The 144,179-nt window shown below is 38.8% G+C and overlaps 1 protein-coding gene across 8 annotated transcripts; it reads left to right on the forward strand.

The window, feature by feature from the left end:
- Positions 1 to 56,628: 56,628 nt before the first annotated feature.
- On the forward strand, positions 56,629 to 115,350 carry LOC107809215 (uncharacterized). Of its 8 annotated transcripts, none has more exons than XM_075225238.1 (14): positions 56,629 to 57,885; positions 57,965 to 58,697; positions 59,324 to 59,819; positions 60,304 to 60,455; positions 60,564 to 63,899; positions 64,036 to 64,248; positions 95,087 to 95,290; positions 95,426 to 95,629; positions 99,664 to 99,813; positions 100,855 to 101,157; positions 110,568 to 111,000; positions 111,109 to 111,199; positions 113,316 to 113,500; positions 115,176 to 115,350. In XM_075225238.1, exons 1-14 carry the CDS (start codon positions 56,747 to 56,749, stop codon positions 115,226 to 115,228), a joined length of 7,692 nt encoding a protein of 2,563 aa, XP_075081339.1. In that variant the 5' UTR covers positions 56,629 to 56,746; the 3' UTR covers positions 115,229 to 115,350. The 8 variants fall into 8 exon arrangements, 5 of the variants coding, with proteins under 5 accessions (XP_075081339.1, XP_075081340.1, XP_075081337.1 ...); XM_075225236.1 differs by having other exon boundaries at positions 56,635 to 57,885; positions 100,807 to 101,157; positions 115,176 to 115,349; XM_075225240.1 differs by having other exon boundaries at positions 57,699 to 57,885; positions 57,976 to 58,697; positions 100,807 to 101,157; positions 115,176 to 115,348.
- Positions 115,351 to 144,179: the final 28,829 nt, after the last annotated feature.

Here is a 144,179-nt window from a genome sequence, read left to right on the forward strand (position 1 = left end):
CTTATACCACCACGTGAGCCTTACATTTGAAAATAGTTTTTGAAAACTGTTTTTTCCGAAATAGCTACAAGCACTTTAGCCTACCTTATAACGCAATTGGCTTCACGTAGTTCCCCTACAAGCAACACGCACATCAACCCAAGCCTTATACCGCCGCATGTGTGTCAATATCATAGCACAATAACAATTCACACCACAAGTGCCCATATATCACAACTTGCCAGAAACAACAATATCAATGTTTCCACAATAATAGCCCATGGCTTCAACACAACGTATACGAGAATATCAACAACAACAATGGATGAAAAATGCTTAATAAGATAAATGTTTCAACAATAACCAACACTGCCTCAACGTATTAATAACTTCCACAACTTCAACACCAAATAATCCAACAATGAGAGAAATAATGTATAACCTCAATATTAGATAAGACTAACTTCACAGTAAAGAGATAATATTCAACAACGAGTCTCAAATAACGGAAATCAACAAGTAAAGGGATAACATGAACAATTACTTCAACAATGTAATTAACAGTGAAGAGATAGCATGTAACATTAAAGAAAACAACATGTTCAACTAAAGCGTGAGAGCAATTTAGCAAGTAAGATGTAGAACAAATAGTAAACAAGTCAAATAAGGAATTTAAAGATAGTCTAACGCAATTAAGGATAATTGACTATGAGAATTTAGAACATAATATGGCATTTCAATTAAACATGGAATTCTAAGTAGCCTAGACCGGTCAATCACTACGTACAACCCGTGTACCCACTCGTCACCATGCGTACACGGATTTCACTTAGCACAATTGAACCAACAATACTGATCCTAAGGGGTAGTTCCCCCACACAAAGTTAGGCAAGACACTTACCTCAAATAGGCAATTTAATACTCGGAAATAGCTTTTCCCTTACAATCCGCTTCCACACAGCTCAAATCTAACCAAAATCGACTCAATATCATCAAAAAATGCTAGGGAATTCAATTGCAATATAAGAAGTTAAGATCTTTACACTTTTCTCAAAAAGTCAACCCGGGGCCCGTCCAGTCAAAACCCGGGTCCAATGGTAGATTCTGTCTACCTATGACCCCACTAATTCATATATGTCATTAGTTTCAAAATCCGAGTCCAAATCGACTAAACAAAACTCAATTTCTCATTTTTCAAAAAATTCACAAAGTTTCAAAAATTTCTACTTTGACTCACATGATTTTGATGTTAAAATCTAAGATGTGATGATGGAATATGATTAGAAATAGATTAGAATTAGTTACCCAAGGTTTGTTGGTGAAAATCCTCTCTCCAAATCATCTTCTACTGTGTCTAGGGTTTTAAAATGAGAGAATGAACTCAAAAATCCAATCCCTAGCTTATTGTCCAGTCGCAAATGTGACCTGACCGCAAATGTGAAGAATCTCTCGCAAAAGAGAAGATCCTCCCATCTCTGCTATCATCGCAATTGCGATGAAAAGTTCAAAATTATGAACCATGGACCTCCGCAAATGTGACCGGGTCGATCGCAAATGCGAACCAACTCTTTCCCAGGTAATTATTGCAAATGTGAACAGTGAGTTCGCAAATGCGAACCTAGCAGACATAGCCTACCTTTGAAAATGTGAACCAAAATCACGCAAATGCGAGATTAGAGTCATGTGCAAAAAAACCAGCAAACTGAATTCTAATAACACTCCGCTAAGCATCCGAAACTCACCCGAGCCCTCGGGATTCCAAACCAAAAATTCACACGAGTCTAAAAATATCATACGAACTCGCTCACATGATCAAAACATAAAACTAACATCTAAAACGACGAATTAAGCTCTAAAACGCAAGAATTTCAAAGAAATTTTCAAGAACTTCTAAAATTACAACTAAGCGTCTGAATCCTATCAAATCAACTCCAAACGACACCAAATTTTGCAGACAAGTTCAAAATGCCATAAAGGACCTATTCCAAGCCCAAAAATCACATTTCGGAATCATTTTCACAAAAGCCAAAGTTTGATCAACATTTTCAAATTTAAACTTCTAAGTCAAGAATCAAGGGTCCAAATCAACCCGAATGCTTTCCGGAACAAACCTAATCAACCCCGCAATTTATAAAAGCGTAAACACACAAGTGGGAAGCAATAAAAGGGGTAAAGGGGCACAATTACACAATATGACCGATTGGATCGTTACATTCTCTCCCTCTTAAAATAAACATTCATCCTCGAACGTGCATAAGGACATACCTAAAGTGGTGAATAGATAAGGATAATGACTCCGTGTGTCATGATCGGTCTCCCAGGTCGCCTCCTTGACCGGATGACCCCTTAATTGAACCTTCACTGAAGCAATATCCTTTGATCTAAACTTCCAAACTTGTCGGTCCAAGATAGCTACATGCTCCTCAACGTAAGTCAAATCCTCGTCCAACTGGATTGTGCTGAAGTCTAGAATATGAGATAGATCACCATAATACCTCTGGAGCATAGATACATAGAACACCAAATGAATCGCAGATAAACTGGGTGGCAAGGAAAGCTTGTAGGCCATCTCTCTAATCCTTTCAAGGATCTCCAAAGGTCCAATATACCTAGGGTTCAACTTGCCCTTTCTCCCGAACCTCATCACAACCTTCATGGATGAAACCCAAAGCAAGAATCGATCTCTAACCATGAATGAAACATCACAAACCTTCTGATCCGTATAGCTTTTCTGTCTAGATTAGGCTGTACGAAGCTGATCCTAATAACTTAGCTGCTCCTGGCTCAAACCACCCAACTAGAGAATGACACTGTCTCCTATATAGAGTCTCATACGGAGCCATCTGGATACTCCACTGGTAGCTGTTGTAGGAAAACTCAACAAGTGGCTAGAATTGATCCCAATCACCCCTGAAATCCATAACACAGGCGCAAAGCATATCCTCTAATATCTGAATAGTGCGCTCGGACTGTCCGTCCGTCTGAGGGTGAAATGTTGTACTCAACTCAACTTTCGTGCCACGTTCATGATGTACAGCCTTCCAGAAATGCGATGTGAACTGCGTACTCTAGTTAGAGATGATAGATACTAATACACCATAAAGTCTGGCAATCTCGCGGATATAAACCTGAGCCAGTTGCTCTGAAGAATAGGTAGTCACTACTGAAATGAAATGAGCCAACTTGGTCAATGTGTCCACAATCACCCATACTGCATCAAACTTCCTCTGAGTCCATGGGAGACCAATAACGAAGTCCATGGTGACACACTCCCATTTCCACTCAGGAATCTCAAGCCGCTGAAGCAAACCACTGATGCTCATACTTCACATGCTGATAATTCAGGCACCAAGCTACATACTCCAATATGTCCTTCTTCATCCTCATCCACCAATAATGTTGCCACGGGTCCTGCTACATCTTAGCCTCACCCGGGTGAATGGAGTACCATGAACTGTGGGCCTCCTAAAGAATCAACTCACGCAAACCATCCACACTGGGCACATATAACCGGACTTGAATCCGTAGCACACCGCCATCACCAATTGTAACCTCCTTGGCATCGCTATGCTGAACTGTGTCCTTGAGGACAAGCAAATGGGGGTCGTCATAATGACGCTCTCTAATACAATCATATAGAGAAGACTAAGAAACTAGGTAGGCAATAACTTGACTAGACTTCAAAATATTCAATCTAACCAACTGGTTTGGCTAAGGCTTGAACCTCCAGCGCCAATGGCCTCTATGCTACCGGTAAATATGCTAAACTACCCAAACTCACCGCCTTTTGACTCAAGGAATCGGCCACCACATTGGCCTTCCCAGTATGATATAGAATGGTGATATCATAGTCCTTAAGTAGCTCTAACCACCTCCATTGCTGCAAGTTAAGATCTTTCTATTTGAACAGATTATGTACACTCCGGTGGTCAGTAAAGACCTCACAAGGAACACTATACAAATGATGCCGCCAAATATTTAATGCATGAACAATGGCTGCCAACTCTAAATCGTGGACTGGATAATTCTTCTCATGAGTCTTTAGCTATCGAGATGCAGAGGCAATCACCCTACCGTCTTGCATCAACATCGTGTCAAGGCCAACACATGACGTATCACAGTACACAGTATAAGACCCTATGCCCTAGGCAACACCAACATTGGGGTTGTAGTTAAAGCAGTCTTGAGCTTTTGAAATCTCGCCTCACACTCATCTGTCCATCTAAAAGAAGCACCCTTCTAGGTCAATCTGGTCAAAGGTGCAGCAATAGATGAGAAGCCCTCTATGCAACGACGATAATACCCAGCCAACCGAAGGAAAATTCGGATCTTAGTAGCTTAAGACAGTTTGGGCCAACTCTACATCGCCTCAATCTTCTTCGAATCTACCTTAATCCCCTCACTCGACACCACATGACCCAAAAACGCCACCGAATCAAGCTAGAATTCAAACTTTAAGAACTTTGTATATAACTTATTCTCTCTCAAGGTCTGGAGCACGATCCTAAAATGTTGCTCATGATATTCTCGACTACGGGAGGATACCAAGATGTCGTCAATAAACACAATGATGAATGAATCAAGATAAGGATGGAACACACTGTTCATCAAGTGCATAAATGCTGCTAGGGTGTTGGTCAGCCCAAATGACATCATGAGGAACTCGTAGTGACCATATCAAATCTTAAAGGGAGTCTTCGGAATATCCCAATCCTAAATCTTCAGCTGATGATAACCTGACTGCATATCAATCTTGGAGAACACTCTAGCACTTTGTAGCTGATCAAATACGTCATCAATGAGTGGCATGGCAACATATAGTTCTTCACAAACAAGACTGGAGCAGCCCACGGCGACACACTAGGCCAAATGAATCCCTTATCAAGCAACTCTTGCAACTGCTCCTTTAACTCTTTCAAATCCATTTGGGCCATACGATATGGTGGAATAGAAATAGGCTGTGTGACCGGCAACAAGTCAATACCAAAATTTATATCCCTTCATGCGGCATGCCAGGAAGATATGCTAGAAATATATCTGGAAAATCTCTCACTGCCGGATCTGACTCAATGGTAAGAGTATTAGCACTGACGTCCCGCACAAAGGCTAGATTAGCATTACACCACTTCTCAACCATCCGCTGAGCCTTTAGAAATGAGATAACCTTACTAGGAACATATTCTAATGCACCCCTCCACTCTAACCGTGGTAAACCTGCCATAGCCAGCATCACAATCTTGGTGTTACAATCAAGAATGGCATGATAGGGCAACAAACAGTCCATGCCCAAGATAGCATCAAAGTCTACCATACCGAGCAATAATAGATCAACTATGATCTCAAAACCACCAATAACAACTAAACACAACCGATACACATGGTCCACAACAATATAATCTCCCGCAAGCATGGACACATAAATAGGAGAACTCAAGGAATCACAAGACACATCCAAATATGAAGCAAAGTAAGATGACATATATGAATAAGTGAATTCTGGATCAAATAAGACTGATGCATCTCTATGGCAAATCGGAACCATACCTGTAATGATTGAGTCTGAAGCAACTGCCTCTGTCCTACTCGGAAGAGCACAGAATCTAGCCTACCCCCTCTAGGACGACCTCTACCCGTTCGTCCCTCACCCCTAGCTGGTTGTGAGCAGCAACTGGGGCAGTAACCATGGCCGGAGAAGTCTGCAGACCTAACTAAATCCATTGAGCCTGAGAGTCTGGGAAGGTGCACCCCTACTGAGTCTGGGGCAGTCTCTAACCATGTGGAAGGTATAACCACACTTAAAAAAAAGCTCTTGGTGGGCGTGGGTGTTAATACTTGATGGGGCCTGGTCGACTGGACTGAGCCCTAAAGGCACCTCGTGTAGGAGGTGCACTAGAAAGTGGCTGAGCAAAGTGTGCAACTTGAGATCTCGGAACCCTACCATGATAGGCTGAAGCTATAGCGTGACCAATACTAAATCCTCACATTCCACGATACCTCTTGGCCTCCCTATCATCTCTATCACGGTCTCGCATACCTTCCAATCTCCATGCAATCTCATCCACCTGCCGATACGGAGTGTCTAACTCCAACTCCCTTACCATGTTGAATTTAATACTCTGGTTGAGCCCCTCGATGAATCGACAAACTCGCTCCCTAACTGTGGCAATCAAGGTTGGTGCATGCCTGGACAAATCACTGAATTGGACAACATACTCCGACACTAACATAGTACCCTGGCTCAGCCACTCAAACTTCACATGCCAAGAATACCGAAAGGTATAAGGAACAAACTCTCTCAAGAAGAACTTTGAAAACTGATCCCATGTATGTGAAGCTGCCTCGGCTGGGCTACCTACCTCGTATGCCCGCCACCACTGATATGATGCTCCCTTGAGCTGGAACATAGTAAAAGCAACCCCACTCATCTCCACAATGCCCATAGTGCAAAGACTATGGTGACACGGCTCAAGAAAAACCATGTGTATCCTATGAAGCCAAACCACTAAAAGTAGGAGGGTGGTACTTCTTGAACCTCTCAAGCCTAAGCTCATCCTCCTAAGATGTTGATGCCTTAACCACGGGCTGAATTGGAGCAACAAGTTGTACCGGTATAACCTCTGGGACCTGATTAACCTGGACCCGCTACTCTGGGTATGGACCGTGGGAGTCTATGCTCCTCCCCCAGCCTGAGATGTGGCTAGTGCAAGTGGGATAAACCCCACCGGAGCTAAGGTACTGAACATGCTCAGGAACTATGCGTGTGTCTCTTGAAGCACTGGGGCGGCAATAGACCCCTCAAATGTCTGTCCCCCGACTGGAGCTACTGGTGGCTCCTCTATCGCAGCCCGGGTAGGTGCTCTGGCTGCACAACATGCTCGTCCTCGGTCTCTACCCCGGTCCCAGTCCCGGACTCTTGCGGCTCTAGTTAGGGGCGCATGTGTCTGATTGTCAGATCCTTCCGTGCATGACCTCACCATCTATGAAAGAATAGAAAGTCAAAGATTTAGTTTTCGAAATCAACCAATATGCACGATAAGGAATCAATAAGTGAAATTTTCCTAATAGTTTCATAGCCTTTTGAAAATAAGTAGAGACGTCTCCGTACTGATCCACAAGACTCTACTAAACTTGCTTATGACTCGTAACACCTATGAACCTATAGCTCTGATACCAACTTGTCACGACCTCAATTTCCCTCCGTAGGATGTTGTAATGGCACCTAGTTTCTACGACTAGGTAAGCCTAACGATAACAATAAATGAACATGTATAAATTAACAAATTACTGAAAGCAACTGAATAATAGATAAAAATCCTCCAAAAAATAGTATCTCACAATACACGCCCCAAAATCGGTGGAACTAAGTCATAAGCTCTACAAATTACAACTAGAGTACTACTACATCACTGTTCGAATGAAAATGCAATAGGGAGTAAAACAAGGAAGGTGACTCTGAGGCCTACGGACGTAGGGCAGGTGTACCTTGATCACTCGAGCAGCAGCTACAACAAACCTCTAATGACCGGCACAAGCAGATATACCTGGATCTATACAAAAGATGTGCAGAAGCATAGTATGAGTACATCACAACGGTACCTAATAGGTATCGAGTCTAACCTTAGTAGAGTAGTGACAAGGCAGGTCAAGACACCTACTAGGATATAAAATAGATAGTGCAAAATTTAGTACGGATGTGAAATAGAAAGTGAGGAAACAACTAATATGGAAAAAGTTAACGCAATTAAGGATAATTTGACTATGAGAATTTAGAATATAATGTGCCATTTCAATTAAATCATAGAATTAGTCTAAGTAGCCTAAAACGGTCAATTACTATGTACAACCTGTATACCCCGTCGTCACCTTGCGTACACCGATTTCACTTAGCACAATTGAACCAACAATACTAATCCTAAAGGGTAGTTCCCCCACACGAAGTTAGGCAAGACACTTACCTCAATTAGGCCAATTCGATACTCGAAAATAGCTTTTCCCTTACAATCCACCTCCACACGACTCAAATCTATCCAAAATCGACTCAATAACATAAAAAATGCTGGGAAATTCAATTGCAATATAAAAAGTTAAAATCTTTACACTTTTCTCAAAAAGACAACAGAAGTCAACTCGGGGCCTGCCCGGTCAAAATCCGGGTCCAATGGTAGATTCCGTTTACCCATGACTCCACGAGTTAATATATGTGATTAGTTTCAAAATCCGAGTCCAAATCGGCTCACAAAACTCAATTTCTCATTTTTCAAAAAACTTGACAAAGTTTCACAAATTTCAACTTTGATTCACATGATTTTGATGTTAAATCTAAGATATTATGATGGAATATGATTAGAAATAGATTAGAATTAGCTACCCAAGGTTTGTTGGTGAAAATCCCCTCTCCAAATCATCTTCTACCGAGTCTAGGGTTCTAAAATGAGAGAATAAACTCAAAAATCTCATCCCTCAACTATTTGTCCAGTTGCAAATGTTGCAAATGTGACATGGGGAGATTGCGAACCCCACAAATGGGAAGAATATCTCGCAAAAGTGAAGATCCTCCTATCTCTACTATCATCGCAATTGCGATGAAAAGTTCGCAATTGAGAACCATGGACCTACGCAAATGTGAACCTTCTCTTTCCCAAGTAATTATCGCAAATGTGAACATTGGGTTCGATAATGCAAACCCGGAATACTTGGCCTACATTCGCAAATGCAAACCAAAATCTTGCAAATGCAATATCAGAGGCATATGCAGAAAAACCAGCAAACTCAGTTCTAACAACACTCTACTAAGCGTCTGAGACACACCCGAGCCCTCGGGGATCCAAATCAAACATCCACACAAGTCTAAAAATATCATACAAACTCGCTCGCACGATCAAAACATAAAAATAACATCTAAACCTGTGAATTATGCTCTAAAACGCAAGAATTTCAAAGAAATTTCCAAGAACTTCTAAAATTACAACTAAGCTTCCAAATCCTATCAAATCAACTCCACACGACACCAAATTTTGCAGACAAGTTCTAAATGCCATAACGGACATATTCCAAGTCCCAAAATCATATTTTGATCTTGATAGCTAAAAGTCAACCTACGGTCAAACTTTTCAACTTAGAATTGCCAAATTTCGGCAAATCAACACCAATCAACCTATAGACATTCAAAATCAATTCTGGACATACGCCCAAGTCCGAAATTACGATACAAAGCTATCTTAGTCATAAAAACACAGTTCCATTATCATTTTAACAAAAGTTAAAGTTTGATCAATATTTTTAAATCTAAACTTCTAAGTCAAGAATCAAGGATCCAAACCAATCCGAATGCTTCTCGGAACGAAATTAATCAACCCCGCGAGTCATAAAAGCATAAATATTAAGTGCAAAGCAAAAAAAGTGGTAACGGGGTGCAATTACATAAAACGACCGATCAGGTCGTACATTGAGTCATGGGCTATTTGTTATGGAAACATTGGTATTGTTGATTTTGTGGAAAATTGTAGCATAACGGCATTTGTGGTGCGAGTTGTAATTGTATTGTGCTATTGATACGCTGTGGTGGTATAAGGCTAGGGGTTGAAATGCATGTGAAGATAAGGCGGACTTGATACACGTGTTGCTAGTAGGGGAATTACTTGAAGCCACGCGGTGTGATAAGGTGGGCTAAGGATAGCTATTTAGGGAAAAATGATTTTCAAAACTAAATGTAAGATTCCCGCGGTGATATATGAAAAGATTGTGATTGGAATTGTGAATTGTGAATACGAGGCGGTACCTCGGTTGTGATTCTTGTTGTGCATTTCATATTGAAAAGATTTATTGGTTAGTTCTTGTTGCTTTTATTCTTTCTCGTCTTATCGGTTTGTCCGTATTTGATTATTTGAGGTTTTCATTATGTGTTTCCTTTTTGTTGTCTTTTTGCTTAAAATCTTGTCATGAGCTTATGTTACTAACTACTTTCTTACTACTAATTTCTCCATTTTCCATTACTTTAAGTTATCATATTATTGTTCTATTTAGCTTGTCCTAGTAGGTATCTTGATCTGGCCTCGTTACTACTCTATCGAAGTTAGGCTTGATCCTTATTGGGTATCGTTGTGGTATACTCATACTATGCTTCTGTATATTTTTGTGCAGATCCAGGTACCTCGACTCTGGCTAGGCGTCAGTGAGTGGACCATACAGTTAGGAGACTTCAAGGTATACTTGCCCGGTGCTCGCAGGCCTCGGAAGCACCTTCTGTCCTTCTTTTGCTATGGTTTACTCTTTATCTAGACACTATTGTACTAGAGATTTTATAGTATATTCATGTAAAACTTATGATTCAATTCCACTGGTTTTGGGAGTTTTGTTATAGATGTTCTGTTTTGGATTTATTATGAGTTTTTTGAATTATCTTGTTATCTTAGTTGTAAATTCCAATAAGTATTCATGAATGTTAGACGTACCTAGTCTTAGAAATTATGTGCCATCACGATATCCTAAGGAGGAAAACTAGGGTCGTGACAAAGAAGTAGGAGGAAAAGAAGAATGATGAGAAGGGAGAAAAAGAAGAAGAATGAGGAGGAGGAGGAGGAGGAGGAGGAGAATAAGAAGAAAGAAGAAGAAGAAGAAGAAGAAGAAGAAGAAGAAGAAGAAGAAGAAGAAGAAGAAGAAGAAGAAGAAGAAGAAGAACAACAACAACAACAATAAGAACAAGAAGGAGCAGGAGAAGAAGAAGTGAGAAATCTACCAAATACCTATAAATAATGTATCAATCTTGTATAAAAGTGTATAATAACGTACAAAAAGTATCTATAAACCTCTATGCACTATTATATACAGTTATATAAATGAATCCTATCATTGGAACTTCACGGATTTTTTTTCTTCCTTGAGCCTTCTCTAAAATTTAGCTCAAATCTAGTTGATAAAATTACTCAAGTCACTTCAAATTTATGTTTTGAGCTCCTCTTGATTTTTCCAATCGATTGGAACAACACTCAATTGAAATAATTAACAAACGGAAAAACCCCATTTTTTGGAATTGAAACTTCATACGACCTTTAATAGTGCTATTCTTCAAGTTTTCAATTAACCACAGTAAAGAAAAGCTCGACTTCAGCTAAAAAAGAATTCAATTCAGATATTCAAACTTCAGATAATTTTTTGTAGAAATCTCGGTTTTGAATCTTCGAAGAAACCAAACGATGGAGAGGTTCAAGTTTTTTCTAAACCTCTCAACTCACAAGCAGTGGATAGATTATGCATTGAATCTGAAATGGGAGCAGAGGCATTCATCGATATTGGATTATAAGCTGGTTTTAAATTTCTAAATATTAGGAATTTTTAGATAGATTATTCTTTATTTGAACTATGTAAAAACTCCTAATATTTAAAAATTTAAAACCAGTAAGACTTTACTTAAATAAATATTTTCCTTATTTACTTCATAATTAATTTGTTTTCGTTAGGTTTGTTACGTCTATAGCTATTTTTGATTTGTTTAACATTAGTTTAGATTTGGTTTATATAAAGGTTGAAGATTTTCATTTAAATTCTACCATTAAATCTAAAGAATTTACGTATAAAATATAAATGCACAACCTAATATCAAATTATAGAAAAACTTACAGAAAGACAATCGACAATTGCAGTTTAAATATAAATTATTTAGTAATGTTTATATAGTATTAAAAATTTAATAATTATTGATATATGTACACGCGTAAAGCATGTAACCTAATTCTTTTTCGTATTTACACTTTTCTATATCAATCTATATTTCTATCTATAATATTATTATATTAAAAGCACAAAGTCCTTTAGCGAAATGTCGTTCACTTTTTTACCCTCTAAAAATAGATTTCAATAACTCTGCAGTCAACTTTTTGTTAGTGTAATATTTATTTATAAATTTAAATGAATGTTGTATTATTTTTCTCGACATCAATTGCTTAATACACATAATCCATTCTTATTCTAAATTTTATACATTTTTTATTAATAGACGAAAAAAATACGTGTGACGCACGTACACTAAAGCTAGTATACTATATTAAAAATATGAATCTCCTTAATTAAATGTTGTTCGCCTTTTTTACTCTTTAAAAAAAAGATTTTACATTAAGCAAAATAGTCATTTACCATTTTCCTAATATTTAAAACTTTTAAATCAACTAAAATTCTACTTTATAATATTTTCTTTTTGAACAACATAAGTCCTAATAATTAGGATTTTAAAATTAAATAAAACTTTACCTTTGTATAAATCTTTTTCTTATGCCTTCGAAAAAAGCTAATTATATAGCATAACTATAGCGTATTTCCGAAATACTTTTCCTAACAATAAAATAAATAGAAATCCCGGTGTTGTAAACTAAGTGTGCGTTTGGACATAAGAATTATGAAATTTCAAAAAAAGTGAAAAATATTTTCAAGTGAAAATGATATTTGAAAATTAGAGTTGTGTTTGGACATGAATATAATATTGGGTTGTTTTTAAGTTTTGTGAGTGATCTCAGTAAAAATTTTGAAAAACAGCTTTTTGGAGTTTTTCAAAATGCATTTTCAAGTGAAAATTGAAAAATTTATAAACAAATGCTGATTTCGAAAGTGAATTTTTTTTTAAAAAGGAAAAAGTTTCTTATGTCCAAATGGCCTTTAATAGTCCGTTTGGACATAAGAATTTTTTTTACTTTTTCGATTTTTTTTTTACTTTTTTTTAAAATCAATGTTTGGACATAAAATTTTTCATTTTCACTTGAAGATGAATTTTGAAATTTTTTGAAAAACTCCAAAAAGTTATTTTTCAAAATTTTTACTCAGATCACTCGCAAAACTTAAAAACAACCCAAAATTATATTCATGTTTAAATACAACTCTAATTTTCAAATATCATTTTTACTTGAAACTGTTTTTCACTTTTTTTTTAGCATTTTACAATTCTTATGTCCAAAGGCCCACTAAAAATGAATTTAGATAGTCTAATGTCATTTATTTGAAAAAGGAACCAAAAAGTAGGGATACATGGGTAAAAGGTTTATGAGAAATTTCAATATAGAATCAAAAGTTAAAGAAAGGAAATTAGGCAAACAATCTCTCCCTCTCTCACACAACACACACAAAACTTTTCCTCCAAGGTTTTATATTATTAAATTTAATATTTACTATTTATATGAGAATATGAAATTAGTTAATTTATAGAATAAGAACATAAAAAATGTAGAGGAACAACGAATTCGCTTTTTTTACCCCTTAAAATAAATTTTACAATGGATAAAATTACTCCTATAATTTAAGTTAGTTTCATAATATATAGTACTTTAAAATCAACAAAAATTTTGATTACTAAATCTTTCCTTATTGAACTACGTCGAAAATACTAATATTTAGGATTTTAAAATCGATTAAAATTTTACGTTATAAACATCAAACAGTTCTCTTATAACATTTTTGCTTATTCTACACATGCATACAAATTATGCACGCATATAAAATTGATAAAACAATTCAAAGTTCAATTCAATATACATATTATTTTTTTCAAATTAAATATTCAAACTAGTGTATGTACGTGAGTTTATATGATTATTTTCTTGAAAAAATATACTTCTATAATTAAATTGTAGTCCATGCTTTGACAATTTTTAATTTTAATCCATTTTGACCATTTAAAAGTTATAAGTTGTATGAAAATTTTAAAGGCCCGAATTTGTAATAATGCGGGAGAAAAATGTATAAAGTGTATTACAAATGAGTTGTTTTAAATTTTATTTTATAAATATTCCAAAAATGACCACACCATATATTTTTGATACATTAAGTTATTTGTTATAAAATATTAACTCATCATTAGTTATTTTTAAAATTTATATTGTCACTTATTAACTTCTTTTTCTATAGGCCAACCTCGTTATTCTCATGTATTTATAAAAGACCAAAAGATTTAGTTTTTCAATATATATTATCTAACAAATTATCATAATAAAAGTATTTTTTTGAATTATTTTTTGGATATTAGAACACAAAAATGATAATATTTTTCACAAGATATCTATCTATACTACATTAAAAGCACAAAGGTCCTTAGTGAAATATTGTTCACCTTTTTTACCCCTTTACAATAGAGTTCACATTGGACAAAATAGTCATTCAATTAAACAACAACAAACAACCCATTGTGGTCCCACAAGTGGAGTCTGGAGAGGGTAGGATGTACGCAGCCTTACCCCTACCCTGGAAGGACAGAAAGATTATTTCCGATAGACCCTCAACTACAGAAGGTGAGAGAAGCCCTGATAGCAAATAATAGCAAAACAATAATTAGAAAACTAAATTGAGGATATCAACAAGTAATATGAAAGGGGTACTGATAACAAGTAGCAACAAGATAACATATTCAAAAAACTAATTCCAAGGCAGCAGACGAAAATAGTCATTCAATTAATTCTCCTAATATTTAGGAGTACCATTTAATTAATTTTCTAGGAATAGTCATATAATTATTTTTCTTATAACTGTTTTTTTGAAATCATTTCTTATTTTAACTAAGTAAGAAATTTTAATATTTAAATTATAAGGACTTTAAAGTTCGTTATAAAGAGAAGAAAAAACCAAGTAGTCCCAACTCATCAACTAAGCCATAAAACTATATATATATATATATATATATATATATATATATATATATATATATATATATATATACTAACTATAACGGTTGAGAGGTTTTACGAAAAAAAAAAAGGAAACTCCAACAATTTTGGTATTCTTTGTCCTTTGTATTTTAGTCAAAATTTAAAACAATAAATATTTATTTAAAAGCTTGGTTATTAAATTATATATTTTTTATTTTTAAAATTTAGTATCTATCATTAATTTTCGGAATAGTAATTATTTGTTTGTAATAGGAAATTGATAATTATTTATTGGAAAGAAAACTGAGAAAAGCTAGAAATATCAATGCAACAACAAACTCAGTTTGATCCCAATATGTGGGGTCTGGGGAGGATAGTCTGTATGCAAACCTTACCCCTACTTAATGCAGGTAGAGAGGTTGTTTCCAATAGACCCTCGACTCAGGAAGGGTAAGAAGAAGAAGAGGGAAGCAAGGAAGGAAGAAAGATGGAAGAGAAAAAAAGGGACAACTAAAGGATAAATAGTATCAAATAATAGCAACAGGGAATACAATACCTGAGGCGAACAAAACCACATAACGTAATAAAAATCTAAGGATATGAAGGGGCATGCATGCTACTAAGCCTATCGGTGAACACTATAAACTGCCTACTAACTTTCTACTTTAATCCTCAACCTCCACACCCTCCTATCAAGTGTCATGTCCTTAGTGAGTTGAAATAGCGCCATGTCTTGCCTAATCACTTCTCCCCAGTACTTCTTAGGCCTACCTCGACCCTTTCTCAAACTCTCCATGGCCAACCTCTCACACCTCCTGACATGGGCATCAATGCTTCTTCTCCTAACATGTCCGAACCATCTCAGTCGCGACTCCCGCATCTTGTCCTCCACGGAGGCTACTCCCACTCTGTTCCGGATAGCTTCATTTTTAATCTTATCTCTCTTGGTATACCCACACATCCATCTCAACATCGTCATCTCTGCTACTCTCATTTTCTGCACCCCAACATGCCCGGAACAGATTCGGGATACCAAAGGCGGCTGTGTGAGCAAAGGGAAAGTTAGTTTTTTGGGAAGAAGGTAAGAAGACAATAAAGCATGCTCAAAAGCACGTATGCTTCATGTTCCACTCCTCCGGGAACGTCATCCATTCAACCGGAATAATATCCGAGGTCTTCACTCAGACAAATCGGGTCATCCACCCCCGATCCTTATGCTCATCGATATTCGAGAAAAAAGGTTTCGAAGATCGAGGGTGAAGCTTGATCAAGCCTTGAAAAAGATAGGGGTTGTACAGCCTGATCAAACGATCAAGGGTAAAAGTCGTATCCTTGACTTTGTTGGAAAAGTAGCGAAGCATGTAAACTATCCTCCAAAAAGAGGGGTAAATTTGGCCAAGTGTCACCCGATATTTATAGCAGAAGTCGAGAATGATCGGGTCTATAGCCGGAGAAGAAGGGTTCGAGGAGTCGACAGGGCCCAAGGTGAACATGTATGTGTATACATAAAGAAAATCGGCCTTATGGTCCATTATGCTCTCATTAGGGCTAGGGATCTCAACCAGCACTTTCTTCCCCCATTGGCAGTCAGCCCGCACTCTGTCTATATCCTTCACAACGCTAATGAACCGGGACACGTATTCCCATCGACCCGGCATAGATGAAGATCTCTCAATGGAAAAATCCTTCATACTATCAAACTCGGTGGGTGTACATTGTTCGACAGTAGGAGCCACTTTGGGCTTACCATTAGATTTATTCTTGGATATTCGAGACAAAGAGGCAGCTTCGTCTTTCTGAGGCACTGTCTTAGAGGTTCAGGCCATGGCAACTAAAAAATTTCTTTTCCTCGAGAAGGAGGGCAGGAAACAAAGAGCAAAGGAAAAAGGAGCGTAAGGGGAGATGTATTTGGCTCTGAAATCTTGAAGGAATCACTGAAGTGCGAGTTACTAAACACTTGGGGTACTTATAGAAGCCGTATGGGCAGCAGAACAACCAATAACGGTTCGTAGGTTCTTCGATAGTCGTGCTGACAGCAACCCATGCGTGCCGTTGAATTACGACATTTAATGCCCTGACTGGCTGACGTCACAACGAGCGCAAAAGTTCAAAACCGTTTCCTATCATCTTATTCTAGGAAACATGGGGACTATCTGTATACGGTAAAATCTGAGGGATCGATTTTATGATCATTTCGGGGCTCCAAAGTTGCGCCTCTAAAATCCCGGGGAAAGGCTCGAAGTGCGATCTCGTAGAGTCTCTAAAATGCTTGGCTCAGAGACAATACGGGTCGACGGTGGTCATAGAAAAATGGGGAGTTCTTGATGGGAGTTGGCAGGTTGACATGCGCCCATACCGAGGCATTAAATAGTTGTATCAATCTCATATCTTTGTAATAAATGCACTTGTACCATACTAGGATTCCCCTCATATATAAAGGGGATCCTTGTCATTTTGTAGACATCTGTTGCTCAATATTGAATACACAAGAATATTCTCTCTACTCTCTAACATATTCTCTTGATATCATTACTTGCATTTATTACTTATATTCATCACGTTCCATTTATTGTTCTTCATTTATTGCTTGTTATTGGCCATAAAGAACTGCATCGATTCTATCATAATTGTTAATCCACCCTCGCTAGCTCCCAACCGAGCATCAGACTCGACCCCGAAGCCCCGAATAAGCAAGCTCGAGGGCCCGATTATTAACCATTCGGTTTGATTATCACCTTGCTCTCAAGCTCTTATCTCGTTTCTAAGTCTTTCACATAGCATCAATTTCCTAACAACTAGCATAAAAATATATCACGTATTTTTAGAACCACAAATCAAATTTAATTGTAATTACCATTTTCAAGGTAAACAGTTTGCCGCCCACCGAGGGGCTAAAAATAATAGTGATTATTTTCTTGCTGGTTCACTCCATAACGCAAGTTATCTTTCACATTTTTTCTTGTCCAAGATCTTCGCTTTTAGGTCAAAATGTCTAACTCAGTAAATGGATGTGAAAACAACGGTCTTGAGAACCACAGAGAGAATGATGTAGTCGTTCCAGGTATTGGCACACCACCACTAAACCCTGAAGGCGAGCCAGAGCCGATCCCCGTGGATACAGTCTCACGTGATGCCCAGCACGTTAATATAAGCTCCCGCACTAACAGGAGCGTACACCAAGGAAACCAACAAGAAGCTCAGAAAACCCCAGCTAGGGAAGAACAAGAGGTTAGCCTTCATGTTATTTTTGAAATGTTACAGGCACAACAGTTGGCGATTGCTCAGCTGCAAAGTCACTAGAAAACTCCCAGCACGGTAGCACCCGGAACAGCTTCCCCGGTCGAGTAGGTACCAGAAAGATCAAGCAACAACGGGTCGGCAGCCGACCCCGCCATCGTAAAGATGCTCGAGGACCTCACGAAGAGGATCGAGTTGGGTGAGAAAAAAATAGAAGCCAATGATAAGAAGGTAAAGACCTACAACTCCATGGTCGATCAAATTCCGGGCGCACCCTGATTCTGAAAGGTGTAGATTCGAAGAAGTTTGTACAAAAGCCATTCCTACAGGAAGCGGCCCCAAAACCCATTCCAATGAAGTTCAGAATGCTCGAGCTTCCGAAGTACAACGGACCCTCGGACCCCAACGAGCACATCACTGCCTACATTTGTGCAGTGTAGGGCAACGACCTAAGAGACGACGAGATCGAGTCCGTCCTACTGAAAAAGTTCGGAGAGACGCTTTCAAAAGGGGCAATGATGTGGTATCACAACCTAGCCCCAAACTCGATGGATTCATTTGCCATGCTGGCGGATTCTTTTATAAAGGCATATGTCGGTGCCATCAAGGTAGCTACAAGGAAATCCGACATCTTCAAAATCAAGCAAAGGGATAACGAGATGCTGTGAGAGTTCGTATCTTGCTTTCAAATGGAATGAATGGAACTACCACCGGTCTCTAACGACTGGGTGGTGCAGGACTTCACTCAAGGTTTGAACAAGCGAAGCTCGGTAGCTTCGAACCAGCTGAAGCTGAACTTAGTCGAATATCCCATCGTGACTTGGTCGGACGTCCACAACCGATACTAGTCAAAGATCAGGGTCGAAGACAACCAACTAGGAGCCCCCTCGAGCTCGATATATCCTAGCAGGCTCCCGACGAAGGAGTCGAAGCCGAATAAAGAGAGATAGAAACCATACACTGAAGATAGAAGAAATGCCCCGAGGCGCAACATACCCAGCAATGACCAAAGGATGGATCGAGGCCAGAATCCTCGGGGACTTGTCAACAGAGCTGGATTCGATAGGCACACAGGGCCAACGGAGGAACCTCGCTTGTCGGAATACAACTTCAACATTGATGTTTCAGACATCGTATTCGCCATTAGTAAAATCAGAGACACTAGGTGGCCAAGGCCTGTACAGTCAGATCCTTCACAAAGGAACCATAACTTGGTGTGTGAATTCCACAACACACACGGTCACAGGACCGACGACTGTTGGCAACTCCGGGAAGAAGTAGCCCGACTACTCAGCAAAGGTCACCTCCGAGAATTCCTCAACGACCGGGCCAAAAATCAGTTATGGGAGAGAGAGGCGACCAACAAGTACGAAACAAATGAGCCACAACATGTCATCCATATGATCTTGGGAAGCATCGATGCTCCACAAGAACCCATGATCAGAAAAATAAAAATATCCATCACCAGAGAAAAGCGAACTCGAGGTTACATACCTGAGGATGCTCTCACATTCAGTGATGAGGACATCGAGACCTTGTCTCAGCCTCATAACGACCCACTGGTAATCTCTTTCCTTGTAAATATATTTCAAATTAAACATGTACTTGGGGATCAAGGTAGCTCGGCCAATCCTGACAAAGGATGGGATAAAACCATCTACGGGGAGAAGCATACATCAAAAGAAATGTTCGATGTGCATGATGTGGCACCGACACCAATACCTCCACCACCGAAAGAGCCAAAGGATAAGCAAACAATAAAATAACGATAACAAGTTGCATTCTCGGCTACGCCCGACTAAACAAAATGAAGGACCATACCGAGTCCTCATAACAAGCAGTTGAATCACATCGAGGCCCAAAGCATCGTCAGCACTACGGTATGGTCGTCTCCCCTTTTTTAGTTACATTTTATACTAACATGAATGCAGCTATCTGATTGAACCGCCGATCGAAGCAACTGAAGCACTTTTCAACTCGAAGGCCTTAGGTTCCAAAAGCGTACGTTGCACTCTTTTCCTTCGACCGGGTTTTTATCCCAAGAAAGGTTTTACCGGCAAGGTTCTTAACGAGGAAACATATATATTCTACCTAAGAAAAATTCAACAAGTATTCAAGGATTCCTATGCAATCAACCTCAAATACTGGGGGGGCATCCCCCCGGAAGGTCACTTACTCGGAGAAGCCAAGATGCGCTAAATGGAGTCTCGATAGGAAAATGATGTATCAGGCCAAACGGTCGAACGAACCGTGCCCTTATAAAAGAACCGAGCCCCTAACAACAAAAGCATGTATACTTGTACCAAGTAATCAAAGAATACTTTCCAAAGCATTTCGCGTTTCAAGAAAGCCCGATATTTTCACAAAATGACCTCAGAGCCAAAAAATGTCCCGAGCACTTGGGGACTGGCGTCAACAAATCGAAATAATACGACCCCTGGTCGGAGTTTCAAACTCATAAGCCCTCAATGAGGCAGCATCAAGATCACAAAACAGCTCCAAAGCCAAAATGTCCCAAACACTCGGGGACTGGCGTCGAAAACTCAAGGCCACATGACCTCCGGGTCGGAAACTCTGGAATCGTAAGCCCCCAATGAGGCAATACCAAGTTTACAAGTAATGGCTCCCGAGCCAAGAAACTCTTGATGACTCGGGGACTGACGCCAATCACCACCCCCATCGACTTATCAAAACCCGAGGCCATAAGACCACATATGGGCAACCTCGGTCTCGTAAGGCCTATATAAGGCAACATCAAAATCTGTAAGACCTCAAGCAAGGCATGAACCATACTTGTACCACGCAATCAAAAATCTGTAAGACCTCAAAGGCATGTAAAATTTGTAAGACCTTACAAAAGGCATAATCCCGATCATAAAGTTAAGGCTATATATCGAACTTGTAAGACCCCTAAAAAGGTATACCCTCGATATAGATGCCGAAACTACTTCACTCGGGGACTAAAAGATTCCGGCAAAACACAATGACTACGGTCACAAGGCGGTACCAGCCAAACTAACGCGACTCGAGGGCGCCCGACCGTCGCTATAAAATCACAGGCCTTCAATTACTTCGAAAAGAACCGGTTAAACAGGCTACCCTTGACTTAGGCAAAAGAGCTTCGACCATGTCAGCTCCAAATTATAGGCTTTGAGATACTCAACCACTGAGCCAAACCTCCTAAGGTGCTCGATCATCGCCACATAATGGCTCACAATCGAGGTTTTTATTAAACCGTCGAAGATCCAGGAAAACACAACTTCAAAAGACCTTAACGAGGGAAAAATAAAGTCTACTAGAGGTTGTACCGACCCAATGCGTAAGAGCCACTATCGCCAGCCCATACTAGAGGTTGTACCGACCCAATGCGTAACAACCACTGTCGCCAGCCCATACTAGAGGTCGTACCGACCCAATGCATAAGAGACACTGTCGCCAGCCCATACTAGAGGTCGTACCGACCCAATGCGTAAGAGCCACTATCGCTAACCCATATAAAAGGTTGTACCGACCAAACGCTTAAGAACCTAAGGCCAGCTTTAAATTCGAAAACTTGAGGGTCAAATGAGCTCAAGTCGAACCCCGACTCGGATACTGAACCCAAAACAATTAACTAAAAATGCCTAAGAGCTCAAAATGCCGGCTTATACTAAAAAGTCGTACTGACTGATAGTAGCCTATATTATACGATGTATATGTTATTTATGCTCTAAGTTAACTATGCTTTATTGATGTTTTAAGTGCTAAAATAACAAAATTCTCTAATTGAGATTTTTATGCTTTACAGAACTACTCCGAGTTAGGAGGAGAATATAGAGTGTTTTGGGGTCAAATATGTAGATACAAGGCCAATTGAGAAGAGCCCGAATGAAAACGAGCAAGAAAAGGTGAAGAAAAACTGGACAACAGCCCACCGCGACCGCAGTGGGACCACAACTGGAACGCGGTGAACAAAGGCAGAAGATAGAATGTTTGCAAACAACCGCGGTCGTGCCGCGACCGCGGTAGATCTGGAGGAAGCTAAGAAGTTTTAGGACCAAAGTGTAAATCGTAGAAAACTTATCCTAACCCTATATAAACTCAACAAACTTGCCCAAGTCAAGGTTAAGCTTGTTTTTAGACTGAATTGGAGGCAAGAACAAGTGTGAGAAAATCAAGACACCATTAGAGTTTTTCAATCTTCTTCTTGTTATCATTATTTGCGAATTATGAATGATTTTATGGTTTTATCTTGCTTTAATATGAGTATCTAAACATTTAATCTAGGGTTGATGGAACCAATTGTTAGATGAAGTTTTGACTCAATTTTGTTATAATCGAGCCGGGTTTATTATATGATTGTTCAACTATATTTTGTATGGTGATTAATTGAATGGGCCCTTGATTAATCATGCCTAATTACCTTGTGTTGCTTGAGAAAGAATACTAGGTTAGATTGCCGTTGAACAACACCACTTTTGGGTAATTGAAGAGATTCATTACTTGAACTTAAAAGTGGGGTTAAAGATAACGAAACTTTGGTGGGATAATTCAGAGCTGCATAAATTATCAGCTAGAGTAGTTCGAGAGAATGCTCTAGTAAATTATCATAGTTGATCAAGAGATAATTGCGGTAACCCATAGCTCATAATCCTCATAGAGTATTACGGCGAGATTATAGCAAAAGAGTTAAGAAGTAAACTAGCAATTGGGGAAATCAATACCCTAGATCTTTTTACCATTGAATTATCTTTGATTTGGATATTGTAGTTTTAATATCATTTTGATTTAGTTAAACAAAACCCAATACTTGTTTACAAAAATCTTGCATCTGGAAATTGTGTGAGCTTGTAATAGCATCACCAAGAGTTGTAGTAGATAGGTTAGTTCCCTGAGGATTCGACTCCAAACTTGAAAACCGGATTATATTTGCAACGACCGCTTTATCTTTTATAAGGCATAGTTGGACGTGATCACCGACCAAACACGTAAGAGCCTATGGGCCAGCCCAACGAGCCACATGGCTGTACTATAAACCTAAGGGTTCTATCCGAAAACCAGTTCACCTGGCTAATAACTCACAAACATCAAAGCAAAGGAAAGTGTATGAAAAATGAAACTGTAAGGCTTCCTTTTATACATATATGAGAAAAAAATACAAGACCCCATTTACAGTGTCCCTTAAGAGCATTATGCACAAATTTAGAAAAGAAAGGCCTGATATGCATCCCCCTCGGGGACTATGGCCCGACGATCTCCTTCTCACTATCTTCGACATCGGACAGAAGGAACTTGGCATCATATTCATCCACCTTAGCCTGCTCTATCTCTTTCGAGAGATCGAAGCCCCTGGCATAGATCTCCTCGAGGGTTTCCCTCCGAGATTTACACCTAACATACTCGTTGAACCTACCCTCCCAGTTGAGGGCCCCTCTCAGCTCAACTCGAACATCGGTAGCATCTTGCAAATAGACGGCCACTTTTCTATCAGCCTTGGTTCTGATCCCTTCGGCTTCAGCCCGAGCATCTACATCCTCGGCCTTCACCTTAGAAGCTCGGACTCGAGCCCCGCAATCATGCTCGTTCGGACCAAACTGTTGGCACGAGCATTCCGAAATTGCACTTCAAGGGCGGAAGCCTTGGCCAAAACATCCTTCTTGGCCGCAACTTGGGCATCTGCCTGAGCTTTTAGCTCATTACACTCTCGTTTAACCCGGTCAACTTTACCCTAGAGTCGTTCCAGCTCCTCTATTTTATTCTTCAATTGGAATATCAGAATATTAATCTCTGAAGTAGAAGGGGGAGCATACATCGACACGAAATAAAGGTTACTAGTCTTTCGAGATAGCTTTCGTAGTTCCGACTTCGGTCCGCCTCGTACCACAGGTGGTTGAACTCATCTCCCCTCTTCTTACAAAGAAGCTTGAGGGGTTTCTCCCCATCCAAAGCTTTCTGCAACCTGGCTTCATGACTAAGCAGCTCGGACTTGAGCTTGTCAAAAGCCTGCAGAAGGCGAGCTCAATAAGAAGAGGGAGAGGGTTTGTGCCGACTACAAAAACTAACCATGGAATTAAGCTGCTGAACTTTGTCGAAAGTCGATCACAAATTTACTGGCTTGGCCTCATCGGTCTCAGTAAAATTGCCCCCGATGGGAGCGCGACCACCCCATGCCCCACTCGATTCGCTCGGACCTTGGCCTCGAAGTACCTTCAATGGGAATATGAGATGACGATGAGAAGGAAACTATTTTTCCAAAAATAGAGGATTCGAAGGCTGCAAGATCAACCGATATATCTCTTTTGACTCTCCGAGAAGGACTCGCGTCACTATAAACATCCTCGCCCTTCGGAGCTTCCTTATGTTTGTTATCAAACCTCGGTATCGAGGTCGGTAATCTTTCCTCCTCCTCAAGAGGACACGTTCTCATCTCGGAAAAACCTCTAACACCTGCGGCGATAAAGTTAGTACACTAAAAAGAAAGTATCTTTCTGAGGAAATAAGCCACTAAGCACCTGCCATGATTCTTTGCCTTCCATCTCTCCTTGGACAGGTCTCGCCATTTGCACTTATCATAAGTCAAACAAGTTGCCAGCTTACGAGACCATTCAGCCAGGTCAGGAACCTCGGCCGGCATCTAAGGAATTGTCGAATAAAATAAAATGAAAAACATCTTTACGGAGCCCGCCTCCACTATGGACAAAGCGATAAAAACACAAGTGTACCACTTACGTGTGAAATTCCATTTCTCAAGAAATGGCAGAAACTCTCCGGGGATAATATCGACTGTCCGTGCCAGAACAAATTGACTTATCCACCCTCGGTCCTCTTTCTCCTCATCGTTAACGGCAAGGGATAAGGTGGATCGACATCGTATAGTAATCAAGCCTCGGTGATACAAAGGCCGATATAGCCTAATGAGATGACTAAGGGTGAATTCGAGCCCGACCCTATCCACAAAATACCTTATCATCAGCACTATCTTCGAAAGGGATGGGTGAGCCAGCGCCAAGGTGACCTGATACCTTCTACAAAATTCAAGCACAACCCTGTCAAGAGGGCCCAACGTAAAGTGGTACGTATACACATTCAAAAACCCCTTGACATGGGCCGTAATGCTTTCCTCCGGGGAAAGTACCTGCAGCACCACCTCTCTCCCTCATCCGCAGTCTTTTTTGACTGCCTCGAAATGCTCCTCCCCTATTGAGGAAATAAATCTCAATGCATGTTCTCGATGGCCTAATCAGTTCCAAGCCTACACTACTATAAAGTGGTGAGAGCGGTCGATGCAGCTTTTACCCGAGAAGGTCGGGATCGAATCCACAGGGAGCTAAAATGTTTGGGATTTGGATTTCTATCTAAACTAGCAGTGCGTAGTGCTCTTAAGTATACTTCCAATCATATTTATTTGTTTATTACTTCTAATTTTATGCTAATGATATGCGAAATTATACTAAGTATGAATGCTTGCAAGTTTTTCTAAATGGTTAAAGAGGCACTAGGGAAGTGACTTTCTCCTAGGTGATACTTGACAGGTTCTAAAGCCTAAGGCAAAGTTGTTATGTTGGGGATTGCAATGTAGCCAATGCACGAAACTACTCACTCTATACCTCTCGGTAGCTTGAGTGACTTTGTCCTAATTGACTTTCTCAAGACCAATTGGGTGTCAAAATTGTGCAAGCAATATAGGCTCAAGTCGAGTATTACTATCTCTAGGTTTAACCCTTTAATTGGGGCTATCAATCTCTTGAATACACCCCAATTCCTTATTGGACTGATTTTCCTAGACTCAAGCTCTCTTTCTTAAGAAGAGCCCAAGTCAAAAAGGCACAAATTAGTGTTTGCAAACACTAATTCAACATGGAAAACACAAATCAGTCTAAATATCAACCACCCATAAACATTTAAGCCCTAAAACAAAAGACCCATCAAATACCCACACTAGGTTGAGCCACAACCCTAGCTAAAGGGTCTAGCTACTCATAATAATGGAAGAAATCAAATATTTAGATGAAGAGTAACCCACATAATATGATTACAAGCTAAGATTTGAAGATTCAATGATAAGCTAGCCACAAATTACTCAAAATACACTAAAACCGTCGTTCACGTGCTCTACTCAGATAAAGATACCCTAAAATGTGAAAAAGAAGTATTTATACAAGGCCGAATTTTCTGGATAAAAATACCCCTAACGGAGGTACCACGGATCGCGAAAAATGCACCGCGGCCGCGGTGAGGCTTTTTAGCTTCATTTCTAAGTCTCTGAATCCGGCCACCGCGGATTGCATAAAATGCACTACGGACCGCGATGGCTTCCAACTTCCAAACTCCCAGCTCTTTGAATCCCCTCTCCACGGACTGCATAAAATGGATTGCGGCCACGATGAGGCTACTGCGGCCACGAAGAATCTACCGCGGACCGCAGTGCTTGAGCTTCCAAAATTGCATCTCTCTAATCTTTTCCACCGCAGACCGCAACAAATGCATTGCGGTCGCGGTGGGGCTATTGTTGCTGCGGTGGATTTATTGTTGTAGAAGTGCTTTGACTTGTTCTTGGTACTTGAGCAAATTTCACTCTTTTTTGAGCTGGTTTTGACTTCCTCGTCACTTTTTGACCAAACACTACAAACAAGCACAACATGTAAGCTTTCGGGATTACTTGTATACATTTTTAGTCCAAAACTCAAGCAAAAAGGAATATAAAATAGACTAGAATCCCTAGTTATCATGTCCCAGAACATTGGGAGGTTTCTCCAGCGTAAAGTCTCTCCTCGAGACAAAGCCCCTCGAGGTTAGCTCACCGTACATCGGCGGTGTACCACCATCCGGGTGCGAAGCAGAGGCAGAACTCTTTTCTCCTTGATGGATGGATTTCAATGTAGAATCCATGACTACAGTAAGATAGAAAGAGGAAGATGAAAATTTGGGCGAAGGCTTTGAGTTGAAATGACAAGAGAACTAGCACAAAGAATAAAGGTTCTAAGAGAGGGATAACTATTCAGAGTAGCAGAATCCTCAGTTAAGAGATGAGCAAATGCATATATAGGGGCGAGCGGTGAGTGTCCACCTATCCTGAAGACTAATTAATTCCGACCATGTCAGCACCACCTTTTTGGGAGATGTGCCGGTATGACCACCCCGATCGCTTCACGACCGTATCGCATAAATAATGCTATCACACAATGCCCGGTAGATGTTGAGACCCCGAGGATTTCTACTATTAGAAGCATCAACCCCAAAGAAGCTATAACCCTAATCTCGAAATGGCGCCCGATTTGGAGGGTCTCAATTGTCCCAAATATGGACTCCGAAGAGCCTACATCAAAATTCAACAGGCTAACTCTACATAAGCAACGAAAATAAACTTGAGGAATTGAAGCAGAAGAATTCTCTTTCATCGCCAAAAATATATTTACAAGGGGCGCCTTTACAAGAATATTCCCCCAAAAAGTTCATACATAAAAAGAAAAAAGAGAAGGAAAGGCGACATAGGTCTACTCTTCATCGTTGTTTCTCTCTGAACCATTTTCGGGATCCTCGTCCAAAGTGACCAAGAGTGCCTATTCTTCCTCCAAATCTCGGGCCTCCTCGATTTCAGCTGAGAGATCAACACCTTTAACACTGGTTTCCTCTAGGGCTTGCCTCCTTGCCTTGGCATGTGCATAAGTGACAGTCCGAGCCAACTTTTGCTCAACCATCTCCGATATCTCTCGGGCTAGTTTATTCGCAGTGGCAACATCTTTCAGGTACGTAGCGACATTCTCTTCAACCTTGGACTTGGCCACGGATAGTGCAGTATCCTCTTCTCGGGCATTTCGGAGAAGATACTTGGCCGATGTCAACTCCGAGTCCATGACCTCATTTCGCCTCCTCAACTCGAGGATCTCTTGCTCATAGCAGCAACTTCATCCCAAAGTTGCCCCGCAAGAGCATCCTTCTGCCCGATCTGCAAAGGAAAAGATAAGTCGGTAAGCATCAAATTGTGAGGGTGACAAGTGAGTTTATGAACACAAAATTACCTGCTCGGCAAGGCCAGCCTTTTCTCGGAGCACTCTCTCCAAATTCGCCTGAAGCTCGCTTAATTCATCCCCTTTTCGGGCATAGGAAGCCTCTAACTCCTTCATCCCTAAGGTGAGACCTTCGATCTCCTTCCTATGCTCGTCTCATAGCTTAGAGATAGTGTGGTCATACATTTTCTTGGCCTACAACAAAGCAAAGGAGTCAGAAAAATAGGGAGAAATACTTAAAGCTCTAAAAATATGCACGTAAAGGTTATCACCTGCTGATAAAGCCTCTCCGCATCCTCGATAGCATCGGGAGCGTCGAGATCAATGCCTTCACCAACACTATCGAGGAAGTTGTCAAGCTCATATCCCCCTTCAAGAGGGCCCCCCACGTTGGTAACCTTTGGGTCCTGCGCATCCCTGAATTCCCTGGGCGGGAATTGAGGACCCAAATTAAGGCCACCAAGGGTGTCGATATCACCAAGGGGCAAATTCTGTCCTCGAAAAGCTCTGGGCCCGGATCCTTTGGAACCGCCAGCAGCGGTCTCCTCAACAGGAATTGCACCATGACCGACCAGGGCTCAGGGACCGTGTCTGCACCCTCCTTGAGGGTCTTCGTAGCACGGGATCGACCTGAATCAACCGTTCCCAATTCAGCAGCCTTTGGCCTAGACGTTTGCAGGACATCCTCGCCCGACCTTGTCCTTTTTACCAAACAATACTCATCATTATCGTCGTCTTCATCCCCGGTACTGGGAGTTGCTTCAGAAGTTAAAGCCGAGGTCCTGGCAGCGGATTGAGGTCTGCGCAGCTTAGGTTTCTTTGCCACAAAGGACTCAACGGCCGCCTCTTTCTTCCTCTTCTTGCCCTTATCAGGCTTCGGAGCCTCTTCCTCGCCATCGGAAGGCGGTATCATTAGCACTCATTCGCCAAGGCCTGCGCAAGCATAGTAATCAAAATTTATCAGTACGGGGGAAATGAGAAGAAATATCATAACATGATAGAGGCGGCAAGAAGGAGCTCACCATGATTCTTTTCCACCCACCGCGTTTTAGCCAACTCAGGCCAAGAACGCTCGGGATAGGAGAACGAGGCATTTAATCCCCTAATCCACCCCAAAAGGCCCGGAACAGATTCGGGATACCAAAGGGCAGCTGTGTGAGGGGGAAAGTTAGTTTTTTAGGAAGAAGGTAAGAAGACAATAAAGCATGCTCAAAAGCACTTACGTTTCATGTTCCACTCCTTCGGGAACGGCATCTATTCAGCCGGAATAATGTCCGAGGTCTTCACTCGGACAAATCGGCTCATCCTCCACCGATCTTTATGCTCATCGATACTCGAGAAAAAGGGTTTCGAAGATCAAGGGTAAAGCTTGATCAAGCCTCAAAAAAGATGGGGGTTGTACCGCCTGATCAAATGATCAAGGGTAAAAGTCGTATCCTTGACTTTGCTGGAAAAGTAGCGAAGCATGTAAACAATTCTCCAGAAAGAGGGGTAAATTTGGCCAAATGTCACCCGGTATTTACAGTAGAAGTCAAGAATGTTCGGGTCTATAGCCGGATAAGAAGGGTTCGAGGAGTCGATAGGGCCCAAGGTGAACAAGTATATGTATATATAAAGAAAATCGACCTTATGGTCCGTTATGCTCTCGTTAGGGCTAGGGATCTCAACCAGCATATTCTTCCCCCATTGGCAGTCAGCCTGCACTCTGTCTATATCCTTCACAATGCTAATGAACCGGGACACGTGTTTGCATCGACTCGGCGTAGATGAAGGTCTCTCGATGGAAAAATCCTTCATACTATCAAAGTCGGTGGTGTACATTGTTCGACGGTAGGAGCCACTTTGGGCTTACCCTTGGATTTATTCTTGGATATTCGAGACGAAGAGGCAGCTTCGTCTATCTGAGGCACCATCTTAGAGGTTCTGGCCATGGCAACTAAAAATTTTCTTTTCCTCGAGAAGGAGGGCAAGAAACAAAGAGCAAAGGAAAAAAGTGTGTAGGGGAAGATAGATTTGGCTCTGAAAGCTTGAAGAATCACTAAAGTGCGAGTCACTAAGCAATTGGGGTATTTATAGAAGCTGTATGGGCAGTAGAGCACCCAATAGCGGTTCGTAGGTTCTTCTATTGTCTTGCTGACAGTGACCCTTGCATGCCGTTGAATTACAACATTTAATGCCCTGACTGGCTGACGTCACGACGAGTGCAAAAGTTCAAAACCGTTTCCTATCATCTTATTCTAAGAAATGCGGGGACTATCTGTATATGGTAAAATCTGAGGGACCGATTTTATGATCATTTCGGGACTCCAAAGATGCACCTCTTAAAGCCCGAGGAAGGGCTCGAAGTACGATCTCGTAGAGTCTCTAAAATGCTTGGCTTAGAGATAATACGGGTTGACGGTGGTCATAGAAAAATATTGAGTTCCCTAGAAACTTGATGGGAGTTGGCAGGTTGGCATGCGCCCATACCGAGGCATTAAATAGCTGTATCAATCTCATATCTTTATAATAAATGCACTTGTACCATACTAGGATTCCCCTCATATATAAAGGGGATCCTTGTCATTTTGTAGACATCTGTTGCTCAATATTGAATACACAAGAACATTCTCTCTACTCTCTAACATATTCTCTTGATCTCACTACTTGCATTTATTACTTATATTCATCACGTTCCATTTATTGTTCTTCATTTATTGCTTATTATTGTCCATAAAGAGTCACTATTGATTCTATCATAACTATTAATCCACCCTCGATAGCTCCCATCCGAGCATCAGACTCGACCCCGATGTGATGACCCAAAAGGTCATCACTTATTTTAGAAATAAATTCTGCGTTTCAAGGCCTTAAAAAAACCTCTTTCAGCATTACTTCGATTTGCATGCGTAGTCCGGGCGCGTAGCCGGAAAGCCAATATGTGAAAATATGTGAAAATGATGAATTTTGACTTTAAAATAAATTTAAGTTGACTTCGGTCAACACTTTGGGTAAACGGACCCGGACCCATGATTTGACGGTCCCGGAGGGTCCGTAGGAAAATATGGGACTTGAGCGTATGCCCGGAATCGAATTCTGAGGTCCCAAGCCCAAGAAATGATTTTTTTTAAAGAAAACTGTTTTCTGGAATATTTATGAGTTTTTGAAAATGAAATGTGTTTAAAATTTGATGGTATCGGGCCCGTATTCTGGTTTCAGAGTCCGGTACAAGTCTTATATGTAGATTAAGTCGAGTTTGTGAAATTTGGTAAGAAACGGACTTGAAATGACGTGAATCGGACCGTATTTGAGAAAATTGGAAAAATTGAAGTTCTTAAGTGATTTCATGATTTTGATGTTAAATTCATAGTTGTTGATGTTATTTTGGCAATTTGATCGCACGAGTAAGTCCATAGGGTGTTTTTGAGGTAGTGTACATGTTTAGTTTGGAGCCTCGAGGGCTTGGGTGAGTTTCAGATAGGCGTCGGAGTGTTTTTTGACTTAGAAAATATGGTTTTCTGTTGTTTGCTGGTGTCCAGTTCTTTTGTACTATGCGATCGCATAGTAAGCTTCGCGATCGCATAGTGTAATTTAGGTGTAAGCACGTGATTTTTGCCAAATATGAGAATTACTCCCAAAAAATCCAAAAATAAAATGACTTTTCTTTGGTGTGCAATTTTGTGATATTTTGAATAATTATTTGTATTTGTCTGTGCGTGTTTATTTGCTAAATTAATAAAAAATACAAAAATATGTCGCATTTTGCATGTAGAATTTAATTCTACAATTGTTAGTAATTAAATTTGTTTTACAAAAATTAAAAATTACAAAAATAGGCACCGTTTGCATTTTTAGCATTTAATATCCAAATATACAATTTTATGCTTAATTATTACTTAATTGTGCGTTAATTGTTATTGGGAGTTAATTTGCGCTTTTATAACTTAATTTAGTTCTTAATAATAAGTTAAGTATTTTTATAATTTAGTTTTAGAGAAATAAAAGAAGAAAAGAGAGCAAAAATAAAGAAAGTCGGAATTGGGCCTCTTCTTCGATTTCAAGCCACAGGCCCAAAAAATGACCCAATCTTCCCAAACGACCCAGCCCATTTCGAACTGTGTCGACCCAGTCCAGTACCAACAACCCAACTCCCCCTCTTCATTTTCATTTTTTCATTTTTTACAAAACAAAAAACAAAACAAAAACAAAAACAAAGAAGAAGAAAACCCTAACACTAACTCACCCGCCCCCATCCCCTCTCTTCTTCTTCATCTTCCCCAAAGCTCCAAACCTTCCAACCATGGTTGCCCCTCTCTCATTCCCTTCATCCCCACGCCACGCACACACAACCATGTCGACAACACACACACACACAACCACGGCGACGTAACACATACACATCCGCAGCTTCACCAACATGAACGACCATCCATGTTCGATTCCTCCATTGTCACTTCTGCTGAATCGTCTGCTTCTTCTACTGCTGCTGCACGTCGAGCAGTTGGTTCGAAGCCACTCCGTCGCCACTGCCTCGTCGTCAACCAAGCAGACCACGTTGCTGCTTCTCCGTCGCAGCTGCTGCCCGCGTTCGCCACTGACGCAACCATTTTTGCTCCTTCACCTGTTGCTCGCAAACACTGCTGCCTCTTCGCCATGACCAGCACTGCTGATAACGTTTTTGTTACTGTGCTGCTGCCATGATAACGCCGCTGCTACTGCTTTAACTTTCTTTTGCTGCTGCTCGCGTTTCATGGCCAGCTACGAGCTGCTTCTACTTCTTCTTCGTCTTCGTCGTCATTTGTTCGAGCTTTGGTCGAGGCTCGGACAGATTTGTTTACAATCAAAGTTCGTCGTTGATTTATCTCCGGTTAGTTATTTTTTTTGAGTTTTATTTTTGTCCATATTTTTGTTTGATATTTTCCGGATCCAAAATCGTTAAAGAATTCAATTCTTGTTTTGTTCGTTGTTCATCGTTGAAATCATTTTTCAAGTTTGTACATGTTCATGTGCTTTGTTAAATTTATTTTCAGATTTCAAAATAGAAGTTTAATTAGTTGTTTTCATATTCATTTCATGTTTGTATTATTGTTTAAGTGAATATTTGTTAGTTTGATGTTTGTTAGATTCAAATTGAAATTCAATTAACCATTTCTTCAATTTGTTTCATGTGTTTATGTATTGTTAGAAATTGTTAATATTGTTAAGTTCAAGCTTAAGTTCATAATTGTTTATTCGTCGATCTTGTTATTTGTCTAAAAAGAATTTAGTTGTGTTAAAGGAAATATATTGATTTAATCGTTTTAATCTGTCATGTTTGTTGTGTTAAAATAGATTCATTCATGTTCATACTTTGTTTGGATGATCTTGAATCCGAATTTTGTATAGTTTGATTTCTTGTTTATCATTTATGATTATTTCTTGAATTTGTCTCATAATCTTGTTTAAGTTTAATATAGGAATTGTTTGTTGTAATGTTGTTAGAGTAGTTGATTTTAAGTTCAATATTATTGAATTTAGAAATCTAAATATACTTGTTTGTTGTTGTTGAATCCGAAAATAGGATTGTTTGTTGCTAAAATATTGTTCACTCACATTTTAGTTGTTCTTTGTTGTTCAATTTGTGTTCATGTGATTTGTTGTTGAAATGTTGAAGAAATCATGTTCATGTGATTTGTTGTTGAAATGTTGAAGAAATCATGTTCATGTGATTTGTTGTTGAAATGTTGAAGAAATCATGTTCATGAAATTTGTTGTTTGAACATTGTTAGAAATTAATCATATTGTCTATATTTTGGTTAAGTTTGATTAATTGATGTGTTATAACTGATGGGTAGTTTGGTAATTTATAGTACTTTTGGGGGTAAAATAGTAATTTGCAATAGGGTCGGAGGGGTAGTTTAGGAATTGTACATTTTGTAATTGTTTATATGAAGCATGGGAGACAAAATGTAATGGGGTGGGTTGTGATATAGTTATTTAATATAAAGGGGGACAAGACAAAATTTACTGGAGGGAATCTTGTATTATTTTATGTTAGGCATGGGGTACAAAATATAATGGGGTGGTGTGATATGTTTATTTAATGTAATGGGGATGAGTGGGAAGATAATGGGTTGGGTAGAGAAAAAGTATTGATTCTAATTAATTGAAAGATTTATGGGATGAGTTATAAGAAGTCTTGAAGACAAACAAGAGAAAAACACACAGATAGAGAGAAAAAAACGGACAAAGAATAGAAGAGAGAAAAAAAGGGCTGAACATTTAAGAGAGAAAAATTCCGAAAAATATTTAAGCTTTCAAAATAAAAATAAAAACTAAAAAATCTTCTGCTTTCTTTCTTTGTTTGAAATTAGTATCAATGGTTGTTGTTTCATGCAAAGCTTAAAGCTTTTGTTTTTGAGATTACTACTCCACCGGTCTGTTACTGGGTTGTTACTGCTGCTGGGCAGTTGTTGTTGTTGTACTGTTATTACTGCTGCTGATTCTCATCTTCATTTTCTTTTGCTTCCAATATCAGGTACATATCTGTAAATTCATGTCATGAAAAGCTTCAACATGACAAATTAATGAAGTTCGGGAATTATAATTCTGTTTTCCATTCGTGCAAGTTCATTAGTTTAAAATTTGGTTTTGTTTCAGTTGATTAATATAGTAGTACGTTTGACGTAATGAATATAAGATAATTGTTACATCTTAAAGTTCGTATAAGTGTTGTAATAATATCACCTATTTCGGAATTTTCATTAAGTGAAGTCATGATTGAATTATCAAGGTAGGGAACATAGCATAAAATGGGCCATTAATTACATCCCGTAATATTGTTAGCTAAATGTAAAGTAGAATGAAAGTATCAAGAAATTACATTATTAGTATATTTTGTAAAAAATCTGATTTTGGTTTAGATTGATATAAGTTGTATGTTCATATATGGCATGATGATGAGTATATATATAATCATATGTAGAAGGTGAGTTGATATAGCTCGTTACGATGTTAGAATGTTATGAACGGTTCAGACGTACAACTATGTTGCATGTAATGCAATTTTATTAAACCGATTTGTATAATAATTTTTTTTATCAACTTGATGCATATCTACCATCGTAAACAAATTAACCAAACGATTACAACTTTGGATTAAAAACAAGTAATGTAGAAGGTGATTAGGTTTATAGATTATAACATTTTAAAAAATATAAAAAATAGTATTCGCCTCAAATAGAATAATGAAAATTCTTGGAAAATATCATTTCCTTTCTTACATCAATTCTTTCCCAATGTTTATACGTAATTCGCACGGTGTTTATTTGGGTAGGCAAATAATGTATTCATTACAAATGGTAGTATTAATCACGCGTTGTTTATTTTTTACTCTTTAAACTCAAATGGTTTTTTGAGGAATATAATTCCCACGCAAAAATATAATTTGCGGTCAACACTTAATGAATTGTGAATTCTTTTCAAGGAATTTAGAGGCATCTCAAATAGTGATTTCTCATGACTTTCACATAAAAATGTATGGATGTAATAAACAATTTGTGGAAAATTTATACTACCATCAAGAATATCTTGTGTGATTAGGGATACGTTCGCGTGACCTGATTATATTTCTAAAGGCAATTCGGATTATGCGTTCGCGCAACTTCGAGCAAACATTTAATAAAAAAGGGGGTTCTTCGGAGAATATCAAATTAATTTCATATAACCCGAGATGTGCAGTTCACTATTTAATCATACAAGAGCGACAGACGTTCTTAATTTTATTTTAAGCACAATTTCGAACTTAAGTCTATTTTATAATTAAAAAAAATTCGAAAAAAAAATAATTATTATATTATCAATATCATTGTGTATACGTACGCGTGACACGATTTTTTACGTTAAAAAATATATAATATATAAAACGGATACACGTATGCGTGATTCGATTCGAAGAAGGATCTTTAATTATAAACAATCTAAACAGAAGCGATAACAAAATCATGCAATAAAAAATGTAAAATTGAGATAATTAAGCCAAGAATAAAAACAGTTAAGCGACCGTGCTAGAACCACGGAATTCGGAAATGCCTAACACCTTCTTCCGGATTAACAGAATTCCTTACTCAGGATTTCTGGTTCGCAGAATAATAAACAGAGTCATATTTTCCTCGATTCAGGGATTAAAATTGTGACTTGGGACGCCTTAAAATTCCCAAGTGGCGACTCTGAAACAAACAAACAAATCCTGTTTCGACTGTCCTTTAATTGGAAAAAACTCCCTACGCACCCCCGCGGGGGTGGAAAAAGGAGGTGTGACATTAGGGGGGCCCTGCTGGGGAGTGAATATTAACCCAGAACCACTGGTTCAGGGTTCAAGAATTCGAGCTTAAAATAACTGTTATAGTTGGCTTTATTTATTATCTGATATATGCCTAATGTGCTAAATGATGCTTTTACCGCTTTAATATTATTTGAATTGTGTATATAAAACTGCTACGAAACCCTTCTTCTTTCTGAGTCTTCTAAATTTATGGTGTACACGTGCGCGTGGCCCACCTTTCTGTTAGAAGTCATACCAAATAAGACGAAGTTGGGACAAGTAACTAGGCCGGGCAGACTTTCGTGCTCCCGGTACGTTGCCCCCATTTCGGCTCAAGCTGTCCACTTGGGTAAGCCAGGGCTAGAACAATATGCCTCAGGTTTTTCACTTAGAATAACTCAGCTTCATGCCGGATCCCTAGTAGGAACGTTTGTTTGCATCACGTGCATTTGACTTTGGAGGCTCAACACAGGGGTTGGGTCTGTCTAGGACAGGTGTACCAAAAATGAAAATGACCATCCTGATGCATCTTACTTGCTGCTACTTGCGCATTTATTTGATCCGGGTTTGTGTGTTGACTAACTTTTGAATATCAGGAATGATATTTTGAATTTGAAAAAAAAATATCGGTTAGGGAATTGATTGTTTATTTTTGAAAAAAAAAACCAATGCCCAAATACTGTCAAAACTCTGCCGAAATTTTGAGAAAATGAAAAAAAAATGTTTATTAGTTTGTTTTAATAAAAGCAAAGAAAAATATTAAAAAAAATAAAAAAGTCGTTGTTCTGTCGTGTGTTTTTTTTTCAAAAAAAAATAGAAAAAATATATAGTTTGTCTTGCCATGAAAATGAAAATAAAAAAGAGTCTTATTTTTTAAAAATGTTTTTTTTTGTTATTTATTTGTTTATGAAAATGCAAAAAAAAAATTAAAAAAATAAAAAGAGTCTTTCATTATTTGTCACAAATATATATATATATATATATATATATATATATATATATATATATATATATATATATAAGTCCAAAAAGTTTTTCTTTATTTCCAAAATATATATGTATATCTTTATTAGTTGCAAAAAATATTTGTCTTGCCAAAAGTCTAGAAAAGTTTTTTTTAGACCCCCAATTTTCAAAACAAAAAATCCAAAAATATTTTCCATTATTGACTTCTTTAGAAAGTTTTTTTTAAAATTATTTTAAAAAAATAATAAAATAAAAAATCCGAAAATATTTTGATTCTTCTTTCAAAATTAAAAAGAAAATTCAAAATTCAAAAAAAAATATTTTTAGAAGCATTTCTTTGATTAAAGGTAAAATTCCGAAAAATATTTTCTTTTTTCTATAGAATAAGAAAAAAAAACAAATGAAAATTCTGAAAAAATATCTTAGAAGTCTTTCTTTTAAAAAGAAAATAAAAAAAAACTTCCTTTCTTCTTTTAAAGTAGTTCTTTCACAAATTCAAAAAAAAAACAAAAAAGAAGTTAGTTCATTTACTTATTCTTGATCTGCCCGAACTACGCGGGTTTGATTCTTACCGGATGTGAGATACGTAGGCAACCCTCATCGGGTCCAACCCCCTTTTTGCTAAAATAGCCAAAAATATAAATAAATAAATAAAACGTGTCAAAATTTTAATTTTGTCATAAATAAGTCGGGCAGTGTCCAGCTTCCCCTTTTGCTAAAATAGCCAAAAATCAATAAATAAATAAAAAACGTGTCAAAATTTTAATTTTGTCATAAATAAGTCGGGTGGTGTCCACCCCCCCCCCCCTTTGCTAAAAAATAGCAACAAAAAAAAATATATCAAATTTTAATTTTGTCATAAAGAAGTCGGGTGATGCTGTTTTATCAAGACATAGCCGAATGTTCCCGAAAGGGACGCCGGAAGGCTGACTTTGCATAAACATCCACCTTTGGGTCATTTTTTTTTAAGATTTGGTCCAGTTGACCCACACAGCCTTAAAAATCTTCGTCCCCGAGGCGTTGAAAGGCCGTGTTTGCAATGTTGAGTTTTCTATTTTTGAAAAATGATAAAAAGAGTCATAAATAAGTTAGGGTGGTGCTGTTTTATCAAGACATAGCCGAATGTTCCCGAAAGGGACGCCGGAAGGCTGACTTCGCATAAACAGCCACTTTTTAGGTCATGTATAGGATTTTGGTCCAGTCGACCCACACGGCCTTAAAAATCTTCGTCCCCGAAGCGCTGAAGGGCCATGTTTGCAACACCCGGTTTTTATTGTAATTTTTTTAAAAAAAAAAACAAAAAACAAAGAGTCAACGGTCAGGTGAATACCGTTTAGATTTTTGGTCAAAATAAGTCGAGCCAACTTCGGCCGCGTCTTAAACCGTTCTTGCCGAAATAGCCTCAGAGTATCTTTCAGTTGTCGAAAGGCTATTTTCGTAAAAGAACGGACAAGTGTGTAAAGTGTCATAAAATAATCCTCTCCGGCCTCAAAATTTGGAAGGGGTCACATTTGCAAAAATAACCGTTTGGTTGCATTTGTCAAACGGAGAAAGGAAGCTGGCCGTTTGTTTTGGAGTTTGTAAAACTTTTGATTATAATATGTGGGTCGTTTGATTTTCAAGTTTGTAGGTCATTTTTAAACCTTTGAAACCCAATATGAAAATTGAAAAAAAAATGATTAGTATTGCTTATCTTTTATTGGTCCGAACTACGCAAGGTCTGATTCATGCGGGGTCATGATACGTAGGCAATCTCCATAAGATTCGACCACCACTGAAAAAGAAAAAAAAAGGGAAGAAAGAAAAATAAAGGAAAGCGCAAGTGCATCGCATCTCTGATAGAACGGTTTACCTGCTTAGGTGCATTGCATCTCTAATATATGATTATCTGTCAAATGCCCTGACACTAACGTGATGGCTTCCCTTTGCTGTGTTCATATATAGAAAAGTGGTTGGTTGTGGTAACTCCTCCCTGCAAAGCAAATGACACAGAACCTCAGAACAGGGTGGGTCGGTACTGATGACCGACAACAATTGGTCGAACAGAACAACGGGTTGGTAGAAGAAGTGAAAATGCTGAGACAACATGTGGCAGACATGTATCAGGCATGGATAACTGGGAAAGCACCACCCCCACCACCGCCAAGCTTTTCAAACTCTGGCATTACCCATCCCCCATACTCTCCATCCCAACCCACTTATGACAGCTTTCCTAGCTACCCGAGTAGCTCCATCACTCGTCCACGCTACTCCCCTCCCCAATGCTACTTCTCTCCACGAGATTCCCAAAGACGGGCTTCACTTTCCAAATACCCAGCTCCACAGAAGGCCTATCCACCCTCACAAGCCTACCGGAAGCCCCCTGGATCAGGTTTCCGGCCCAATCAAGCATTTAGGAACGAAAGGTTGCTGAAACGAGGAAAGGCTCTCACCCCTATCGGAGTATCTTATGCAAGTCTGTTTGAAAGGCTAAAGCATGCTGGCTTGATTGAGCCGCTCCCCGCATATACTCCAGATCCACATGCAAGAAACTTTGATCCGGCAGCGCGATGCGCGTACCACTCCAATGTCATAGGGCACAACATTGAGAGTTGTCGTAATTTGAAAAAGGAAGTAGAGAAAATGATCCAAGAAGGGCGGATTGTGATCGATAACAGTGACATGGAGCACTCGAACCCTATCGAGAACTTGTTGACGGAGGTTGATGATGTGGAAGTTGATAATGGTCTTGGCAATACTAATGCAAAACTTAGTGGCTAAAATGCCAATTTTGATAAAATGGGAGGACGCTCCGTTCCTTGGTTAGCAAGAGAGAAGCTGGTGGTGTCTTATTTTGTTGTCATTTCTGTTGTCCGGATTATTCTTAGGGTTGTAATCCGAATATTGTCTTGTGTCAAACCTTCTTATCTTTCCAGTTTGTCATATCAATTTGTTTAAGTTTTGTCAAGGCTGTGTTAGGATTTTATTCTGGTTGTTTTGTTTGTTTTATTATTCAAACCATTTCTCCGGTAGTCTAATACAAAAGCCGGTCTTTTATTGTTTCCAGTCATCTTTTTGTTTAGTACTTTTATCATTTTTATTCAACGCCGATTCTAGTGACATGACATGTGCACACAGTTTGGGCCTAGTCTTTAAAGTTAATCATAAAACCCCGGAAAGGAAATCAGAGCATTTAAAGGAAATAAGAACGGTTTGAGATTATTTGAAGCCCGAGTCATGTGGAACTGGGGCAAGTAAAACATAAAGAAAACCATTAAATGCAAGATTCGCCAAATTGGCATGAGGGTCGTTCATGAGAGTGAGAGTGTCGCCCAGTAGTGCTTTAGAAATGACAAATGAAAAAGCAAGTGTTTAACATAATTGTCAAGTCCAACACCATCGGAAGAGACTATAAATCTATGATCAATTGTGTTGTTTGCACTTGGCATATTTTGAAGACTGGAATGACGAAAGCATTTTGTTCTGCTACCTAAACACTTTATCATTCGTTAGCCCTTTTAAGCCTTATTTATTTTCTTTCATACCCCTCGTTCGGAATCAATAGCAACGACTAGGAAATACGAGCTGGAAGGTAAAGAAAAAAAAATAAAAATAAAAACGAAAAAAGGAAAAGAAAAGAAAAATGATAACAAAAAACAAAAGAAAGTCAGAAGAAAACAGAGGAATTGGGAACTACGTTTGACCTGATTCCTCAAAGAGGATACGTAGGCGCTTCACGGCTCGGTCATAGGGTGCATAGTGCGCATAATGTGCGTAATATGCATAGTGTAACAAAAAATTTAAAAAATATATATAATAAATAAATAATCCCCAAGCAAGAAACTGGGGCAAGTGTTGCGCTTGTTATAAACAAATATGATTTCGAAGGTTGTAATTTTGAACCCCAAATTGATTTGTTTTTGAGCCTTTAATACCCTTTCTTTCTAAGCCTATCCAAAAAACCCACATTACGGTCCAAAGAAAGACCTTCTGATCAGTCTGCAAAAGATGTCAAGTCAGACAAATGAGAGTCTTACCGGCGAACATAACATTCTGTTCCACAGCAGAAAGGACTCTAATCTCCAGCAGAGAGAGTCATACCGGCAACACTCCAAATCCCCAGCTGGAAAGTGATACAAATGAGAGAGTCTTATCGGTGAAAATCTTTACGGACACCATAAGGCGACGCAAGCTGAGACAAAAACCAAAATGAGAGAGGCTTGATAGTGAAAACCCTTCGGGCACTACAAGTCGAATAAGATTGACAATCAGATGGGGAATCGTCAAGGGAAGATCTTGAAAGACGATTGACGACAGAGGATAGGCCACATATGCATGTCATGACCATTAGAGTCGGTGTTTGCGTTTGATAGGTTTTTATTTATAGTTTCTTTTGTTAAAAAGTCATCATTTTCCTTTGTCTTTTATTTTGTTCCTTTTCATCTTTCTCCTTTCATAGAAAATTCTCCAGTAGAGTCTGTTTGGTCAGAACCAGTGGGAAATGACTTCAAAATAGGCCATCAGCTTTCCAAGATAAGATCTGACTAGAACATACAAATGGTATAGTTAGCAAGGAACAATCGCAAGGCCAGTGTCAAGAAAGATATCTCCAGCAAAAGGAGATTGAGAAAAGGATTGACGAGTGTCAAGAGAGATATCCTTGCCGAAATCAAAGGTTATCAAAACCTCAAGGCCAAGGCCCGTGGACAAATAAGGAGAGCAATAAGCATGATTTGGGAAACTCATGCAAGATTAAAGGGTCGGGGAAATGCCAGTTTCCGAGCTATGTCACAAAAGAGGAGGGATATCCCCAGCAGAAAGGGATTATCCCCAGCAAATAAAATCATCCCCAACAAGTTTTGGAACGCAGAGCAAGGAAGGAGAAAGGGAAAGCCATCCCCGGTAGGAGTATCACAACCAACCACCGCATTTTAAACTAACAAATTTTGTTTAATTTGAAACAGGTAAAGGAAATGGCATTGATGACAGAAATGCATGCCATAAGGGAGACTGTCAAACTGGGGCAGAAAATTTTCCTTTCATTTAGAAAATTTTCTGGGAAGTTAGGTACCCATTCGAGGAAGAATAAAGATAACACCAGTCTCAAGGGAAGTGATCTTTGAACCAGTGTTGCCCCAATATAATAAGTTTCAATGGAGGAAGTTGTTCCCCAACAGACATAACAAAGGGATGACACTTGTGCTCAGAAAAACAAAAGCCATTATCATCCCCAGCAGCTTCCAGAAGAATGAAGCATCGATTTGAAGGGATAAAATTCCCCAGCAGCATTATCCTCAACAATCTTATCCCAAGAAGATAACACTTTTATCCCCAGCAGTGTTGAGAGAGAAAAAAAATTGAATTTGAAGGAGGGGAAGAAAGGAGACTCCCACAGTGGTATTATCCCCAGCAAGCAAGAACAAAGCAGAGCGAAGGAAAAAGAAAAGAAAAGAAGAAATCAGGCGTCCACCTGGAGAATGAGGATGAAAAATTGAAGAAAAAGTCAGGCGTCCACCTGGAGAATGAGGATGAAGAATTAAAGAAAGGAATGGCGATGTATTGGTTGAAGTCAGGAGCCCGCTTGAAGAGAGGAATGACGATTATTTTCAAAGTTGTTGTTGAAGTCAGGAGCCCGCCTGAAGAGAGGAAAGGCGTTTTTAAAAATTGTTGAAATCTTGCCAACCTAAAGAAAGAATGGCGATTTATTGGTTGAAATCAGGAGCCCCCCTGAAGAATAGAATGGCGATGTATTGGTTGAAGTCAGGAGCCCGCCTGAAGAGAGGAATGGCGATTATTTTCAAAGTTGTTGTTGAAGTCAGGAGCCCGCCTGAAGAGAGGAAAGGCGTTTTTAAAAGTTGTTGAAATCTTGCCAACCTAAAGAAAGGAATGGTGATGTATTGGTTGAAGTCAGGAGCCCGCCTGAAGAGAGGAATGGCGATTATTTTCAAAGTTGTTGTTGAAGTCAGGAGCCCGTCTGAAGAGAGGAAAGGCGTTTTAAAAAGTTGTTGAAATCTTGCCAACCTAAAGAAAGGAATGGCGATGTATGGTTTGAAGTCAGGAGCCCGTCTGAAGAAAGGAATGGCGATTATTTTCAAAGTTGTTGTTGAAGTCAGGAGCCCGCCTGAAGAGAGGAAAGGCATTTTTAAAAGTCGTTGAAATCTCGCCAACCTAAAGAAAGGAATGGCGATGTATTGGTTGAAGTCAGGAGCCCGCCTGAAGAGAGGAATGGCGATTATTTTCAAAGTTGTTGTTGAAGTCAGGAGCCCTCCTGAAGAGAGGAATGACGATTATTTTCAAAGTTGTTGTTGAAGTCAGGAGCCCGCCTGAAGAGAGGAAAGGCGTTTTTAAAAATTGTTGAAATCTTGCCAACCTAAAGAAAGGAATGGCAATTGTTGTTGAAGTCAGGAGCCCGCCTGAAGAGAGGAATGGCGATTATTTTCAAAGTTGTTGTTGAAGTCAGGAGCCCGCCTGAAGAGAGGAAAGGCGTTTTTAAAAGTTGTTGAAATCTTGCCAACCTAAAGAAAGGAATGGCGATGTATTGGTTGAAGTCAGGAGCCCGCCTGAAGAGAGGAATGACGATTATTTTCAAAGTTGTTGTTGAAGTCAGGAGCCCGCCTGAAGAGAGGAAAGGCGTTTTTAAAAGTTGTTGAAATCTTGCCAACCTAAAGAAAGGAATGGCGATGTATTGGTTGAAGTCAGGAGCCCGCCTGAAGAGAGGAATGGCGATTATTTTCAAAGTTGTTGTTGAAGTCAGGAGCCCGCCTGAAGAGAGGAATGGCGATTATTTTCAAAGTTGTTGTTGAAGTCAGGAGCCCGCCTGAAGAGAGGAAAGGCGTTTTAAAAAGTTGTTGAAATCTTGCCAACCTAAAGAAAGGAATGGCGATGTATGGTTTGAAGTCAGGAGCCCGCCTGAAGAGAGGAATGGCGATTATTTTCAAAGTTGTTATTGAAGTCAGGAGCCCGCCTGAAGAGAGGAAAGGCGTTTTTAAAAGTCGTTGAAATCTCGCCAACCTAAATAAAGGAATGGCGATGTATTGGTTGAAGTCAGGAGCCCGCCTGAAGAGAGGAATGGCGATTATTTTCAAAGTTGTTGTTGTAGTTAGGAGCCCGCCTGAAGAGAGGAATGGCGATTATTTTCAAAGTTGTTGTTGAAGTCAGCAGCCCGCCTGAAGAGAGGAAAGACGTTTTTAAAAGTTGTTGAAATCTTGCCAACCTAAAGAAAGAAATGGCGATGTATTGGTTGAAGTCAGGAGCCCGCCTGAAGAGAGGAATGGCGATTATTTTCAAAGTTGTTGTTGAAGTCAGGAGCCCGCCTGAAGAGAGGAAAGGCGTTTTTAAAAGTCGTTGAAATCTCGCCAACCTAAAGAAAGGAATGGCGATGTATTTGTTGAAGTCAGGAGCCCGCCTGAAGAGAGGAATGGCGATTTATTTTCAAAGTTGCTGTTGAAGTCAGGAGCCCGCCTGAAGAGATGAAAGGCGTTTCTAAAAGTTGTTGAAATCTTGCCAACCTAAAAAAAGGAATGGCGATGTATTGGTTGAAGTTGTTGAAATCTTGCCAACCTAAAGAAAGGAATGGCGATGTATTGGTTGAAGTCAGGAGCCCGCCTGAAGAGAGGAATGGCGATTATTTTCAAAGTTGTTGTTGAAGTCAGGAGCCCGCCTGAAGAGAGGAAAGGCGTTTTTAAAAGTTGTTGAAATCTTGCCAACCTAAAGAAAGGAATGGTGATGTATTGGTTGAAGTCAGGAGCCCGCCTGAAGAGAGGAATGGCGATTATTTTCAAAGTTGTTGTTGAAGTCAGGATCATGCCTGAAGAGAGGAAAGACGTTTTTAAAAGTTGTTGATGTTGGGAGCCCGCCCAGATAACAGAGGCATACATTTCTGTCTTTACATTTCAGTTGTTGATGTTGGGAGCCCGCCCATATAACAGAGGCATACATTTCAGTCTTTACATTTCAGTTGTTGATGTTGGGAGCCCGCCCAGATAACAGAGGCATACATTTCAGTCTTTACATTTCAGTTGTTGAAGTTGGGAGCCCGCCCATAGAACAGAGGCATACATTCAGTCTTTACATTTCAAGCATTGAAGTTGGGAGCCCGCCCAGATAACAGAGGCATACATTTCAGTCTTTATATTTCAAGCGTTGAAGTTGGGAGCCCACCCAGATAACAGATGCATACATTTCAAGTCTTTAATTTTCAAATATTGAAGTTGGGAGCCCGCCCATAGAACAGAGGCATACATTTCAAGATCGAGTCAGAGGACAATAAAACAGAGGGTTACAATAGGAATCCCCAGCAGGAAACAATAAAATTCCCCGGCACCGGGAAACAGAAGGTTGCAACAAGATGTCACAATACAAACTCAAGTACATGTGTCAAATGAAGAAAAGCACCGGAAGAAATGCAAGCAGACAAGGAAGCAAGGTAACAAAAACAAATTGTACTCTAGCCTAGCTTCTTGTTTTCTTTTAGGCACAGTGTAACAAGGAGATCGGTAAGCAGTGGTAATAGCATGCAACAACAGTAACATTGCAGTTCCACGGTAGTCCCAGCTACCAAAACTTCCCGAACTACATTGACCTGATTCCTGTTTAGCCCAGGATATTTAGGAAACCTTTGAAGCAAAGGTTCGGTTAAATCTTTTTCAAAAATGCTTCACACGGAGTACTCGGATGGGCAAAAATCGCTCGCTTTATCTTTGCACGAAAACCCTTCGTGTCTTCGGGCAAAGAGGGGCAGCTGTAAGCACGTGATTTTTGCCCAATATGAGAATTACTCCCAAAAAATCCAAAAATAAAATGATTTTTCTTTGGTGTGCAATTTTGTGATATTTTGAATAATTATTTGTATTTGTCTGTGCGTGTTTATTTGCTAAATTAATAAAAAAATACAAAAATATGTCGCATTTTGCATGTAGGATTTAATTCTACAATTGTTAGTAATTAAATTTGTTTTACAAAAATTAAAAATTACAAAAATAGGCATCGTTTGCATTTTTAGCATTTAATATCCAAATATACAATTTTATGCTTAATTATTACTTAATTGTGCGTTAATTGTTATTGGGAGTTAATTTGCGCTTTTATAACTTAATTTAGTTCTTAATAATAAGTTAAGTATTTTTATAATTTAGTTTTAGAGAAATAAAAGAAGAAAAGAGAACAAAAATACAAAAGAAGTCGGAATTGGGCCTCTTCTTCGATTTCAAGCCACATGCCCAAAAAATGACCCAATCTTCCCAAACGACCCAGCCTATTTCGAACTGGGTCGACCCAGTCCAGTACCAACAACCCAACTCCCCTTCTTCATTTTCATTTTTTCATTTTTTACAAAACAAAAAACAAAACAAAAACAAAAACAAAGAAGAAGAAAACCCTAACACTAACTCACCCGCCTCCATCCCCTCTCTTCTTCTTCATCTTCCCCAAAGCTCCAAACCTTCCAACCATGGCTGCCCCTCTCTCATTCCCTTCATCCCCACGCCACGCACACACAACCATGTTGACAACACACACACACACAACCACGGTGACGTAACACACACACATCCGCGGCTTCACCAACATGAACGACCATCCATGTTCGATTCCTCCATTGTCACTTCTGTTGAATCGTCTGCTTCTTCTACTGCTGCTGCACGTCGAGCAGTTGGTTCGAAGCCACTCTGTCGCCACTGCCTCATCGTCAACCAAGCAGACCACGCTGCTGCTTCTCCGTCGCAGCTGCTGCCCGCGTCCGCCATTGACGCAACCATTTTTGCTCCTTCACCTGCTGCTCGCAAACACTGCTGCCTCTTCGCCATGACCAGCACTGCTGCTCACGTTTTTGTTACTGTGTTGCTGCCATGATAACGCCGCTGCTACTGCTTCAACTTTCTTCTGCTGCTGCTCGCGTTTCATGGCCAGCTACGGGCTGCTTCTACTTCTTCTTCGTCTTCGTCGTCATTTGTTCGAGCTTTGGTCGAGGCTCGGACAGATTTGTTTACAATCAAAGTTCGTCGTTGATTCATCTCCGGTTAGTTATTTTTTTGAGTTTTATTTTTGTCCATATTTTTGTTTGATATTTTCCGGATCCAAAATCGTTAAAGAATTCAATTCTTGTTTTGTTCGTTGTTCATCGTTGAAATCATTTTTCTAGTTTGTTCATGTTCATGTGCTTTGTTAAATTAATTTTCAGATTTCAAAATAGAAGTTTAATTAGTTGTTTTCATATTCATTTCATGTTTGTATTATTGTTTAAGTGAATATTTGTTAGTTTGATGTTTGTTAGATTCAAATTGAAATTTAATTAACTATTTCTTCAATTTGTTTCATGTGTTTATGTATTGTTAGAAATTGTTAATATTGTTAAGTTCAAGCTTAAGTTCATAATTGTTTATTCGTCGATCTTGTTATTTGTCTAAAAAGAATTTAGTTGTGTTAAAGGAAATATATTGATTTAATCGTTTTAATCTGTCATGTTTGTTGTGTTAAAATAGATTCATTCATGTTCATACTTTGTTTGGATGATCTTGAATCCGAATTTTGTATAGTTTGATTTCTTGTTTATCACTTATGATTATTTCTTGAATTTGTCTCATAATCTTGTTTAAGTTTAATATAGGAATTGTTTGTTGTAATGTTGTTAGAGTAGTTGATTTTAAGTTCAACATTATTGAATTTAGAAATCTAAATATACTTGTTTGTTGTTGTTGTTGAATCCGAAAATAGGATTGTTCGTTGCTAAAATATTGTTCAATCAAATTTTAGTTGTTCTTTGTTGTTCAATTTGTGTTCATGTGATTTGTTGTTGAAATGTTGAAGAAATCATGTTCATGTGATTTGTTGTTGAAATGTTGAAGAAATCATATTCATGAAATTTGTTGTTTGAACATTGTTAGAAATTAATCATATTGTCTATATTTTGGTTAAGTTTGATTAATTGATGTGTTATAGCTGATGGGTAGTTTGGTAATTTATAGTACTTTCGGGGGTAAAATAGTAATTTGCAATAGGGTCGGAGGGGTAGTTTAGGAATTGTACATTTTGTAATTGTTTATATGAAGCATGGGGGACAAAATGTAATGGGGTGGGTTGTGATATAGTTATTTAATATAAAGGGGGGACAAGACAAAATTTAGTGGGGGAATCTTGTATTATTTTATGTTAGGCATGAGGGACAAAATATAATGTGGTGGTGTGATATGTTTATTTAATGTAATGGGGATGAGTGGGAAGATAATGGGTTGGGTAGAGAAAAAGTATTGATTTTAATTAATTGAAAGATTTATGGGATGAGTTATAAGAAGTCTTGAAGACAAACAAGAGAAAAACACACAGATAGAGAGAAAAAAACGGACAAAGAATAGAAGAGAGAAAAAAAAGGGCTGAACATTTAAGAGAGAAAAATTCCGAAAAATATTTAAGCTTTCAAAATAAAAATAAAAACTAAAAAATCTTTTGCTTTCTTTCTTTGTTTGAAATTAGTATCAATGGTCGTTGTTTCATTCAAAGCTTAAAGCTTTTGTTTTTGAGATTACTACTCCACCGGTCTGTTACTGGGTTGTTACTGTTGCTGGGCAGTTGTTGTTGTTGCACTGTTATTACTGCTGCTGATTCTCATCTTCATTTTCTTTTGCTTCCAATATCAGGTACATATCTGTAAATTCATGTCATGAAAAGCTTCAACATGACAAATTAATGAAGTTCGGGAATTATAATTCTGTTTTCCATTCGTGCAAGTTCATTAGTTAAAATATGGTTTTGTTTCAGTTGATTAATATAGTAGTACGTTTGACGTAATGAATATAAGATAATTGTTAAATCTTAAAGTTCGTATAAGTGTTGTAATAATATCACCTATTTCGGAATTTTCATTAAGTGAAGTCATGATTGAATTATCAAGGTAGGGAACATGGCATAAAATGGGCCATTAATTACATCCCGTAATATTGTTAGCTAAATGTAAAGTAGAATGGAAGTATCAAGAAATTACATTATTAGTATATCTTGTAAAAAATCTGATTTTGGTTTAGATTGATATAAGTTGTATGTTCATATATGGCATGATGATGAGTATATATATAATCATATGTGGAAGGTGAGTTGATATAGCTCGTTACGATGTTAGAATGTTATGAACGGTTCAGACGTACAACTATGTTGCATGTAATGCAATTTTATTGAACCGATTTGTATAATAATTTTTTTATCAACTTGATGCATATCTACCATCGTAAACAAATTAACCAAACGATTACAACTTTGGATTAAAAACAAGTAATGTAGAAGGTGATTAGGTTTATAGATTATAACATTTTAAAAAATATAAAAAATAGTATTCGCCTCAAATAGAATAATGAAAATTCTTGGAAAATATCATTTCCTTTCTTACATCAATTCTTTCCCAATGTTTATACGTAATTCGCACGTTGTTTATTTGGGTAGGCAAATAATGTATTCACTACAAATGGTAGTATTAATCACGAGTTGTTTATTTTTTACTCTTTAAACTCGAATGGTTTTTTGAGGAATATAATTCCCACGCAAAAATATAATTTGCGGTCAACACTTAATGAATTGTGAATTCTTTTCAAGGAATTTAGAGGCATCTCAAATAGTGATTTCTCATGACTTTCACATAAAAATGTATGGATGTAATAAACAATTTGTGGAAAATTTATACTACCATCAAGAATATCTTGTGTGATTAGGGATACGTTCGCGTGACCTGATTATATTTCTAAAGGCAATTCGGATTATGCGTTCGCGCAACTTCGAGCAAACATTTAATAAAAAAGGGGGTTCTTCGGAGAATATCAAATTAATTTCATATAACCCGAGATGTGCAGTTCACTATTTAATCATACAAGAGCGACAGACGTTCTTAATTTTATTTTAAGCACAATATCGAACTTAAGTCTATTTTATAATTAAAAAAAATTCGAAAAAAAAATAATTATTATACTATCAATATCATTGTGTATACGTACGCGTAACACGATTTTTCACGTTAAAAAATATATAATATATAAAACGGATACACGTATGCGTGATTCGATTCGAAGAAGGATCTTTAATTATAAACAATCTAAACAGAAGCGATAACAAAATCATGCAATAAAAAAATGTAAAATCGAGATAATTAAGCCAAGAATAAAAACAGTTAAGCGACCGTGCTAGAACCGCGGAATTCGGAAATGCCTAACACCTTCTTCCGGATTAACAGAATTCCTTACTCAGGATTTCTGGTTCGCAGAATAATAAACAGAGTCATATTTTACTCGATTCAAGGATTAAAATTGGTGACTTGGGACGCCTTAAAATTCCCAAGTGGCGACTCTGAAACAAACAAACAAATCCTGTTTCGACTGTCCTTTAATTGGAAAAAACTCCCTACGCACCCCCGCGGGGGCGGAAAAAGGAGGTGTGACATTAGGGGGGCCCTATTTTGTGCTATGTGATCGCATAGCTACTTCGGCGATCGTGTAGAGTAAATTCCGGGGGGTCACCAGTTGTTCTATGCGATTGCATTGCTTCTCCCGCTATTGCAATGGGTTAAACCAAGCATGGGAAGGGAACCATTTTTCCTCTATGCGATCGCACTCCCTAGTCCGCGATCGCAGTGCCCAATCCCCCTTACCCTATGCGATCACATACCCTTGTTCGCGATCGCAGAGACCAATTTTGCCCAGTCATTTAAACAGTAACAGAACACATACGGGATTTAACCCAAAACTCATAACTTCTTCTTCCAAACTTCAAATTGGGCGATTTTTGAAAGGGAACTTCACCACAAATTCATAGGTATGTAATCTTAGACTCATTTTATTCATTTTTCATTAACATCCATTAGATTTTTAGGCCTAAATAATGTTATTAAGGGTAGAAAATTAGGGATTTGGGGTAGAGTTATGGCTTTTTGTATAAATGGAATTTAGACCTCGTTTTGGAGTCGGATTTCGAAACTAATTACATATTCGGGCTCATGGGTGAATAGGTGATCGGATTTTGGTTCGAACCTTGTGTTTTGACCAAGTGGGCCCGGGGTCGATTTTTGGCTTTTTGGGAAGAATGATAGGAAATCTATAATTAAGCATTGGAATTGAATTGTTTAGCATTTATTGATGTTACTAAGTCGATTATGTCTAGATACAATTGATTTGAAGCCAAATTCAAAAAGGAAAAGCGGTGTTTGAGGCTTGAGTTGGCCGTGGAAGTTCGAGGTAAGTGTTTGGTCTAACCTTAACTTGAGGGATTAGGAGTTGTGTCCTATTTGCTACGTGTTACTTATTGAGTAAGACGTATAGGCATGGTGATGAGTATCTATACGTTGGTGTCAAGCATGACCGTGAGTCTTAAATTGAAATTGTTGTGATCTTAACAAATACTACGAATCCTAAGTTGTTGAATTCTCTATGTTGAACAAGGATTATGATTATTCTAGTGGAAATTACTTATAATTGAGTATTGGTGCTAGTTGAGGAAGTTAGATGTTGGAACAAGTTTGGTTATAACTGATTTTCCCTTGTCGGGACGTAGTTACTTATAATGTCGATTCCCTTGCCAAGATAGTGTTATTTCTTTATTGATCCCTTGCCGGGACTCTCTTTGTGGTTGATGTTGAACTGTATATGTGGATCAGGTTGCACGCCGCAATAATATTATATTTGGATCGGCTTGCACGTCGCAACAATATTATATTTGGATCGGGTTGCATGCCGCAACAATACTATGTTTGGATCGGGTTGCACACCGCAACAATAATATGATTGAATTGGGTTGCACGCCGTAATAGTGATAAATGATATGGATCGGGTTGCACGCCGCAACAGTGTTTTCTTATGATTTGGATCGGGTTTTGCGTCGCAACAATAGATAATAAAAGTGCTTATTGGTTGGTTACGAGTTCCTTATTATTTTGCTGTGAATTCTAAATTGTTCTTTATGTTTTCTCTTAAATTACTGTTGGTAAATGATATTCCCATGCAGCATGTCCCCCTCCCACCTATACATAGTTATTTCTATTTTATTTTCCGTTGTATATTATATAACTGCACATGTTTATTTGGTAGTTTGGTCCTAGCCTCATCACTACTTCGCCGGGGTTAGGCCAGACACTTACCAGCACATGGAGTCGGTTGTGTTGATACTACACTCTGCACTGTGTGCAGATCGCGGAGCGGCAGTTTTTGGACCATAGCTTTGGGTGGCTGCCTTCAGTCCAGTCAGAGATCCTGAGGTAGTCCTGCAGGCGTCCGCAGGCCCCGACGTTCTCTTCTATCTTTATATTCTATTTTCATTTACTTCAGAGACAGATTGTATCTTTCTTTCTAGATAATTATTTGTAGTATTCGTAGACGGTCCGTGATATTGTGACACCAGTTCCGGGTAGAGATGTACTTGGTATTGTCGTACTTGTTTTTGGCTAAGTTATCAGATTATGTCTTCCGCATGTATTAAATTATTGTCAATATTTCACTGTTGATCGCATGTTGATTTAAACTGTTAAAAAAGGGCTAAGTAAAAGAGTTAGGGAATCTATAATACTCGGCTTGCCTAGCTTTCACGAGTAGGCGTCATCACGACTCCCGAGGGTGGAAAATCCGGGTCGTGACACCCGAGGCCCCGAATAAGCAAGCTCGAGGCCCCGATTATTAACCATTCGGTTTGATTATCACCTTGCTCTCAAGCTCTTATCTCGTTTCTAAGTCTTTCACATAACATCAATTGCCTAACAATTAACATAAAAATAGATCATGTATTTTTAGAACCACAAATCAAATTTAATTGAAATTATCATTTTCAAGGTGAACAATAATATTATGAATATATTTAGACAAAAAAAAAATTCTTCATGACCACAAAGAAGAAAAAAAGATAGAATTTACTACATCAAAAACATTATTTATTGAAAAAATGGTTAAGGTAGAATCAAATAGTTTGTTATATACATATAGATTTTGAATAAAAATACACAATCATATTATTTGAAAAATTTGTACTTTAAGGTAAATTTTTTTCATGCTTCTTTCGCAGTGCATTTACCAAAATAAAAAAAAATAAAAAAACAGAAGAAAGTGGGATGAACCAAAGTAAAAAATTTAATAGCTCAAAATGCCAATATAAAGTCACACAGCCTTTGTACTCTTCAATCATATAATATTATGTGTGAAAAATATAAACTCATTCCAATAGATATTATTAGGTATAATTTCTCTAATTTTTCAGCATAACCATACTCTTTAATTAAACATCATATTTTAAAATTCTTATGATAAGGCATTTAACGTAATACATCAAATTCGAATACCTAATTTTAGAGTAGATGAAGAGATTATAATGACAATCTTCTATAAATTAATTTATTTACATCAAGTATATTCTGCTAATTAATCTAAGAAACAGATAACCGCATAACTTCGGTAAGTTGGAGGCAAATCCAAAAATCACAAGGAATTGAATTCTCTGGCTCTCGGCTTTCTGCCAATACTCTCCATCTTCATGCTAAAGTAAAACCTTACGAGAAGAAAATTAGATATTAATCAAGCATTTAATCGAACCTTACTTCAATTAAGACTTTTTTATAACCATCATGGGTTTGATAAGTTTGAATTGTCCTCAAACTCAATATTTCTCTTATAGGCTTGCAATATTTAATCTTGCCTTTTCAAATTATTTTCTTAGAGAAGCGTAAAGGTTATAGAAGAGTTGAAATATTATTGTGAGTAACATGAATATACATCAACACCTTGTGCTTCTCTCTTGAGGTTTATTTAGCCCATATAAAAAAGTTATAAATATGACGTAATTTCTTCTTTTATCAAGTTAACTAAATTGAATCGACATACATTATTTTAGGAACTTATACTATATTATAATTTATATTTAATAGCTAAAATATATTATTTAATAATATTTGTGTAATTTTTAAGATTGTGTACTCACCGATATTAGGGTACATGCGCAACGCCGATACCCTAGGACTAGTTACTATAAAACTCCAAGGACATCTATGTGGCAGGATTTTGTCTTTCATTGAGCTAGCTAAGTAGAATTTCTATTTAATAATTGCATTGTTACCTTATTTTTTCCTCTCATGCCCTTCTAAATTAGTATTAAATACTTATATTTTATCCTTTATTCTATCTTTTATATAATAATTTATTGTACCTTATTTTTTTATTTATAAGATATAAATTTAATTTTTATATTGCTGTGTGATATTATAAAATAACAGCAACTGAAACAATCTATTGAAATAAAATACTTAATACAGTATAACATAATGATACAACAATACAATATACAGTATAAAACAATTCTTTTTTCCTTTCTTTCCGACACTAAGAGCCTGTTTGGCCAAGCTTCTGGAGGTCAAAAGTACCTTTTTCCCCTAAAAAAGTACTTCTTAAAAAAATTAAGTTGTTTGACCAAGACAGAAAAGTACTTTTGGCCAGCAGTAGAAGCAGTTTTTCTGCTTTTGGGAAGAAGCAATAAATTCTAGCTTCTTCTAAAAAGCAGAAGCAAAAAAAAATTATTCAAGACAAAACTATCCTCACTATATATTTATATTTTCCAATTATCCCTTATTGATTTAAGTATTTATTTCATTTTTGGTTTTGGTTTTTACCATTCTTTTAAACTTAAAGATATCACATACATGAATCATATTGTCACTTTTCAAATATTTATTGATTTTCTTGTTTTTGATTTTTTCTTTGTATAATGTCTTGTACTTTCCAAATCATCATCTTCTTTTTTCACACTAAAGCAAATTATCTACATCCTTCTTTGGATTATCAATTCTCTTCTTACAAGTATTCATTTATAATTTCTTCTCTTATAGGTTATTAATTCCCGAATCTTTAAAACAATTATCAAATCTAATTTGTGAAAATTACCTACAAATAGGTTATAAATTAATAAATGTATCGCATAATCAATATCAATATATTAATAAAAGAAGAAGAAAAAACCTCCACATTAAGCCAAGTGACAGCCTCACAGCAGACCACTTGACAATTTAGGACAAAGTTAGTTAGTTATGTTAGGTAATAATTATTATTTTTTGAATTTAAATTTTAATAAAAAAATAAATAAATAATGCATCATGTGTTGTTAATAATTAGCTACTCTTTTTGAATTTGAATTTAAACATACTTCACTATTTTTTTTACGAAAATAATAATTTTTTATATATTTAAAATTATTTCTATGTTATGTTCAATTCCATCTTTCAAGTTTGACACTCAAAATCATCTTGTTTCAGCTACCATAACTATACAAAATTTCATCCGGTGACATTTTTCTACCGATAAGAAATTCAACTATTATCCTAATGAAGACACTACTGCATATGTTGTGGAAGGAGATGAGTCTTCTGGTATTTCTTTAGAAATACAAGGCAAGTCTTCTACTAATATGGAGGCATTGTGTGATAGAATTAGAGCTGAAATTACTGGGAAAGATTATCATGTGTGAGTGACTTTACTTATGATGGATGGTTATCAATAGTAATTAGTGGAATAGACTTCTAATTCATACTAAATGATGTATTTTGATTACATAAATCATCATGTAAACAATAAGTAATTATCTGGATAATATTACATGCTTTGTGAGTAACTATATATGTTATATTGATTTGAATTTTTAATATGTATGTTTACATTATATTTTAATTAAATAAACTAAAAAATAATAAAAGTCTTTTACGTTAGATATTTAAGTTTATTTTTCTCTTTAAAATAATTATAATACATTGGTATTATCCTTTTTGGTAATTTGACACTTAAAGTACTTTTTAGAAAGATTAGCCAAACACAATTTATTTCTTACATGTTGCAAAAAGCACTTTTAAATGAATTAGCCAAACACAAACTGTTTTTTTTTTTCCAAAAATACTTTTGGATAAACCACTTCTAAAAAAGTACTTTTTAAAATAAGTAGTTTTCAAAAAAGTAGTTTTCAAAATAGCTTGTTTGGCCAAGTTTTTATTTTTTTGGCCAAAAGCACTTTTGACCAAAAATTAAGGTGTTTGGCTAATATCCCATTTGGCCAAGCTGCAAAAATCAGCTTATTTTGAGAAGTATTTTTTTCAAAAGTGCTTTTCTCAAAAGTACTTTTGGTGAGAAGCAGTTTGTGTTTGGCTAATTAGTTTGAAAAGCACTTCTGAGCAGCAATTAGTGTTTGGCCAAGTTTTAAAAAACTGCTTTTAAGTGTATTTTTCTCAAAAATGCTTATCAAAAAAATGCTTTTGGAGAGAATCTACTTTTTTCTGATTCTCCAAAACTGCTTCTGCTTCTCCTCAAAAGCATTTTTTTCCTTCCAAAAGCTTGGCCAAACACTTCAATTTTTGGCCAAAAAGAAGCTTGGTCAAACAGGCTATAAGCTTTTGGAAGGAAAAAAAAGTGCTTTTGAGGAGAAACAGAAGCAGTTTTGGTTAAGCAGAAAAAAGTAGATTTTCTCTGAAAGTATTTTTCTAAGAAGTACTTTTGAGAAAAATACACTTGAAAATAGTTTTTTAAAGCTTGGCCAAATACGCGTAGAAATGTTTTTCAACTTAATTAGGGAAACGCCGCTTCTCACCGATAAAACCACTTCTAAAAATAAACTTGACCAAACAAGGAATAAGTAGCTCCCCTCTGAACAAACTGTAAAGCTGTAGGGTTTAGGGTTTAGTCTTAAGCTTCCGCTCTAGTTGAATTGCTGCAACAATGGAAGACGAAGAAAATAAGGGAGCAGGAACAACAATGCCTCTGTCTCAGTTCGACAATAAACTCTCCCAGGAGGCTAAACTCAAACACTTTCTTCGCAACTTAACCTCTACAGACTTGCAGCTATGTTCCGATGCTTCAAAGGAGTTCCTCAAGCTTCTCAAATCCGATTCTGGACCCGAATTTCTCAGCCTGTACATTCAGAATTCATCCAAGTGTATCGAACTCGAACAAGCTTGGGAGCTCCGAAAAGGCAAAACTGGACTTTACTATGTTTTCAATTTAATTTCTGGAATTCTCAATCATTCTTACGGGAAAAACAGAGCTGAAAAAGACCCGAAAGTTGCTTTAGTTGTCAATGCGTTGGATAAGTTTGCTAAATCGATAGTGGAAAAGAGAATGAATGATTTGTATAGGGAATTGAACAGTAAAGAAGCAAAGCGCCAACGCGCTGCCCTTTTTCTGTTGGCTTCTATAGTTAGGCGTAGTTCATGGATGGCGTGGGAAGTGGCCAAGTGTTTTGACTTTAAAATCCCTGTATTTGGGAAACTAGCTGAATGGAAAGTTAAGAAAATTGAAGCGAATAAGAAGAAGCACCATTCGACGAGGAAGGCTTTTGTTGGTTTTGCTATATCTTTTTTGGAGGTAGGGAATGCCAGGTTGTTGAGAGGTGTGTTGCAGCAGAAGGATATGTATTCTGGTGTGCTTCGCGGGTTGGGTAATGATGATGAGGATACTGTGGTTTATGTTTTGTCCACTTTGTGCGATAGGGTTCTTGTTCCTGATTCACTGGTGCCCACCGGGCTTAGAAGTGTGCTTTTCGGGAGTGTAACTTTGGAGCAGCTCGCCAGCATTTCGGGACGAGAGGGTGGAGGATTGGCTGCAGAGTTAGCTCATGAACTATTATATATGGTGTGTACTGATCCTTCTAATGGATTGATGCCAGATTTGAAGAGGGTGCCTAGTCCATTGAGAGGAAACCCGAAAAGACTATTGGGCCTTATGAAGAAGTTAAAAGCTGCAGAGGTTGAGAACCACAGAAACCTGCTTTTGGCAATTGTTAAGGGGAAGTCGTCTTTTGGTTCAACTTATTTGGATGAGTTCCCTTACAATCTTGAAGACCCTTCGTCTCGTAACTGGTTAGAAAATATTGCTTATTAGAGTTTATTTTTGAATATCAGTATTGTTGTCTCTCCATTGTGACTCAATTACTTGCAGGTTTGCTTCAGTTTCTTTGGCAGCAAATGTGCTCTCCTCTGTTGGTGACGGACTTGTCTTTGGATTTATTGGATCTCAAACCCAGGAGCCGCCAACTCTTAACAGCCCAGAGGTGCAAAATATCACGAAGTGCATTGGATCACGATCCTTCTCTCGGCTGGTGATTAATAAAGGGTTACTTCATTCTGATCCTCTAGCAAAACATGGAACTTTGAAGCTCGTGTTGGAGGTTCTGAAATTGTTGGAGTTACTAATTGGTGCATTAAACAGTGTATCCTCTTCCCAAGGTCAAATGATCCACAAATGGGAATCCCTCAAGCAAGATATCTGGAATGCAGTTCGAATTTTTCTCCCCGATCCTCAAGTTCTGTTCTCATTACTCTCTTCACTGAATGAATTTTACAGAGGTCTGGAGCAATGCTCAAAAAGACCCGCAGATTCTGAAATAGGAGATAAGATGAACAGTAGGAAGAAGCTGAAAATTGATGTTGCAAATGAAGATACAGACATTCTTGTTGGTGGGGTTAGTTACTCCCCTGATGCTGCTCTGGCCCTTGACGGTGAAGGAATCATAAATGAAGAAGACATGGATAATTCTAAAGATGAAGCTTATTTTTTAAAGCTTATAACAGAACTCTGGGGTTTGCATTCTTCTGCTTTGCCAGACTCTACTGTAAAAGAGGCAGAAGTGCTATTCTATTCCAAGTTGCTTAATGCTTTAACGGTATATTATGTGAGTTTCAAACTCTTGAATCCTTGTTGTGCTGGATTTTTGTGAAACAAACAGTGTTTGTGAAATTATAGAGGAAGCATTTGTTTGCATTTAGAGAAGTTAAAAACTTTTGCATGTAATAACTGATAAAAAAAATTGCATCTGAAAGCATGTTATCTGCAGTATCCCGTCCGTTTGACTCTGTATTAACTCTTGCTGCATTTGTGTTAAGTTAGTTCCCACATAAGCCACTCCAGTTGTTCCTCTATGTATTGATACTCCTTTAAAATATTCCATTTTCTTGGTGGATCAATCAGTGATTTGGAGCATGTGGTTTGAATTTAACGTTGTCAGTCTTATAAACTTTTAGCTTTACCTTATGTTCGTAGGTAGAACTTCAGATGCCCATGTTTTCAAGCCTATATATGGATGAAACTTTTTCCTGGATTTTTCTTTTATTCTTCTTATATGTTCTCTGAAACTGGAAATTCTCTGCTATTTAATATGATATATATCTAGTATTCTGATTTACTAATGTAAATCTGTTCACGCGAACTTAGTAGTTCCTAATTCGAATAGGAAAAAATAAATGGAGAAATCCTGATATGTATTGCTTACATTTTGGATGCTATTTTTCTTTCTTGCAGAAAACAATGCCTACTATGTTGGAAGGATTATTTGATTTCTTCAAAATTCTGCCGAACAACCCGCTAGCATTACCAACTATGTTGCAACAAGCTCTGTTATCTCTGCTCCAAGAACATGTTGGTTGGTCCTCTAAATGCGAAATTGCCTCAAGAGTTCACCCACAAATGTACAAGCATTTGCTTCCATTTCTGGAGTTGTCAATGTATTCACAAAACAGAGACATTAAAGATCAAGCATACAGTCTAGCGAAGGCATCGATGTATAGTACTGGTGCATTTGACCAAAACCCAAAGGAAATTTGTTCATGGTTCTTCTTTATTCCTGGGTATAGAAAAGACGACATGCTTGGAGGAGCAGTAGGGTGTGATATCTACAAAAAATTGTCCTCACCTATTCTTCTTTTCCTACGTGATGCTGTAATTGAGACTGGCAATAAGTTATTCTATTATTTGAATCTCTTAAGGTCTTCTTTGAGTAGCATACCAGGCGCTAAAGGTAGTTGAAATTTCATACAATGTTCTTGGTCTTCTTTTTCTTTTCCTCAAAAAAGATGGGTTTTAACTTTTACCTTTTCTTTTTTGTAGTGATTATATTTTCCATGTGACTTGACAAATATTGGATATGTCGTATTATTTTTTTTCCTTTTGTTCTCTGATTTTTTGTGGAGTGGGGTGGGGGCTGTGACCGTTATTCTACTTGTTCACTGGATAAAGCACTCATCATTTTACTCATTCTTGATCTACTATTTCAGTTTTTAGTGGATTCATAGTGCATCATGACCGTGCTTCAATTGGAACTTTGACTTTTCCGCCGACATTTAATTGGTCTATCTTATTTCTGATAAATGAAATAGTTAACCAAATGGCTTGCAAAATCTTTTAAAACCTGCCAAAGTACCACAAACTCGAAAGGAAGAACTTAACAGTATGCTGAAAAGACTACTTGCGGTATTCTGACAGTTATGTGACACTTCTTGCAGATGCATCTCCTGATTTCAGCGCTTTCACTATTTGCATCTTGGATAAGTGCCTAACATTGGTAACTGCTGAATCTGGTGCTTTTTCTGCATCCGAGAAGTCAATGGTTTCATTATACATGTGCAATACCTTAAAGTATCTCCTGGAGACTCAGGTAATATCTGTCCTTACATTTATGTATTTTTTTTTTTTTGCAATTTGAATTGATCGTACTAGGTGCTTTCCGCTCTTGACAGTGTCTATCTTTCCTGAACTTTGTTAGGTGGATCCATTACTTTTATCTTCAATAATTGATTTGAAGCTCTCTGAGAGACTTGAAGCTGCTTATGAGTTGGATGATTCTCAATGTCTCTATGAGTGGAGGCCATTCAAGAGTTTACTACATTTGTCTCGGAGAATTTTGCAGAAAACTTGCAGAATATCTTCCAACTGCAACGAAGTTGTGTATACTGACAGTTCTTTTACCCGTACAGTTGGTGAAGTCCAAAGATTGCTGAAGAGTGAGTCGGATGGTAGTCTGCTTGGAGTAACCATTGGGTTTTGCTTTTCATTGGCATGCACAAGACCAGCTGAGATAATACAGAATTTCCCTTTAATCATGTCTGTCTCAAATAAATTGCTTGGGGTCCCTCTCTCATTGTTGATGCAACTATGTTTCTCAGAACCTAGTCTCCTTAATGATGCTTCTAAGAGATGGCGAGAAATCTTCTTCACGGGTCTGGATAGGGCCGTAACTGGATTAAGTGGTGGGAGAACAATGGACTGCAGTGTCATCAGTTCAATGGATAACAAGTCTAACACATTTTCTGTATTTTTGGACCGTGCACCTTTTTATATTCTCTTCCCAGCAATTCTGGATATTGATGGATTGGATTTGTCTAATCAATCAGGATTGCAAAACTTGCTTATGGCAAAGCTTTATGAGGAGACATCTGATCATCTTCTTTCCATTTTCCGCTATTTACTCTTTTGGTTGAATCAAGCTCAATTATCATATAGAAATGAGCATTTCGAGGGGTTTGAAAAGCTTTCTGAAGCTTGCTTCCTTCTCCTAAGCCGCATGTTGAAAGAATTGGTGGTTGAAAAATTTAATTCTTGCAGTTTAGACACCTTTACTCCTTTCACAATTCACTTTGTTAAAGAGTTGGTTGTAACTATCCTTGATCACCCTGCTGTGGCAGCAGTGCTGGAGTGCCCATCCCCTGTTAAAAGTGATTTTGCATGTGGAATAATTATGGACAGTGTAAACCAGTTTGTTGAATCAGCTAAACTGGAAGTCAGCAAGATGGATCATCATGTGCATAATTTGTTAAAAGCAACTTCTGAGCTCTGGTTGTCTTTCTGCCATGGCCAAGGCTCCTCATCTGAAGTTTATCATGCTAATAAACATGTTATAAGTTCATTCAAGAATGTGGTAAATAAACTGGTTATGACATTTAAGCAGAAGATGAATGAATGCATGAAGTCGAAGAACGTAATACCTTTAGTTCCTACATTATGTGCTCTACACAATTTGATTCATTTCATATCTCCCTTTGAGATGCTTGAACTGGTCCATTGGATGCTATCTGCAATTGACCATGAGGATCGTTCTGTTTGGTTGACTTCAGTGCTCTGTGTTGGATTACACATTGCTGGTTCTGCATTTAGTCATCTGGCAGCAAACATGCAGCAGACACATGAAAAAATGCCTTTTTGTTTGTTTTGGGGAATTCAACAGGAACAATTTGATGTCATCCTCTATGAGAAAATCTTTTCGCAAGTATACGAAATTGCCACTCGTTTTGAACTTGATGTTGCTGATATGTGTCTGCTCAAAGCTGTAAAAGTTGTGAAAACACATAAAGCTATCCAGAAGCCAAGCCATCCTTTTCTTAAGATTACATGTCGAGCTGTGGCTAACACTCATGTCAATATCCTTTCTCATTGCATGCTCAAAATAACCCAAAGAAAAGCTGAAATCTTGTTTCTTGTTGCTGATATAAGCCCCCTGCATCTATCAGTATTTGGAAAGTTATTTTCAGACATGATGAATAAGTACGTGGCAGTCAAGTCTTGTGCAGTACAGCAAATTTGTGGTTTTTCTGATGAGGAGTTGTTGATGCTTCTTCCCACTGTCATCCTGTACTTGAATTCAATTCCTTCTAAGTTTGGGGGCCAACTTTGCATGCTTCATGAGAATATAGTTTCTTTTTATTGGGGAATACTCAAGCAAGCTTTCTCTATCTGGAAGAGCTACGTTTCCAGGGAGATATTTCAGGTAGAATGTTGTGAAAATCTATCAATGGAAGATTCTCTGAATCTTATCTCAGGTAGTCTTCTTACAAATACTGTTCTTGTAGTTCAACTTTTCTTTGAATTGCGAGGTGATTTGGTGAACGTGAAAAAGCGCTTGAGTATATTCAATTCTGTCTGCTCAAGTGAATATAGTGATCTTCTGGGGTTTGATCTCACTCAAGATGGTGCTTATTCAGTTGAGGAGTCCTTGAATGTTGTCAACAGGACTGTTGCAAAAATACGTTTGTGTAGGGCACTTTTATTCTCCGAGAAGAGGAAGTTTCCATCTGTGCTGAAGAGAGACACAGAATTGATTCCTTCAGAAGATTGCTCCATTTTAGACTTAGCAAGAATCCGGCTTCTGAACTTGTTGGTTCAAACGTGGCAGCTTATTGTCAAGAGATGTTCTGTGAACGTTGTTGACTTCTCGCAAATTGAAATTGGAAGCTGTTCCTTGTTTAGATATCTGGAAGTATATATTCTGAGAAATTTAATGGAAATAACAATGGAGATGCATGATTGTCTTCTGAATTTGGCTTCTCTTCCATTTATAGAGCAACTTGCTAAGTCATCTCTTTTGCATAGGTTTTACGATCCTATGACACTGCGGATGCTCCGAGCTATTATCTCATCGGTATCTGAGGGGAAGTTCTCTTGCATTTCAATTATTCAACTGTTGCTTGCACATTCGCAATTTGCAGCTACAATCCAGTCTTCTCACATCTCAGCTGGTCATTCTCACTTTGGGTTGATATTTACTCCTTTGCCGAGCATCATGAGATCGTATGTTCCATGTATTGATCAAGATGCCCTTGATCTAAAAGATAATTTTAAACTATCTGAAGAATGTGCCCGGCAGTTGGAACTTGTTAAGTTGCTTAAGTTGCTTTTCCAGATCAGGGCTCAGCAAAGTGATATTGATAATGTAAAAGACATTGGAATAAATTTGAGGGAATTGGTCTTTTTACTATTATCTTCTTATGGTGCGAGTATGAGTGCGGTTGACTTGGAGATATACAGCTTAATGGATGAAATCAAGTCGACTAATGACTTGGATGAAGGAAGTATGGCTAAATTGGATTTCCTATGGGGTAGTGCTCTGCTGAAAGTCAGAAAAGAAAATAAACTGGTGCAGACTATCTCTCATAATTTGAGCGAAGCTGAAGCAGTTGATGACTGCCGCAGAATCCACTTCAGAGAAAACATTCCTATTGACCCCAAAGTTTGTGCAACTACTGTGCTTTATTTCCCATATGATAGAACAGTTGGTGCGGGGATTCTCAGAAAACCTGAAACGGATAATCCTGACGTTAGATATGCGGTACTCCTATTATAGATAGTTTTGTTTTTTCATAATCTTTGATTTTTCTTTCAATTTTCAGAGAGCAAGGAATAATGGATATTTTCTGTAGTTTCTCCCAGATCTGTCTAATTCTAAACTTCGGAAATATCTGCAGGTGCATTACACAGATGTTGAGAAAATCTGCGTGTATGATCCCATTTTTATCTTGCGCTTCTCAGTTCATTGTCTTTCTATGGGTTTTATTGAGCCCTTGGAGTTTGCTAGCTTAGGCTTGCTTGCGATTAGTGCTGTCAGTATATCTTCACCTGATGATGACATGAGGAAATTAGGTTACGAGGTTCTTGGAAGATTCAAGAGTGCACTGGAGGTACCTTCTTTTTTATCACTAAATATTTTTTTTTTGATAGCAAAAAGTAGTCAGGCACTAAGCTAGCGCTGAACTACACAAGTTGAGAGGACCTCCTGTACAAAAAAGAAAAAGGAGTGTCTCCCTGTACGAAATTACTCCTCTAATGAGCTAATAAAGTCAGTCATTCCCATTTCATCATATATCATGTAGATTACATGAAACTTCCAGTAGCCGTAAACACCTATGCTTCAAGGTCTGAATTGACCTGTTCTTTCCATCAAAACACCATTCAATCCTCTCTTTCCAAAACAACCAACAAACACACGCAGGAATAGTAATCCACTTGTCTTACTAGGACAGCAGCATCTCCAGCACAGTAGGTTTTTTAACGATTGTGGAAAAATCACATTCTCTCCGGAAATGCTAAAAATAGCTCCCACATTTGTCTCGGTGGCCGACAATGTAAGAACGGGTGATTGCAGCATAACAAAAATAACATCTGCTACACAGAGGCAGACCCCTTCTCTGTAGATTACTTTGGGTGAGATTAGCTTCGTATGCAGCAACCCGCGTAAAACATGCTACTTTGTATGGTGCACTTGTCTTCTATATCATCATCCATGGCTATTGAGTAGGACTACCACACACATTACTTAACCATTTATAGCATGAACCTACAGATAACGTCCCATTGCCTTGTCTTCTCCACCTAAGTGAACCAGTAGTCTCTGAATTTATCTGGAATTGTTCTAGCCTTTGTATTAGCTGAGCAAGCCTGTTCACCTCCCCGTCAAAACATGGCCTTCTAAAATTAAGGTTCCAAGCATTTTCACTTACTTAACCATTTATAGCATGAACCTACAGATAACGTCCCATTGCCTTGTCTTCTCCACCTAAGTGAACCAGTAGTCTCTGAATTTATCTGGAATTGTTCTAGCCTTTGTATTAGCTGAGCAAGCCTGTTCACCTCCCCGTCAAAACATGGCCTTCTAAAATTAAGGTTCCAAGCATTTTCACTTCGGCTCTGGCCAATTGTGGCTTCTGTATCCATCACCAAATTATCTAAATCTAGAAATTCAATTTTGAGGGGAGTATGGTCCAGCCAAGAATCATGCCAGAATTTTTTGCTTCTTCCATTCCCCGCTCTAAGCACAATGTTTGTTTCAAAGGGTGGCAAGAGGTTGTGTATATGCCTCCATACCCCATCGCCATGTGGGGAGCTCACAAAATTAGTTCTCCAGATCATGTTCTTCCCATATTTGCAAGCTATCACCTCTTTCCACAGCCCCATCTCTTCTCTGTCGAACCTCCATAACCACTTCATTAGCAAACTGTTATTATGGTTCTTTAAGTTCCTGATGCCCAATCCTCCTTCAATACCTCCATTTCTCTTATCCAAGGTCACTCTGTCCCATTTAATAAGATGAACAGATCTTCTATTTTGTTGCCTTCCCATAGAAAATTTCTTCTCAATCTATCCATGGATAGCTCGACCTTCCTTGGAATAGGAAATGGCGACATTAAGTAGGTGGGCAGTGAATCCAGGACGCTATTGATCAATGTGACTCTCCCTCCCAAAGAAAGATACAGTCTTTTCCAACATGCTAGTGTTTTCTCAAACCTTTCAATGGTGCTTTGTCAAGTATTGGTGGCTTTAAACTGTCCCCAAAGGCATATCGAGGTAAGTGGTGGGTAGCCTTCCACCTCGGCACCCCAAATTCTCTGCTAGCCATTGCACATTTTGAACAATGTTGAGAGGGAAAGCGTACTCTTTCCCAGATTAATCCTTAACCCGGCAGCTGCTTCAAAAATTAGTAAAATTACCCTTAAGTATCTTAACTGGCATCCATGGGCATGCACTGGAGTTACCTATTGTTGTCATCATGGTCTGTTGTTAGTGCTCTTAATATTTTGTGGATAGTGATGGTAAGTTTTCTTATTGAAAGATGGAGCTACATTTATCTGTAAAGTGTTTTAAGGTGGGAGGAATTCTTTTTATTGAATTCAACCTCGATGGATTATTTCAAACTTCAGACGTTGTTATGAGAATTATTGCAAGTTGAAGTATGATTTCAGATTTCAAAGTCAAATTGTCACAATAATGCTTTAGTTTGTGTGGCTAATGGCATTAACAATACATAGATTTTCAGTATAGATGTTGAAAATGTTTGTTTAATTTTTTTGATAAGGTAAATTGTATTAGTCAAAAGGGAGAGAACTCCCGTATACAGGAATTATACCAAAAAGTAGAAAATTTACATCAGAACATGATTCTCTACAAAAGACGCCCAATCTTCTATACAAGTAGGGGCTATATGAGTGCACCAAAAAGCGATCAAAGATAAAAGACTATTTTTAAGATGTGAAAAAGGAGACTCAATCCCATCAAAAGCTCTCCTATTTCCTTAGACTCAATCCCATCAGAAGCTCTCCTATTTCTTTCCCCCCAAACTATCCACATGAGAGCTAACGGGGCGAACTTCCACGCCTTTTGCTTTCTTCTTCTGCGGAAACCGGCCCAGCTATATAACATTTCCTTTACAGTGCTTGGCATCACCCATTGAACACCAAAAAGATTCAGGATTGCCCTCCACAAAGCCGAAGACACAGGGCAATGCACAAAAAATGATCAACTTCTTCCCTTGAGCTTTTACACATGTAGCACCAACTAACAAGTGTAATTCCTCTCTTTCGCAGATTTTCAGCAGTCAAAATAACTCCCCTCGCCGCTGGCCATGCAAAAAAGCACACCTTCGTGGGTGCCTTAGGAATCCAGATCGAGGAGTATGGAAAAATGGCCTCCTCTCTCACCAACATACTCTGGTAAAAGGACTTTATGGGGAACAAACCATCGCCACGCAAACCCCATCTCCAAGAATCACAAAATGGCTGGGGCCTGTCTTGCCCATATAGCATTGTCAACAAATCTTAGAGCTCCGCAATCTCCCAAACTTGCATGTTCCTTCTAAATGAGAGGTCCCATACAACCCCCCCTCCCCTTCACGCTCCTTACGAATCTGTTGGACCATCAATTCCTTCTGGTTTGGAACTCTGAAGACGTGGAGGAAGGAGACCCTCAGAGTATTCTCTCCACACCACCTATGATTTTTTTTTTTGTTTTGAAAAGGTAACATTTGTATATAAATAATAAGACTACACAGAAGCTGTGGAGTCATTCATAATTACAAGGTGAAGCGTAGGAGAAGCTCTCCTAATCCTTTTTCTTCTCATAAGGATTCTAATACATTAAAAATAGATTCATGGTTTTCTAAGTATTCTCCTTTACACCAAAAGTAAAAAAGAACTAAACAATTCATCTTCATCTTTTGGACATTGCTGGATCTATCTTCAAAGGATCTTCGGTTTCTTTCTTTCCAAATTGTCCACTAGATGCAAGCAGGGATAATCTTCCATCTCTCTCTATGACCGAGAAGGTTGCCTTCTATGTTCCAGCAAGCTAGGACTTCAAGAATTCTTCTTGGCATAACCCACAAGAATCCCCTCAAGTTGATGAACATCCTCCATATGTGTGAAGTAACCCTACAGTGCAAAAAAAGATGACTGATTGTCTCTGCCTCCTCTCCGCATAAGTAGCATCTAGAACGAAGTTGGTATCCTCTCTTGACCAAGTTATCCTGGGTTAGGACTTCCTCCTTTGTCAACAGCCATGTAAAACAGACCACTTTATAAGGAATTTTAACCTTCCAAATCAGTTTCCATGGCCAACAACCAACCTTATTATTTGAAATATTGAATTCCCTATATGCTGTTTTGACTGAGAACTTTCCTTTGCTATTCCCTTGACATGTAACACCATCTTTAGCATTGGAGGTCCCTTTGAATTGTTCCAAGATCTTGTAGAACTCTGATGTCACGACCCAAACTGAAGGGCCATGACTAGCACCCGACCACACTTGCCGAGCACCAACGTACATTTCATCTAACCTTCATTATTATCTTTTAAGGCTAAAGAGATCAATATAAATGGTAGACCTAGATCATGGACAACCAACAATAAAATATGACGGCATGAACATACATAGCAGGGGATGACCAGACAATCAAGAAACTACATATAAGGTATGAGCTACCACGCTACTATGAAAGACTATACAACAAAAACTAGCCGACAAGGCATACCAAACTATACATGAGCCGACACTTGTCTATGAGCCTCTAAAAGAACATAAGTGTTGCAACATAGCCGGAACAGGGCCCCGACATACCCATAATGTCTATAACAAAAATTGCATACCAAGACCAAGGCAAGTCCGGAGAAGGGATCTCGCCAATCACCGCTGAACTGGATAGTCTACTGTGGTGGGGGAGCTGCACCTGTCTGTCTATCAGGACCTGCAGCACGACATGCAACGTCCACAAATAAAAGGACGTCAGTACGAATAAAGTACCGAGTATGTAAGGCAAGGAACCATAAATACGATCAGTAATGTAAGCAAGGATAAAGAATATACCACCTGTAACATCTTAGTACCTCTGAGGGCTACTTACATGAAATGGATGATACATATGTATAAATACATAAACCTTTAAAGCATTCGCCTCTGTGGGCATCATCATCATCATATCGTACCCGGCCATAATAGGCTCGGTAGAATCGTACCCGGCCACGTGGAGCTCGGTAAAACCCAACTGATCAGTGGTTGCACAATAGGTGCCGTACCCGGCCAACTATAGCGTGGCTCGGTAGAGTAAAATAGATACATATATATAATGCATGCTCGACTCATGGAATCACATTCTAAACCTTTCGGAGTGACGTAAGGTCGGTATCCTCTGTACACGTTATTAGGACTAACTCTTCACTATGAACCTTATAAGAATCAGGAAGTACCAACAACATTGATAACATAAGAATAAGAGAAGCAACATTAACATCAATCGTTCCATAAGAGGGAAAACAATGTAAGTACTGCTAGCTTCTAAGAGTAGAGTATCTTGGAAGATCGTTCATTACATTATGTACAATCGGAGTCGTGCAAAAGAAGGAAAGGGATAGCCTCACATACCTTGTATATACTTCCTCAATCTCAAGCTATGCAATTGTCAAAACTCCTTAGTCTACAATAAGAGAAACGATACTATCGTTATCATTTAAGCGTCATAACTATTATGTATCGACCACAACCTATTTTACGATGAAACGGACAACACCTCCCCTATATATATGACCTCACACCATTCAAAATAGTCACCAAACAGCCCAAACAACATCAATAATAAACATATTGAGCCTCCCAATATAGTTCACACACAGCCTAATCACTCCATACATACGACGACCACCATAGTCGTGTCAAACAATCTGGAAATGTTACGAATAACTATCAGCCCATAACCCTACATATATATGGTGTTTCCCCACACCCTTCCTCCTCCAAAACTCCACAAGATAGTAGTAAAATACGCAGCCCAACAACAACGCAAAACAGTCCACAAAACAATAACATTACTACCAAACCTTTCGATATATATCTCACAAGTTCTAGCTTCAATGGCTTAGCCGCAACTTGGATAATCTTAAATACATATAGAGTAAGAGGTTCCTTACCTTTATACAGAAAGAACAACTCCAATTTGACCTTAAATTTCCATGAAATATCCCTCCAATGCTGCCACACAACAAAAAAACGAAACTAGCGATCAATTAGTGTTTTTCGGCACTAGAATCACTTTAGAAGGCTTGAAATCACCTAAGATTGATATTAAGAACATGAGGGAGTATTTACAGAACATAAACCCTTTAAAACAACCTCCCACACGGGCTGGAACGACACAAAAATGAGCAACAACAAGAAGAACAAGAGACTTACTAGCGCCACGGAATTCCCGACACTTGATTTGTGTTGTTTGCCCTTTTTTGGGTCTTGAATCTTGAGAGAACCTTGAGAGGATGTTCCTAGGGTTCTAAGGTCTGAAAATAGTGAAAAGAAATGACTTAAAACGGGTTGTAGTCATCCTATATAGGTCCAAATATCTTAAACCGACTTAGTGGGCAGAGGTGCTTGGCGCAGTCTCGCGAAAACGTGAATATCTCTCTACTCCGAGATCGTATCGATGAACGGTTTAATGCGTTGGAAACTAGACTCATAGATCTTTAATTTGGTGGGTAGATCACCCCGTAATTCCTTGTAAATTATGAGAAAAGATTAGAAACATTTGACCTAATGTTTAAGTAAAATTATGAACCTAAGTTGCGACAACTTTTGTCGACTTTTGTTTCATAACTCGTTTGACTTCAAGACTTATGATACGGATATTATATGATTAAAATACCTTAATAAATGACCTCTTGAGTGTATTAAGCACCGCTAGATTACCTGAAAATACGAGTTACAACACCCTTGATTCGTTTAACTTCTAATACTGGTTAATCACCCTTATACACTCTTGTATCACTTAAGACCAATAGGATTGACTTCTTATAATCTCAAAGATAATTCCTTCTTGGATTTATGTTAACTAATATATGGCATGAACTAACACATGTGGATATGGGTTGTAACACCCTCCCCCCCTTAGGAACATTCGTCCTCGAATGTAAGGGTTTATGGGGAGTTTAAATCATCGTGGATTCCAATGGAAATTTCCGATCAATTTTCCCCTATAAAATGGTCACTAGCAAAACTTGCAAGTAATTAAGCCCAACATATGGTTTCACAAGTCTACACAAAGCATTATGCGTATTTACATTATCTACATATCATCATTTTGTATTAAGGAGGAGTATTCTCAAATTATTGCTTACCTCATAGAGCCGTTTCTTCTTCCAATGTATCCTGTCTTCCACCAGCATCCTTGTTATCTTCATTCTGGAATAAGTAAGGGTATTTTGACTTCATCTCCTTTTCTGCTTCCCATGTCATTTCTTCCATATTTTTGTTCCTCCACAATACTTTGACGGAAGCTACATCTTTTGTTCTCAGCTTGCGGACTTGCCGATCTAATATCGCCACTCGCACTTCTTCATATGATAGGTCCTCTGTAACTTGTACATCTTTGATAGGGACGACTCGAGAAGGGTCTCCAATACATTTTCTCAACATAGATACATGGAATACCGGGTGGACAAATTCCAATTCGGATGGCAATTCTAACTCATAAGCAACCTGTCCAATCCGTCGAAGAATTTTATACGGCCCGATATACCTTGGACTCAGCTTACCTTTCTTCCCAAAACGCATAATACCCTTCATTGGTGAGATCCTCAGGAAAACCCAATCACCAACCTCAAACTCTAGATCACGACGTCGGACATCAGAATAAGATTTTTGCCTGCTTTGTGCCGTCCTCAATCGCTCCTGTATCACTTTCACCTTCTCAATAGCTTGGTGAATCAAATCTGGCCCATATAATTCTGTTTCACCGACTTCGAACCATCCAACTGGTGATCTACATCTCCTCCCGTATAGTGCCTCGTATGGGGCCATTTTAATACTGGAATGATAGCTATTGTTATAGGCGAATTCTATGAGTGGAAGATGATCATCCCAATTCCCTTAAAATCTAGAACACATGCTCGTAGCATATCTTCCAGTGTCTGAATGGTACGTTCAGCCTGTCCGTCAGTCTGCGGATGAAATGCAGTGCTGAGATTTACTTGTGTGCCTAAACCCTTCTGGAAAGACCTCCAAAAGTTAGCCGTAAATTGAGCTCCTCGGTCTGATATAATAGATATGGGCACACCATGAAGCCTAACAATCTCCTTGATATACAACTTTGCATAATCTTCAGCCGCGTAAGTTGTCTTCACTGGCAGAAAATGGGCACATTTTGTAAGTCGATCAATTATCACCCAGATGGAGTCAAACTTATGATAAGAGCGAGGTAATCCAATAATGAAGTCCATATTAATCACCTCCCACTTCCAGGTCGGAATCTCTATATTTTGAAGCAATCCACCGGGTTTCTGATGTTCTATCTTTACTTGTTGACAATTGGGACACTGGGCTACAAATTCAGCAATAGACTTCTTCATATTATCCCACCAATACTGCTCCTTGACATCATGATACATCTTTGTCGAGCCGGGATGGATGGAATATCGGGATTCATGAATCTCATTCATAATCTTCTCTCGCAACCCTGCCACATTAGGCACACACAATCGGCTCTGGTATCTCAGTGCCCCATCTTTTCCGATCCTAAAAGCCATACTTTTACACTGTTGAATGCTTTCTCTTAATCGTACTAAGATAGGATCTTCATATTGTCGTGCTTTTACCTCGGCTACCAAAGATGATTCTGATGTATTCTGTACAGTAACACCTCCGTCATCAGAGTCTAACAATCTGATTCTCATATTGGCTAGCTGATGAAGCTCTTTAATCAACCCCCATCTACCTGCCTCAATATGTACTAAGCTCCCCATTGATTTACGGCTGAGAGCGTCTGCCACAACATTGGCTTTACCGGGGTGATACAATATCTCGACGTCGTAGTCTTTCAATAATTCAAGCCACCTACGCTGCCTCAAATTCAACTCTTTCTGCTTGAAGATGTATTGTAAACTCTTGTGATCTGTGTAGATGTCAACATGGACGCCGTATAAGTAGTGCCGCCATATCTTCAAAGCATATATTACTGCAGCCAATTCCAAATCATGGGTTGGATAATTCTTTTCATGCTTCTTCAATTGTCTTGATGCATAAGCAATCACATTCCCATGCTGCATCAATACGCACCCCAAACCTACACCTGAGGCATCACAATATACCACATAACCTTCTGTTCCTTCAGGAAGAGTGAGCACTGGTGCAGATGTCAATCGATTCTTCAACTCCTGAAAACTACGTTCACAAGTGTCAGACCACTGGAATTTGGTAGCTTTTTGTGTTAACTTAGTCAATGGTGATGATATAGAGGAAAATCCTTCTACAAACCGCCTATAATATCCTGCTAGCCCTAGGAAGCTGCGGACTTCTGATGGTGTTGTAGGTCTCGGCCAATTCTTTACTGCATCGATCTTCTGAGTGTCGACACTAATACCCTCATCAGATATCACATGGCCAAGGAATGCTACTGAGTTCAGCCAGAATTCACATTTGGAGAGCTTAGCATATAACTTACGATCCTGAAGCGTCTGTAATACTATCCGCAAGTGGCCCGCATGTTCCACCTCCGAACGAGAATACACTAGAATGTCATCAATGAATACAATCACGAACACATCAAGATAGGGCCTGAATATAGTATTCATGAGATCCATAAAAGCTGCTGGGGCATTTGTTAGCCCGAACGACATCACCAAGAACTCAAAGTGCCCATATCTTGTCCGGAAGGCCGTCTTTGGAATATCCTTCTCCCTAACCCTCACCTGATGATACCCTGAACGTAAATCAATCTTAGAGAAATACTTGGCACCCTGGAGTTGGTCAAACAGGTCATCAATTCTTGGAAGTGGATACTTGTTCTTTATAGTAGACTTATTCAACTGTCGATAGTCGATACACATCCGTAACGACCCGTCTTTCTTCCGCACGAATAGGACTGGTGCACCCCAGGTGAAGTGCTAGGCCTAATAAAGCCCTTATCCAGCAAGTCCTTCAACTGCACCTTCAACTCTCGCAACTCTGCCGGGGCCATTCTGTATGGAGGAATAGAGATCGGTTGAGTGTCAGGCAACACATCAATGCTAAACTCAATCTCCCTTTCAGGAGGAAGGCCCGGGAGTTCATCTGGGAAAACATCTGGGAATTCGTTAACCACAGGGATTGATTGTAAAGTAGGCGGTTTCGCCTCCGCATCCCTAACGCGAACGAGATGATAAATGTAACCTTTTGAGATCATTTTCCTTGCCTTAAGATAGGAAATAAACCTACCTTTCGGTGTAGCAATGTTCCCTTTCCATTCAATGACGGGTTCACCCGGAAATTGGAACCTAACCATCTTCGTACGACAGTCAACATTTGCATAGCATGAGGCCAACCAATCCATTCCCATTATCACATCAAAATCAACCATTTCTAACTCAAATAAATTTGCCGAGGTTTGACGACTACAAATCATCACAGTGCAACCTCTATATACCCTTCTAGCAATCACAGAATCTCCTATCGGAGTAGATACCGCGAGGGGTTTACTTATCAATTCAGGTTCAATGCCAAACTTATTAGCCACAAAGGGTGTAACATATGATAATGTAGATCCCGGATCAATCAGCGCATATACGTCATAAGAAAATACAGATATAATACCTGTAACAACATCTGGAGACGACTCGAGATCCTGTCGACCTACTAGAGCATAGGTTCGATTTTGAGCACCACTCGAACTCGGCACTGCACCTCTACCCCTACCACGACCTGTCGACTGCTGAAAACCCCGTGCTGGAGGTCGAACTGATGAGGAAGAACCAGACACAGATCCAGTCGGCTGAGCCATACCATCACCTCCTCTATTAGGACAATCCCGCATCATATGGCCAGGCTGCCCGCACGAATAACATGCATCAGAACCTCGACGACACAGTCCAAAGTGGGCCTTGCCGCACTGATCACAATGTGGTGTTGGGGGTCTCATCTGACTAGTATCCCTGTGATGTTGCGAGCCAGATGCCCGCGAACTCTGACCTGGACCAGAATAGGATCGATCATATCGAGGCCTCTGAAACTGTGGAGGAGCACTAGCTACAGGTGGCGCCGAACTCCTCGAAAACTGTGGCCTGATGCGGCCTCTGAAGTCATCAGAATACCCTGCAAATCTCGCCCTCTTATGCTGGCCTCTATCCTGCTCCCTAACTGCCCTCTGCTGGCGCTTACGATCCTCTAGGGTCTGGGCATAAGCTTGAATACGGGAAATATCCATGCCCTCCACCAAGGAGGCTGTCGTACACTCATTTATTAGATGTGGTCCCAACCCATTCACGAACATATGCACCCTATCACTCATCTCGGCCACCATATGGGGAGCATACCTTGCCAAAGAATCAAACTGCATACTGTACTCTCGCACACTCATATTACCTTGTCTAAGGTTCAAGAACTTATCAGCTCTAGCTCGTCGTATCTCAACTGGCAAGTAGTGACGAAGAAAGGCCTCAGAAAATTCCTTCCACACAGCTGGAGGAGGGTTCGGACCCCTGGATCTCTCCCAACTATCATACCAGAGAACTGCTAAATCCCGTAGCCGATAAGAAGCCAACTCTACTGACTCTGTATCACTAACATGCATAACCTGAAGTGTACGATGAACCTGGTCAATAAAAGTTTGTGGGTCCTCCTTGGGGTCTGATCCGGTAAACACTGGAGGGTCTAAATTAATAAAATCACGAACTCTTGTACTAACTGGTTTCTCAGCAGCACCTGTATTCTGCCTCTGAGCCTGAGCAGCTACCAAGCTAGTCAATAACTGCAAAGCACTCTGCATATCCTGGTCTGGAGTGCCAGACGGAGGAACTGGAGGCGCTGGGTGCCTTCTAATATCCTCTGGAGGAGATGGAGTAGATGAGGTATGAGAGGGCATCTCACTTTGAGCCTCACTTTGTCCTGCTCTGACTTGGGGCACCTGACTGGTACCCTCTCCCGCTGCTGTATCAAGCCGTCTACTAATCGTTTGCTTCCTAGTCGAAGGCATCACTGAAAAAAACAAGGTGAATATTAGAGACAAACACTTACGACTCAACTCTACGCACGATCTAGATTCAGGAAGAAGGTAACAACCCTAGATGTCATGTAGCCTCCTGATTATAAATGTGGCGCGCTACACCCATAATCAAGACTCTACTAGACACGGCTCATAGACAACCCCTAGGACAGACTTGCTCTGATACCAAGTTTGTCACGACCCAAACTGAAGGGCCATGACTAGCACCCGACCACACTTGCCGAGCACCAACGTACATTTCATCTAACCTTCATTATTATCTTTCAAGGCTAAAGAGATCAATATAAATGGTAGACCTAGATCATGGACAACCAGCAATAAAATATGACGACATGAACATACATAGCAGGGGATGACCAGACAATCAAGAAACTACATATAAGGTATGAGCTACCACGCTACTATGAAAGACTATACAACAAAAACTAGTCGACAAGGCATACCAAACTATACATGAGCCGACACTTGTCTATGAGCCTCTAAAAGAACATAAGTGTTGCAACATAGCCGGAACAGGGCCCCGACATACCCATAATGTCTATAACAAAAATTGCATACCAAGACCAAGGCAAGTCCGGAGAAGGGATCTCGCCAATCACCGCTGAACTGGACAGTCTACTGTGGTGGGGAAGCTGCACCTGCCTGTCTATCAGGACCTGCAGCACGACATGCAGCGTCCACAAATAAAAGGACGTCAGTACGAATAAAGTACTGAGTATATAAGGCAAGGAACCATAAATACGATCAGTAATGTAAGCAAGGATAAAGAATATACCACCTGTAACATCTTAGTACCTCTGAGGGCTACTTACATGAAATGCATGATACATATGTATAAATACATAAACCTTTAAAGCATTCGCCTCTGTGGGCATCATCATCATCATATCGTACCCGGCCATAATAGGCTCGATCATATCTTACCCGGCCACGTGGAGCTCGGTAAAACCCAACTGATCAGTGGTTGCACAATAGGTGCCGTACCCGGCCAACTATAGCGTGGCTCGGTAGAGTAAAATAGATACATATATATAATGCATGCTCGACTCATGGAATCACATTCTAAACCTTTCGGAGTGACGTAAGGTCGGTATCCTCTGTACACGTTATTAGGACTAACTCTTCACTATGAACCTTATAAGAATCAGGAAGTACCAACAACATTGATAACATAAGAATAAGAGAAGCAACATTAACATCAATCGTTCCATAAGAGGGAAAACAATGTAGGTACTGCTAGCTTCTAAGAGTAGAGTATCTTGGAAGATCGTTCATTACATTATGTACAATCGGAGTCGTGCAAAAGAAGGAAAGGGATAGCCTCACATACCTTGTATATACTTCCTCAATCTCAAGCTATGCAATTGTCAAAACTCCTTAGTCTACAATAAGAGAAACGATACTATCGTTATCATTTAAGCGTCATAACTATTATGTATCGACCACAACCTATTTTACGATGAAACGGACAACACCTCCCCTATATATATGACCTCACACCATTCAAAATAGTCACCAAACAGCCCAAACAACATCAATAATAAACATATTGAGCCTCCCAATATAGTTCACACACAGCCTAATCACTCCATACATACGACGACCACCATAGTCGTGTCAAACAATCTGGAAATGTTACGAATAACTATCAGCCCATAACCCTACATATATATGGTGTTTCCCCACACCCTTCCTCCTCCAAAACTCCACAAGATAGTAGTAAAATACGCAGCCCAACAACAACGCAAAACAGTCCACAAAACAATAACATTACTACCAAACCTTTCGATATATATCTCACAAGTTCTAGCTTCAATGGCTTAGCCGCAACTTGGATAATCTTAAATACATATAGAGTAAGAGGTTCCTTACCTTTATACAGAAAGAACAACTCCAATTTGACCTTAAATTTCCATGAAATATCCCTCCAATGCTGCCACACAACAAAAAAACGAAACTAGCGATCAATTAGTGTTTTTCGGCACTAGAATCACTTTAGAAGGCTTGAAATCACCTAGGATTGATATTAAGAACATGAGGGAGTATTTACAGAACATAAACCCTTTAAAACAACCTCCCACACGGGCTGGAACGACACAAAAATGAGCAACAACAAGAAGAACAAGAGACTTACTAGCGCCACGGAATTCCCGACACTTGATTTGTGTTGTTTGCCCTTTTTTGGGTCTTGAATCTTGAGAGAACCTTGAGAGGATGTTCCTAGGGTTCTAAGGTCTGAAAATAGTGAAAAGAAATGACTTAAAACGGGTTGTAGTCATCCTATATAGGTCCAAATATCTTAAACCGACTTAGTGGGCAGAGGTGCTTGGCGCAGTCTCGCGAAAACGTGAATATCTCTCTACTCCGAGATCGTATCGATGAACGGTTTAATGCGTTGGAAACTAGACTCATAGATCTTTAATTTGGTGGGTAGATCACCCCGTAATTCCTTGTAAATTATGAGAAAAGATTAGAAACATTTGACCTAATGTTTAAGTAAAATTATGAACCTAAGTTGCGACAACTTTTGTCGACTTTTGTTTCATAACTCGTTTGACTTCAAGACTTATGATACGGATATTATATGATTAAAATACCTTAATAAATGACCTCTTGAGTGTATTAAGCACCGCTAGATTACCTGAAAATACGAGTTACAACATCCTTGATTCGTTTAACTTCTAATACTGGTTAATCACCCTTATACACTCTTGTATCACTTAAGACCAATAGGATTGACTTCTTATAATCTCAAAGATAATTCCTTCTTGGATTTATGTTAACTAATATATGGCATGAACTAACACATGTGGATATGGGTTGTAACACCCTCCCCCCCTTAGGAACATTCGTCCTCGAATGTAAGGGTTTATGGGGAGTTTAAATCATCGTGGATTCCAATGGAAATTTCCGATCAATTTTCCCCTATAAAATGGTCACTAGCAAAACTTGCAAGTAATTAAGCCCAACATATGGTTTCACAAGTCTACACAAAGCATTATGCGTATTTACATTATCTACATATCATCATTTTGTATTAAGGAGGAGTATTCTCAAATTATTGCTTACCTCATAGAGCCGTTTCTTCTTCCAATGTATCCTGTCTTCCACCAGCATCCTTGTTATCTTCATTCTGGAATAAGTAAGGGTATTTTGACTTCATCTCCTTTTCTGCTTCCCATGTCATTTCTTCCATATTTTTGTTCCTCCACAATACTTTGACGGAAGCTACATCTTTTGTTCTCAGCTTGCGGACTTGCCGATCTAATATCGCCACTCGCACTTCTTCATATGATAGGTCCTCTGTAACTTGTACATCTTTGATAGGGACGACTCGAGAAGGGTCTCCAATACATTTTCTCAACATAGATACATGGAATACCGGGTGGACAAATTCCAATTCGGATGGCAATTCTAACTCATAAGCAACCTGTCCAATCCGTCGAAGAATTTTATACGGCCCGATATACCTTGGACTCAGCTTACCTTTCTTCCCAAAACGCATAATACCCTTCATTGGTGAGATCCTCAGGAAAACCCAATCACCAACCTCAAACTCTAGATCACGACGTCGGACATCAGAATAAGATTTTTGCCTGCTTTGTGCCGTCCTCAATCGCTCCTGTATCACTTTCACCTTCTCAATAGCTTGGTGAATCAAATCTGGCCCATATAATTCTGTTTCACCGACTTCGAACCATCCAACTGGTGATCTACATCTCCTCCCGTATAGTGCCTCGTATGGGGCCATTTTAATACTGGAATGATAGCTATTGTTATAGGCGAATTCTATGAGTGGAAGATGATCATCCCAATTCCCTTAAAATCTAGAACACATGCTCGTAGCATATCTTCCAGTGTCTGAATGGTACGTTCAGCCTGTCCGTCAGTCTGCGGATGAAATGCAGTGCTGAGATTTACTTGTGTGCCTAAACCCTTCTGGAAAGACCTCCAAAAGTTAGCCGTAAATTGAGCTCCTCGGTCTGATATAATAGATATGGGCACACCATGAAGCCTAACAATCTCCTTGATATACAACTTTGCATAATCTTCAGCCGCGTAAGTTGTCTTCACTGGCAGAAAATGGGCACATTTTGTAAGTCGATCAATTATCACCCAGATGGAGTCAAACTTATGATAAGAGCGAGGTAATCCAATAATGAAGTCCATATTAATCACCTCCCACTTCCAGGTCGGAATCTCTATATTTTGAAGCAATCCACCGGGTTTCTGATGTTCTATCTTTACTTGTTGACAATTGGGACACTGGGCTACAAATTCAGCAATAGACTTCTTCATATTATCCCACCAATACTGCTCCTTGACATCATGATACATCTTTGTCGAGCCGGGATGGATGGAATATCGGGATTCATGAATCTCATTCATAATCTTCTCTCGCAACCCTGCCACATTAGGCACACACAATCGGCTCTGGTATCTCAGTGCCCCATCTTTTCCGATCCTAAAAGCCATACTTTTACACTGTTGAATGCTTTCTCTTAATCGTACTAAGATAGGATCTTCATATTGTCGTGCTTTTACCTCGGCTACCAAAGATGATTCTGATGTATTCTGTACAGTAACACCTCCGTCATCAGAGTCTAACAATCTGATTCTCATATTGGCTAGCTGATGAAGCTCTTTAATCAACCCCCATCTACCTGCCTCAATATGTACTAAGCTCCCCATTGATTTACGGCTGAGAGCGTCTGCCACAACATTGGCTTTACCGGGGTGATACAATATCTCGACGTCGTAGTCTTTCAATAATTCAAGCCACCTACGCTGCCTCAAATTCAACTCTTTCTGCTTGAAGATGTATTGTAAACTCTTGTGATCTGTGTAGATGTCAACATGGACGCCGTATAAGTAGTGCCGCCATATCTTCAAAGCATATATTACTGCAGCCAATTCCAAATCATGGGTTGGATAATTCTTTTCATGCTTCTTCAATTGTCTTGATGCATAAGCAATCACATTCCCATGCTGCATCAATACGCACCCCAAACCTACACCTGAGGCATCACAATATACCACATAACCTTCTGTTCCTTCAGGAAGAGTGAGCACTGGTGCAGATGTCAATCGATTCTTCAACTCCTGAAAACTACGTTCACAAGTGTCAGACCACTGGAATTTGGTAGCTTTTTGTGTTAACTTAGTCAATGGTGATGATATAGAGGAAAATCCTTCTACAAACCGCCTATAATATCCTGCTAGCCCTAGGAAGCTGCGGACTTCTGATGGTGTTGTAGGTCTCGGCCAATTCTTTACTGCATCGATCTTCTGAGTGTCGACACTAATACCCTCATCAGATATCACATGGCCAAGGAATGCTACTGAGTTCAGCCAGAATTCACATTTGGAGAGCTTAGCATATAACTTACGATCCTGAAGCGTCTGTAATACTATCCGCAAGTGGCCCGCATGTTCCACCTCCGAACGAGAATACACTAGAATGTCATCAATGAATACAATCACGAACACATCAAGATAGGGCCTGAATATAGTATTCATGAGATCCATAAAAGCTGCTGGGGCATTTGTTAGCCCGAACGACATCACCAAGAACTCAAAGTGCCCATATCTTGTCCGGAAGGCCGTCTTTGGAATATCCTTCTCCCTAACCCTCACCTGATGATACCCTGAACGTAAATCAATCTTAGAGAAATACTTGGCACCCTGGAGTTGGTCAAACAGGTCATCAATTCTTGGAAGTGGATACTTGTTCTTTATAGTAGACTTATTCAACTGTCGATAGTCGATACACATCCGTAACGACCCGTCTTTCTTCCGCACGAATAGGACTGGTGCACCCCAGGTGAAGTGCTAGGCCTAATAAAGCCCTTATCCAGCAAGTCCTTCAACTGCACCTTCAACTCTCGCAACTCTGCCGGGGCCATTCTGTATGGAGGAATAGAGATCGGTTGAGTGTCAGGCAACACATCAATGCTAAACTCAATCTCCCTTTCAGGAGGAAGGCCCGGGAGTTCATCTGGGAAAACATCTGGGAATTCGTTAACCACAGGGATTGATTGTAAAGTAGGCGGTTTCGCCTCCGCATCCCTAACGCGAACGAGATGATAAATGTAACCTTTTGAGATCATTTTCCTTGCCTTAAGATAGGAAATAAACCTACCTTTCGGTGTAGCAATGTTCCCTTTCCATTCAATGACGGGTTCACCCGGAAATTGGAACCTAACCATCTTCACGACAGTCAACATTTGCATAGCATGAGGCCAACCAATCCATTCCCATTATCACATCAAAATCAACCATTTCTAACTCAAATAAATTTGCCGAGGTTTGACGACTACAAATCATCACAGTGCAACCTCTATATACCCTTCTAGCAATCACAGAATCTCCTATCGGAGTAGATACCGCGAGGGGTTTACTTATCAATTCAGGTTCAATGCCAAACTTATTAGCCACAAAGGGTGTAACATATGATAATGTAGATCCCGGATCAATCAGCGCATATACGTCATAAGAAAATACAGATATAATACCTGTAACAACATCTGGAGACGACTCGAGATCCTGTCGACCTACTAGAGCATAGGTTCGATTTTGAGCACCACTCGAACTCGGCACTGCACCTCTACCCCTACCACGACCTGTCGACTGCTGAAAACCCCGTGCTGGAGGTCGAACTGATGAGGAAGAACCAGACACAGATCCAGTCGGCTGAGCCATACCATCACCTCCTCTATTAGGACAATCCCGCATCATATGGCCAGGCTGCCCGCACGAATAACATGCATCAGAACCTCGACGACACAGTCCAAAGTGGGCCTTGCCGCACTGATCACAATGTGGTGTTGGGGGTCTCATCTGACTAGTATCCCTGTGATGTTGCGAGCCAGATGCCCGCGAACTCTGACCTGGACCAGAATAGGATCGATCATATCGAGGCCTCTGAAACTGTGGAGGAGCACTAGCTACAGGTGGCGCCGAACTCCTCGAAAACTGTGGCCTGATGCGGCCTCTGAAGTCATCAGAATACCCTGCAAATCTCGCCCTCTTATGCTGGCCTCTATCCTGCTCCCTAACTGCCCTCTGCTGGCGCTTACGATCCTCTAGGGTCTGGGCATAAGCTTGAATACGGGAAATATCCATGCCCTCCACCAAGGAGGCTGTCGTACACTCATTTATTAGATGTGGTCCCAACCCATTCACGAACATATGCACCCTATCACTCATCTCGGCCACCATATGGGGAGCATACCTTGCCAAAGAATCAAACTGCATACTGTACTCTCGCACACTCATATTACCTTGTCTAAGGTTCAAGAACTTATCAGCTCTAGCTCGTCGTATCTCAACTGGCAAGTAGTGACGAAGAAAGGCCTCAGAAAATTCCTTCCACACAGCTGGAGGAGGGTTCGGACCCCTGGATCTCTCCCAACTATCATACCAGAGAACTGCTAAATCCCGTAGCCGATAAGAAGCCAACTCTACTGACTCTGTATCACTAACATGCATAACCCGAAGTGTACGATGAACCTGGTCAATAAAAGTTTGTGGGTCCTCCTTGGGGTCTGATCCGGTAAACACTGGAGGGTCTAAATTAATAAAATCACGAACTCTTGTACTAACTGGTTTCTCAGCAGCACCTGTATTCTGCCTCTGAGCCTGAGCAGCTACCAAGCTAGTCAATAACTGCAAAGCACTCTGCATATCCTGGTCTGGAGTGCCAGACGGAGGAACTGGAGGCGCTGGGTGCCTTCTAATATCCTCTGGAGGAGATGGAGTAGATGAGGTATGAGAGGGCATCTCACTTTGAGCCTCACTTTGTCCTGCTCTGACTTGGGGCACCTGACTGGTACCCTCTCCCGCTGCTGTATCAAGCCGTCTACTAATCGTTTGCTTCCTAGTCGAAGGCATCACTGAAAAAAAACAAGGTGAATATTAGAGACAAACACTTACGACTCAACTCTACGCACGATCTAGATTCAGGAAGAAGGTAACAACCCTAGATGTCATGTAGCCTCCTGATTATAAATGTGGCGCGCTACACCCATAATCAAGACTCTACTAGACACGGCTCATAGACAACCCCTAGGACAGACTTGCTCTGATACCAAGTTTGTCACGACCCAAACTGAAGGGCCATGACTAGCACCCGACCACACTTGCCGAGCACCAACGTACATTTCATCTAACCTTCATTATTATCTTTCAAGGCTAAAGAGATCAATATAAATGGTAGACCTAGATCATGGACAACCAGCAATAAAATATGACGACATGAACATACATAGCAGGGGATGACCAGACAATCAAGAAACTACATATAAGGTATGAGCTACCACGCTACTATGAAAGACTATACAACAAAAACTAGTCGACAAGGCATACCAAACTATACGTGAGCCGACACTTGTCTATGAGCCTCTAAAAGAACATAAGTGTTGCAACATAGCCGGAACAGGGCCCCGACATACCCATAATGTCTATAACAAAAATTGCATACCAAGACCAAGGCAAGTCCGGAGAAGGGATCTCGCCAATCACCGCTGAACTGGACAGTCTACTGTGGTGGGGGAGCTGCACCTGTCTGTCTATCAGGACCTGCAGCACGACATGCAGCGTCCACAAATAAAAGGACGTCAGTACGAATAAAGTACTGAGTATATAAGGCAAGGAACCATAAATACGATCAGTAATGTAAGCAAGGATAAAGAATATACCACCTGTAACATCTTAGTACCTCTGAGGGCTACTTACATGAAATGCATGATACATATGTATAAATACATAAACCTTTAAAGCATTCGCCTCTGTGGGCATCATCATCATCATATCGTACCCGGCCATAATAGGCTCGGTAGAATCGTACCCGGCCACGTGGAGCTCGGTAAAACCCAACTGATCAGTGGTTGCACAATAGGTGCCGTACCCGGCCAACTATAGCGTGGCTCGGTAGAGTAAAATAGATACATATATATAATGCATGCTCGACTCATGGAATCACATTCTAAACCTTTCGGAGTGACGTAAGGTCGGTATCCTCTGTACACGTTATTAGGACTAACTCTTCACTATGAACCTTATAAGAATCAGGAAGTACCAACAACATTGATAACATAAGAATAAGAGAAGCAACATTAACATCAATCGTTCCATAAGAGGGAAAACAATGTAGGTACTGCTAGCTTCTAAGAGTAGAGTATCTTGGAAGATCGTTCATTACATTATGTACAATCGGAGTCGTGCAAAAGAAGGAAAGGGATAGCCTCACATACCTTGTATATACTTCCTCAATCTCAAGCTATGCAATTGTCAAAACTCCTTAGTCTACAATAAGAGAAACGATACTATCGTTATCATTTAAGCGTCATAACTATTATGTATCGACCACAACCTATTTTACGATGAAACGGACAACACCTCCCCTATATATATGACCTCACACCATTCAAAATAGTCACCAAACAGCCCAAACAACATCAATAATAAACATATTGAGCCTCCCAATATAGTTCACACACAGCCTAATCACTCCATACATACGACGACCACCATAGTCGTGTCAAACAATCTGGAAATGTTACGAATAACTATCAGCCCATAACCCTACATATATATGGTGTTTCCCCACACCCTTCCTCCTCCAAAACTCCACAAGATAGTAGTAAAATACGCAGCCCAACAACAACGCAAAACAGTCCACAAAACAATAACATTACTACCAAACCTTTCGATATATATCTCACAAGTTCTAGCTTCAATGGCTTAGCCGCAACTTGGATAATCTTAAATACATATAGAGTAAGAGGTTCCTTACCTTTATACAGAAAGAACAACTCCAATTTGACCTTAAATTTCCATGAAATATCCCTCCAATGCTGCCACACAACAAAAAAACGAAACTAGCGATCAATTAGTGTTTTTCGGCACTAGAATCACTTTAGAAGGCTTGAAATCACCTAAGATTGATATTAAGAACATGAGGGAGTATTTACAGAACATAAACCCTTTAAAACAACCTCCCACACGGGCTGGAACGACACAAAAATGAGCAACAACAAGAAGAACAAGAGACTTACTAGCGCCACGGAATTCCCGACACTTGATTTGTGTTGTTTGCCCTTTTTTGGGTCTTGAATCTTGAGAGAACCTTGAGAGGATGTTCCTAGGGTTCTAAGGTCTGAAAATAGTGAAAAGAAATGACTTAAAACGGGTTGTAGTCATCCTATATAGGTCCAAATATCTTAAACCGACTTAGTGGGCAGAGGTGCTTGGCGCAGTCTCGCGAAAACGTGAATATCTCTCTACTCCGAGATCGTATCGATGAACGGTTTAATGCGTTGGAAACTAGACTCATAGATCTTTAATTTGGTGGGTAGATCACCCCGTAATTCCTTGTAAATTATGAGAAAAGATTAGAAACATTTGACCTAATGTTTAAGTAAAATTATGAACCTAAGTTGCGACAACTTTTGTCGACTTTTGTTTCATAACTCGTTTGACTTCAAGACTTATGATACGGATATTATATGATTAAAATACCTTAATAAATGACCTCTTGAGTGTATTAAGCACCGCTAGATTACCTGAAAATACGAGTTACAACATCCTTGATTCGTTTAACTTCTAATACTGGTTAATCACCCTTATACACTCTTGTATCACTTAAGACCAATAGGATTGACTTCTTATAATCTCAAAGATAATTCCTTCTTGGATTTATGTTAACTAATATATGGCATGAACTAACACATGTGGATATGGGTTGTAACATCTGAAATCCAACCCTGGTTTGACTACACATCTCCTATTGTTGCTTCTTACTCTGGAAAAAGTTGTTTCAGTGAAGCCTGGCCTAGCCAATTATCCTCCCAGAAAGATACTTTCCTACCATTTCCAACTCTGAAGCTTGACTTGTTAATGAACTTAGGCCACAAGTTTCTAATAGACTTCCACAAACTGACCTCGTAGGGGCTTCTCACATGTTTGGTTGTCCATTTTCCTTCCATACCATACTTTTGTTCGACTACCTCTTTCCATAGGGGTTGTTCTTCTGAAGCAAATCTCCATAACCACTTCATCAATAAACTTTGATTCTGAATCTTCCAATTCTTAATTCCCAGCCCCCCTTCCTTCTTGTTACAAGTAAGGGAATTCCATCTGACCAAGTGAATTTTTTTCTTATCACTGTTTCCTTCCTATAAGAAATTTCTTCTCAAGGCATCTATTCTATTCACCACATTCACTGGGATTGGGAATAAAGACATCATATATATAGGCATAACATCAAGTACTGAGTTAAGCAAGATTAATCTTCCTCCCATAGAAAGGTATTGTTTCTTCCAATTGGCTAGCTTCTTCTCACATTTCTCTAAGACCCCATTCCATATCCGTTTTGACTTGCTTTTAGCCCCCAAAGGCATCCCCAAATATACTGTAGGTAACGACCTAATTTTTCCTCCAAGGATTTCGGCCAAATTTTGAAGCTCTGTCACCTCATTAACTGAATAAATAAAGCTTTTATTCCAGTTAATATGCAAACCAAATATTGCCTCAAACAAAATAAAAATGATCCTTAGCATTAGCAAATGTTCTTTATCAGCTTCACAGAATACTAGAATGTCATTTGCATATTGCAAATGAGAAATCTCCAATTGACTATCTGCCCTGGAGTTTACCCTGAATCCCCTTATCCAATTGTTTGTTTGACCCGTCTTCAACATATTATTCAAGCCTTCCATAGCAATGATGAATAAAAAAGGAGACAAGGGAGTCACCCTGCCTTAGGCCCCTTTGCGAAGGAAAGAAGCCAATTGGTGTCCCATTAATTAGAATTGAGAATCTTACTGTGCTGATGCAAAACTTAATCCAATGAACCCACCTACCACCAAAACCCAGCTTCCTCATGGCGTCAAGCAGAAAGTTCCAATTCAAATGATCATAAGCCTTTTCAATGTCCAATTTGCATAAGATGCCAGGCTTCTTGCTTAATATCCTTGCATCCACGCATTCATTGGCAATTAAAATGGTATCTATTATTTGCCTACCTTTAATGAAAGCCATCTGTTTAACATCCACCATCTTATTCACTACTTTCTTAAGTCTCTCTGTTAATAGCTTGGTGATTATTTTGTAGATGCTACCTATCAAGCTGATAGACCTGAACCCTTTCAGTTCCCTGGCTCCCACCTTCTTTGGAATCAATGCCACAAATATGGCATTGAAACTCTTTTCAAAAATACCCTGATCATAGAAGTTTTGAACTACAACTATTACTTCCTCGTTCACCACTTCCCAGCATTGAATGAAGAAGGCCATTGAGTATCCATCAGGTCCAGGGGCTTTAATCCCCTCCACATGCCTTCACACTATCCCAAATTTTTGGAATACCAAAAGGACTTTGGAGCAATTGATTGTCTTCTGGAGTAAGAATAGGATAGTTCCTAAGATTACCTTGTGGTCTCCAAACCTCTTCTTCAGAATATAACTTTTGATAGAAGGTGACAATCTCTTTCTTGATATCACCATGATTCTGTATTAACTCCCCCTGTACTACTAGCTGCTCAATATGATTATATCTCCTATGTGAATTGGTGGTTCGGTGGAAAATTTTTGTATTCTTATCCCCTTGCTTCAGCCACAAGGCTCTGGATCTTTGCCTCCAGGCCGCCTTCTCATGCTTTGCGATGTCCTCAAACTCCATAGCTAGGGCAGTTTTTGCATAAATTTCCTCTTCATTCAGAGGCCTCTGGTCATGAATCTCCTCCAATTGTGCAAGCTGGTTAAGGACATTTGTTTTCTGCAACTCCAGATTTCCTTGTAAAGTTCTGCTCCATTCTTTAAGTTTTCCCTTCAAGGTTTTGAGCTTGAAGGCCAAAATAAAGTCAGGACTTCCTTCACAACTAAAGGAATTCCACCAATGTCTAACTCTATCTGTGAATCCATCTGTTTGCAACCACCAATTTTCAAACTTAAAGTAAGATTTGATTGGATCCTAGTTGCCACATTGAAGCATCACTAGTGAGTGGTCTGAGGTTACTTTATGAAGTATTGATTGTTTGATATTTCTAAATCGTTCATTCCAGTCAATAGATACCAGAAATCTGTCCAATCTAGCAGCTATATTATGATTGTCACTTTTTCTCCATGTGTAGTTGCCTCCTGCTAACTGCATATCTACTAGTTCCATATCTTCAATAAAATCAGTGAAATCCTTCATCCCTCTTGTAATTCTGTTGCAGTTTTTCTTTTCTGATGGAAATCTCACAGTATCAAAATCTCCACAAACCACCCAAGGTCCATCAAATAAACCCCTGGCCCCTGCCAATTCCGACCACACTTCTTCCCTGTCTCTTCTGTCATTCGGTGCATACACACTAGATAAGTGCCAAATAAGTTCCTAAGATCTACCAGAAAACTTACATGTGATAGTGTGAGACCTAAGCTGCTAATTTCCCCATCCCATACTCTTTTGTCCCACAGAACGACTATACCCCCTCTAGTCCCACTAACTTTTAATTGTGCAAACTTTCCCCACCTATTGGCCCATAACTCTTTTACAATCTCCCTGATATCCCCTTTTAACTTGGATTCTTGAAAGCAGAAAACATCTGCTGTCCATTTGTTCATCATACTTCTTATCAGAACTCTCTTCCTTTGACGATTTAACCCCCTAACATTCCATGATACAATATTTACCTTCATTGATCACTTGTGACAATACATCCCCCCTTACTTCTAGTTCCATTACTCCTGAAATTACTCCCAATTTCCAGCCCCTTTAACTCTTTGAAACCCTTTCTTTTTGGAGTCTCCATCTCCTATAGTTCTGATTTCCCTTTGTTCTCTTGTCTTTTGTTGTCGATTTTTGAAAAGAGTTCCAAAGCTTCTCTTTCAGAGCCTTGAAAGTTGACACCAAATTCCTTGCTAAGTCTAATAATGTTCTGATGAGCCTAGATAGTTGCATCAAATTCTGGATCCTTCTCTTCCTCTAAACTTTGAAGGTTTAGAGGTACTGCTTCTTCAATTGCCCATCCAACAACTTTCTCCATTTGTTTTGCTTGCATGTGTGTGCTGTAGGTTTCCAGTAGTTCATCTTGTGTACCTCTATCTTCAAAAAGAGTCATAGCATTGAACTCTTCAATTGGATTCTGTTGATCGTACTCCTTTCCTTCTTCATGTTCTTTTCTGTGTTGTCTCCCTCTGAAGACTCTTTTACGCCTGATTTGATCGTATCTATTCCTCGATTATTTGCCTTTATCTCTTCACTAAAAGGATCGAGCCTAGGCCCTAATTTGGGTTCAGGATTATGGACCCTAAAAGAGATATCCTCCGATACATATTGGGCCAAAATATCTGGCCCAATGTCCTCTTAATAACCTGTTGTTCCCTATCCAGATTTGGAGTTAAGACTTGTGCCCCTTTCTCACGTGAGCTGTCACGTGTGGATTTTAAATTCGCATTACATGAAAGTTTTGAGCATCCCACGTGCCCTGTCATGTCAGAAATACATTGACCTCCTCTCTTGGTACTTTGAGTAGCCTCTTTTATTCGAAGGTCCGATTGCCTCCCTCCTCCGTCTTCTCCGATACTGGTACGTACTGGAGCTTCACACCAAATCTGGATCTCCGATATTAAACCTTCAAACTCCACCTTCACCGCTTTAGGAACTGAACTGCCATCACCTTTAACTTTTATTCTCGCCCATTTTAGGTGGTTTTTCAATTCTGTTTCTTCTTCAGTTTTGAATCCACCCACCGCAAAAATCTCCGACGTTTTTGAAAACATTATGGGATCACAGTTGAAGAGGAAGCCCTACAAGTTTGACCCACACATGATTTATCTTCTCTTCTCTTGGAATAGAGCACACCGTCGGAGACCACCATTGAAGGTTAATTTTATGCTTTTTCTACCTCGAGTCTCCTCTCAGAACGTGGTCAGCCACTAATTTAGAAGAAAATTCAAAAAGAAATCGATTGTAGCCAATCTCATAGATGTTGGTGCCGTGAGCCTGCTTCCAGTTGCTGCTAACCCAACAGCTAATTTCCGGTAAGGTAGGGAGATCTGAAATTTCTTCTGGCAAGCTACCCACCTGCTTAGGAGATCATTCTGCATAGTGTTGGAATCTCCAGGAATACTTATGATATCACCTTTCGTCTGGATCGTAGTTTCATTCATCTCTCTGGAGGACCACTTATATCTTGTGGTAGTATCCGAGTACAAAAGACCTTTCTCTGTGATTTTGGGTGCATTTATAACTGTTTGTCTGACTTTGTAATTAATGAATCTTTCAATCTTCAAGGCAATGTCCAACCATCCAATATTAAATGCTATCTCCGGGATAATAATGACAGATCTCCTTCTCCTTCTCCCTTGAACACTGATTATAGTTATGTAGCAACCATACGTATTATAATTTCTTGCATAGAAAAACTCAGAAAACTGATCATGAAATTTCCATCTTTTCACGTGGTTCCCTTTAATTTTCGATGCTTCCTTCAAGGTCTCGCAAAGCCACGCCATTGTCTTCCTGCTGAAAGTGGTTCTTCTGATAAGATTTCTACCGCACTCCGTCCATTCATACCATTCCTCAGCTCTGGACTCGCTTCTGATGATTTCATATGACTATAAACCCATTGCAAAATAAATGATATTAGCACCCATCTCTATTGGGATAGTTATCTTAAACTTATATTGGTAAGGAACTGGTTAAAATCCGGCCACAACACCGGATTTTCCCTTACAAAAGAGGATGGAACGAAAAGAAAGACTAAGAAACTTTAGTCTGGGGAAATGTGCCTTGGAGCATTTTGTATTTCATGAGGTCTAGTCACTTCCAGTTATGATTCCACAAGCTGATTCTCCTTCCATCTCCCACCCTGTAAGTGATGTTGCCACTGAAGGCTTCCCAATTCTTCACGATGCTCCTCCACATGCCACACCCGAAAGGTGTTGTGATTGCCTTGGTCCTCCAACCCGTTCCCGTGGAATCGTACTTTTCTGCTATGACCTCCTTCCATAGAGCATGCTCTTCTACCCCGAATCTCCACAGCCACTTCCCCAACAAAGCTCTGTTGAATACCCTAAGATCTTTTACTCCAAGGCCACCCCACTTCTTTGGGGAAGTGACTGTCTGCCAATTCACTAGATGAAACTTTCTGGTTCCATCCGCCGCATCCCAAAGAAAATTCCTTTGAAGCCGCTCCAGTTTTTCTGTGATGCTCACAGGAACTTGCAACAAGGACAAGTAATAGGTGAGCATACTCGATAAAGTGCTTTTAATAAGCACTTCCTTACTGTCTTTTGACAAGTACCGTTTCTGCCAGCCTGCTAATCTTTTTTCAACCCTTTCGATCACTGGATTCCAAACCGTAGTATCATTATGCGAAGCACCCAATGGGAGACCGAGGTAAGTAGTGGGAAGGGATCCCACCTTGTATCTGAGAACATAAGATAAAACATCAATGTTAGCAACCTCACCCACCAGGAAAATCTCACACTTGCCGAGGTTGATTTTGAGACCTAGATACTATCTGAAACCACTGCAGGACCTGCTTCAGGTAGGTCAACTGATCCATATCGGCATCATAGAAAACTAGGGTGTCATCCGCAAAGAGCAAATGAGAGACTCTTCGGGCACTGAGCACCCCCATCGGAGCTGAAAATCCTCTTAAGAAGCCTCCGCCAGCTGCACGATCCATCATTTTACTCAGAGCATCCATCACTAGAATGAATAGCATGAGGGATAGGGGGTGACCTTGCCTGAGACCCCTGGAGCTGCCAAAGAAACCACAAGGGCTACCATTAACCAGGACAGAGAATCTGATTGAGGAAATGCAGAACTTGATCCATTCCCTCCATCTTGCCCCAAACCCCATCCGAATCATAATGAAATCCAGGAACTCCCAATTGACATGGTCGAAAGCCTTCTCAAGGTCCAACTTGCATAGTAAGTCGGGTTCTCTAATTTTCCTTCAAGAGTCTACAAGCTCATTTGCCACCAAAGCAGCATCCAGGATCTGCCTACCTTCCACAAACGCATTCTGGGAGGACGAAACAGACACGTCAAGAACCTTCTTGAGTCTGTTGGAAAGCACTTTAGAAATAATCTTGTAAATGCTCCCCCCGAGAGTAATAGACCTGTAGTCTCTGATACAAGATGCACCTTCTTTCTTAGGAACAATAGTAATAAAAAAAGCATTGATACTTCTCTCGAAAACACCATTCACATGGAAGTACTCAATGGTTTCCATCAACTCCCCCTTGATGGCCTCCCAACAAAGCTGGAAGAAGGCCAAGGAGAAACCATCAAGCCCGGGCAGTGTTATTAAAAGCGTTCGCTTCTCGCTTTAAGCGCTGAAGCGACGCGAGGCGATGTTCTATCGCTTTTCTACTACAAAAGCAACTCACATAAAAAAAGCGCACGCTGTAACCGCTTAAGCGAGAAGCGCCACGATGGAAAAAGCACAAAAAAGCGTGCTTAAGCGACGTGAAGGCATCTGCTAGGTTTTTTTTTTAAAATTTTTTGGCAAATAAACCGTAAGTTGCCAAATAAACATACGCTCTTCTGCTGCTCCAACTCCAGCGACGACTGCTGCTCCAACGACTGCTTCTTCCCCAGTTCTCTGTAAGTTTCTTCTTCTCTCTTCTTCTCTTCTGCTTCTTCTCTTCTTCTTCTTCTGTTCAACTCCTTTTTCTCTTTTTCTTTCTATTTTTTTCACTTTCTATTGCTCTGTTCTAGACATCTAATTTATGCTCTGTTCTTCTGCCCTATTTTTCTCTTCTTCTTTCTATTTTTTTCACTTTTTATTGCGCTGTTTTTGTGCCCTAAAACTATGCTCTGTTTTCTGGTTTATTGCTCTGTTTTTGTGCCCTAAAACTATGCTCTGTTTTTCTGGTTTTATTGCTCTGTTTTTCTGTTTTCTGCTAGTGCTCACTGTTCTTAGCCATTTATCTATGCCTATTTTTTTATTTTTATTTATGTGTTAAATTGCGCTTAACATGAAAAAAGCACGCGCTTCGATTCGCGCTTTTCGCTTCGGTGAAGCGAGGCCTCGTCGCTTTTCTGCGCTTAACGCTTTCCAAAATACTGGGCCCGGGGGCCTTATCACTAACACCATTCACATGGAAGTACTCAATGTTTGTTTATCATGGACTCCTATCTCTTTTATCCATATTTAGAAATGAAGCATGTAAAATTGACTAACTTAGTTACCTTTCTTTTTGGTGAATCTGAATCTCTTGAGAACTCCATTATGTCTACTCTAAGATCTAACCCACTTGCTACCAACTTCGGCAACTTAAATTTATATCCCTCTTTCTTTATCACTTTTTCTTTCTCAGGGTCAGTTTGATCTATTTTTATAGCTGAATTAAATACAAACAATTCATTCATTGAATAGAATTTTTGTATCCACAAAGTAACGAAAGTACTATAAGTTGCAATAGACCAAAGGGTATATTAAATTATTTTAGTAAAACATTCTTTCCTTTACTTGGGAAGCGAAAATGACATCCATTTGGGATAGAAGGAGAAATTAAGAAATGGTAAAATTGGCCAAGGGGTAGGTGGAAGAGTGCCTCATAGGCCTCCAAATTTATAGTTGTACGTATTCAATACTTCTCTGTCTCTATTTATTTAACGTAGTCTCTGTTCAGGAGTGTTGAGAGTATCTTTTATCCAATAAGTTCAAGTGCTTTTCTAGCAGTTCAGATTCTATTTTTGTAGTCAGTTCTCTTTATTTTTTGACGAAGTTGATAAATTATTGATGTGATGAAAAACCTTCATACTCGATGTATAATGAAAAGAATCTTACATATAAACTCTTGCCAAAAAAAAAAAAAAAAATTACATACAAACATGATTCTATCTGAAGAGGTATTGGGAACCATAGACTTTAACAATTACTAGCCTATGCATATTTCTGGTGCTTCTCAAACAAAGGCTATAAAGAGAGGCCAGTATTGTGAATTAAAAGTTTGGTAGGTGAGATGTTGTGGCCATGCCTGCAAGTATATACACAGACAGATTTGTAACGAAATAGTATCATCCAATGTTGTCTGATAAAAGATACCTATCTGTCTATATAAGAGAGATAAGAGTAATCTGTAACTATCAATTGCAAATCATAATAACCAGTCATCTTGGTTGGTTATATGCCAGGAAAAGGTGTTGATATCTCTCCAGAGCTGCATTATTGACTCTTCAATAGAAGTAACATGTCCTGATTTTATATGTTTTTACTGTTGGCTGCAGAAATGTCAGAAGAGGAAGGACGTGATGCGTCTTCGTCTCCTAATGTCATACTTGCAAAACGGTATTGAAAAGCCTTGGCAAAGGATTTCATCCATTACTGCCGTATTTGTTGCAGAGGCTTCTTTTGTACTTTTGGATCCTTCACATGACCATTATTCAGCAATAAGTGCATATCTGATGCGTTCTCCAAGTGCAAATATGAAGGTATATCTTCAGTATCGGAAATTTTTAAGTGCCGTTTGTCATAAAGATCAACTATCCAGTCATATCTGATCATCATCTGACTAATTTGTCTAACAGTGCTTTTCCTTTCTCTTCTTCCCTCTGATCTTTTAACAGGGTATACCGTTGTTCCAGAATTTTTTCTGGAGTAGCTCAACTAATTTCATAGCAGAGAGGCTGTGGATCCTACGTCTGTTGTACTCAGGATTGAATGCGAATGATGATACTCAAATATATATTAGAAATGCCATTTTTGAGACCCTTTTGAGCTTTTATGTTTCTCCTATTTCTAGTCATGAATCAAAGGAGTTGATTGTTCAGGTAATTGAAACCCCATCTTTTATTGTTGTTGTTGTTGTTTGTTTGTTTTTTTCTCTTCCTCCTTTAGGAGTCTATTTGTCTTGCTTAAGTTTCCAAGTTTTGTTGCCTTTTGTTGTTGGTGTGTTAGTGATTATTTAGTTACAACTGAAGAAGCTGTTTATTCAGGTAATATGTCATGTGTTTTCTTCTGGTTGGCAATGTTTTCTCGTCTTCCTTTATTTTTTGTCTCTTCCTTACTTTGCTGAGCTTTTCTGGTAAGGTAAGATTTTATTAAAGGTACCAAGAAAAGCAAACAATCCAGCTGGGTTACAAATAGAATTTCTACATATCAACTAATTCCAAATCACCTAAATCCATATCACCTAACTCCTCTAAAAAATTTAATATTGTTCCAGATTTTCCATAACACTTCTTTTACATCATATCAACTAATTCCAAATCACCTAAACCCATATCACCTAACTCCTCTAAAAAAATTAAATATTGTTCCAGATTTTCCATAACACTTCTTTTACACCAAAAATACAAACTTCGTAAACATCTATTTTTAATCCTGGAGATGTTCTGTCTTCTCTCTTCAATACAGGCACTATTCCTTTCTAGCCATATTGTCCATAGCACACATAAAGGAATTGTCCTCCACACAGACAACTTATCTTTTGCCATCTTCTGAAGTTGCCAAGTTTCCAGCAAGCTCTTAACATTAGGAGGCATTGCCCATCTGACACCATGCAAATTTAGAAAGAATTCCCAACATTGTCTTGCCACTCTACAATGAATAAATAGATGGTTGACAGTTTCAAGATCTTCTTCACGCATATAGCATCTGTTAATAAGAATTATTCCTCTTTTCTGCAAGTTCTCCTGAGTCATACAAATTTCCTTTGCTGCCACCCATCCAAAGCAAGCTACTTTTAGAGGTGCTTTTGATTTCCAGATCGCTTTCCGTGGCTAGTCAGGCTCATACATTCCTTGTTGTTTCTGTAACAAAGTGTAGCATCTGCTAACTGTGAATTTTCCATCTCTGTTTGCTGCCCATACTATTGAATCTCTCCTACTATCCTCCAATATGACATTGTCCAGCAACTGCATTATGTGTGCATATTCATCTATTTCCTCGTCATTAAGGCCCCTCCTGAAGATCAGCTGCCGCCCATTGATTGAGTAGAAATCTGCCATCTTTCCTTCTGCATCATCTGTGCATATTCATCTATTTCCCAGTCATTAAGGCCCCTCCTGAAGATCAGCTGCCACCCATTGATTGAGTAGAAATCTGCCATCTTTCCTTTTTATTTGTGGAGCAACTATATAAAACTGGAAGTCTTGATGTGAAGCTTTCATTACCCAACCATAGATCAGACCAGAATAAAATATTGTGGCCATTTCCAGTTTCAGTTTCACAAGCTGACTGTACTCATTCAAGAGATTACTAATGGTACTCCAAACTCCCCCCAAAGAAGAGGACTTTATTGCACATGGAGCCCGAAAATCTTTCCTCCCATATTTAGCTTCTACAGGTTGCTTCCATAACCTCTTGCTTCCATCATTATACCTTCATAGCCATTTGAACAATAGGCTTTGATTATGCAGCCTCAAATTTCTAACACCCAAACCCCCTCCTTTTTTCCTTCCATCACCTCCTGCCACTTAATCAAATGGAACTTCCTGCTGTTAGAGTTACCTTCCCACAGGTATTTACTTCTCATAGCATTCAACTTCTTTTCCACTGCTACTGGCATCTTGAAAAGAGACATCAGATAGGTTGGTATACCATCCAGCATACTGTTAACCAATGTAAGTCTCCCCCCAAAAGACAAGTATTGTCTCTTCCATGGTACTAGTTTACTTGCTTGCTTTGTTGAGCTTTCTGGTTGCCTTTTATTTTATGCTTCTAGGTTCTGATTACTATCTATTTTTTAATTGAAGCTAATTGCTTAGTTATTTTCAGTTTAGAAGCTCAAAAGTAATAATAACTCCGTTTGCGAGGGGCATCATGAAGGGATGGGAAAAGTTTAGTGAAAATATTACTTTTAGGATTGGGGATGGAAGCAGGGTTCATTTTTGGGAGCATAAATGGTGTGGTGAGAATATATTGAAGGAAGATTTTCCCAACATTTATGGAGTTTCGTGCCAAGAGAGCTGACAGTCCGACAGATTCACATGTTTAATGAGGGGGAAGTTCACTGGGATTTGAGATTTAGGAGGGACCTCCAAGATTGACTGTTGGGGGAATTTGAAACCTTGGTTGAACTTTTGTACAGGCAGAATACATCACAGACTATTCCTGATGTATGAAGATGAGATGGCAAGTGAGTAGAGATGATTGGTTCACTGTCAAGGCTTATTATGAGAGAGTACTGAGGAGGGAGGAGGTCACATTTCCAAGTCGCTCTATTTGAGTCCCTAAGGTGCATAGGAAGGTTTGCTTCTTTGTGTGGCTGGCATCGAGGGGCGTGATTTTGACAGCGAAAATCCGAGGAAGAGGAAGATCACCTATGTTGGCGTTTCATGTGCAAAGGTTCGGGGAAAGATGTTGATCATCTCCTTTTGCATTGTCGAGTGGCTTCATGACTGTGGGTTTTGGTCCTTAATTGGTTTGGAGTGCAAAGATGGGACGACATGAGTGGGAAGAAAAGTCCAAGGGCGTGGAAGTTTGATCCTTTAGCTATCATGTGGATGATATGGAAAGAGAGAAAGAAGAGAGCTTTTGAAGGGATTGAGTTAGGTTTTGTAGAGTTGCAAAATAGTCTTTTGTCTATAGTTTCTTTTTGGTGTACCCATGAGGTGTCTATTTGTATAGATGATTTGGCGTCTTTCGTTGAGAACAATATTTTGGTGTAGGTTCTCTTTTTTTTGCGGTATATTACTTGTACACGGGGTTCTCCCCTTCTATTAATAAAATTATTTACCATATCAACAAAAAACTCCTTTTGCTGTATTTTAAGCTTATTTAACTACTGTACAAGAGTGGGGCTCTTATAAATTTTTATGTGGCCGGGGAGAAACAAATCAAGGGACTAGTGAATTGTCGCCATCAACACCAGCTTCCCCCCCCCCCCTCTTTTTTTCCCCTTTCAAAATCACCTCTACCAAAAAAGATTGGATTCTGTGATGATTACCATTCTTACCATGCATATTACATTGATAACCTTAGTGCCATAATTGCTGCTACCAACACCTCCATATTCATTGCCAGACTCAATCATCAAAAGCAAGAAACAAACTGCTATAATAATTGCTGGTTTATTTTCTTATTAATTGGAGTCATTCAGAGTTTCTTAGAAGTTTAATCGCGCAAGAGTGTTGTACTGGTCTCTTTCCTCCAGTTGGAATTACTGTTTACAACTTAATTTCTTTCTTTTCTTCTCTTGCTTTATGTGTCTCTGCCCTATCGGGGTAGGGGTAAGGTCGGCGTACACACTACCCTCCCCAGACCCCACTTAGTGGGACTTTACTGGGTCGTTGTTGTTGTTATCTTGCTTTATGTTAATTGAGGTTGAGGTTATGTAGTTTTTTCCACTTGCATGCATTATGAACAAGCTCAATATCAGTTTGAAAATGAAGCATTTGTTGGCATGTTACCTCAGAAGTGTCATTTGGGGGCATAGATTCATCTGCTCATTTGGTTATCCTTGCATCCAGTAGATAAGAAGTGATAGTAAGCTTCTACAATGAAAGTACATTTATCCCTTGCTTTTTATACAATCTTGTAACTAGAACTGTTAACATTGTGTTCACATTTTACACCAATAAACTTATTAACTTAAAAAATCCTAGAAGTGCACGTATTGGCAAGTTTGTTCCTCTTTAAGTATATGAAGTTCTTGTTCCATATAGTTATAGTGTCATAAGAATGTGGGTCTTTAGTTTGTTGGTTTAATGCGGAACATAAATTTTAATTTCGTTTATAGGAGCTTGTTTTTTACCGTCTCCATCCAATAGATGTTTTTTCACTTGATCATGTTTCTCTTTCGGAAGAGTGGTGAGCCTCTCCTAAGCAAGAGCTGAATTCAGTCAGATGGTTTATGTTGCAGATAGTGAAGAAGTCTGTTGGAATACCCAAGATGGCCAGGTACTTAGTTGAACAATGTGGCTTGATCTCATGGTCATCCTGTGTCGTTTCATCTCTCTCTTGGAGTCCGTGCAGAAGTGATTCATTTGTTGAGTTGACTGTTATACTAGAGGTATTTGTTCCTTTTATTAAGTACTATAAAAATCTCTAGTTCTTCTTTCCCTTCTTTTTAATTATCTCGACTCTTTATGCCGTTAGATGCATGACGTTTCTGTATTATCTCTCGAGGATGGAGAAGGCTTTTTATATGGACTTGAGTGTGTGCCAGTAGCAGGACGTTTCTGTATTAAACTCATTCATGACCTATACGTTAGGATGCATGACAATGTATTCACAGTTGAAGAGTGTTGCTGGGATATAGTAGATCGATATTTGAGTTTGCACCTATATGCATATATATTCTAATATGGACTTTTAGGCAGTCAAAAGGATCAATATTTCTTTTTTCTCAAACAAATATATTAATCATGTTAGTATTTTATGTACATATTCATTTAGAGAAGTCTCCAATTCCTATAAATTCATTATTCTGTGTACCAGTCTGCTGAAATAGAGTAAGAGACATGGGTATTGACTTCTAAACCATTGGATGGTGATAAGTTAAGTTATGGATCAAGTGTCGACTGTAGCCACCAATACCAATCAAGAAATTTGGGTTTCCGAGGTTAAAAGTGTTTTTGTTGATTCCATTCAGATCGTCTGAACTGGGGTAACACAACAAGAAAAACTTGCATGCATCAACCTCGATGTCCTTGGGTATTTGCCAAGTTTTGTCAGATTTAGGTTCTAATCCTTGGGTATTTGCCAAGTTTTGTCAGATTTAGGTTCTAAGTAGTGTACCACATCATTTTCCACCATAGTCAGACAGTGTACATTATACTCTCAATTCATTTTCAGTATTGCTGCTCTCCTTCACCACCAATAAAGTGGAGATTGACTCAGCCCCTCCAAAGCATTAAATCTCGTGGTACTTTTCCCAGATTGAAGTCATTGCTGAGTCGCTGAACACTGTTTACCCTTTTGCATCTTGAACTGTTTTATGTCCCTGATAGCTTTTTGTGTACACTGCTATACTTTATTCGCTTATCACACGTTTATTGTTTAGGCACTCAATGAAGTAATTTTGTCGAGACATACTATTGAGTGGATGCAGAAATATGCCTTGGAGCAACTTGTGGAACTCTCTTGCAATCTATACAAGATGCTAGTTGAACGTGTTGAAATATTTAAAGGAAAGACTCAACTTGTTAAACTGATTCTACAAATAGTTACATCAGCATTTAAGATATCCCAAAAGAGGAAAGTTTATCAACCGCATTTCACCATCTCCATTGAGAGTTTACTTCAGTTATGTGAAGTTGTTGATGAATGCTGTGATGGAAGGCAAAGTCCTGTTGCACAGATTGGACTTGAAGCTGTACTTATGAGCACCCCTCCAGTAAATATTCTGCAAATGGTAAACCCCCTTTTCACTCCTTCTATAAGCTACGTGTTTGTTGATATCAAGCTTTGTATACATTCCTGCTTCTGCTGCAAGCTAAACATGGAATGTGCTTTGAAATTTGAAAAAAATGCAATTGTGCGAGACTGGATGCTTCGTGCTTTTGGTGTAGGAATATCATGATCAGTGTTGTGAAAAGCGTGAAGCGAGGAAAAGCGACAAGCCCCATTTCACGAGAAGCAAGAAGCGAAGCGCTCGCTTTTTTTAAGTGAAGCGGAATAAAAAAAAAAAATTTAAATAAATACTGCATAGACAACACATGTAATTGTAAGCAAATGTTCAATACTTCAATTAAAAAACTAAAGAGTAGCATCAATTAAAGCACAAAATGAGCATCCTATTCTTCTACAAGATTGTCAAATTCTTGTATTCCACTATCATTATTAAATTGGGCAGAAATTGGGGGCAGAAACTGGAAAAATTGGGCAAAATTTTTTTGAGAAAGAACCGAAGGTAAAAAAAAAATTCGCCAGCATTTTGGAAGTTTAGAATGAATAAGAAGAAGAAGACTGAAAATCAAAAGTAGAAGAAGCAGAACATACCTGTGCTGTTGAAGAAAGCAGAAGAACAAACCTTGGAACTTGAGATAATTTCAGAAATCTGAAGTTGATGAAGAAGAGAAGAAGAAATCGCTGCTCTTGTTGAAGAAAAACCTAGTCTCGCTGCTGTTTCTGAACTCCAGATAGTATTTACGGTTTACAATAGGGCTTGGGTTAATTTAAACAAAGAAGCGGTCGCTTCTCTCGCTTTTTACAGAGAAGCGGTCGCTTTTTCGTACCAGAGTCGCTTCACAGACCTAAAGCGCTTACCTGGACGCCTCGCTTCGCTTCTCGCTTAAAGCGAGCGCTTTTTTAATCGCTGATCATGATAGAAAACTTGTTATAGTATTTTGATCTTCTGTATTCTTTGGGGATGTAACTGGAACAGATACGCTGTAATCCGTTAGCATTTCATTTAACCCATTAAATTTGAGCATTTAACAAGCTGATCTACACGCATCTGTTCTTTTTGGATTGGTAGGCACACATCAGATGGATTAAAGTAAGGTGCAAACACTTTGACTTGAAACTGGTGCTGACTCTCTTTTTTCAAAGATAAATGTTGGACTAATGAGTTCTGATAATAAGAGACGTCATAATCCATTTTTCTGTATCTTGTGATGAGTTAGGATTAAAGTTGTCCAAAGCAGTAAAATCTTGTGCTAGATGTAGGGTCCTGGAATTTTATACCCGCCTATAAACCAGATACACACTTAATTGTAAGTAATATTCTTACATTCCAATGCCTATGACAGTGAGTTTTAGCTCATGGCAACCAATGACATTTCGATTCCCTAGGTTTTCCACCAATATTTCTAATTGTTCAAAAAGTATCAGGAACACTTTAGAGCACAAACTTTTTAGCTCTCAGGCACACTCGCCGAGGAGCCTGAGTACAAGAATTTTTAGCTTTCCATGAACACCATTAGACAACCCCCGAGATTCCGACCACTCCACTGAATCTTTTCCGACGAAGCAGCCTCCACGCGCGGTCCTTTCCCCCACGCGCCGGGCGCGTGAGCCTCTTTCCGGCAGCTTTTCAAAATTTTTTTTTGGACAGCTTCCTTTACTGTTAATTCCGACCAGATTTGTACAATTTTTTCAGATTTCCGACGACTTTTATTTTTCCGGGAGCGGGAAACCTCTGTTTTGGCCCAAATTTCAGTTTCTTTTACCTCAACAGCTCAACTGTGATGACCATCAAATACTCCTTATAATTTCCATAACCTGAACAGTTGGGTTGTACAATATGGGAGACAACCGGATTTATTTCAACGCAAGATTCAAATCTTTTGACATCACCAGATGGAATTCCAACAAAGAGGTATGGTTCGAATGGGTGGAGAGAAGCCGCAACATGATGAGACGTTCATCCATGGGCAGAAAGGTAATGGAATGGATTTGTTTTGTACTTAAAGAAGCGTCGAAAGATCAAATGAATTTAGTGAAGCGATGGAAGTGCAAGGAACATATGACAGAACATTTCTGTACCAGGAAATTCAACGTTCACGGAAGATACATGAGCATTCTGTCACTGAAGGGAGAAGGGAGGTCTGTTATTATAATTCCAGAGTTAGCCTTGAATGCAGGTTGGAATGACATAGCAGCTAAGATAGAAAGATTCATACATCAGACCCCCAAAATGAATCCCACAGTCCCACCTAAAATCACGGTGGACAACTACCCTTATGTCAAAGCAATCAAGGAGAGTAAATGACAATCCAATACCCTTCGAGAGGCAAAGGTCAGCATAAACAATGGAGATATCTCTGTTGTGGAACCGACAGGTAGCGAGGATTCTGGTTTACTAAAAAGATGCATTGTCGGGTTTTTTGGGAAAGAAATCAATGAGAGACCCACTTTAGCAGACATAAGGCGATGGGCTAGTGCGTCATGGAACAAAGGATATGGAGTAAACATGTATGAAATGACAGGCAACATGTTTCTTTTTGAATTTCCAAATAGATTCATGGCGGAGCAGATTATGCAAGGAGAATGGAGTTGGAAAAAGTTCAAGCTTCATTTGGAATGGTGGAGTCATACTGCTGGATGCATTCCAAACTCACAAATCGAGGAAACATGCTGGATTAGAGCCATGGGGATTCCTTTACATCTATGGTCACAAAAGATCTTCAAAGAAATAGGAGATCTCTGTGGGGGATGGATAGCTACTGAAGAAGAAACTGATCTCAAAAATCATCTTAAGTGGGCAAGAATTAAAATTGTTGGTGATGGCAGAAAGACTCCCAATGAGGTTGGGATTGTAAGAGACGGTATCAAATTTTTCATCCCAATCTGGGCTGAAAGACAGATAAGATATGAGCTGAAGATGCAAGAAAACGAACAATGTTTTGAAATAGAGAGATATTTGAACAATCAAGTGGGGTGCACCATATTGCAAAACACTGATAAAGGAAAGGCAAATGTGCAACTTACACAAGGTTCGAGTTCGATGAATCAGAGCAGTAAAGTGACAAACAACGAGCTGAAATCCTATGACTCCGACTTGGCTGCACAAGTCATCTTTAATGATCTCTCGTGTGAGTTTTCTGATGATATTAGGCTGAAGCCTTGTATTGAGGAAATGGGAGGACCTTCTTACCTGGGGGCAATAGAGTCCACTCCCGGGGATCCAATCCCCAATGAAAACCTTGAAAGTATGACAAAGACAACATTCAACAGCTGCAGTCAGCCAGAAGGTGGAGCAAAGATAGCAAGACTGCAACAGAAGGCAGGGGAGCAGAGCATAAACACAATTACGGGGGAAGATCAAGTTGGATGTGTTTTGGAACAACTAAAGCACTTTAGCTCTATCCAAGATTGAGAAATCGAGGAAGTGAATCCTATAGCAGTTCAGCAACACAATCCTTTAATGGATAAAGACATGGATGCAACACTATGGGTCCATCAAAATATGATCAAATTGGGGAAAATGTTTGGAGTAGATTTTCAAGGCAATGAAGAAGAAGCATTGGAGTTGTTAATGCAAATTGACAGTTGCAGACAAGTTAGAAGAGTGGAGATAGAGTTGGAGGTGAAGAAACAAAGATTCAAAGGATCACTGGAATTAAAAGGTTTAACTTCGTTTGATGTCAAATTCAAGAGTGACGGGAAAAGGAGTAGAGGAAGAGATCTATCAATCATTTCAATATGAAGATTAAAGTAATTTCCTGGAATGTAAGGGGTTTAAACGACAAGAAGAAAAGGGAGATAATAAAAAGTCAAGTGCCGAACTGGAGGGCAGACATTATATGCATGCAAGAGACAAAAGTTGAGGGGGATATTAAGGAAATAGTCAGTCAAATCTGGGGTGGTAGATGGGTGAGGTATGAAAGTTTAGAAGCTAGCGGCACGAGAGGGGGATTTTGTTATTATGGGATTGCAGAGTATGGAAAGGGGAGGTGTTACAGACTGGTGCATACACTTTGACTTGCAAGTTCGAGGCTCTTTTACAGAATTTTCAATGTCACATAACAAGAGTGTATGCCCCAAATTGTAGAATAGAAAGGAAAATAGTATGGAGAGAAATTGGTGCAGTGAGGGGATTGATGGAAGGTCCTTGGGCGGTTGGTGGCGATTTTAACGTTACAAGGTACCCTTCTGAAAAACGGGAATGTTCAAGGAGGTCCAAAGTGATGGTGGAATTCTCGGATTTTATAGAAGATATGGAGTTGATAGATCTACGACTTGAAGGAGGCTACTATACTTGGTTCAAAGGGGACAATCATACAGCCGCTTCAAGAATTGATAGATTTCTCATTTCAGAAGAATGAGATGAAAGCTTCAGAAACATCAAGCAAACTATCCAACAAAGATTGATTTCGGACCATTCACCTGTGGCTCTATACTGTGGTGCGTGGGAACAAGCTAAATCATACTTTAAGTTTGAAAATTGGTGGCTGAATGTGGAAGGTTTTGATGACAGAATTAGAGACTGGTGGACATCTTTTGAATTCTCAGGAAGACCAGATTACATTTTAGCTTGGAAGTTAAAAGCTCTCAAGGGCAAGCTAAAAGAATGGAGCAGAGTTTATGAAGGTAATTTGGGACTGCAAAAAACAAAATTGCTAAGTCAACTAGCAGGTTTTGAGACAACACAACAACTAAGAGCGCTGACAGAGGAGGAATCAGTGAGGAAAGTAGCTACTCTAATGGAGATTGAAGAACAACTCAAGAATGAAGAAATTGTATGGAGACAAATCAAGAGCTCTATAGCTCAAAGAAGGGGACAGAAATACAAAATTTTTCCATCGCACTGCAAATGCACACAAGAGAAACAACAACATTGATCAACTAATGATTCGACATGAAGTAGTCGAGGATCCAGACAGAATAGAGATTGAGATAACTGAATTCTACAAGGAGTTATACAAAGAGCCTGAAGAGTGGAGACCAACGGTCAATTTCGAAAATAGCTCAAGAATTTCTGAATCAGAAAGGGAGCTTTTACAGAGTAACTTTGAGGAACAAGAAGTTTTGACCTGTCTGAAGATGTGTGCAAGTGACAAGGCCCCAGGTCCGGATGGATACACAATGGGTATTTTCAGAAAGTGCTGGGACATTTTGAAGGAAGACATCATGGCGGCCTTCAACAACTTCCATTCTCAGAAGATGTTTGAGAAAAGCTTCAATGCAACATATATAGCCTTGATTCCAAAGAAGACAGGTGCGAAAGAATTGAGAGATTTCAGACCGATCAATCTGATAGGGAGCTTCTACAAATTGCTCTCAAAAGTCTTAACCGAAAGACTTAAGAGGGTGGTAGGGGAAATTGTCGATGCTCAACAAATGACTTTCATCAAAGGAAGACAAATAATAGATGCAGTGTTGATTGCCAACGAAGCTGTGGATTCAAGAATAAAAAAGAAGGAACCTGGAATCTTATGCAAATTAGATATTGAGAAGGCCTATGATCATGTAAATTGGAGCTTCATACTCAGAATGTTAGAAATAATGGGTTTTGGGCAGAAATGAAATAGATGGATGAAATTTTGCATATCTACCGTAAAATTCTCCATTCTCATAAATGGATCTCCTAAAGGTTTTTTCCATTCACACAGAGGTCTAAGACAAGGTGATCCTTTATCTCCCTTTCTATTCATTATAGCCATGGAAGGATTGAACAACATGATCAAAACGGCTAAAGTCAGTGGATGGGTTAAAGGTTTTGAGGTAAACAGGAGTGGGACAAACAATCTAGAGATCACACATCTCCAATATGCTGATGATACTCTAGTCTTCTGTGATGCCGAAAAGGAACAACTTAGATTGCTAAGAATCATTTTGGTCTTATTTGAGGGAGTCTCAGGACTACACATCAACGGGAGAAAGAGCAATATTTTTCCCATTAATGAAGTTAACAACATGGAGCAACTGACACAGATATTGGGAGGAGAAGTTGAGTCCCTACCAACTGTTTACCTTGGGATGCCTCTTGGTGCAAGATCCAAATCAAAAGAAATCTGGAATTCAGTCATAGAAAAGTGTGAGAAGAAGCTGTCAAGATGGAATTCACAATACCTATCATTGGGGGGCAGACTAGTTCTAATAAACTCAGTATTAGACTCACTTCCTACTTATATGATGTCTTTGTTCCCAATTCCAGCAGACATTTTATAGAGATTGGACAAACTCCGAAGATCATACCTTTGGTAAGGATAAGGAGAAAAAGGTCTTTCATTTAGTTAAATGGAAGACACTCACAATGGATAAAAAACAAGGTGGTTTAGGAATAAGGAATTTGAAGAATCATAGCAAGGCTCTTAGAATGAAATGGTTATGGAAGTACTCTCAAGAACCCCAATCTTTATGGGGCAAAGTGATCAAAGCAAAGTATGGTGAGGAAAATAACTGGGTGTCAAAAAAAGTCGGAACATCATATGGAGTAAGTGTGTGGAAATCCATCAGAGAACTTTGGCCTATAATGAAGAATCACTCCTCCATAAGAGTGAACAACGGAAGGAACACATCATTCTGGAATGATAATTGGTTAGGAAACGGAAGCTTAAAGGAAAGATACACCAACATGTTTGGTTTAGCACAAAACCAGCATAAGACAGTAGCTGATATGAGGAGTCATCAAGGATGGGAAATCGCTCTAAGAAGACAGTTGAATGACTGGGAGATAACAAGATTAGCTGACCTTTACAAAGAGCTGGAAGCATTTAAAGGATTACAAGAAGGTTTTGATTCACTTTGGTGAAAGAGGCACAACAGAGGGGTATACCGGGTGAAGGACACATATAAGATTTTGAATCATAATAATCAACAGGTGGACCCATGGCCTTGGAAACATATATGAAAAACAAAGATTCCATACAAGGTAGCTTGCTTCACTTGGCTACTAGCAAAGGAGGCGGTATTAACCCAGGATAATCTCATAAAAAGGGGAATTTCTCTGTGCTCAAGATGTTTTCTGTGCGGGGAAAATGCTGAAACTGTCACACATTTGTTTCTACATTGCAAGATTACAGACCAACTATGGAAAATCTTTATTAGTCTTAGGGGTATTTCATGGTCAATGCCATACAGGCTTAAAGATGTCCTTTATAGCTGGGAAGAAGCTGGAGCTGAAGCAACTAGTAGAGATAGATGGAGGACTGTCCCGGCTTGTATCTGGTGGACAGTTTGGAGGGAAAGGAACGCTAGATGTTTTGAAGATAGAAGCAATCCAGTGCAGAAGATCAAACTCAATTGTATTCTTCTTTTTTGTTTTTGGTGCAAACAGATTTACATAGAAGATACATTGACAATCATAGACATACTAGGATCTTGCTAGGTCTCGAATTAGAACATCTACTAATCCTCTCCATGTAAATTTGGTTTTCAGTACATAGGACTGATGTTTTTAATATATACAATAGTTACCAATTCAAAAAAAAAATATTCTTACATTCCTTCCAATTCGAATTTGATATTGTGTTTTTCTCTTTAAGCTGTATCAAATTTGATTTTCATTTCCTAAAATGGAATATCTTTCATCTTATCACAAATTAGCAGTTTGTATACGTTAGCCAACCACACAATAAACCAAAAGTAGCATATCGCGTCACTTTTAGACCCCCTTGTAATATAATTAACAATATTTTTTACTCTGATTTAATCAACTATTCCAAGTCAATATTTTTCTTCTGGAAATCCTATTAAGTTAAACCATGACATTCAATATTAATCGGAAAATAAATGATAATTGCAAGATTACAGTGAGAAAGCAGTCTTCCTTTGTTATCTTTATAAAAGACTAACTAAAGTGTTCCCAGCACTATGCCCTTTTTTCACGGTCTTTGGTCTCAATTATTCTTCTTGTTGTGGTCTTTTACCATTGCTGTTTGATGTCTTCTCCAAGGCATCTTTACTTACTATTGGTTGGTTGACCTCTTTCCTGTAGCATGATGATATGAATAAGCAATTTCACATCCATCAAGGATAGTTCTCTCCGACGAGTTAAACAGCATCTTTTGCTCTACTGATTGATCTTGTTTGTCTGCTGAAGCTAACTTGTATTATCTTTTCATTATTTGATGGATTTGGACATCATGGTGCCATCATATAGTTTTCCCACTATGCTCACACCAGGGCTAACCCTGCTTTTAGAACTGATTGGACGAGCCAGTTAAGCTAGTCAACTGGAATCAGACCCTTGCTCCTTTTAAAATTTATGGTTTTGTGAGTTAGGCATCTCTCTCTCGCTATGCAGACACTCCCTTGGAAACGAATGTAGCCGGAAATCATATGGATTCTGAAATATACCGTGAACGGAAATGACGTTCGCACATAGAAGAGTTATTTATATGTGCAAACAATTCCACGTATGGAACAAATTACCCTGTCTTCATATACCAAAAAGGCTTAAAATCCAGCTCTAGCAAAGGACAACAACTAACTTCAGGAGACATGCACCTAATGAAAAAAAGGAAAGAAAAGAAACATGCACCTAATGAAGCCACTGGATGAGGTCCATTTAGTACCTTGCTTGATGGATTCAGTTGTTCACATCCGGACTTACAATAATCCATTTGATCATAAGAAGGGTACGAACAAAAGCAATTTGTTATTCAGTTAAGATTAGCGTCATAGAAATGCGGATGTTAGGATTGATATGCATTCATACAGGATTAGAAGAAGATACAAGTAGCATGTATAGATGGCATCAATATTTCACTCATCAGCATGTGAAAAGAATTGACCCTGTTGTTGTCTTTGGATTCCACAATACAAGGTTAAACTATCTTTCACATTAGAGTTCCCATTGATGTTGGACTTGGCTTGATCACTTTTGGGCAAAGGGCAGTCCGGTGCACGAAGCATCCCCATTCACGCAGGGTTCGGGGAAGGGCCGTGCCCCAAGGGGTGTGATGTAGGAAGCCTACCCTGATGCAAGCATCAGTGACTGATTCCACGGCTTGAACCCGTGACCTATAGGTCACATGGAGACAACTTTACCGTTGCTCCAAGGCTCCCTTCTGGCTTGATCACTTTTGGGTCTCACAGAAATGCTGCTACTCATTGGTTGTGTTTAGCTGATTAATGTAGGTTTTGTTTGAGTATTCTGGTGATATAGATCCGTTCTAGAGTTACTTTTATTTGAAATATGGTTATTTTACACCAAAAATTGGGAGGGCAGTGAGTTCTGAAGTAAGTGTAGCAAGATATTCAGATCATGAGATCCTGACTTGAAATGCGTAAGCCTAAGCATCCTGATGAATTCATATGTTGTGCCCATCAATCTTTAGTACTGGTTTTCTGGAGATCACTAGCTTTGGTGTGTATGTATGGTTTTCTATATTCAAATCATTTGTAAGTTAATTCTGTTTTATATTTTTCCAGGACAAGGAAAAGGTTTCCAAGTTTGTTAGATGGGCTACTTTAATTGCTTTGCAGCCAAAGATTGAAAATATCCACGGGCTGGAAAATTTTGCTTGCATTGTGAGACTGCAAGCTGAGGAAGAAACAGATGATTCTCTGATATCAATGCTTGTTCGCTGGCTTGCTGCATCAGTGATTGTTGGAAAGCTTTCCCCTAGATTCAGTAATTCGGACTTGTGTCATTCCTTTGACAGATCTAAGCTCAATAATCTGCTTTCTCTGATGGAATGGAATGAGCAAAGATGTGAGGAAACCAACAGGGCATTTGCATGTGAAGGAACTTTGGCCTCATCCATCTTTTTTCTGCAACAGCTACAATGCACAAACTATATAGTACTTCCATCTGTTGTTTCTGCACTCTGTCTGCTGCTTTTATCTAGTCTTTCCTCAGCAGGTAGCCTCATAAGCTTATCAATACTGCTTTCTCCTTTGTTCACTTAGACAACTTCCTGTTTTTCACACTAATGGCCGACTTGTTTATTAAGTGTTTGCTGTTTGACAGAATCAGACATCTTAGCTGGCGATGCAGTACAGTGGGCAACCCTCTGCTCAAAGATTAATTGCCCTGCTGAAGCTAATCCTGCCTGGAGATGGTACATATACCGCTCTCTACTTTACTTTCTAGAACGAAAAAGGGCCAAAACCACCCCTAAACTATAGGCTTAGGGCCAAAAATACCATTCGCCCCCCCTCTTGAGCTAAAATTGCCCACAATGTTTTTTTTTTGGCTCAACTTTACCCTTATGACTAATGTGGCCCACTCTGAATTTAAACTATATTTATTTAATTATTACATAGCAACTTCTTATTGGCCCATATTAGAACACTGACCCCATTAAAAATCTCACCCATATGTAAAGATCCATGACGCATATCCGGTTTTAATGAAAAACCCCAGCATCTCTCTTCCTAAACACATACGTGCATCTTTTCTTTCTTTTCAGTTAAGGTTCTGCAAATTCCCTTCTCTCCTTTTTCTTGTGCAACTGATTCATTTGCTTCAATTTCAAAAAGGGGACAGTTGAAAACAGACCATTTCGGTTGAAATTTTGTAACTGGAATATGAAAGACTCAATCTTTAACGAAAATTGAAACCAGGAATGAAGATTGAGAAATGCGGATCGATCCGTTAGTGGCTATTGGAATTTGGACGGATAGTTGATTTGTTTCTTGATTGGTCAAGTATGTAGAGTTCAATCACATTAAGTTAGAAGATTGAAGTTATGTAAAAGGATGATAGCTGAGAATTGAGGATTGAGATTTGGCAAAAATTAAAACCAGGTTAAAAGAAGAAGAAGATGCACGTATGTATTTAGGAAGAGGAGATGTTGGGGTTTTTCATTAAAACCGGGTATGGGCCAGGGATCTTTACATATGGGTGGTTTTCTTAATAGGGTTAGTGTTTTATTGTGGGCCAACAAGAAGTTGCCATGTAATAATTAAATAAACATTTTTAAATTTGGAGTGCACCGTTAGTCATAAGGGTAAAGTTGAGCCGAAAAGATAATGTTGAGGGCAATTTTAGCTCAATAGGTGGACGGAGGGTATTTCCTAAGCCATACTTCAGGGGTAGTTTTGGCCCTTTTCTGCTTTCTAGAGATACACTTTCTTTCTGGGGAGAAAAATGAAAAGAAAAGAAACCAAAAATACTAACCCACCACCCCCATTGAGGAACAACAGTTGACTGGACATCTAGGGGTAAAGCACTGTTTGTTCCCTGGGTGCTGCGAATGCCAATGTGATGTACTTCTGCTAGCCATTTGAAGTTTCGTTCTTGTGCTTTGGGAGATGGCCTCTCATTGTTAAATCTCCTGCTGCTGCGTAGAAATATGTACACCTCAAGAATTCCTCTAGTGCTTGTGATGTCTATGTTACTCCATTCTCTTTCTAGACTATTACTGGCTAGTCCAAAGACTCTGAAGACTGTTAGTAGAGCAATATGCAGGAATTAACAAAGCAGAACCTTGTCTTATGTGAAACCTCTTTTTACGTCTTTATATTTCCACCATGCTGATGTTATAGAGTTGGGATTTATTGCCATAAACATTACACTCCACTAGTGTAAATTCTTTTCTTTCAGAGTATAGGTTTTCCAAATCATAAGTTCTCCTACCAGTTTTTACTGTCTGTGCCCATCACTGAGCTGTCTCTCTCTCTCTCCATTCCCCGTCGAGAATCTGCAGATGAATATGGGGTCACTGCATAAACAAACTAAGCAATAGCATGGAGTAGTTCAAAACAATTAAGGACAAGATGCTTAAATGATTTGATTTTAGCAAGATGATGGGGTTTTATTATGTCTGGATTTTATGAGAGAAGTTACTTCAATAAACTTATAGTCTGGTATTTTTTTGATTACGGACAAATTCCGGGGGGGCAGTGGCACACGATTAGAAACTCAGTATATAATCGGCCTACCCCTCTATCCTTTCCACTTAAATACCAACTTTTTGTCAGCAACATGTTTGAACCCGTGGCGTGCGCCTAACCCACATCACGCACCGTGCTCTTACCACTATACCAAAGCCCCGGGACAAGAAACTTCAAATAACCATGTAGTTCAACGAATTTATAGGCTGGTAGGTTTTTTAAAGAAGAATATATAGGCTGATATTTTCTTTTTCCCAATTTACCTTTTTCTGATAATTAACTGCTGCTTTGAGATACATATATGAAGTGCCATATTTGATGTTAATCTTTGTTGAACAGGTCATTTTACCAACCATGGAAAGATCATTCTTCTGAGCTCACTGATGCAGAAAAGTTGGAAGAAAATCAGGCTTGCGAAATGCTTCTTGTTGTAATTTCAAAGTTGCTAGAAAGAAATTCATTATACTCGCAGTTCTTTTCCTTCCAAGATTTAGAGAAGTTGTGCGTCTTTGACTGGGAGAGAAGTATCCTTAATTCTCAGTAATTCTTTTAGTATTATTTATTTGATTAATTTAATTCCATTATTTGGTTAAAATCCGTGGCATTTTTGCTGATTCATCACTCGTAGAGCTAATTTCTTATTTCCACCAAGCGTAATGAGAGAGCCTAGACCAGGTGTTAACGAACACAATGCAGTTGGCGTTTCTTTTCCTTTTGATCTTCATTCATACTTTTGTATATAATGTGTACTAGATATATTCAAGGTGTATTTCTTATTCTCCTTTATAAAAGTAAAATCACACTCAGTGCAACTTTTTCTCCTTTATAAAGTTTCTGCAAATTTTATTTTTGTGAGAACTTGTTTCGGATCTGTAGCATGGTCAAAGTTCAGAGCTTCAGATAAATTATTATGCGTTTCACTATTCAGAGCTTCTTATAAATTTATTATGTGTTTCAAGGTGAGCGAGTGTTCGTTAAATAGTGAGAGGAGAACTGAGTATAATATGGTATACTTTCCGTAGTTCCAGCAGATTCAGTTGCAACTTACCGTGAGCTTCCAAAGTAATGTCTGTTTTTTCATCTATTTACAGTTTACCCAAATTCTTGGTTTATTTCTTTATCACCTTAGTACAGTTTGTTAGGATGGTGATGTAACCAACGTCCACGTGATCTAGATTATGCTTACACTCTTTATATTCAGTTATAGTTCCCATTTTGCTGCATGTTTAATGAAATGAAATCTTTCTTTTTCTCTTACTTTTCCGTGTAATTTTCTTGTTTTATGCACTGTTCCAGAAGATGGAAGTAGCAGAAATGAGGATGTTGAGATGGATGTGCGGACATACTAGGCTGGATAGGATTAGGAATGAAGATATCCGGTGAAGGTGGGTGTGACTTCCATAGAAGACAAAATGCGGGAAGCTAGGCTTAGATGGCTCGGGCACGTGCGAAGGAGAAGCATGGATGCCCCGTAAGGATGTGTGAATGGCTGGCCTTGACGGGTATGAGTAGAGGTAGAGGGCGGCCTAAAAAGTATTGGGGAGAGGTGATCAGGCAGGACATGGTGCGACTTCAGATTTCCGAAGACATGGCCCTTGATAGGAAGCTGTGGAGGTCGAACATTAAGGTTGTAGGTTAGGAGGTAGGAGGTTAGTCTGATAGTGTTGTGTCTTAGGCTGCTAGTAGCTCCTGTTGTGTCCATATTACTTCATTATAGGGTTGCAGGTTAGGTTGTAGGAGGCTAGCTTGATAGTGTTTTGTCTTAGGACGCTAAAGGCTCTTGTTGTGTCCTTATTACTTCCATTGTGTCTGTAGTGCTGTGCCATTGTTATTGCTTATTGTTATTGCTTTTTCTTTCTGCTTTCTGGTTATCACGTTGTTGGTGTTATCTTTCTGACTTCCTTTATTATTGCTCCACTGTCCTTTACCATCATTGTGAGCCGAGGGTCTATCGGAAACAACCTCTCTACTCCTCCAAAGTAGGGGTAAGGTCTGCGTACACACTACTCTTCCCAGACTCCACTTGTGGGATTCAACTGGGTCGTTGTTGTATTCGTTGTTCTAGAGAAATCTTTAGTTTTCATGGCGATTCCAATCTGGGAATTATTGCAATTTGTATCAAACCTGATGTTTCTCGGCCGTGATTCCGCCGCGATGCATCAGTCACTATTACTATCATTCAAGTCTTAGCTACCACAGCTCTTCCTGAGGTCCATCAACATGGTTCACCAAGTCCACATGAAGTTCAATGATGGGCCTGTGAGAAGCAGATTTGAACAAATCCGAATTTTAACCCTGACACCCTATGGTGTTGAGAATTACAGTGGTGAGTTTTATCAGTATTCATACGGATTTGAGTTTAATGGTGTGATGTTGGATCCATATGCATAGTTTCCATTCAAATCCCTATGGCTTTGAGCGTATCTCAGCAACCATTAATGAGATCCTCTGGACAAAAGACGTGCCATAGCTGACAAGAAAAAAGCTTGGAGGAAGAAGCGCAAGTATGAACTTGGCCTCAAGTAACAAGACAGTCAAACAAGTTTGCGTGTATGGTGGCAAAATGAAGTGGAGGGCACTGAGCTTGGATTCTGGAGTACTTGAGAGCACAAGGTTGTTGCCACTGAGCTTGGAACGAAGCTGCAAATACCGCTGGAGTTTGGGCTTAAAAGTGCTAATCTTTCTGTTTTTGGACCTTTCTTGTCCATTAGATACTTCAAAATGCAATGTAATTACTTGCTGAAGCCATGATATGCTAAGTTTACTTGCTTGCCATAGGGATGAGAAGAGGATATTCACTTTACAGTCACCCTTGTGGGGTTAAAACTTCCTGTGGTATTCAATTTTCTTAGTGATATGTGGAGTTATGATCATGTGGAATTTTGTCTGACTGCTGAAGACATTCAAGAGTTTAATATGTGGATACATTGATGAAAACATCAAAAGCGTTTTTAATGTTCTATTAACACCTTCAGGGGCGCAAGACAATCTGGAGGACGGAGCAATTATTGTAAAAGAATCAAAGATTATGATGCAGATGATGTTGGTCTCTAGAGTTTGGACAATTTTATCATCTATTAGATGACCTCGAAGTTATCTTTGATCCTCAAATTCTCGGCTATGATTGTTAGTTGATGGCATTGCAGGAGTTGCACAATGGCAAGTTTAACCCCAATTTCAAGGATCATTATACAAAAGTGGCTTTTAAAGATATTAAAAAAGGCTTTGAGAATGAGTTTGTTTTATAAAGGAAGCTTGTCTATCCTTGGTCCTGTATTTCTTTGTTTCAGGACCAATTCCTATGTTTGTTATACAGTACCCTCTGCTACAGCTTTTAGACTCTCATGTCCAACTTACTCAGGAACATATTTCAAGAAAGTATACTCATGTGGTGGTATTGGTTCACTGCATGATAGGAGAGTTTTTTAAAACTAAACATCACATTATATGTGAAAATCCTACATAAATATAAGTGTTATATCCTTATTTTTCAAAATCAAATGCTTAAACCCCTTATATAGCGGAAGTCCTATAACAAGAGGAAGTTCATCTTACTAGGTAAATTTAAGAGAAATTTTCATAAAACACTATCTTTTAGTGGTAATTACCTATCTATAGATACTATTTGCTATATTACGGATTGTAGATACGTTTTCTGTTGTTATAAGATGTATTCATGAATACTGTAGCAAAAATAGGCGTGAATCAGGGAAGTCCAACTAATCAATTGTTGTATTCGAGTGTATTCGACTGTATTCATGGCGTGAAACATGGTATTACAGCTGGACAAATTATTGTATTCGACTGTATTCACGGCGTGAAACAGGGGATTACAATGTTTTTAAATGGAAAGTGAATCAATTAACATAATAGACTCCTAATATAACTTAACAAACTCAATTATATCATACAAATTTTGTATTTCCAGTTATAAAAAAGATTCTCAACCGAAAAATATCCAAAAAACATAGTAATCTTCAGAGAAATTATATAATACATCTGAATACATAAATTATATTAATTAAAATATATATATGAATACATTCATGGCATATAGCAAGACAGTGAATACAATGAAATACATAGAATACAACGGGATACATTGAAATACAGTGAAAAAAAAGACAGTGAATACCATGAAATATATGGAATACAGCGAGATACATTGAATTGCATTGAAAAAAAAGACAATGAATACAATGAAATATATGAGTGCTCATCAAATTGATACCCTTGTGGAACGACGAACTGCTACAGAGTCTATTATATATTCCTATGAGATAGAAAATGGAAAATAAAGTGAAAAATTGGAAGTCATTGGATTTGAAACAAGCTAATCTGAATATGATTCTTTTTGGTGCATTACCAATTGAAGCAAAAAGAGAAATTTGAACTGAATAAACTGGAGTTGCAGGTTTATGGAGCCGCTGATCTCAAGAGTTCCGATGATGGTTATTGAAGGAAACCATGAGATTGAGCCTCAAGTAGCAGGCCTCACATTCCAGTCGTACTTGACAAAATTTGTTGTTCCTTCAAGGGAATCTGGCTCTAATAGTAACTCATGTTTCAGGGAATGAGGGAAGAGAATGACATGTATTAAAGAAGAGAGAGAAAGAAAATAATGTAACTGAATAGCGTATTTAGTGGATTAGGGATAGGAGGTAACCAAAATTAAATATTTTGTTATAAACATTAAAAGGTATCTATAGAATATAATTTTTTTAAATGGTATTTATTTAAAATAAATAAGGTGTTAATCTTTGCTATAGGAGGTAAAAATTCCTAAATTTAAACTATTTTAAGAGGAAGAATAAAAAAACTATATAGAATATGAGAAATAAGTATTAGATTCTTCACAATACAACTCATCTTACATGGTCTAAATGCAATGCTAATACTAGTAATTGATGTGTTTTATTAAGTAAGAAGGAAATCTCATAAGACCTGTCAAGCGTAATTTTAATTAGATTTTCACTTATTTGATTTAGTACACTTATTTACAGTTATACTTCATGGTTTTCAATCCAAACACTTAATTTGTGTGTGTGTTTTTTTGTTTTTGTTTTTTTTGGTTACAAGATACAGTTATCATTCAAACTAATATTTGTGCCGATTTCTAAGGTATAAGTAGTCTAACTGCACGAATTTGAAATAGAAGGAGTGTATTTGCAAATATTTTTAGTGCATATGCAATTGGATCATATTATAAGGTGTTTTGTGTAATTTATCATATTATTCTTGTGTAATGTAATATATATATATCTATACTATATTAAAAGTGGGAAGCCCAAACCTAAAAAGTTAAATTAATAAAATAACCTTTTAATAATATATATTTATATTAGACAATAATAAATAAATAAATACCAAAATGATACTGATTTTCTAACTAGTTGTGTTTATTCATTAATAATTATTTGTCCAAGAGGAAAGAACTACTTATAAAAAAAAAAATTAATCGATGCCTTGATTCGAAGGGGTGTCTTCCTTCAGATAAATAAAATAGAGTTTTCAACCACACGTCATGGTAACAATCTAAAATGAAAACGAATAGTTGAATCAATTATGAGGTAGATTTCCTTATACGTATCCTCTTTCTTTCATTTGCAGATAGGTATGTAATTGCTCTACTATTAAACTTTATGCAACTTACAACTCTCTTCTATAATTGATATATCATGTAAATTGAAGGTTACTACTGATTTTTAGCATCCAGAACTAGCAATCAACACTTTGATGTTATAATTGTATTTACTTTAAGAATTTAATTTATATCTGTTTAACCATGCTAAATGATTAATTTCTAGAGGTTTTCATTTGAAGTAAATAAAAGATACGAGAAAAATACTTCTTCTTAAAACACATTATGTGATTCTTCATTAACGTTGAAGAATATATTTATTCTTCCTTCTTAAATCTTATATTTCATTTCTAATTTTTTTTCTTGAGTTCTTATGTTAGAAGAAACTACTAAGGAATACAAATTTAGTTTCTTTAATACGCATTATATTCTGAGTATCAAATTTTCAAAGTCTAAGGAGGCAAAACTGCTGCTACATTCCTTCACATTATAATTAAAATTCTTTGCACAATTTTACTTTTAGATATTTTTTAATATTTTTACAATATGCAAGTGGTGACGGAAACGTGGATATTGTTTAACAATAGCATGTTGGTAATATTATCCACTAACCACTACTATTTAAATTCGGAAGAGGCATTGCAGCTTCGGGAAGAAATATTTGATCTATATTTATTTTCTGAAGTAAGATACTTTTATTGCCTTAATAAATAACTTTAAAGGTTTCTTGAAGAGTCACAAAATTATTTACTCCACTTTGAAGGGAGAGTATGAACAATTTTGATTTTGAATTGATAATATTTAAGTCTTTCAAAAAAAAATTAGTCTTTTTTTGGTAAATAAATTTAGAAAAATTAATTTATTAACAATTTATGCATAATTTTATGGGTTCTATTTTTTAGATAATATTTGGTTTAAGTGTAAAAAATCAATATTTGAAGTTAAAGTTGAAGTTGGAAAGAAGTTTGAAATTTTGTTTGACATAAATTTCACTTCAATAAGAAATTAAACTTTTGTGAGTGAAACATTACATCATATGAGATAATTGTAGACAATAAATTGCGTCGAGAAAATAAAATCAAGACCGAAAAATATTGCAGCAATCGTAGTATTTTATTTCAAATATTTGAGTGTTACAATCTCTATGGATCCTCTGATTCTTCTTTTCAATAGTAAATAAATTCAAGACCTTTGAGCTTGATCTTGAATCTATATTTGTTGCCACGAACGATGATCTTGTTCTTGAGCTTGATTGCTTGAACTTGATCTTGATTCGTTCTTCGTTCTTGAGCTTGAACTTGATTTCTTGAACTTGAACTTGAACTTGATTGCTTGAAGCTTGAAACTTGTAGAGAAATTTGCGGCGTTTGATCAACGAGCTCTCTCTTGCTTCTTGTTATAACTTCTGGTGTCTTTTCTGGGTTATGAAGACCCCTATTTATAGTTGTGAAGGGAGGGGTTGTGATAAGAACAAACTCTTTCCGACCAATCAAATTGAAGTATGACATGACCACATTTAATTGGCCAGAACATGTCACTTGCACACGTGGCGCGATTTCATTAGCCTTTTAATGTGACTTGGCATGCCTTGTCATTTTGACACATGACATGGTCCTATTAGCTCTTCTGCTTGACTTGGCGCACCACGTCATTTGACAAGTGGTACCAAACTGGGCCTTTAGGAAGATTACAACTTGGGCTTGATGAAGTGAGCTCATCACTTTAGCCAAATTAAATGGGCTAGCCCAATGGATTAAGACTTATTTATTTAACCCATATGTATTGGACTTATATAATTAATTCATTTATATATTAGCACATAATATTTATTTGGACTAATATATCTTGAATTTAAAATATAGTCCAAAATGAAGCGTGTTAAACTTTAAAAGAAAAGGATTGAAGTATTCATAAAGATATGAAATCTGGACCTTGAATCAATTTCGCATTTGACCGGTAGCCAGACCAGTCACTTGTAAAATGTAACGTACTTTCGAACAACATGTTCATCCTTCAAAACTTTCAATGGCAATTGATACTTGAATAAGGACAAAAGCATATTAATTTCAACATTGCCAAAGATTGTCAGATTATTGATTTTCTTCTCATTGTAATGATTAGTTTTGGCTTCATATGTTGCAATGTGCCCACATAGTATTCCTATTTGGAATACACTTGAATGGAAACTTATCTTACTTCAAGAAAAATTTACCGTCTCCAACTCTAACATGGCTACACAAAGATATTTATTATAGGTTTTGGTTTAGTCTCTTTATTTTCCAGCGAAATTCCCACTATAAGTTAGGATTCTCCTGCCGCCTTAACAAACCAAATCCTTTTAGAACTCCAATTATAGCGATTGGTCTGCTTCCCACATCGAACATTACTTTTCACAAGCACCCTTTAATTATCTATATAAGGATGTGTGCTCACCAATTTACGAACATCAATTAGCTGCACAGTGCCATTGTAGGTTTGCCTTCGGCAATTGGAAAATACTATAAGGTAATTTCTTCTTTTCTTCTTTTCTTGTGCTTTCTTCTTTGTTTTACTTTTGTTGTCTCTTTCTTTCCTTTTAGAAGTAATTTTGTCAAACTACAAAGTCCTTTATAAGTTCGAGACAAAGGCCTTAAAATTTTTGTGATGAAGATATTTAAAATTTGCAGGGAAGACAAATAAAATTTGCGGCAATGATCTATAAAAGTTCGTGCAAAGATCCTTAAAAGCTCGTGGTCAAGATCTTTAAAAGTTCAAATGTAAAGACCTTTAAAAGCTCGCAATGAAGACCTTTAAAAGTTCGCGACGAATACCTTTAAAATTTACGGGAAAGACCCATAAAAGTTCGCGCGAAGATCCTTAAAAGCTCTTGGTCAAGACCTCTAAAAGTTCACAGTGAAGACCTTTAAAATTTATAATGAAGACTCTTAAAAATTCATGGTAGAAATATTTAAAAGTCGGCGGTGGGGATCGTTTAAAGTTCGTCATGAGCACCGCTAAAAGTTCGAAATATACGCCTTTTAAAAGTTCGAAACGAAAACCTAAAAGAAAATCGGATGCCTTTAAAAGTTCGAGACGAACACCTTTAAAAGTTCGCAACGAAAACCGTTAAAAAATTCGGATACCTTTAAAAGTTCGAGACGAATACCTTTAAAAGTTCGAGACGAATACCTTTAAAAGTTCGCAACGAAAATCGGTTATAAAAAAGTCCGACACAGACATCCCTTTTTATTTACGTGAGACGATTTTTTTTCCTTTTTCTTTTACTTATCTATGCTCTCTTTCAAGATTGTGATTGTTACTCTTTCCTTTTGATTTAGGTACTAACTAATTTTTTTTTATACAGCTTGAACATGGTTTACTTCAGAGACTCAACATCCTCTTCCTCCACGTTGTCACACCTCCTTTTTGCGCGCTCGCCCCGAAGGGTAAAATGCGCGAGGGAGTTTTTCCAATTTAAGTGACAATATTCGAAATGAGATTTATTTATTTAATTCAGAGTCGTCACTTGGGAAAGGTTTGGCTTTTGGTGTTCCAAGTCACCGGTTTATCTTGAATCCCAAATCGAGGAAAATATTCGACTTTCCAAATGAAGTCTGCGAACCAGAAATTCTAAGTAAGGAATTCTGTTGACCCGAGGGAAGGTTGTTAGGTACCCTCGAATCCCGTGGTTCTAGCACGGTCGCTTAAATTGTTATATTGGCTAAATATCTGATTTAATACATGTTATTACTTATGTGCTTTATTAAGTTTAAGCCGCTTTTATTATTATTTTTTATAGAATTGCAACGTCGTGAAAATGCATCTCGAACCACGTCACAATCAATTGCACCCGTGGTTGTTAATACGTTCCGACTCCGTTGAGATTTGGATTTGGGTCACATAAATGCGCACCCGAATTTAAGAATGTAATTTAATTAAAATCGCGCCTAAAGAGTCTAACGCATTATTATCTTTGAGGAAGGCTGCGGAATTCGCTGAACGGCCCATCCCAAATTCTGATTATTTTTAGTATATACATTTATGAGGGCCCCGCAGTTTGTGCATTTTATTGGGCGAGGCTCGACTCATTTTATTTTTAAAAGGGCAAGCCTAAAAGCAACTATGATTTTTATTTTTTTGTTTTGTCTCTATCAAAAAAAAATCCTAATTTATTCACTAAGATTATCTAGAGCCATTATAATCGGGTTACATGAGATGCACCCCCGAAATTTAGAAATTAAGCATCACAACTACGTCACGTGAATCGTACCCGTAATCACAATGATTTATTAATTGCACCTAATCAACGAAACTTGATTAATAACATCTATCAATTCAAACAAATCTAGCTTTCATTTAGTGACTTGAGAAAATAATTCTAATCAAACACACATAAATCAAAACAGAAACAAAAGAAACAATAGTAAAACATTTAAACAGATCTAAATCAAAACTGAAACATTCATCTAATTCAAACAAGAAATTAGAGGAAATGAACCTTTGATATGAATATTCTATCAATAGACTGAGAAGACAACCTTCTTCATGAAATGGATACAGCTCAACAATCGTTACTCTAAAATGAAATAAAGCCAAGCAAAACCATACGGACTAGAAGGGGACTCAAACGGAAACCCGGACTAGCGACTTTGACCGGCGACGAAAATCCAAACGCATCTGTTCCGATTTCTTTTAGCCGATTTCAGCAGATCTTTTGGCTCATTTTTGGTGGTGTTAGGGGTGGATTTTATGGCTGTTTGCAACAGGTTTTTGCTGCTATTTTAGAGGTCGTTTTGACTGAAGAAACGAAGCTATTTTCAAGCTTGTTTTGAACTGATTTTGATGGCTGAAATACTGGAGCTTCAAGGCTGGTTTTGATGGTGAAAAGTTCGTTGTTTTCTGGTTTGAGAAGAAATAAAGAAGGAGATATGTTGGGGAGGGGGTGTTCTGCCCGTGTATATCCGCGGTATATCGAGTGTATATCGAAGGTATACCCTGTCCGCGTTTTTTGGGAGGGGGGGTGTTCTTTTGCCAGAAAAATGGGTAGTGGTTGGGTGGTTTGAAGAAGGTGAAGAGAGGAGAGGGGGCTGGTGTCTAAGGTCTTCTGCCCGTGTGTGTTTTTGTTTGGGTTTTAATGGAGAATATTGAAGACCATGTGTGGGTTGTGTGTTGTGTGCATGTGCTAGCATGTGTGAGTTGTGTGTTGTGTTCATGTGCTAGCATGTGTGAGTTGTGTGTTGTGTTCATGTGCTAGCATGTGTGAGTTATGTGTTGTGTTCATGTGCTAGCATGTGTGAGTTGTGTGTTGTGTTCATGTGCTAGCATGTGTGAGTTATGTGTTGTGTTCATGTGCTAGCATGTGTGAGTTATGTGTTGTCATGTGCGTCTCGGCTGAAAATATTTTGGGCTAGGTCCGAAAATTAGGCCTAAAATGAGTCGTTTGAACCCAAATATTATTCTTTCCTCGCAACCGAGAATAAAACACGACCTTATTTAATTAATCCTACATAAGCAGAATAATTATTAAAACAAACTGACAATTAAAACAAAAAAAAAATATATTTTTTGTATTTTTAAATTTATATAAAAATAAAAATAAAGTACTATTTTTGTATTTTTTCAAAATTTATGAGAAATAAATAAACTAAAATTTATATATCTTTTTTTGTAATTTTCATTTTTGTGACGAAAATAAAGTAAAAAGAGTCAAAATAAGCTGAAATAGCTACATTAAGGCTAAATTAAATATTTACGTGCTAAAAATGTGAAAGATTTGGGGAGGGACAAAAATCACATGTCAACAGCTGCCCCTCTTTGACTGGAAATGCGAAGAGTTTTCAGACAATTAATGACTAGACATGTTTTTGACCCGACCCTTATTTAAGGAGACCAAAAGAAAGAAGAAAGGAGAATGTGACCGAGCTCTGGTATCTGAGCTGCCTACATATCCTTGGCTATAAAGGAATCATGCCATGTGTAGTTCAGAAGTGAATGGGGCGATGGAGTGCCGAGGTTGAGAGCCGCGCGAGGTTCCGTCGAAGTTCCGGTCTGATGTCCTATTTATTACATAAAAATCAAAATTAAAAAGACTAACTAAGCCTATCAGCTACGAGTTAAAAGATTCCTATCTATAATTCTTTCGCAACTTGATCTTGAGTCTTGGCTGATTCTGCTTGTAGACTTCGATCTGAATCTTGATGCTCTCAAGTTGTAGGCACTTGTTTATTTCTGCGGCATTGAGTGAAGCGGGATTGGCAGAGCTTCGATCAGATTTTGAGCGATCCGCACTTTGTTTGCTCCAGTATTTGGGCTCATCTTCTTTTTGTTCTTTTCTTCCTTTCTTTATTCTAGATTGAGACTCACTCCGTAGGTCATCTCGATCCCTGTGCCTCGAGGTCAAACCTGCTCAGACAACAAAACAAACAAATGAACGAAATTTTTCTGCCCCAGTTTCACTAGGAAAATTTCGTGAGTTAATTGCGATAAAAATCTACAGAATTGATGAGGGGATTGGACACCTCAAGTCTAAAAGGCGCAACTCAGGGATTGGAGCCCTAATGTCGCAAAAGGTAAAAATGTGCAACTCGGGGATTGGAGCCCTAATGCTGGCTAAAAGGAGAAACGCCCAGTTCAGGGATTGGAGCCCTAATGCTGGTTAACAGGAAAAACGCTCAGTTCAGGGATTGGAGCCATAATGCTGGCTAACACAAAAAAAAAACAAAAAAAAATGCTCAGTTTACGGATTGGAGCCCTAATGCTGGCTAATAGGAAAAATGCTCAGTTCAGGGATTGGAGGCCTAATGCTGGCTAACAGGAAAAATGCTCAGTTCAGGGATTGGAGCCCTAATGCTCGCTAACAGGAAAAGTGCTCAGTTCAGGGATTGGAGCCCTAATGCTGGCTAACAGGAAAAATGCTCAGTTCAGGGATTGGGGCCCTAATGCTGGCTAACGGGAAAAATGCTCAGTTCAGGGATTGGAGCCCTAATGCTGGCTAACAGGAAAAATGCTCAGTTCAGGGATTGGAGCCTTAATGATGGCTAACAGGAAAAACGCTCAGTTTAGGGATTGGAGCCCTAATGCTGGCTAACAGAAAAAAAAACGCTCAGTTTAGGGATTGGAGCCCTAATCCTGGCTAATAGGAAAAATGCTCAGTTCAGGGATTGGAGCCCTAATGCTGGCTAACAGGAAAAATGCTCAGTTCAGGGATTGGAGCCCTAATGCTGGCTAACAGGAAAAATGCTCAGTTCAGGGATTGGAGCCCTAATGCTGGCTAACAGGAAAAATGCTCAGTTCAGGGATTGGGGCCCTAATGCTGGCTAACGGGAAAAATGCTCAGTTCAGGGATTGGAGCCCTAATGCTGGCTAACAGGAAAAATGCTCAGTTTCAGGGATTGGAGCCCTAATGCTGGTTAACAGGAAAAATGCTCAGTTCAGGGATTGGAGCCCTAATGCTGGCTAACAGAAAAATGCTCAGTTTAGGGATTGGAGCCCTAATGCTGGCTAAACGGAAAACGCTCAGTTCAGGGATTGGAGCCCTAATGCTGGCTAATAGGAAAAATGCTCAGTTCAGGGATTGGAGCCCTAATGCTGGCTAACAGGAAAAATGCTCAGTTCAGGGATTGGAGCCCTAATGCTGGCTAACAGGAAAAATGCTCAGTTCAAGGATTGGAGCCCTAATGCTGGCTAACAGGAAAAATGCTCAGTTCAGGGATTGGGGCCCTAATGCTGGCTAACGGGAAAAATGCTCAGTTAAGGGATTAGAGCCCTAATGCTAGCTAACAGGAAAAATGCTCAGTTCAGGGATTGGAGCCCTAATGCTGGCTAACAGGAAAAATGCTCAAAAATGCTCAGTTCAGGTATTGGAGCCCTAATGCTGGCTAACAGGAAAAATGCTCAGTTCAGGGATTGGAGCCTTAATGCTGGCTAACAGGAAAAATGCTCAGTTTAGGGATTGGAGCCCTAATGCTGGCTAACAGAAAAAAAACGCTCAGTTTAGGGATTGGAGTCCTAATGCTGGCTAATAGGAAAAATGCTCAGTTCAGGGATTGGAGCCCTAATGCTGGCTAACAGGAAAAATGCTCAGTTCAGGGATTGGAGCCCTAATGCTGGCTAACAGGAAAAATGCTCAGTTCAGGAATTGGAGCCCTAATGCTGGCTAACAGGAAAAATGCTCAGTTCAGGGATTGGGGCCCTAATGCTGGCTAACGGGAAAAAACGCTCAGTTCAGGGATTGGAGCCCTAATGCTGGCTAACAGGAAAAATGCTCAGTTCAGGGATTGGATCCCTAATGCTGGCTAACAGAAAAATGCTCAGTTCAGGGATTGGAGCCCTAATGCTGGCTAAACGGAAAACGCTCAGTTCAGGGATTGGAGCCCTAATGCTGGCTAAATGGAAAACGCTCAGTTCAGGGATTGGAGCCCTAATGTTGGCTAACAGAAAAATGCTCAGCTCAGGGATTGGAGTCCTAATGCTGGCTAAATGGAAAACGCTCAGTTCAGGGATTGGAGCCCTAATGCTGGCTAAATGGAAAAATGCTCAATTCAGGAATTGGAGCCCTAATGCTGGCTAAATGGAAAAATGCTCAGTTCAGGGATTGAAGCCCTAATGCTGGCTAACAGGAAAATTCTCAGTTCAGGGGATTGGAGCCCTAATGCTGGCTAACCGAAAAATGCTCAGTTCAGGGATTGGAGCCCTAATGCTGGCTAAACGGAAAACGCTCAATTCAGGGATTGGAGCCCTAATGCTGGCTAACAGAAAAATGCTCAGTTCAGGGATTGGAGCCCTAATGCTGGCTAAATGGAAAAATGCTCAGTTCAGGGATTGGAGCCCTAATGCTGGCTAAATGGAAAAATGCTCAGTTCAGGGATTGGAGCCCTAATGCTGGCTAACAGGAAAAATGCTCAGTTCAGGGATTGGAGCCCTAATGCTGGCTAACAGAAAAATGCTCAGTTCAGGGATTGGAGCCCTAATGCTTGCTAAACGGAAAATACTCAGTTCAGGGATTGGAGCCCTAATGCTGGCTAAAGGGAAAACGCTTAGTTCAGGGATTGAAGCCCTAATGCTGGCTAACAGAAAAATGCTCAGTTGAAGGATTGGAGCCCTAATGCTGGCTAAATGAAAAAATGCTCAGTTCAAGGATTGGAGCCCTAATGCTGGCTAACAGGAAAAATGTTGGGGATTCTTACTGACCCTCTTTTTTTGAGTTTTCTTCTTACTTCTTTTTTTTGTTTAGTAAAATGCAGGAGAGAGTTTTGGGGAAACTTCCCTTTTGGGTAGATTCCTTATTGCAAAGTTGTTTCTTGCATTCACATATTTCCTTCCTTTCGGGCGGCACCTGCTCTGTGCATGGTTGTTTCGGATCACACATGTCTCAATCTCCAAACAAAGAACAATTGTCAGTTTGAAAATGGTGGTTGGTTCGGTGACCTTGTTTGTTCCAATTGCTTTGTTGCGTCCTTATTTCTGTTGAGAAAATTCTGCCATCGATTGGATTAAATGGCGAGAACCCTTTTAAACTGTTCGGACTTGCATTCCCAGATTTTGTGATGATTCCGGGTAAGGCTTTGGTTCTTCCATCCCCTTTTGCTTGGGGATTTTTAACGAGGTTGACTCAGTGGGGATTTTTATTCGGGGGAGACTCTGTGAGGATTTGTACAAGGCAGACTCGTTGGGGATTAGATGTGGCAGACTCTTTGGGGAATTTTTACGAGGGGAGACTCCGTGGGGATTTTCACAAGATAGACTTGTTGGGGGATTTTTACAAGGGAGACTCTGTGGGTTTTTTCTTTACAAGAGGAGACTCTGTGGGGATTGTTTTTTTTTTTTTGATTAAAAGTTGTGTATGGGCGTGTGCGGCTTCACTTCGAAGGCAACCAACATCATGATCGATCGGGACTGGATAGAAGCACCACTGAAGCGGGGTATTTACTTCTTACTAAACGGAGCTCCGTGAAACCGGTCCTGCCACCTATCCTTTCCCGCATATATTTGGAACTTGGGGTTAAAATGAAAAAGGGATTCAAAGAAAGGTAAACAAAGAGCGGAGAAAACAAACTTAAAAGAGAAACGTCCCTTTCGGGACGAGAAAGACTTATCTGAGGCAAACATGCTGACTTTAAATTGACATGACATGCTTTTTGGACTAGAGGCCTGACCTTCGCGAACTTGCCTTTCCTTATGAACCATAACGGGTCTATGTTTCCAAACCGGTGGAACCTTGACAAGACTTCTTAGGTGGAAATCCTTTTTTTGGCTGATAGCGCCCTTTGCGGGTTTTCGCTAGTTGACCTCTCTCATTTATCTCCTTACCGTCGCTTGATAGCACTCTTTGCGAGTTTTTGCTAAACAAACTCTCTCATTTTTGATTTCTCTACTCCCGTTGCCTCAATGGTGCCCGTAAGTTTTCACCGATAAGACTCTCTCGTTTTATTTCTCTCAATTTGAATGTGCCGGCCTTCAAATCATGATGTCTCTCGGCTTCCCCTGCCTTTGGCGATTGATCCGAAGGATTTGTGCTTGATGAAGGGATGGTAGGTGCAACTACAACTTCTAAGCCATTTGGTGTGCCCTTCAATTTCAGGGTAAATTGGATTTTGTTTTTGGTGTGACTGAACCCCAGAAAGAGGCTGCCTACATATCCTTTCGGAATCAAGTCAAACGTAGTTCACGCTTATTTTGTTTGTTTTTTTCTTTTTTTTTTCCCGGAGCATCAGGGATTTTTTGATCCTCAAACCTAACTGCAGCGGCTAATCGCGTGGGACTTAACCTTTCCAACTTTATTTTTCCTTTGTAGGCCTTTCTTTTCTGTCTTCTTTCTTCCAACTTCAATTTTAGAGCATTTGGGGGTACCTTAGTTTCTTCAACTTCGTTGAGGCGATTAACCATGTGAAACTCAACCCTTTCAACTTCAATTGCCTTTATAGGCGCTTTAATTTGATTTTCTCCTTCCAAGAGTTTTGATTCCTGAGCATCGGCCGCCATGGCCAGTCGAGGTCAACTTGATGCACTTGCTGAGGCTGGGTGCCTTTTGCACATTAGCGTGTATCAAACAAAAGCCCTGTAAATCAGTCTTGCCATCCTTTCTTTGTCTTGGTTTTGGAACAGTGTTAGACCAAAAGGGATTCAAAGAGAAACAAATAATTGAATGGAGAACGAGTTTAGAACTAGAAGTGTCCCTTTCGGGGAAAGGAGAGAAGGACTTATCTGGAGTACATGCGGACTTCAATGAACATGACATGCCTTTTGGACTGGATGCCTAATCTGTGTAAACCGTCCGACTCTCAAAAATTCATCACCACTTTGCCTTGAATACCGAGGAACCATGCCAGGACTCTGTTGATGCCGATGGCTGTGAGGATCTTATTTTCGATCATGGGCGCCCTTTGTGGGTTTTTGCGAGCTGGCATTTTTCATTTCATTTCTTACCATCTCCTTATAGTATCCGTGTGGGCTTTCAACTAAAAAGACTCTCATTTTGATTTTCTCTACTTACCGTCGCCTTACGGTGCCCATGTAGGTTTTCACCAATAAGACTCTCTCATTTTATTCCTCTTATTTTGTTGTATCAGATCTAAATAACTCCATCCTCCCATTTTGAACCGCTTTGCCAATTGATCAGAAGGACTTGGACAAGGTTTGGGGTGAAAAGAATTTGGATTGAACTACAACTTTGGAACCTTTTGGGAGGGATCATTGCCGAACCATTATAACTTCTGCCCCAGTTTCACTTTTGGGGGACTTTGGATTTTTATTTTGGTGTGATTGAACCCCAAGGAGAGGTTGCCTACGTATCCTTTCGGAATCAAGTCAGACGTAGTTCAGGAAAATCATTTGTTTTTTTTTTCGGATTTTTATTTTTCAATAATACTTTCAGGTTCCAAAGAGGGTAATCAAAGAAGAGTAACCAGCTCAAATGAGTTTGCAAAGGGTTGATAGTGTTTGGGTAGCAAGAATGAAAGCCTTCGTCATCTCAACCGGAAAAGATTTTATTATATAAAGGATCCAACATAGTACCTTTTGACTGCATTTGCATTGACAGTTATTTCAAGGACATTTCCTTCGCTGTTTCCAAAGTACAACGCACTATTTTTGGCAGTACTCTTGTTGTAATGTATGGACCTTTCCAATATCGGGAACCAATTTTCCTTCAGTTGTTCCAACTCTTTGTCTTGTTTCCTTAAGCTATTCTTCATTGCGACCCAATTCTTGATTATTTCGAGGTCTGACAGAGTTTTAAGATCCGGGCATGAAGTCTGCAAACATGTCATATTATTGAAATCTGCATTTAACAGAACTAAAAGAGAATGATAAAATTGACAAGATTTAAGAAAAGAGACATTCCGGGAAAATGAAATATCAATTTCATTTGATTTTTTGATTTTTTTTTAATTTTTGAAGATAGAAGGGTTTACATAGGAAAGTAAGACAATAAAGTAAAACATCTGGATCACACCCTGAGACAATCCAGATGCAGAAAGGATAGCAAGACTGGCTACCGAGACTCCCGTCTGATAGGGAACTTTCAGGCTTGACAATCGTTTTTTTGGCTTTTCTTCTATCTCGGCAATGGCTGCAATAGCCTTCAGTGCCGGATCAAATTCCTCAGCTTCACAGATCATTCCATTTATTGGCCCATTTGTGAGAGTAGGCAGGGTAATGTTCATCATATTAGGAACCTTTTCGTCCCCTAGAACGATTCTTTCAGCTTCAATCAAGTCTTCAACTGCCATTTTGAGGGTCCAATGACTAGCAGTCCTTTGTACCATGTCCCACTGCTCCAGAGTGGTATTCACATCTAGTATCAGCTCGATGCGGGGAGGGGGGACTCGGTGTTTGGCCGATTTGGGGCCACTGGCTGCAGCAAACTTCGCCTGTCTAGCTTTTGGAACAAACCTGAGTATGATTCACCAATAGGGGTGAACTGATTCCTTTTGAAAGACTCTCTTGGATGAAGATTGTACCGAGGAACAAATGATTGGGGACTATATGGAGCTTGGTAAGGATGGGCATTTCTGGGAGGTGGAGCTCAGTTTTGTGTATAATATTGTGGCCGCGTGCAAGACTGCATGTTCATCACCACATACCAACAAAACCAATCACCTGAAAAGAACCTGGCTAATTCACTCACACACACAACCACGTTAGTTTTGAGGCATTTAACATATAGGAAATTGCACGATGGGATGCAATGCACCTAAACAGTTAAACGCTTTGACCATGTGTTTGAACGGGTTGCATGTTTCATCCCGACCTTAAACTAGCCCTCTTCACTATGTACCTCTTTTCTTTTATTCCTACCTCTCTTTAACCACTCTTGATCTTATTTTTGCCGCTCTTTTATTTTTTGCACTCTTTTTTTTCTTTTTTCACTCTTTTTCCTTTTTTCACTATTTTTCTTTTCTCTTTTTCACTATTTTTCTTTTCTCTTTTTCACTCAATTTTCTTTCTCCTTTTCTTTCAGTTTATTTTTTTACTCAATTTATTTTATAGCTATGATCGAATCTAATGGAGATTGCCTACGTATCATGACCCCGCATGAATCAGATCTTGCGTAGTTCGGGACTAACAAGTGCAAAAATAAAGAAACAAGTGTTCATTTTGCATTGTGCTCATCCTGCACATTTATTAAGGTGATTTAAGCAAAAATGATTTGATTCGAAAAATGATTTGACTATTTCTTAGAAAAGAGAGATCCGATTTTCGAACACGGCCTTTCAGCACTTCGGGGTTGAAGATTTTAAGGTTTTGAGGGTCAATCGATCCAGACTCTACAGGATGACCGAAAGTGGCCGTTTATGCAAAGTCAGCCTTCCGCCATCCTTTTCGGGAACATTTGGCTATTTTTTGACAAAAACAACATCACTTGATTTATTTATGACTTTTTTAGAATGGTGACCCGACATTGGGAACATGGCCTCAGAGAGCCTCGAGGACGAGGATCCTAAGGCCATTGGGCAATTTGGTCAAATTTTTTAAAAATTACCAAAAATGGCTGTTTATGCAAAGTCAACCTTCCAGCGTCCTTTTCGGGAACATTCGGCTATTCTTGACAAAACGGCATCACCTGACTCATAAATTAAAATTCTGACATTTTGGCTATTTCTGAAAAAAGGGGAGTTGGACCCGATGAGGGTTGCCTACGTATCTCACACCCTGTGAGAATCAAACCGGCGTAGTTCGGGCGATCGTGAATAGAGTAAGTAAACTAACTATTTTGTTTTGGAATAATTTTTTTTTAAAAAATGCTTTAAAAGAATAAAGGTTTTTTTTTTTTTGGATTTTTGTTTCTTTTGGATTTTACGAAAAACAATGCTTTAAAAAGAAGAAAAGGATATATATTTTTTTTGGATTTTTGAACTTGACTCTATTTTTTATTTTGAAAGAAAGACATCTAAAAAAAATAAAAAAATTCCTTTTCTTTTGATTGGAACTTTAAGAATTTTAAAAGTAAAAAAAGAAAATATTTTTGTTTGAATTTTCATTTGTTCTCTCTTTTTCTAAATAAGAAAGAAAATATTTTCTTTGGATTTTGGCTGTCGTCTCTTAATTTTCGAAAGAGGCACTTTTAAGAAAATATTTTGGATTTTCGAGTTTTTTTTTAAATTTACAAAAGTACTTCTAAATAAAAATAAAAATATTTTTGGACTTTAATTTTTTAATTCTATGACATTTAGAAAGAAAGACTTTTAAAGAAGGAAAGTCTTTAAAAGAACGAATATATATATAATTGATTCTCCTTTTTTCTGATTTTTTTTTGATTTTTTGGAAAAATACTTCAAAATAAAGGAAACACGTATTTTGGATTTTGATTTTTATTTCTTTTTATTATTTTTTTCTTTTTTTTTCCGTATGAAATACTTTAGAAGGAAGTTCTACCCCCTTTTTTTTGAGTTTTAAAAACTTCTTCTTTTTTTGAGTTTTCTAAGGAAAGATTTCTAAAGAAGGAACTAATGAAAAATATTTTTTTGGATTTTTTTTGAAAATTAGGGTCGGAACCGATGAGGTTTGCCTACGTATCTCACATCCGGTGAGAATCAGACTCGCGTAGTTCGGTCCGATAGAAAAATTCTAACATTTTTTTTTTGAAAAGGGAGAAACATTTTTGGATATATATATATTTTTTTTTTTGAAAAGATATGAAGACTAAAATATTTTGGACTATCAGTCTGAATTTATAAAAGAGCTATTACAAAAGAAACAATATTTTTTTTTGAATTTTGAATTTTCCCCCTTTTAAATAAATACTTTTTTTTTGATTTTGAAAGTGATTAAAAGGATTTTTGTTTTTGTTTTTTAAGAAGTCAAACTAAAAGACAATTTTATTTTTTCATTTTTTTTGACACTACTTGGACATTGGTTTTATTTTCCAAAATAAGTAATTACCTCCCTACGCTGTTTTTTTTAGAAACCGGTCAGCATGCAGAACTGAAGCAAATAAATGCGCAAAATAAATGGGATGCAGCAGGATGGTCTTTGCATTTCAGGTTGCCTGTCCTAGACGGACTCGACCCCTGTGTTGAGTCCCCTATGTCAAATGCAACATGATGCAAATAAAACGTTCCTACTAGGGATTCGACATGAGGTTTTGTTACACTAGGTTTATAACCTGGGTATATGTTCTAGACTGTGTACCCGAGCGGACAACTCGAGTCGAGGAGGGGGCAACTTACCGAGAACCAAAAGGCCATCCGGCTTCGTAACTTGTCCGAGCCTCTTTTATTTCAGGGTATGACACTAACAGAATAGGGAGTCTCGACCAGCGAGCTTCTCCCCAGAGGTAAGAAGAGAAGGGTTTCGGCACAGTTTATATACAGTTTAGATAATATCAAAGCGGTAAAAAGACAACATTTAGCACGTTATGCCAAAACATGTAATAAATATCAGATAATAAAGCCAAATATAACAATTATTCTAAGCTCGAATTCTTGAACCCTGAACCAGTGGTTCTGGGCTAAATCCCCAGCAGAGTCGCCAGAGCTGTCACACCTCCTTTTTGCGCGCCCGCCCCGAAGGGTAAAATGCGCGAGAGAGTTTTTCCAATTTAAGTGACAATATTCGAAATGAGATTTATTTATTTAATTCAGAGTCGTCACTTGGGAAAGGTTTGACTTTTGGTGTTCCAAGTCACCGGTTTATCTTGAATCCCAAATCGAGGAAAATATTCGACTTTCCAAATGAAGTCTGCGAACCAGAAATTCTAAGTAAGGAATTCTGTTGACCCGAGGGAAGGTGTTAGGCACCCTCGAATCCCGTGGTTCTAGCACGGTCGCTTAAATTGTTATAATGGCTAGATATCTGATTTAATACATGTTATTACTTATGTGCATTATTAAGTTTAAGCCGCTTTTATTATTATTTTTTATAGAATTGCAACGTCGTGAAAATGCATCTCGAACCACGTCACAATCAATTTCACCCGTGGTTGTTAATACGTTCCGACTCCGTTGAGATTTGGATTTGGGTCACATAAATGCGCACCCGAATTTAAGAATGTAATTTAATTAAAATCGCGCCTAAAGAGTCTAACGCGTTATTATCTTTGAGGAAGGCTGCGAAATTCGCTGAACGGCCCACCCCAAATTCTGAGTATTTTTAGTATATACATTTATGAGGGCCCCGCAGTTTGTGCATTTTATTGGGCGAGGCTCGACTCATTTTATTTTTAAAAGGGCAAGCCTAAAAGCAACTATGATTTTTATTTTTTTGTTTTGTCTCTATCAAAAAAAAATCCTAATTTATTCACTAAGATTATCTAGAGCCATTATAATCGGGTTACATGAGATGCACCCCCGAAATTTAGAAATTAAGCATCACAACTACGTCACGGGAATCGTACCCGTAATCACAATGATTTATTAATTGCACCTAATCAACGAAACTTGATTAATAACATCTACCAATTCAAACAAATCTAGCTTTCATTTAGTGACTTGAGAAAATAATTCTAATCAAACACACATAAATCAAAACAGAAACCAAAGAAACAATAGTAAAACATTTAAACAGATCTAAATCAAAACTGAAACATTCATCTAATGCAAACAAGAAATTAGAGGAAATGAACCTTTGATATGAATATTCTATCAATAGACTGAGAAGACAACCTTCTTCATGAAATGGATACAGCTCAACAATCGTTACTCCAAAACGAAATAAAGCCAAGCAAAACCATACGGACTAGAAGGGGACTCAAACAGAAACCCGGACTAGCGACTTTGACCGGCGACGAAAATCCAAACGCATCTGTTCCGATTTCTTTTAGCCGATTTCAGCAGATCTTTTGGCTCATTTTTGGTGGTGTTAGGGGTGGATTTTATGGCTGTTTGCAACAGGTTTTTGCTGCTATTTTAGAGGTCGTTTTGACTGAAGAAACGAAGCTATTTTCAAGCTTGTTTTGAACTGATTTTGATGGCTGAAATACTGGAGCTTCAAGGCTGGTTTTGATGGTGAAAAGTTCGTTGTTTTCTGGTTTGAGAAGAAATAAAGAAGGAGATATGTTGGGGAGGGGGTGTTCTGCCCGTGTATATCCGCGGTATATCGAGTGTATATCGAAGGTATACCCTGTCCGCGTTTTTTGGGAGGGGGGGTGTTCTTTTGCCAGAAAAATGGGTAGTGGTTGGGTGGTTTGAAGAAGGTGAAGAGAGGAGAGGGGGCTGGTGTCTAAGGTCTTCTGCCCGTGTGTGTTTTTGTTTGGGTTTTAATGGAGAATATTGAAGACCATGTGTGGGTTGTGTGTTGTGTGCATGTGCTAGCATGTGTGAGTTGTGTGTTGTGTTCATGTGCTAGCATGTGTGAGTTGTGTGTTGTGTTCATGTGCTAGCATGTGTGAGTTATGTGTTGTGTTCATGTGCTAGCATGTGTGAGTTATGTGTTGTCATGTGCGTCTCGGCTGAAAATATTTTGGGCTAGGTCCGAAAATTAGGCCTAAAATGAGTCGTTTGAACCCAAATATTATTCTTTCCTCGCAACCGAGAATAAAAACACGACCTTATTTAATTAATCCTACGTAAGCAGAATAATTATTAAAACAAACTGACAATTAAAACAAATATATATATATTTTTTGTATTTTTAAATTTATATAAAAATAAAAATAAAGTACTATTTTTGTATTTTTTCAAAATTTATGAGAAATAAATAAACTAAAATTTATATATCTTTTTTTGTAATTTTCATTTTTGTGACGAAAATAAAGTAAAAAGAGTCAAAATAAGCTGGAATAGCTACATTAAGGCTAAATTAAATATTTACGTGCTAAAAATGTGAAAGATTTGGGGAGGGACAAAAATCACATGTCAACACACGTCCAAGTATCTTGTAATTTCAGCGCACGAGGATATTAAAACGGAGACCAGATTACTAGTTGACACAACACTGACCGGCTTATATGTAGCTTCATGGCCATTTTTGCAAAATCCATTTCGTTTGGTAGATTGGACCTTTGAAAATACCAAACATAAATTTAAGACATGGACTCTTCGTTCCCATAATCACAGAGTTAAGAATGTGGCAAGTTCCCTCCCATGCTTAGGATGACGAATCCTCAAAGGAGAAGTATACTGGAGTGATTCCTTAACTTTTGGTGCCGAATTTCATTATATTCCCGGCTATTGGGAGTGGACTGAAGATATCCTTAGTAGGAACCATCGAGCATTAAGAGCCACCAATATTTATGATGCTGTCTATGCCTCATTTTTTACTTATGATCATTCTACAAGTATCATGCAAGCCTTTTGTGAGGCTTGGTGTCCTCATACAAACACATTGCTCACCTCAGTTGGAGAATTATCCATATCCCTTTGGGATTTGTGCACTATTGGGGGTATGCCTTTAATGGGGACTCCTTATGAGGAAGTTATCCAAATACTCGAGAACTTACAAGTGCTTACAACAAGGATAAAATATTCCTTCCACAATCCTGTCAGCAATTGTTTGATGTGTATCACCAACTCCGAGAGGGAAACGGTAAAAATCATAACGTCCCGATAAGAAGATGGATCGAGTTTTGGAGCAAAAAGGTTTTAAAGTATGAACAACCCCAGCAAGAAAAGAAAAGAAGTCAGCTCGTCCCAAATCAACCCACAACCCTACTGGAGCCATAGGTAAAATGGTCAATTGGTCGGAAGTTGAAGATGCACTATTTGTTAAACTTGGCGTTGGAAGTGACAAGAAAGACGAAGTACACTTGGATGCTTTTTTATCATGCTGGTTATGTGTCTTTGTGCTCCCTACAAAAGAAGGTGACTTTATTCGGCCTGAGACTTTCAAGATTGCAGGCCTTCTAGAGTGTGGGCAAAGAATTAACCTCGCAGTTCTAGTCTTAGCTAGCATTTACAGGGGATTAAACACAATTTCAAATGGCTCATCACTCGATCCTTCTAGATTTTACTTCCCAATTCATTATGTGTATGGTTGGTTGGCCTGTTACTTCAAGACTCATTTTTCTCTAACAAATAGGCCGGCTACTCCTATGATGGGTCCATTAAAGAAGGGGAACAAGCGAAGACATCAACTTGGGGTGAACTTCATTCTTCAACAAATAGGCTGGCTACTCCAGGGGTTGATATGTACGACACTTGGGGTGCTTGTTGTCCTAAAGAGCTTGTTTTGCTCCTCGTAACTGGTCCGAAGCTTCCAAAGGGGGTGAGCTTCCTTTGTTTTTCTCTAACAAAGTTCTACTTGAATAACCACATTGGCCTTCTCATTCTTGCTTTTCATGCCATCATAAACTTTTATCTCCTTCACAATACGGTTCTTTAAGTAGAACTTTGCATCGACGAAGTGTGACTCTGCCTCGGTGAATGGCTCATCATTAGCAACTATCTTTTTCTCGACTTCACCCTTGTAGTATTTTAAACATTGATGGTAGGTAGATGGAACCACTTTATTCTCATATATCCAAGGTCTTCCAAGCAAGACATTGTATGAAGTCTTCGCGTCGATTACATGTAGCCATGCACTTGATTGCAGCCATGCCTGATCACGCCTATGGCTCTTTGCCCCCTTTGGTTGAATCCTTGGATCATCACATGACTTTCTGAGAGTTCGTTCATGGGAATACCAAGTTCTTTCACAGTGCGAATTGGCAAAATGTTCACTGAGGATCCTCCATCAACCAAAATTCGATTTACCTTTTCATCACTTATATAGCCAATCAGCTACAATGAGCAGTTATGAAGAGTGTCACCTAGTAGAAGATCGTTATTTGTGAACGTGACTTTTTCCTCACAAGCATTAACTTCTTGAGGAGTGGACTCGATGAGCTTTTCCAAAGATGGTGCCAACGGTAGGTCATCATCTCAACTTTTCAAAATTAGTTGGCACTATCTTTGAAAAAGCTCATCGAGTCCATTCTCAAGAAGTTAATGCTTGTGAGGAAAAAGTCACGTTCACAAATGACGATCTTCTGCTAGGTGAAACTCTTCAAAAACGCCCATTGTACCAGATTGGCTATATCAATGATGAAAAGGTAAATCAAATTTTGGTTGATGGAGGATCCTCAATGAACATTTTGCCAATTCACACTGTGAAATAACTTGGTATTCCTATGAACGAACTCTCAGAAAGTCGTGTGATGATCGAAGGATTCAACCAAAGGGGGCAAAGAGCCATAGGCGCGATCAGACATGGCTGTAATCAAGTGCATGACTGCATGTAATTGACGCGAAAACTTCATACAATATCTTGCTTGGAAGGCCTTGGATACATGAGAATAAAGTGGTTCTATCTACCTACCATCAATGTTTAAAATACTACGAGGGTGAAGTCGAGAAGAAGATAATTGCTGATGATGAGCCATTCATCGAGGCAGAGTCACACTTCGCCGATGCAAAGGTCTACTTGAAGAACCGCGTTGTGAAGGAGATAAAAGTTGATGATGGTATGAAAAGCAAGATGACGAGCCCATAACTAAAAGAGCTGAGGTGATTATTGGTAAAGCCAAAGCTGTTACAGAGGAGGTACACGCCAACGTGAATAAATCTCATAAAGGGGGTGTCGCGCCCCCTTTTTTTCCTTCCGCGGGGGAGAGAAGTCCGGGTTCCGACATTCACGGGGGGTAATAACTCATTTCCCTTTGGGAATTGGGTATTTGAAGAGTCGCCACCTAACGGATTATGGTGCGTTAGAGCACCTAGAGTAATTAACTCATGTAACTAGTTTGTATTACCAGAGATTAGGGTAAGAGCTCGAAATAACCTTGAGGGGAAGGTGTTAGGCACCCCTCGCGGTCGACAACGGTGGGTCCCGACCGAACTTATACTTATGAATTAGTCTAAATAAATAGTTTAAACACATAATTGCAAATAAGGCATAGCTTTGACATTGTATGACTCAAGTAAGGAGACAAAAGGAGAAAATAAGTTGCATATATAGAGAAAAGTAAAGTTTAAACATCAGGAATTGGGAAAAAGGGGTCTTAGGTTGGTTAGCCTACAGGATCACCCCACACAATGCCCGATAAACACTCCTCAATGAGGGTCTACACGTGACATTAACGTGTAGTCATCATATCCTTACTACCCAATTACCTCCCCCTTGGTCATAGCCTAAAGCGCTTTAGAAACCTTGAAAATGTCCTATGAGGGCACTACTCGTCCCTTCCTCGTGGCCCTAGAGGTATCTTAGGACCTCTACTTTTGGACAATTCTATTTCACCAACTTATCTTGTCTTTAAGCCTATATTTTTGCTATGTTTGAGTGACAAAATCACATGTTTAATGCCATTTACTTCTATATTACAAGTTCTATGTGATTTAGAGGTGATCTTGAGGAAACCAAGTGAAACAAGTCAAAAAGAAGCTAAAAAGAGGAAAATCTGGAAAAGGGCTTCAGTTGTCGCAAATGCGACATAATGGTGGGAATTGCGAAGCCAACAGTCATGGGAATTGCGAGAAAGGCATGGGAATTGTGAAGGAAGACCATTTAGGCAGTCTTTGCAAATGCGAAGAAGACTTCGCAAATGCGAAGTCAGCCCAAACAGTCAACCTTCGCAAATGCGAAGTGGAACAGTATAGGCATAGGTCGCAATTGCGAACTTATGTTCGCAAATGCGAAAATCGAGCATCAGACCTGGGCAATTCTGGAATTTCACATTTTTGGCCCCAAACCATTTAATACCTGACTTAGCTCATTTGTAAGGAATCTTTTGGCATATTTTCAGTTCTTAGGGCTTGAGAGAACAAGGTTGGAAGCTAGGGCTTTGCACACACACTTTGGTTTTGAAGATTTCAAGCTTGTGGTTAAGGATTTCTTACCCATTTATGTTTATTTCTTCATTTCCTTGCTTTGTATTGAATATTTAAGTGTGTAGTATTTATTTCCAACACTTGAATCTTGTTTATGGAAATATTCATAGTTAAAGTGTGGATTAAATACCTTATTGTGCTTATGTATTGAATGATTTTCATTTATTTATGAAGTGAGTAGTTTTTTCTTTAATTATTCTTGCTCTTTAATGTTTCCAAAGCCTAGGACTCACCCATTAACTCCGAATTAATTTTGGGAAAGATTATTTGGGGTTGGGAAAGATTAATTAATAAGAACTTGAGGTTTTAACCCTCATTTTATAGATTCTACCTAAGGATAGGATTGAACTACTTGTAGCCATATCTGGGTGTGCTTATCCTTTTAATTGAGTTAGGGATAATTCAATTAGGAAGTCATGTTAGTCTTCGGAAGAATCTAATTAAGAATACTTAAAGAGAACAAATTACAGGCTCACAGTCACCTACACAAATATAACAAGTAAATGCACGTCTTCAAACAACAGTTAGGTATTTAAGAAAAAATCCTAGAACATGATATCTAGGTGAGCAGGGATTATAGAATATTGGATTAGGACAAAGTGTCAAAAACCTATTTAGCTTGCCTACTGATTTAGACTCGTTAAATCTGAACAGTTTTAAATAACAAAGTACAGTTTTATAGCTGCAGAATTTAAATCACCCTAGAGGCTTCCCTAAATGCATGACAGTGACGTCCTAAAAGCATGATATCTACATTGATTAGGGATGCAATAAAACAGTGGACAATTTTTTAAACGAATAACTTGAGATCCTATAGACATATTTTCTAGCGGTATTAGTTTAAGGCAGTGTTTGAAAACTCATTTAGAGAAATGGACAGTTAATTAAACCAATTCAAACATGAATTAAACTGATTTGTTTAACTAAACTGATTTTAAGTTATATATGCATGATTTCTATTAGAGCTGATTTTAATCCCTATAGGCATGGTATCTAGTTATTAAAGCTGACTCTTGAACTTATAGGCATGATATCTAAGAAGACGAATGTGAATGCATGCTGTAACAAAAACTAAACTTCAATTACTTTACACTCTATAGACATGATATCTAATTATAAGGTTGATTTTAACCCTATAGGCATGGTTTCTATTATTAAGCCATTTAGATCATATAGGCATGGTTTCTAATATTGTGAAAGTATAGCAAACATAGCAAATGCGTTTGAATTAACACAACCCTATAGGCATGGTATCTACCCGATTTACCCAACATATATATATATATAACTACCCACCCCAATGTTGTTTACAATAATTATTATAGACCAATGAATTAAAATACATAAATGGATAGAAGTTAATCTATAGGGAGCCTGCAGTAGGCCCAAATGACTTTCAAGCCTCCAATAGCCTCAAATGCCAAAGTTCCATAAATAGTCTCATGTCTAGGTATGTCAGAGTTCCCTAAGGACCTCAAGGATCCCGGGCAGTGCTCACACCTAGACCTTTTCTCAAATAACAACTGATTTAGGTGCAATGTGGAAAGACCAACTCTGACATGCCAGAGTTCACAGAGATCTACAGGATCTCAAGGCAGTACACATGTCAAATGGGCGAAACCTAATATTATAGGAGTAATGTGAGAGTGCATGATGACTTTGAAAGAGTTTGGTAAACAACAGAAAGAAGATTTTAATAATAGACAGAACTTTATGAAAATCAGGACATAGTTAGAGTAGAAATAGTTTAAAAAAAACATGAAGAACATTTTAAAAATAAAATAAAATAAGACAGCAAGTCACAAAACACACATACTTTATCCAAGGAAAAAGGGTAGGGGGAACACTTAGAATGCACCTTAGTGATGGCAAACAAATGCAAAGTTAAGTTGAGAACACATAGGTTTAAGACACAAATAGGATCTCTGATAACTAGGGATTATGGTTCATTTTACACTCCTTCTTACTTGACTTTTGATTAAAAATGTGTACAAAATAGTCCCAAAGACTTACATGATGTACTTATTTGCAGGGTTTGGTAAAAAAGGTGACAATTAGTCAAAACTAGCTCAAAAAGGAGTGAAACATGCACAAGTACCAAGAACAAGTCCAGGCACAGTGCAACAGGTCCACTGCGGTCGCATTCCATTTGGTGCGGTCTGCAGTGAGGAGATTCAAAGAGTGCATAATTCGGAAACTCAAGCATTGAGGCCGCAAAGCATTTTATGCAGACCACAATGGACTCATCGCGGCCGCACTCAATATTGTGCGTTCCGCAATGATGGAGTTCAAAGAGTTGGAGTTTGGAGATTTATTGCCAATGCGGTCCTCTTAGCGTGGACCGCAGAAGAAGCCACCACGGCCGCGATGCATTTTATACGGTCCACAGTGGCCAAGATCAGAGAGAGAGATTTAAAGCCAAAAGCCTCACCGTGGCCTCACTCAATTTTGTGCGGACCACACTACCCCCGCAGGGGTATTTTTGTTCAGAAAATTCGGCCTAGTATAAATGGTTTCTTTTCCTATTTTTAGGTCATCAGTTCTAATCTGATTTTGATCTGTGCTCGTGAACAGTAGTTCTTAACCATTTTGAGTAATTTTAGAGTAGTTTTATCATTGAATCTTGAAGTATTAGCTTGTAATTAAATCTTATGGGTTTTTCTTCATCTATTTCTCAGTTTTCTTCTATTATTATGAGTAGCTAGACCCATTAGCCAAGGTTATGGCTCAACCCTAGTGTGGGTATTTGATAGGTCTTGAGTTTTAAGGCTTGAATGTCTATGGGTGTTTGATATTTGGACTAATTTGTGTTTTCCATGTTGAATTAGTGGTTGCAAACACTAATTTGTGCCTATTTGACTTGGGTTCTTCTTGAGAAAGAGAATTTGAGTCTAGGAGAATTAGTCCAACAAGGAATTGGGGCATATTCAAGAGATTGATAGCCCTAATTAAAGGGTTAAACCTAGAGATAGTAATACCCGACTTGAACCTAAATTGTTTGCACAAATTATCATATCCAATTGGTCTTGAGAAAGTCAATTAGCGCAAAATCACTCAAATTACCAAGAGGTATAGAGTGATAAGTTTAGTGCATTGGTTATATCGTAATCCCCAACATGACAACCTTACCTTAGACTCGAGAACCCGTCAAGTATCCACCTAGGAGAAAGTCACTTCCCAGTGCCTCCTTAACTATTTAGACAACCTTTCAAGTATTTTACTCTTAACTTAATTTAGCATCTTATTAGAATTAATTTAGAAGTAATATCAAAACCAATGATGTTTGGAAGAGTAATTAAGAGCAATTACACATCTCTAGTTTATATAGGAACCCAATTTCCATTTCTAGCTCCCTGTGGAATTCGATCCCGATCTTATCGGGTAAAAGCTGCTTCGACC

This window comes from Nicotiana tabacum, chromosome 11 (genome assembly GCF_000715075.1).
Source record: "Nicotiana tabacum cultivar K326 chromosome 11, ASM71507v2, whole genome shotgun sequence".
NCBI lineage: Eukaryota > Viridiplantae > Streptophyta > Magnoliopsida > Solanales > Solanaceae > Nicotiana > Nicotiana tabacum.

Bases quoted from the DNA above. Each gene is read 5' to 3' on its own strand.
- LOC107809215 (XM_075225236.1), top strand. From the start codon at position 56,747: ATGGAAGACGAAGAAAATAAGGGAGCAGGAACAACAATGCCTCTGTCT. The intron at 101,158-110,567 runs GTAAACCCCCTT...ATATTTTTCCAG, and splicing joins CAGTAAATATTCTGCAAATG to GACAAGGAAAAGGTTTCCAA. The intron at 113,501-115,175 runs GTATCCTTAATT...TAGCTACCACAG, and splicing joins CGTCTTTGACTGGGAGAGAA to CTCTTCCTGAGGTCCATCAA.